The 107,702-nt window shown below is 34.6% G+C and overlaps 8 protein-coding genes and 2 long non-coding RNA genes across 17 annotated transcripts; 6 read left to right on the top strand and 4 right to left on the bottom strand.

Moving 5' to 3' along the window:
* Positions 1–9,383: 9,383 nt before the first annotated feature.
* On the bottom strand, positions 9,384–33,172 carry LOC101889119 (L-dopachrome tautomerase yellow-f2). 2 transcript variants are annotated; one of them, XM_059126650.1, is made up of 6 exons: positions 32,916–33,172; positions 12,144–12,403; positions 11,979–12,072; positions 11,720–11,921; positions 9,693–10,134; positions 9,384–9,630 (listed from the first exon to the last, which is right to left on the bottom strand). In XM_059126650.1, exons 1-6 carry the CDS (start codon positions 33,082–33,084, stop codon positions 9,490–9,492), a joined length of 1,308 nt encoding a protein of 435 aa, XP_058982633.1. In that variant the 5' UTR covers positions 33,085–33,172; the 3' UTR covers positions 9,384–9,489. The 2 variants fall into 2 exon arrangements, with proteins under 2 accessions (XP_058982633.1, XP_005181110.1); XM_005181053.4 differs by lacking the exon at positions 32,916–33,172 and adding an exon at positions 19,675–19,973.
* An 8,869-nt stretch (positions 33,173–42,041) lies between these two features.
* LOC101889861 (uncharacterized) lies at positions 42,042–54,596 on the top strand. Of its 2 annotated transcripts, XM_020035898.2 has the most exons (18): positions 42,042–42,130; positions 42,420–43,408; positions 44,899–45,077; positions 45,140–45,301; positions 45,370–45,509; positions 45,616–45,797; positions 45,874–46,277; positions 46,347–46,693; positions 46,822–47,281; positions 47,352–47,384; positions 47,449–47,529; positions 47,589–47,746; positions 47,819–47,886; positions 47,951–52,292; positions 52,407–52,988; positions 53,054–53,370; positions 53,525–53,711; positions 53,772–54,596. In XM_020035898.2, the coding sequence occupies exons 2-18, from the start codon at positions 42,518–42,520 to the stop codon at positions 54,170–54,172; spliced, it is 8,934 nt and encodes a 2,977-aa protein (XP_019891457.2). In that variant the 5' UTR covers positions 42,042–42,130; positions 42,420–42,517; the 3' UTR covers positions 54,173–54,596. The 2 variants fall into 2 exon arrangements, with proteins under 2 accessions (XP_019891457.2, XP_005181116.2); XM_005181059.4 differs by having other exon boundaries at positions 42,052–43,408; positions 47,607–47,746.
* A 3,399-nt stretch (positions 54,597–57,995) lies between these two features.
* LOC131804275 (protein MEMO1-like) lies at positions 57,996–59,711 on the bottom strand. The gene is made up of 6 exons (XM_059126879.1): positions 59,226–59,711; positions 59,094–59,162; positions 58,920–59,032; positions 58,741–58,852; positions 58,459–58,678; positions 57,996–58,402 (listed from the first exon to the last, which is right to left on the bottom strand). The coding sequence occupies exons 1-6, from the start codon at positions 59,327–59,329 to the stop codon at positions 58,163–58,165; spliced, it is 858 nt and encodes a 285-aa protein (XP_058982862.1). The 5' UTR covers positions 59,330–59,711; the 3' UTR covers positions 57,996–58,162.
* Positions 59,569–60,469, top strand: LOC131804276 (uncharacterized). The gene is made up of 2 exons (XM_059126880.1): positions 59,569–59,708; positions 59,774–60,469. The coding sequence occupies exons 1-2, from the start codon at positions 59,629–59,631 to the stop codon at positions 60,399–60,401; spliced, it is 708 nt and encodes a 235-aa protein (XP_058982863.1). The 5' UTR covers positions 59,569–59,628; the 3' UTR covers positions 60,402–60,469.
* LOC131804274 (uncharacterized) lies at positions 60,430–62,159 on the top strand. The gene is made up of 4 exons (XM_059126878.1): positions 60,430–60,551; positions 60,617–60,933; positions 61,088–61,274; positions 61,335–62,159. The coding sequence occupies exons 1-4, from the start codon at positions 60,449–60,451 to the stop codon at positions 61,733–61,735; spliced, it is 1,008 nt and encodes a 335-aa protein (XP_058982861.1). The 5' UTR covers positions 60,430–60,448; the 3' UTR covers positions 61,736–62,159.
* A 3,400-nt stretch (positions 62,160–65,559) lies between these two features.
* LOC101889576 (protein MEMO1) lies at positions 65,560–68,432 on the bottom strand. Its single transcript, XM_005181057.4, has 8 exons — positions 68,303–68,432; positions 68,172–68,235; positions 66,790–66,871; positions 66,658–66,726; positions 66,484–66,596; positions 66,305–66,416; positions 66,023–66,242; positions 65,560–65,966 (listed from the first exon to the last, which is right to left on the bottom strand). Exons 2-8 carry the CDS (start codon positions 68,218–68,220, stop codon positions 65,727–65,729), a joined length of 885 nt encoding a protein of 294 aa, XP_005181114.1. The 5' UTR covers positions 68,221–68,235; positions 68,303–68,432; the 3' UTR covers positions 65,560–65,726.
* On the top strand, positions 67,133–68,033 carry LOC101889406 (uncharacterized). The gene is made up of 2 exons (XM_005181055.4): positions 67,133–67,272; positions 67,338–68,033. The coding sequence occupies exons 1-2, from the start codon at positions 67,193–67,195 to the stop codon at positions 67,963–67,965; spliced, it is 708 nt and encodes a 235-aa protein (XP_005181112.2). The 5' UTR covers positions 67,133–67,192; the 3' UTR covers positions 67,966–68,033.
* Positions 68,433–74,155: 5,723 nt separating the features above from the next.
* Positions 74,156–74,521, top strand: LOC131804216 (uncharacterized). The gene is made up of 2 exons (XR_009342965.1): positions 74,156–74,294; positions 74,348–74,521. It is a non-coding gene; the product is annotated as an uncharacterized LOC131804216 (long non-coding RNA).
* A 328-nt stretch (positions 74,522–74,849) lies between these two features.
* LOC131804217 (uncharacterized) lies at positions 74,850–75,319 on the bottom strand. The gene is made up of 2 exons (XR_009342966.1): positions 75,171–75,319; positions 74,850–75,115 (listed from the first exon to the last, which is right to left on the bottom strand). It is a non-coding gene; the product is annotated as an uncharacterized LOC131804217 (long non-coding RNA).
* A 4,159-nt stretch (positions 75,320–79,478) lies between these two features.
* On the top strand, positions 79,479–107,336 carry LOC101890245 (C-terminal-binding protein). 6 transcript variants are annotated; one of them, XM_011293208.3, is made up of 8 exons: positions 79,479–79,598; positions 97,306–98,253; positions 98,314–98,619; positions 99,452–99,712; positions 99,788–99,928; positions 100,070–100,289; positions 105,863–106,062; positions 106,990–107,336. In XM_011293208.3, exons 2-8 carry the CDS (start codon positions 98,059–98,061, stop codon positions 107,059–107,061), a joined length of 1,395 nt encoding a protein of 464 aa, XP_011291510.1. In that variant the 5' UTR covers positions 79,479–79,598; positions 97,306–98,058; the 3' UTR covers positions 107,062–107,336. The 6 variants fall into 6 exon arrangements, with proteins under 6 accessions (XP_011291510.1, XP_058982775.1, XP_058982772.1 ...); XM_059126792.1 differs by having other exon boundaries at positions 79,531–80,378; positions 105,887–106,062; XM_059126789.1 differs by having other exon boundaries at positions 79,532–80,378.
* The last annotated feature ends 366 nt before the right edge of the window (positions 107,337–107,702 follow it).

Genomic DNA, 107,702 nt, shown 5'->3' with positions numbered 1-107,702 from the left:
TTTAATGATATGGAAAAAATTGCAAAAATGTCATATTCTTGCATGTTCTGGAACAGGACAAATGTTGTTAACACCATTCTATGGAGGATGTATTAACTTTGTCATTCCTCCTCGAAGTATTCATAATAGGCCTACAAACTAAATATATATATTCATAATAGACCTACAAACTATATATATATATATATATATATATATATATATATATATATATATATATATATATATATATATTTTTTTTTTTTTTTTTTTTTTTTGTAGGTCTATTATGAATACTTCGAGGAGGAATGACAAATGATATCCTCCATAGAATGGTGTTAACAACATTTGTCCTGTTCCAGAACATGCAAGAATATGACAAATGTCTACTTGTCCTATTGCGTTTACTTCGCCTCTGTATTATTAATTTTACAAAAAAAAATTAACGCATTTTTAAATAAAAAAATGGATGGAATGGATTTTTAGTATATAATAACATATGTCAGAGGTAGTTAGGTGCGTTCTCGTTTGTCTGTGAGGTGAATTCCGCAGAACAGTTGGTGTATACATACATTCAAAAATGTTTTTTTTTTAATCAAAATTTGAGCGTCCTAATAAGGTTGTTAAAGTGTACTTGTTGAAAGGATTTGAGTTTTTTTTAATTCATTTGAAGAGATAGTACTACAGCAACTTTCTGCCCAAGGCCGAAAATAAGAACTCGTGAAAGAGTACTATGAGGCAATGCTCACCAGTGATTACGTCCTCACTGCGACCATTGCCCGTTTCCCCTCCATATACTACATCTTCTTCCTGAATTTTACTCCAAACATATATCGACTTACATTGTGGGTAGTACCATGGCAGTTTTAATCATATAACATGCTAATAAAAGCAAAGATCAGGACATGACAGGACATTTCATGTCCAATACTTTCATCGTTACCTTAAACGAACAAGATTATTGCAGCTGACCCTAGTAAATATGGAACGGAAATCCTAATTTTCTACAATTTGACCTAAATATTGAACATTTATCACTAGTTTTAAAATTTAAAACTGTGTTTGCAAATTTATGGGTTTTTGGATAGAAAATTCGACTACCGTTATTTGTCTATTGTAACCCTATTGTGCCTTGATGGTTATTGCACATATTATATATATTTCTTTTGGAAACATTTACATCTAAATTGTTACGTGCCACCTACTGTGTACCAGCAAGCACAGGAGTGCATTTTCCTTCAGGGCGAAATTTTCCAAAAGAAACGCAAACACCACATGTTTATGAATAATTTCATTGCACGGATTGGGGTTTAGTAAAGAAAGTACAAAAGATTTAAAAAACAAATAACAATAAACAAGTAAACAAGCTGTAAGTTCGGCCGGGTCGAACTTTGAATACCTTCCACCATTTTGGCAATTCTCAAAAACAATAAAATCCGTTAAAAATTCTGTTAGATTCTTAAAAATACCGAATGTAGCTATTATATTAGGGTGTTTATAAAACGTGGATCTGCATAGACAATTTTCTGTCATAGGCTGTAATATCCATTACGAACTTCAAATGCGAAATTTGAAACAACTCCGGTAAATAATGTCGCTAAAATCATCAGAATACCGAATATCGGGGGGTACCTTTACAGGGGGGCTATACGAAGACACGGACCTACATGGCCCATTTTCAATACCAAAAGTTCTGCAGACATAATACACATTTGCGTAAATTTTATCAACCTATTTCATTTCGTTCGGAAGCTAGAGTGATTTCCACAGACGGATAGCGTAAAATTCTAAGACGATTTAGCCATGTCCGTCTGTCTGTCTGTGTGTCTATCTGTCTGTCTGTCTGTCTGTCTGTCTGTGTGTCTGTCTGTCTGTCTGTCCGTCTGTCTGTCTGTTGTAATCACGCTATCTTTCGAACAAATTGAGATAGAAGGCTAAAATTTTGCACACATGTATATTTTGCCAGTAGGCAGGTTAAGTTCGTAAATGGGCCATGTAGGTCCAAGTTATCATATAGCCCCCATAAAACGGTACCTCCCGATATTCGGTATTTTGATGATTTTAGCGACATTATTTAGCGGAATTGTTTCAAATTTGGCATTTGAAGTTCTTAAGGGATACTACAGCGTAAGACAGAAAATTATCTGTGCAGGTCTACGTCTTCGTGTAGCCCCCATATAACGGTACCCCCCGATATTCGGTATTTTGATGATTTTAGCGACATTATTTAGCGGAATTGTTCCAAATTTGGTATTTGAAGTTCGTAATAGATACTGCAGCATAAAACAGAAAATGGGCCATGTAGGTCCACGTCTTCGTATAGCCCCCATATACCGTACCCCGCAATATTCGGCATTTTGATGATTTTAGCGACACTATCTACCGGGATTGTTTCAAATTTCGCATGTGAAGTTCGTAATGGACATTTCAGACCATTCTAGAAAATTGTCTGTGCAGGTCCACGTCTACGTATAGCCCCCATATAACGGTACCCCCCCATATTCGGAATTTTGATGATTTTAGCTACATTATAAACAGATTTTTCTTCAAGTTTCGCATGTAAATATTGTAATAAATTATGAAAAAAGTTGCCTATGCAGGTCCACGTGTCGTATAAGCATTCGGCATTTTTAAGGTTTTAACAGAATTCTTAACGGATTTTATTATTTTTTTTTTTTTGGAAATTGCCAAATTTGTACCAAATGGTGGAGGGTATTAAAAGTTCCCCGGCCGAACTTACAGCTTTTTTACTTGTTTTAACCTAATATTGCACTATGGCTTCCCTTGAAGTGTCTCGAGCTCATACATGTTATTGTCTATTGGTTTTACGATCCTACATTTGATGAATTTTTTAAAGAATTTTGCGTTGATGTTGTTTTTGAAATCGGACAGAGCATGGTTTCTTCTATATCCTGTCCTGGTCGAAATTTGACAACACGGGCCCTTTCATTATATCTTTTGGCACTCGTTTGATATGCTCGGTGCATATTTTCCTTCACTTTTTCCCTCATAATTTCGAGTTTATCCGATCTGTTTAGTGGATCGATTTGGTGATCGGTAAGGGATAACAATTTTTTTGAATGAATACTTCGAGGAGGAATGACAAATGATATCCTCCATAGAATGGTGTTAACAACATTTGTCCTGTTCCAGAACATGCAAGAATATGACAAATGTCTACTTGTCCTATTGCGTTTACTTCGCCTCTGTATTATTAATTTTACAAAAAAAAATTAACGCATTTTTAAATAAAAAAATGGATGGAATGGATTTTTAGTATATAATAACATATGTCAGAGGTAGTTAGGTGCGTTCTCGTTTGTCTGTGAGGTGAATTCCGCAGAACAGTTGGTGTATACATACATTCAAAAATGTTTTTTTTTTAATCAAAATTTGAGCGTCCTAATAAGGTTGTTAAAGTGTACTTGTTGAAAGGATTTGAGTTTTTTTTAATTCATTTGAAGAGATAGTACTACAGCAACTTTCTGCCCAAGGCCGAAAATAAGAACTCGTGAAAGAGTACTATGAGGCAATGCTCACCAGTGATTACGTCCTCACTGCGACCATTGCCCGTTTCCCCTCCATATACTACATCTTCTTCCTGAATTTTACTCCAAGCATATATCGACTTACATTGTGGGTAGTACCATGGCAGTTTTAATCATATAACATGCTAATAAAAGCAAAGATCAGGACATGACAGGACATTTCATGTCCAATACTTTCATCGTTACCTTAAACGAACAAGATTATTGCAGCTGACCCTAGTAAATATGGAACGGAAATCCTAATTTTCTACAATTTGACCTAAATATTGAACATTTATCACTAGTTTTAAAATTTAAAACTGTGTTTGCAAATTTATGGGTTTTTGGATAGAAAATTCGACTACCGTTATTTGTCTATTGTAACCCTATTGTGCCTTGATGGTTATTGCACATATTATATATATTTCTTTTGGAAACATTTACATCTAAATTGTTACGTGCCACCTACTGTGTACCAGCAAGCACAGGAGTGCATTTTCCTTCAGGGCGAAATTTTCCAAAAGAAACGCAAACACCACATGTTTATGAATAATTTCATTGCACGGATTGGGGTTTAGTAAAGAAAGTACAAAAGATTTAAAAAACAAATAACAATAAACAAGTAAACAAGCTGTAAGTTCGGCCGGGTTGAACTTTGAATACCTTCCACCATTTTGGCAATTCTCAAAAACAATAAAATCCGTTAAAAATTCTGTTAGATTCTTAAAAATACCGAATGTAGCTATTATATTAGGGTGTTTATAAAACGTGGATCTGCATAGACAATTTTCTGTCATAGGCTGTAATATCCATTACGAACTTCAAATGCGAAATTTGAAACAACTCCGGTAAATAATGTCGCTAAAATCATCAGAATACCGAATATCGGGGGGTACCTTTATAGGGGGGCTATACGAAGACACGGACCTACATGGCCCATTTTCAATACCAAAAGTTCTGCAGACATAATACACATTTGCGTAAATTTTATCAACCTATTTCATTTCGTTCGGAAGCTAGAGTGATTTCCACAGACGGATAGCGTAAAATTCTAAGACGATTTAGCCATGTCCGTCTGTCTGTCTGTGTGTCTATCTGTCTGTCTGTCTGTCTGTCTGTCTGTGTGTCTGTCTGTCTGTCTGTCCGTCTGTCTGTCTGTTGTAATCATGCTATCTTTCGAACAAATTGAGATAGAAGGCTAAAATTTTGCACACATGTATATTTTGCCAGTAGGCAGGTTAAGTTCGTAAATGGGCCATGTAGGTCCAAGTTATCATATAGCCCCCATAAAACGGTACCTCCCGATATTCGGTATTTTGATGATTTTAGCGACATTATTTAGCGGAATTGTTTCAAATTTGGCATTTGAAGTTCTTAAGGGATACTACAGCGTAAGACAGAAAATTATCTGTGCAGGTCTACGTCTTCGTGTAGCCCCCATATAACGGTACCCCCCGATATTCGGTATTTTGATGATTTTAGCGACATTATTTAGCGGAATTGTTCCAAATTTGGTATTTGAAGTTCGTAATAGATACTGCAGCATAAAACAGAAAATGGGCCATGTAGGTCCACGTCTTCGTATAGCCCCCATATACCGTACCCCGCAATATTCGGCATTTTGATGATTTTAGCGACACTATCTACCGGGATTGTTTCAAATTTCGCATGTGAAGTTCGTAATGGACATTTCAGACCATTCTAGAAAATTGTCTGTGCAGGTCCACGTCTACGTATAGCCCCCATATAACGGTACCCCCCCATATTCGGAATTTTGATGATTTTAGCTACATTATAAACAGATTTTTCTTCAAGTTTCGCATGTAAATATTGTAATAAATTATGAAAAAAGTTGCCTATGCAGGTCCACGTGTCGTATAAGCATTCGGCATTTTTAAGGTTTTAACAGAATTCTTAACGGATTTTATTATTTTTTTTTTTTTTTGGAAATTGCCAAATTTGTACCAAATGGTGGAGGGTATTAAAAGTTCCCCGGCCGAACTTACAGCTTTTTTACTTGTTTTAACCTAATATTGCACTATGGCTTCCCTTGAAGTGTCTCGAGCTCATACATGTTATTGTCTATTGGTTTTACGATCCTACATTTGATGAATTTTTTAAAGAATTTTGCGTTGATGTTGTTTTTGAAATCGGACAGAGCATGGTTTCTTCTATATCCTGTCCTGGTCGAAATTTGACAACACGGGCCCTTTCATTATATCTTTTGGCACTCGTTTGATATGCTCGGTGCATATTTTCCTTCACTTTTTCCCTCATAATTTCGAGTTTATCCGATCTGTTTAGTGGATCGATTTGGTGATCGGTAAGGGATAACAATTTTTTTGCCAGTTGGTAGTCAGATCCACTGGTGAACATATTAAAGCCAAATAACGCGAAAAATGGGTTGACCCCTGTTGCTGAGTGTACTGAAGTTCTAAGGGATTGTTCTATCTCTGCCAAATATAGATCCCAATCGCGATCATATTTTTCTACATATACCGTATGAAAGGGTTTAATTTTATAGTTTTTTTTTACCATTTCTTCGAAGCTTTTCGAAACAAATTGTTTACTATTGTCGCTGTGCGCGATCTCCGGCACACCAAACGTGTGGAATACTTCATTTTCCAGAAAATTTGCAACGCTCTGTGCTGTAGCATCTTTCATAGCATGCCAGAATGTAAATTTCGAGTAATGATCGACCACTATAAAAATGTAGGCTTTTTCTTTTTTGGACCTAGGATACTTTCCTAGGAGATCTATATAAAATTTTTGGAACGGTCTTTGTGTTATTTACTCATTTCCAATAGTGGGGCTCATCCATTGATTTGCTGGTTTTATTTCTTTACACACTTGACAATTCTGGATGTATTGTTTCACCTGTGAAACCATCTTGGGCCAATAAAAGTAAGTCTTCAACCGGTTTAAAGTTTTTGTTATATCATCGTGTACGGAGTTTCCGTAACGGTGTGCCTTCTCGTATAATACACATGTTATATCCTGGGGAATCCAGAGTTTCCACTCAAATTCCATAATTTCTTGTTCAAAGGTTCTAGTCCGGGTATATATTTTATCGTTTTCGACTTTAATGTATGGTTATGGTTATCGAAATCGTTTGGTTTTATCAAGAGGTCGTCCAAATATGACCTTATCTATTACTCTTCACAGCCCTTGCGCAGCGTTGCAAAGGCCAAACGGATACAGAATTGATACAGAGATCGACCTGATACCTCTAGCTCAATTTGCCAGAAGGCGTACTTCAGGTCGACACTGCTGATGAAGTGGGTCTGGTCAATTCGGCTCAGTATCCCGTCAATATTTAGCAAGGGATATGCATCCTTGATAGTTAGGGCATTTCATTTTATCGCATCTAGACAAAATCGGATTTTATTTGGTTTTCTGGGTCCTTATAATATTGTTTACCACTAGGATTTAAGCAAAACCAAACTCCCTTATTCTTGGTGTACTGAGTATTAGTGATCGTTTTTTTTTTTTTTTTTTGTAGTAATTATTAGTATTAATTGTTCGTCCCCTAGGGCTACGTGTGTAAGGGTTGGAACCGCACTGGAGGAAAATGCACCCCTGAGCTTGCTGGTACAACACACTAGGTGGCACGTAACAATGATTTTAGCGATATTATTTACCGGAATTATTTCGAATTTCATATTTGAAATTCGTAGTGGGTCCTACAGCATTTGACAACAATTTTTATATGCATTTGACAACAATATATATGTCTTTGTATAGCCCCCATATGGCGGTACCTCCCGACTCCGTATTTTCATGATTCTTGCGACATTATTCACCGTAATTCTAACAAATTTCGTATTTGATGTTCGTAATGGGCACTACAGCCTATGACAAAAAAAAATTTCGTATGCAGGTCCACGTCTTCGTATAGTCCCCTATAACGGCTTTCTTTCAAGTGGTAGTTTTCGAATTTTTTTAAAATTTTCAAGTTTCTTCGAAATGGTGGAGGGTATAAAAAGTTCGGCCCGGCCTAACTTACCTGCTGTTTTACTTGTTTACATTCGCGATCGAAAGCACCTGATTTTTGTTGGTAAGTGCAAGTAATAGCGAATACTTCCAAGAATTCCACCCATGTGAATGAAGACCCCTCATACTGTCCATTTTTTTCATTCGTTTAATGCACAATGGATTTTATTTTTTAAATTCGATTGATATCAGTACGTTTATCGGATGACCCATGGTAGAAAAATACACGTAATAGCAAGTGTTGTTGTACAACAATCGGAACAACAACCACATACAAATTTGTTTTTGTAAGTAATTCTGTTGGTCCTAATCTCTCAACACTTCAAGCAATCGCATAGGGGTAAGGGTATTATGTCTTTGTGCATTTGTTTGTAACATGGAGAAGGAAGCGAGATAGACCCATAGTTACTTTTGAGGATCTCCATAGAATCACTTTCTGAGTTGATTTATGCATGTCAGTCCGTCTGTCCATCTATTCTTGTGAACAAAATGCAGGTCGCATTTATTATCCGATTGAGATGACATTTTCCAAACAACATTTGTTGGGCCAAGGACGAACCCTATTTAAATTGGAGATTATCGGTAAAAAATTAGATATAGATATTAGAATTAGATATATCTTCGATCGATTTGCCTTTTATTGTGCACCAAACGTGTAATATCAGCCCGAATAGTATGGAATTTTGCACATACAACCAAATTAGGCCTGAAAATAAGTATGCCTAATTTGATCGAAATCGGTTCAGATATAGCTATAGCTCCAATATATATTTGTTATTTTTGTCCGCCGCAGCCGTAATATGCACTCTGTAACAACAATATTTGGGAAAATGTATCAAATGCAGCTCAAAAATACCTTTGCTAAATTTTATCGAGATCGGTTCAGATTTGAATATAGCTGCCACATATAACTTCGTACGATTTACCTTTTATTGTACACCAAACGTCTAATATTTGCCCAAATGGGATGGAATTTGACCGAATTGAGTCTAGAAGCTAGTATGACAAATGTATGTCCCATATATATATTGTTCATCCGATTTGTTGTATTTGTTACCCACAGCCGTAATATGCACATAATATCGAGATTGCCAAATTTTATCGAGATCGGTTCAGATTTGGATATAGCTTCCATATATATCTTTATCTGATTTCAAATTAATTTTACACCAAATGGGCAATACAAGTCCGAATTTAAAAAATACAAATACTTCGGCATATTTATTCCTTTGTACTTTAAATTACAATTATAATCATAGCGTGTATGATTAAATTCTCCCATCAAATCTTTTAATTGTTATGTGGCAATACAAGTCCGAATTTAAAAAATACAAATACTTCGGCATATTTATTCCTTTGTACTTTAACAATTATAATTACAATTATAATCATAGCGTGTATGATTAAATTCTCCCATCAAATCTTTTAATTGTTATGTGGAGCTCTACTAAATTAGCAAAGTGGTGTAGGGTATCATAAAGTCAGCCCCGCCCGACTTTAGGACTTTCTTTACAGTTTTTTCTTTTGGTAGTCTTGTAACGTCATAACATGTGTACAGTTTTGGATGTGTACATATTGCTTTGAATAATAAACAAAATAATTAAGAAAAAATTTCAAATTCTATTGAAATTTAAATTAATATTTACAGCTTTGGGGAGACTCCAAAATTTAAATATTATGAGACGAGTGTCAAATAAAAAAAAACTTGTTGTATTTGTTATTGGTAAATTTGAAGTTACAAGACTCTGAATTCAGGGTTGTGTTTTTCAAATTTAATCATCCTGCCCTACCTTGCAATTAATGTAGCATGGTACTTGTACAGTACACACGACCTATATTCTTTACTCTTCAAAGTCAAACAAAATAAAAAATTACTTAAAAGAATAATTTTTAAAATTAATAAGAGTTGTATATTTATCAATATGTGCTTTTTACTCTTTCTAGAATGGCTGAAAGCCCTGCACTTATTCCTTAAAAAATCTAGAAAGCCCTAGGCACAGACAGTATTACGAATTGCAACCTCGGTACTTTGCTTCCAAACTCGGAAATTGTAAACGTTTGGATCCAATGTAGAATAAATAAAAATTGGCATTGAATTGGTCATGACCCACATTGTTCCATCCTCGTCAATCTGAAATAATTTAACATTTTTAATAATTTAGTTCCATGTTATTTGGAATAACAACTACAAACCGTCAAATCGCTAGGATAAATCATGCGCTGTTCATCTTGAGCCACTGTTCCATGGTTTGAAGGATTAAAAGGCTTTTGAGTATTCCAACAACCAACTCCATTGCGTTGAATTTCAGCATAAAATACAACTCCGGTTCGTGGATCATATTCATGCATGGTTGATTGTCGCCCAGCACCTCTGCTGCCTAATAGACGAAATTCTCTATTACTCTCCGGGCGGGGAGAATTCTGTAAAACTTCATTGGAAACGACGAATTCATTGTAACTGGCCATTGCATGGAATAACACATTGCGAGAACCATCATCATTTTTAGGTGCCAGAGCAACGGAAAATATACCATCATCCCAACTGAAAACTTGACCACCGATGTTTAAGTCGCCAGCTATCGGGTCGAAGTTGAAATAGTTGTGTTGGAAACTCCACATTTCATTTTTCTCGTAACTGAAAAAATACAAAAAAACATTGAATTAGAAACAATGTATTTACGCGTCTAAAATTGCTTTAAAAATATTTTATAAGATTGCTATCGTGGTATAATGAGTACCCTACAACAAATCGATTTTAATTTTGCCTGGCTGTATGTAAAAATATTTTGTGCAAGTGTGTGTTCTATTATATAAAAATTTATTAGAAAAGTTCTCAATTTTTGTAGTGAAATAAATCTTTAGATAAAAAAGATCATGATTTTGAAAATAAATTTCAAACCATCACTCAATTTTCGTGTTTGTTTGCTAAAAATCAATGAAACAAGTTGTTTTGTTTATGTGATAATAAACAGCTTGTTGCATTTGTTTTGATAATTATTCTGACTTTCCAATCCATACAGGTAGGCCACTTTACATGCAAATTTTCCAACTTAGCCTTCTTTGTCTTCAATGTACCATGATTGCTATGCAAATAATTACAAATAACACATATTATAAAGCATTTACTTATAAATCTTTGTATGGGTTAACCTTAACAGTACAGGGTGAGGTAAAAAACTGCAACAAAGTCAAACGTCATAATTTTTACCTTTTTTTTAATTTTATTGAATAAAATTTTAGAATAAGTTTAGATTTGTTCGTACTTGTCACCTTTGACACGAATTATTGCCTTCAAACGACCAATGAAACCGTCACACGTTGTCCGAATATTTTGGCCCATTAACGGCGAAAACCTTGCTTGAGGTGATCGACACTTTGGTATTTTTTGGTGACAAATTTGCCTTCTAAAATACTCCAGACACAATAGTCCAACGGATTGGTATCCGGAGATTTTGATGGCCATTGTGCGCTGGAAATGAAGCGAGAAACTTGTAACTATTCTTGGGTGGCGCGTGCTGAGTGCGATGGTGCCGAGTCCTGTTGGAGTGTCCAAGGTCTGCGGCCAAAAGTTTTACGTGCCCAAGGCTTTAATACTACCTCCAAAATATTTTCGCAATGATATTCGGCATTTATTCTGATGCCACGGCATTTATTCTGATGCCACACCATCATCATGGCCGGCGCTTGAGTTCTGGTGGCCCACCGAAGGTGCACATTTTCAGCTGACCTCTTTGGCAAGTAAACACGATTATTTTGTTTGTTTACAAACTGCTGGACAACGAATGTTTTCTCATCGGAGAAACCCAAATTCGGCAGTTCACCACTTTTGGCCAAGCGAAACAACTCTTTAGATCTTTTGAGTCCATTTTCTTTCTGTTGCGGTGTAAGTTCTTGCACTTTTTGGAATTTCAATGGCTTTACCCCTAGCTCATTTTTCAATATTTGCCGAATGGAATATTGCAATATGTTCAGATCACTTTTCGGCCACTGCGACTCGAATTTCGATCAAGTCGCTTCTTCACTTTCTGCTGATGTTACGCTACCAGCTGTCGGACGAGTGGCTTAGAAATGACAGCAGTCTGAAGTTGGTTGCAGTTTTTTATCTCACCCTGTATATAATTGTGTAAAAAACACAAACATGTGTTAGTATGATGTTACCGTTTAAATCTTACCTGCCATAAAGCTGCAGATGTAAAAAACAATGTAACTAAAATCCTTACCTATAGACATATAGCTGACTGTTTACCAAATCTGGTACATAGGCAAAGGTCTTATCGCAACCTTTGTCAGTATCAACGGTTATACTGGCAAGACCACGACCTTCTGTTACTATAGATTCTGGAATTTCGAATCGACGAATAACACGATCAGTCTTCAAGTCCATTATCCAAATCGATGGTTTCTGTATTTGCATGCGATTATCTGAAAAGTGAACCCATTAGGATTACTTAGGAAAAAATTGTTCTCTAATTCACTCACTTGGGTATTCCAACATGCCAGTGTCAATGAACCAAAAACGGCCACAGGAATCAACTGTGGTACGATACACCGAAACTAAATTACCAGAATTACCCTGCCAAAAAAAAAAAAACATAATATGTGTTAGAGCAAAGAATTAAAATATTTTTAACAACGAAATCATACCACAAATTGATTTGTTTCAAAATCTGGATATGCCTTTAATTTTGGACTTTTCATGCTTTCATCTGCATTCATGTCAATGTAATTTAAAGTAGAAGGTATTCCCACTCTTCTACGTGGCATTGTGACAAAAAGACGCCCTTTGTAGTGTGTCACGCCCATGGGAACATTATTATAGGGTATGTATGAATGTTCCTCCCTTTCGGTACCAGATTGACGGCGGCTTCTGACACCGTGATATTGACCGGGAAAGTAAATTATACCTAAAAAAAAATAATGGGAAATTGCTTGTATTTTATTTTTGAAGGCATTCCTTGGATGTAACTTTTTACCTTCTGAAATAATATTGAAAAATTGAAGAGTTATCAAGAATGGTTTTGGTTAAAATCTTATAAAAAGTATATATTCCTCTTGTGTGAATTCCTTTATTCATATTTCGAGATACCGACAAATGTCGGTAAAATAAACAAGTAAAAAAACGGCCGGGCCGAACTTTTAGTACCCTCCACCTTAGGGTATTGAAAACATTAGAACCAATTATGATCCACAAATACAATTTTTTACCGCTATATAGGGATATACAAAAACGTGGACCTAAAAATGTTTCTTCAACGGAGCTAGAACATATAATGACCAAAAAAATGTGACTAAAACCATCAAAATACCGAATATCGGGAGATACCGTTATATGGGGCTATACTAAAGCGTGGACCTATACATAAAATGTTTCGCCACACGAACTAGGACCCATTATGACTTACAAATAACAATTCTTAGACAAATCCGTGAAAAAAATATGGTAAAAATCATCAAAATACCGAATATCGGGAGGTACCGTTATACGGGGGCAATACCAAAACGTGAACCTAAACATGCAATGTTTCGCCCCCGGAGATGGAACCTATTATGACCAACAAATACAAAATTTTAGACAAATCCATGAAATATGGGGCAAAAATCATCAAAATGCCGATTATCGGTAGATACCGTTATGTGGGGGCTATACCAAAACATCGGCCTATACATACAATGTTTCTCCACACGAACAAGGACCCATTATGACCTAGAAATACCAATTTTCAGACAAATCCGTGAAAAAGTGTAGCAAAAATCGTCAAAATACCGAATATCGGGAGGTACCGTTATATGGGGACTATACCAAAACCGATATATCTCATTTTCAATACCAACCATCCTAGATACAATACAAATTATTCTGCTAAATTTTGACACTCTAAGTCAAATAATGTGGACTGTATCGTGATTTCAACAGACAGGCGGACATCGTTAAATCGACTTAGAATTTTATGCTGATTATGAATATATATACATTATGGGGTCTACGACGAATATTTGGGATGTTACAAACGGAATGACAAAGTGAATATACCATCCATACTATGGTTACCAAAGTTGTAAGCATTTATTTTATTTGAACGATTCTTGTCGGTTATACACAAAAAACACATTCCATGATAGAATTAAGAAGGTAAAGTCATCCCACTTTCAAAAAAAAAAAAAAAAAAAAAAATATATATATATATATATATATATATATATATATATATATATATATATATATATATATATATATATATATATATATATATATATATATATATATATATTTATATTTATATATATAATGTAAAACAAACGTAACAACAACCATATTCAATTTAAGAATAACAGAAGAATGGTTCTTAAAATATTTAATGTTAATGCTTTCACATCATTCCCCAGAATGTATAGTTCTTAGCTGTAGGTCCAAATCTCTCATCGCTTCAAGCAATCGCTAGGGGATCGTGGGAAAATTAGTTTTATTGTCCTGCAGTAAAATATCATATCAAACCCATTTAAAGGCAGTAAGTTCGGCCGGGACGAACTTTGAATGCCATCCACTTGAACCATTTGGAAGAAATTTAGAAATTTTCCAAAAATAAAATCCGTTAAACATTTTGTTAAAATCATAAATACATATTGTGGTCTATTCTACGTGAGCCTACATTGGCATTGTTTGTCATAAGCCATTACCATATTTAAATTCGAAACTTAAAATAAACGGTGAATAATGTAGATAAAATCATCAACGGAGGTACCGTTATATCGGAGCTATACGAAGACCTAGACCTGCATAGCAAATGTTCTGTTACAGGCTGTAGCATCCATTACGAACTTCAAATACGTCATCTCAAACCAGTTCGGTGAGCATTGTACCTAAAATCATCAAAATACCGAATATAGGGAGGTACTAATATATGGGGCCTATACGAAGACCCGGACCTGCATAGACAATTTTCTGTCACAGACTGTAGTTCCCATTACGAACTCTAAATACCGATATTGAAACAATTCCAGTGAATAATGTCGCTAAAATCATCAAAGTACCGAATATCGGGGGTACCGTTATATGAGGGCTATACGAAGACGTGGACCTGGACAGAAAATTTTCTATCTTAGGCGGTAGTATCCATTTCGAACTTCAATTTTATCAACCTACTTCATTTCGTTCGGAAGCTAGAGTGATTTCGACCGACGAACAGACGGACGGAGGTTTTCGAGGTGTTGCAAACGGAATGACTTAATAAACTTAATATACCCTCCATACTATGGTGGAGGGTATACAAAAGGCATACCTATTGTATATCAAGAAATGGAATTAAATCACAAATCAGCTGGGGTTTCCTGATACCTGTAATAATTATATTGCCTTTCAATAATCGCATACGGCTATAATCTAAATGGCTATAATCTAATATTAAATTACATGGATTACGAAGATATACAATTTATTTGAGGTATAATCAATGGGATTATCAAATTAAACAATGCGTTTTATTAAAACATGTTCATTAGAATGACCTTACAGTATTGAAGGTTATCTCTCTAGGTTTAATAGATGCAGTGAATTACATGCACACGGCATGTTTAACAAAGTAACCCTATCCCCAAATCGGTAATGGCAACTCTTCACATTGGAAGTAATCTATCATTTTCAAATAATTTTAAAATGTAAATAATTACGCCAGACAAGTGACATATCGCTTTGTAAAATTAATTAAATGGAACAATTATTATATTATTTACACACGCATGTGTATACTGACATTTGTACACAATTAGGTTACTATATCGGTAAAGGTACAATTTTAATTTGTGCTATTTTACTAAAAATCGATAGTAGATGGTAGAATCCATGGTACAATGAAGAGAAGGTAGACCAACTTTGAAAAAATTGCAAGCATAGAGGTCTACCTGTTTGGCTTGTAATGCCAGAATTAGTATCAAAATAATAAAAAAATCAAACAACTTGTTGCATTTATTTCAAATAAATAATTGGAAACCGCGATAACTGAATGAAAGGTCAACACTTCTTTTCAAAATCGTGTACTATATATCTCTAAAGGATTATTTCGCTACAAAAACTCTAGATTTTGTCGATGAATACGTTGAAATAAACATTTTGAAAACACCCGAATTTGAATATTTTCTAAACAATTTTTTTTGTTATTGAAAAGAAAACACATACATAAACAAATAAAAATGACATATTAAGCCAAGAAAATAAAAAAAAATTTAAATCATATGTTATCATAGCCCTACCTTGATATCATTGTACCGTGGTAGAATCCATGCCGCAATTAGAGAAGGCAGATCAAAGCTACCCCATAAATATTTTTTTTCTTTTGGTGCACCTATTCTGTCAAAACATATACAAGGTTCGTATATGTGTGTAAATGGTTTTGAATAACAAAGGAAATAATTTGAAATGATTTCAAATTTTGAGACAAGAGAAATGGCTATTTCCCACGTTAAGGGACAACAAAATGTATAATTTTGGGATAAAGCAATCTTGCCCTTCTATCTTGGACTCAACTTTGTTGAGAAACCAAATATTCCATTCAAGATTTGTGAATTCTCCGCAATATAATATTTTTGTGAAAAATGTTAATAAACAAAACCAATTAAAAAGTCTATTTGACATAATTAGACTCCAGTACAGAGTTTAATTTTCCTAGTTTCCTTGAAGTTGAGTCTTTCTGAGCCATGGTAATATCCATGGTACAATAAAGCCAAGGTAAAATAAGTTGAATAATTTGCAAGAAAAGAGGCCTGTGTGTATGTATTATAAGACAGAATTACTATCAAAACTAATTCAAGAAGTTTTTTATTACCAAATAAACAAGGACTATTGTTGTATTGATTTTGAATAAATAAACAAAAAAAAAAGTGCAGAAAATAAATGAAAGGATAACATTTGTTCTATATTTCTCTAAAGATTTATTTCACTACAAAAAGTGTAAACTTTGTCCATACCATGGCTCAATAAGAAAGGTTTTTCAACTTCAATGAAACTAGAAAAATGCAACTCTGTGCTGGAGTCTTATGGTGTCATATAGACTTTTAAATATGCAGCAGTTGGTTTTGTTTATTTTTAATTTTTTTAATTCTTATATTGGGAAAAACTCGCGAAACAAGAATGGAATTACGGGGTTGCTACACAAGATGGAATCTGAAATTGTAGGACAATACAGTTTTATCACAAAAATTGTACAATTTGTCACCAATTTACGCCGAAACTTTTGAAACCAAATTTGAAATAATTTGTATTTTTTATTCAAAACAATACACGCACATACACAAAATGTGTATATGATTTGATAGAATAAGGGCAACAAAAGAAAAAAAAATGTATTTGGGGATAGCTTTGTTGTACCTTCTGTTATTGTGCCATGATTACCACTGAATTTTAATAATTTCTTGTTCCAGAACCTACAAGAACAAACTAGTTATTCAAAATTTTCCATATTATAGAAGGAAAATCGGTTATCGTAGTAAAAACTTTTACATTCTTGCAGTTCTCATGGTAAAAGAATATAGGTAGACGCATCGACACAACTGCTGGGACAATGAACTGTTGGAATTGAAAATTTTAGATGAAAAATTATTTAATTTTGTAAAAAAATTTGAAAAACGAGATCTATAATAACTTCCGAATGACGTCGTATAAGAAAAGATATTAAAATCTATTTATATTTAAAAAAAAAACTCATTTTATATCTTTCAACATATCAATGTTCCCAAATGTTGATGCATCTGCATGTATTCTTCTACCATAGCAGTTCTGGAACAGACCAATACATGCACATATTAATTCGACATGTTAAACCAGGCAAATGAAAAAATTTAAATCGATTGGTAGCAGTGACCTATCTTGATTTCATTGTACCACGGTAGAATCTATTTCTAAGCCACTCGTCCGACAGCTGTTAAAAATATTTAAGTGACAAGCGTACGAAAGAACTTTGGTGAGAATTTCCCAGAAAGAAAGTTATTCGTGATGGAATTCAGGCGTGATTTCTTAATATTTGGCTGGAAAACCACAAGTGGTTTAAAAGTTCCTACTTCAGCATTTAAATGTGAATAAATCTTTTGTATCTCGTACCATTTCTCGTTACCGTGATACTGGTAGCGTAGCCCGACGTCAAGGAAGTGGACGGAAGGAAACAGCAACATCAGCAGAAATGAAATAGCGGAATATTGCGGTATGTTCAGCAAATATTGAAAAATGAGCTCGGGTTTCAACAGGACTCAGCACCATCACACTCAGCACGCGCCACCCAAGAATGGTTACAAAATGAGGTTCCTCGCTTCATTTACCGCGCACATTGACCACCAAAATCTACGGATACCAATCCGTTGGTCTATTGTGTCTGGAGTATTTTGGAAAGCAAGGTTGACACTAACAAATACCAAACTGTCGATCACCTCAAGCAAGCGCCTCGTCGGGAATGAGCCAAAATACCGCAGAGCAACATTCGGGCAGTGTGTGACGGTTTCATTGGCCGATTGAAGGCCATAATTCGTGCCAAAGATGACCAATTCGAACAAATCTGAACTTATTCTAAAATTTGATACTATTTCCGACATTTTTTGCTTTCATTCAATAAAATTTAAAAAAAAGTGTACAAATTATGGCGTTTGACTTTGTTGCAGTTTTTATACCCTCCACCATACATAGTATGGAGGGTATATTAAGTTCGTCATTCCGTTTGTAACTCTTCGAAATAATCATTTTAGACCCAACAAAGTATATATATTCTTGATCAGCGTAAAATTCTAAGACGATTTAGTCCGTCCGTCTGTACGTCTGTTGTAATCACGCTACAGTCTAAACAAATTAAGATAGGAAGCTAAAATTTTGCACAGATCTCTCTTTTGTCTGCAGGCAGGTCAAGTTCGTAGATGGGCTATATCGGTCCACTATATCGTATAGCCCCCATATAACGGTAACCTCCTCCTCAATGGAATTGTCTGAAAATTCCCACAAGTAGTTCCTTGTGAATACTTTATCCCCTGAGAGAGAATTGTCTATATAGGTCCACGATATCGTATATCCCCCATATAACGGTACCCCCGATATTCGGTATTTTGATAACTTTACCCACATTTTTCAACGGAATTGTCTGAAAATTCACACAAGGAGTTCCTTGTGGGTACTTTATACCTCGGCAGAGAATTATCTATATAGGTCCACGATATCGTATATCCCCCATATAACGGTACACCCGATATTCGGTATTTTGATAACTTTACCCACATTTTTCAACACAAGGAATTCCAAGTGGGTACTTTATACCTCAGTACAGAATTATCTATCTAGGTCCACGATATCGTATATCCCCCATATAACTGTACCCCCCTATATTCGGTATTTTGATAACTTTACCCATATTTTTCAACGGAATTGTCTGAAAATCCACACAAGGAATTCCAAGTGGGTACTTTATACCTCAGCACAGAATTATCTATAAAGGTCCACGATATCGTATAGCCCCCATACTTTTTTACTTGTTTATATCTCACCCTGAGATGCAACTAGATTTACCATACAAAAATCAACTAGATTTACCATACAAAAATGGATATTCTCACGACCGGATTTATTTTAAAGTCGAAAATGTTTCCTCAACAATACCAATACCGAAGGTCACCACTGTGAATAAACAATTATTTTTCAACGTCAATTGTGTCAATATTACCTTAATTATTGACAATAATATTCAAAATTAATTTCGAAAAATTTCCAATTCTGTCGAAATTAAAACTTACAGCCTTTGGGAAAAATAAATTATTGCGTTTTGGAATAAAAACTCAGCCGTACTTTGTTGTTGCATTTGTTATTAGAAGTTACAAGACTCAAACTTCAGAGCTGCTTTTTCCGCATTTGATAAATATAACCTACTTAGTAATTATTGTATCATACTATGCCTGAGACAAATAGTTTGAAAAGGGACATTTTCTAAGTGTACGCATTTTAAATTTGTCGCCCAAGTTAGAATTCTCTGTAAATTAGTAAAACAATAACATAACTCAAATAACTTAAATAAAACTGCTTAAAATATTATAATATATATTAGAGAAAAACAACAATGACTGCAATAATTATGGCATAAGAGACATCTAACTCCAATATTGAAAATTAATCACAAATCAATTTTTAACCAAATCTATTTGCATTAAAGCTAGTTACCTGGATTTCGGTAATTTGATGGCGGTTTCGTTGTTGCAGACAATAGCTGAGGATTACTTCCCCGATTGTAAAAGTCAATTTGCTTCCACTTGAACACCTCCATTAACCCATCAGCCTTAACGTGTGACCACAAACAATAGATAATTACAAACCACAGTACCACCGAATAGCACTTCATATTGAAAATGAAATTGAGATCGTTGGCCGACCGTCAGATTTTGTTATTAAAAACGACAACAAATTCTCAGTATTGTCTGGGCAAGCGATGAATATTAACTAAATATTCAAAACAAAATCTATATTCAGTGATGGGAATCAAATTGACAAGTGAGATGAGCATTATTGAAAAGATACACATGGATTAATAAATAATCGAACACAAACACACACACACACTCCATAACGACAAACACACATATATATGTATGTGGCTACCTTTTTAAATAGAGCTGTCGATTTCGATGTTTACAAAACTAGATTTGTAGTCGAGTGAAAAATGTCTGGAATTTCAAAAATTTTAAAATAATATAAATAAAAATGTTACAGCGCGTTTAAATACAATATTAATACAACGCTTTAAACAATGTTTACATATAAAATCTCTACCCGGGTTAAACCTGATAATCAATCATAAATAATTGTTGAATACATAAAACATGATATGTCAAATATTATAATATTTTTTTTTTTAATCGATTTTTATAAGTTTTCTTATACGACACTAATCGAAGGTTGTTATGGTATGCTTTTTTTAAAAATTTTTAACAAATGTCAATAATTTTCCATTTAAAATTTTCAATTCCAAAATTGATATGACAGTTCATTGACATTCTCATAACATAAAATATACATAAAATTTTTTTGATTGGTCAATTATCTGTGTTTATCAGGTTAGAGATCTCGTATGTTAACATGTAGTAGACCCCATAAAGTATATATATTCATGATCAAAATAAAATGCCATGTCGATGGCTAACAATTGGTATTACGGTAACCAACGATATTGTGTATTTTGACAATCCTACTCGAAAACTTTACCGCATTCGCCAACCGATCTTACTGGTATTTGTAGTTTAAAGTGGAATATGTTTTGAATCCACATACTTTTATATTAAAAACAAGTAAAAAAGATGTAAAAGTAAAGTTGAATACCCTCCACCATTTGGTACAAATTTGTCAATTTTCAAAAAATAAAATGCATTTAAAATTCTGTTAAAATCTTAAAAATACGGATTGTAGCCGTATATTAGGGTCTATACGACGACGTGGACCTGCATAGGCAATTTTTGTCATAAGCTATTATAATATTCAAATGCTAAACTTGAAAAAAATCTGTTTATAATGTAGCTAAAATAAATAAAATACCGAATATAGGGAGGTACCATACGTGGACCCATGGTACAATGAAGAGAAGGTAGGCCAACTTTGAAAAAATTGCAAGTATAGAGGTCTACCTGTTTGGCTTGTAATGTCAGAATTAGTATCAAAACAATAAAAAATCAAACAACTTGTTGCATTTATTTTGAATAAATAATTGAAAACCGCGATAACTGAATGAAAGGTCAACACTTCTTTTCAAAATCATGTACTATATATCTCTAAAGGATTATTTCGCTACAAAAACTCTAGATTTTGTCGATGTATACGATGAAATAAACATTTTGAAAACACCCGATTTTGAATGTTTTCTGAACATTTTTTTGTTATTGAAAAGAAAACACATACATAAACAAATAAAAATGACATATTAAGCCAAGAAAATAAAAAAATTTAAATCATATGGTATCATAGCCCTACCTTGATATCATTGTACCGTGCGTGGACATGCGCAGACAATCTCCTGTCATATGCTGTAGTATCCATTTTGAACTTCAAATACAAAATTTGAAACAATTTCGGTAAATAATGTCGCTAAAATCATCAAAATACCGAATATCGGAAGGTACCGTTATGTGGGTGCTATACGAAGACGTGGACCTACATGGCTAATTTTCTGTCTTAGGCTGTAGTATCCATTACGAACTTCAAATACCTAATTTGAAACAATTTCGGTAAATAGTGTCGCTAAAATCATCAAAATACCGAATATCGGAAGATACAGTTATATGGGGGCTATACGAAGACGTGGACCTACATAGCTCATTTTCAATACCAAAAGTCCTGCAGACATAATACACATTTGAGTAAGTTTTTATCAACTTACTTCATTTCGTTCGGAAGATAGAGTGATTTCCACAGACGGATAGACGGACGGACATTGAAGAATCGACATAGAATATTATGCTGATCAAGAATATATATACTTTGTGGGGTCTAAAATGTATATTTCGAGGTGTTGCAAACGGAATGACAAACTTAATGTACCCTCCATACTATGGTGGAGGGTATAAAAATGTTCTTGTCGCAAAGTAATTATGTTTAATACCATCATTGTCGTTTTTGGATAAACAAACGTTGTTCAAAGTAATAATTTTAATTTAATAATTTTAATTATTATTTGGAAAAAAGATGCAAGAATAATTATTATTTTGAACAAGGTTCAAGGTTATTTTGAACAAGGTTCAAGAATAATAATTAAAATGAAATAAATTATCTTTTTAAATTATATATGTTAGTTCAAACAATCAAAGCAATTCCTTATAACTATGATAGAAATAAGAAGGTATCGTCGTAAAATGATATGTTTGCATTTTTCTTTTTTTTTTTTCAAAATTATACAAGTGACAACATCTCATTGTCAAAAGGGTTATTTAAAATTCCATTGCATGTTCCCAATTCAAAGATACAACGTGTTTTCTATTTAGTTGAATACACAAATCAGAGATGGGAGCTATGCAGTAAAATTTGACAAAATAAATTACAGAAAATTTATAGATGGGAATGCTTATTTGAAATGAATTTACCTTCTTAATCTTTCCTGAAATAGGCCTGGGATGTGCCCTATCTTGTTTTCAATGGTACAATGGTTTATCCGTTATCAAGTACTTTTATAAAAGCTCTAATATAATGAAGAACATGTTTAAAACATACCATATTTATATCATAAAACATTTTATTAAATGTTTAACTCATATGCATATGGAGGGCTAGACAGCATTATACATAGGTACCCACTATTATATTTCAAGTTATAAGTTATATTATTTCAAGTACAAAATTTCTTCTAGGTTATTGTTGAATCAAAACGAGATTTTTAAATACGTGAGATCTTGATATTCTTCTCAATCGACATCTCTAGATGGCACACACATACTTTATTCTATTTGTACCCCTAAATGAACTTTACGATTAGATGAACAAATACTGAGGCTGATTGTTGATAAGCGTGTTCTAACATCTTTAAAAGAAACAAATAAAACTAAATCTCAAAATCAATATTGACTTATAATTATTTCCAAGCTGTGAGAAAATATGAATTTATTTAAAATCTACGTATATGTTTGCAACATTTTCCCCATCGTAGGGGTTTTTTGCATTTCCTATATTTATGGACTCAAGTGCATGTTTTCCAAAAAAAAAAAACTCGTATGCATGAACAATTATTTACAAGCTGTGAGAAAATATAAATTTATTTAAAATCTACGTATATGTTTGCAACATTTTCCCCATCGTTGGGGATTTTTTGCCTTTCCTATATTTATGGACTCAAGTGCATGTTTTCCAAAAAAAAACTCGTATGCATGAACAAAAGCGATTAGGCACACCCTGACCTACGTCAGAAAATTATGCAGCCACCATGGTACAATAATTTATCAGCGGTTCGATTCTTAAATGAAATAGGTAACGACAGAAATAATAATAAATATCACTAATAGTATTTTTTTTTTTTAATATTTTAATATTTTTTTAATATTTAAAAAAAGAAGACACGTTAATCGGCGTTTTCAAAGTTTGCATCGAAAAGTCACTTAATTAGAGGGCTAAGTTTCCTCCTCGTCGTCAGATAAAAATAGAGGAATATTTTGGTCGAAAATTGTATCCCTCAAGCGAGTCAACAACGGGGTTTGTTGGTCCTTTTTTTAATTATTCCTTTAAAATGGATCTTATCAAGTCAAAATATTCCACAAAATTATTAGCCAAGAAAACATTTGTAGAATAAGAAACACATTTTAGGGTTAAAACCGCACTTTGCGTGAATTTGTGCAATCATTTAAGCCATAGCGTCATTTTAAAAATATGAGTGCAAAAGCACAATATTTTTCATCAAATTTTATTATAAGTCACCAAAAAAATCTGTAATATAGTCGTATTTTTAAGGAGGTAAAGCAGTTTCCATGGCCAAATTACAAAGGTAATTTCGTGCAATCATACTATTTTATACCCTCCACAATACATGGTATGGAGGGTATATTAAGTTCGTCATTCCGTTTGTAACTCATCGAAATAATAATTTTAGACCCAACAATGTGTAATATTCTTGATCAGCGTAAAATTCTGATTCCAAAGCATTCGATAAAGTTAATCATAAATTATTACGATTAAAACTTAAAAATATTGGATTTACAAACAGAAGTTCCAACTGGCTTTTCTCATACCTACGAAATAGAACAGAAAAAGTATGTTTTAAAAATGCCATTTCGAAGAGTATGGTTTCTTCTGGAGTCTCACAAGGAAGTCATCTAGGACCACTCCTATTTTCTTTATTTATAAATGATCTACCTTCATCTATAAAATTTTCAAATATTTTAATGTATGCCGACGATGTGAAAATATTTCTTAGCATTTCGGAGACATGTAGGAACCATTTGCTTCAAAATGATTTGAATTCGTTTGTTAAGTGGTGCAGTATTAATTATGGACATTAATTATTCAAAATGCAAACTTATGAGATTCATAAGAAAAAAATTATTGGATACTTGTTACACACTCGGTGACTATTCTCTGGAAAAAGTTGATACATTCTTTGATCTTGGAGTCGTATTGGAATGTAAACCTAACTTTAATTCTCATATTTCTGTTTCTTTAAACAAAGCAAAATCAGTTCTCGGCTTCGTGAAACGTTGGAGTAAGGAGTTTAAGTTACAAAAAATTTATACATGTCAATTGTTCGGCCAATTTTGGAATACTCTTCGGTCATATGGGATCCTATTTATAAAACACACAGCGACCGAATCGAATCTGTTCAAAAACAATTTCTACTTTTCTGTCTACAAAGTTTGAACTATTCATATGATAATCTTCCACCATACAGTGATAGACTCTCACTGATCAAGCTGCCAACTCTGGAAAGCCGTAGAGGAATGCTAAATGTCTCATCTTTTATAACGTGGTTATGGGTGATATTTCTGCTGGTTTTCTTGTTAACAACATTAATTTTAATGTTCCTCAACGTACTACCCGCCACTCCACTAGCAATTCAATTATCCAGAATGAGCTTTGCAAATGCTGATCCTTTTACAAGAATGTCAAAAGATTTAAAATGCGTTAAACTTTTATTGATTTTACAATGGGTCTTAATACTATAAAAAGAAAAATAATAATGTTTTTAAATTTTTAATTTTAATTATACAATTATTATTTATGTACATATATAGTCTGTAAGGAATTATTCATAGACTAATAGATTAAATAAATATATCCAAATAAATATAATTTTAGCCCTGTCCGTCCACACAAGGAGTTCTTTGTGAGTACTTTATCCCCTGGAAGAGTAATATATATATAGGCCCACGATATCGTATAGCCCCCACATAACGGTACCCCTCCCCCCGATATTCGATATTTTTAAGATTTTAACAACATTTTTAATAGATTTTATTTTATTTATTATTTTTTTTTTTTTGAAAATTTCCTAATTCTTCCCAAATGGTGGAGGGCATTCAAAGTTCGGTCCGGCCGAACTTACTGCTTTTTTACTTGTTTCATTTGATATACCTTCATTGTCAAATTTATATTATATATCACAATAAATGTGAAATTGTGTGAAGATATATATGGGAGCTATATCCAAATCTATAGTGTATACCAAATGTCGTTGTTGTGGAGAGTGTTTTACAGGTGTGGGGGTCTAAAATACAAAATCGGATGGAACATATATATGGGACCTATAGCTGTATCTTAACCGACGTTCACCAAATTTCATACACTTTCTTACAGGCTAAATTCGGTATTATGTGCCAAAATTCATTCAATTCGGGTTCATAATAATCATTTGGTGCGCTATAAACTTTAAATCGAGTAAAGATATATATGGGAGCTATATCCAAATCTGAACTGATCTCGATAAAATTTGGCAAACATATTTCTGAGAAATTTAAAAACCCGGATGAAGAATATATATGGAACCTATAACTAGATCTGAACCGATTTCCACCAAATTAGACACATTTATTTCTATGCTCAATTTGGTAATATGCAACAAATTCCATCCAACTTGGCCTAATATTACACGAAGATATATATTGGATTGGGGTTCGTTCTTGGGCCAAACAAAATATTTGTGCGATCGGGTATATGTAGAACTGGCACATATCGTGTGACACATGGACGATATTTAAGTTGTGAAATACATCAGTTAATTACACACCATGATAGAAGAATACAGGTAGATGCATCAACACTCGCAAATATTGATATGCCAAAAATTTTTTAAAACTATAGGTACTAAATCGATTTAAAAATATTTTCTTATACTCAAATAACACATATACAAACTGTGTAAATGTTTTGACAGATCAGAGGCACCAAAAATGCATATTGTTGTTGCAAAATAGTCAGGCTTTAGAAAATTTTCAAAAAGAATTTTAGTTATATTTAATTCATAGGTTCCTCTTCCATTGAGCTTGCGATCTCGTCACTTAGGTAAAAAAAGTTTTTCGTTATAGGAGTTTTTTTAATAACTCCTGGGGAGAATATCACAGACAAAAAACATGGGAACTGGTGAGGATTGGTGACATATTTGGAAACCTAGCTATAGTAAACATATGATTGCATAACTTTACCTTCTTAGTTCTACCATAAGTCCAAGATGGAAGGACAATATTGTCTATCCCAAAATTGTACAGTTTGCTGCCCATTCACATCGAAAGTAAGAATGTATGTTGCAGTTGAATTTGAAATAGTTCCAAATTATTTTCTTTGCTATTTAAAATATAACACACATAACCAAACTGTGTATGTATGTTGACAGAATAGAGACTCCAAAAAAAGAAGATTTAGTAGGCAGATCTATTCTACATTCTATTATTGTTCCATGAGTGCAATCACAATTACTCTGTTCCCTGTTGTATATCAAGAAATGGTATTAAATCGCAAAATGTCATATCGAATTTGACACTCAGAAATGGTTCAAAATGTAAAGAAGCTACTTGATCGAAACCCGCGTCGTAGTGGCCGAAAAATGGCTCGTGAGCTGAACATACAGTGGTGGCCATATCATATGCAACTGAAATCTAACCTTTACCAAAAACCGTGAAAAATTTTTCTGAAAACAAAATTATGCAATTATTTTTTTAAATATTATTTTTTATTGCTTGTAGTTTAAGAAAAAAACATATACTCCATAGATATTCAATTCATTTATAAAAAAAAATTAGAAAAAGATATTCAGTCTTATTATGAAGTGGCCAAAACATATGCAACTAATTAAATCGAGCTCAGTAAAGTGCAAATAAAGTTAATATTTTGTTGCAAATCCGTTGTTGTCGATTACAGCCTGACATCTTCGAGGCATTGACGCTATAAGATTGTCAATGACGCTTTTTGGGATTGATTTCCAGGCATCTTCCAGCCGGCAAAATAAAACATCTAAACTTGTACAATTTTCTCGATCAATTTTTTTGTTTACGATTTCCCACAGGTTCTCTATTGGGTTTAAATCTTGGGATTGGGGTGGCCATTCCATTACCGTAACTCTATTATCGGCAAACCACGATTTGACCACCTTCGAAGCGTGTTTGGGGTCGTTGTCCTGTTGAAAGACCCACCGCAATGGCATATTATATTCTGCGAATGGGAGCATTACCCTTTGCAATATGTCTTTATACATAAATCTATCCATAATACCAACAATTCTATGTAGGGGGCCAACTCCAGCACCAGAAAAACAACCCCACACCATTATATTGCCCCCTCCATGCTTGACCGTTTTTTTACAGTAACGTGCTTCGAGTCGTTTTCCTTCTGGTCGCCTTACATAGCACATGCCATCGCTACCAATGATGTTAAATTTGGACTCATCACTAAATAATATAGTTCTCCATTTACTCTCTGTCCAATTTATATGAGCTTTAGCAAATTCCAAACGCTTTTTCTGGTTTCGCTTCGATATCAGTGGTTTTTTTGCAGGACGTCTTGCGCAGAGGGAGGCTTGTAAAAGTCTTCTACGGATGGTGCGAGCAGAAACTGGCAACTGAAATCTTTCCACTATCTTAGAGGAAGATATAAATGGGTCTTTTTTCACGTGTCTGATTATTAATTTGTCCGTCCGATCGCTTGTTTTTCGACTTCGACCACCACGGTGTATAACAGAGACTTGTGAATTTTTTTTGTAATTATTAATGATGCGCGATATGGAGCTTTTATGAACGGTATATTTCTCGGCAATACATTTCTGTGATAATCCAGAAGAATACGCAGTCACAATTCGTTGTCTGAGCTCAAATCCAAATTTATCGCGTGCCATTTTTGACCAAACTCTATTGTAGCCTTGTGAAAAAACAACGCAATAAAAATGTGAAGGTAGCTTTAAATCTCTTTACGCAGTGTCTCTAGCTAATAATAAGAAGAACAATAGAACAAAGGAAATTGTAAAAATGCCGTTATTTAAACCAAATATATAAAGTTGCATATGTTTTGACCACACCAAATTTCATATTTGTCAACAAAACACCTGTGAACATAGAGATATAAACAAAAGCTGCACATTTTGATAATAATTTGAAATCGTAAGAACGTATTGACTATAATTAACCCATCTTTATATACTTCGTTGTGAAATTTACAAATTTATATAGCCTTTTAACGTAGATGAATCTTAGTTGCATATGATATGGCCACCACTGTATCTCAATATTCCATTCGGCAAATATTGAAAAATGAAATTCCAAAAAACTGTAAGAACTTCCACTATAACAGTAAGAAACAAGTAAAAAAGCTGTAAGGTCGGCCGGGCTTTTAATACCCTCCACCATTTGGTACAAATTTGGCAATTTCCAAAAAATAAAATCCGTTAAAAATTCTGTTAATATCTTAAGAATGCCGAATGCTTATACGACGACGTGGGCCTACATAGGCAACTTTTGTCATAAGTTATTACAATATTTAAATGCGAAACTTGAAGAAAAATCAGTTTATAATGTAGCTAAAATCATTAAAATACCGTATATGGGGGGTACCGTTATATGGGGGCTATACGAAGACGTGGACCTGCACAGACAATTTTCTGGCATGGGTTGAAGCATCCATTACGAACTTCACATGCCGTATTTGAAACAATCCCGGTAAACAATATCGCTAAAATCATCAACATACCGAATATCGGGGGGTACGGTATATGGGGGCTATATGAAGACTTGAACCTGCACAGATAATTTTCTGTCTTGGGCTGTAGTATTCATTACGAACTTCAAATGCCAAATTTGAAACAATTCCGGCGAATAATGTCGCTAAAATCATCAAAATACTGAATATCGGGAGGTACGGTTATACGGGGGCTATATGATAACTTGGACCTACATGGCCCATTTACGATAGCGTGATTACAACTGACAGACAGACAGACATGACTAAATCGTCTTAGAATTTTACGCTGATCAAGAATATATATACTTTGTTGGGTCTGACATGAGTATTTCGAGGAGTTACAAACGGAATGACAAAATTAATATACCCTCCATAGTATGGTGGAGGGTATAAAAATAGACTCAAAAGTGCTAAAGAGTTGCTTCGCTTGGCCGAAAGGAGAAAACATTCGTTGTCCAGCAGTTTATAAACAAACAAAATGATCGTGTTTACTTGCCAAAGAGGTTAGCTGAAAATGTGCACCTTCGGTTGGTCACCAGAACTCAAGCGCCGGCCATGGTGATGGTGTGGGCCGATAGTCGCTCTCCGCTCGTATTAACCGGCCGTGGTATCAGAATAAATGCCGAATATTATCGCGAATATATTCTCGAGGGTGTTTTAAAGCCTTGGGCACGCAAACATTTTGGCCGCAGACCTTGGACATTCCAACAGGACTCAGCACCATCGCACTCATCACGCGCCCCCCAAGAATGGTTACAAAATGAGGTCCCTCGCTTCATTTCCAACGCACAATGGCCACCAAAATCTCCGGACACCAATCCGTTGGTCTATTGTGTCTGGAGTATTTTGGAAAGCAAGGTTGGTACTAAAGGGCTGCAAATGTGACAATTTTCTCTATTTATGTCATGGAGAGAAAACGCTCGTCATGTTGTGCCCTGTTTGATCAAACGCATAACAGTACGTGACATCCAACCAAATGCTCGATGTTTCGTCATGTCGGTCACACTCAAACCCAGCGTCATAACATGTAATGACCAATAAAAGGGAATGTTGAATAGTGTGTCATACAAAAATGTTCTATCAAAAAAACAACAACAATTATGAAACAACTGCCAACGAAAAAGACACACGCGTGATGAAGGCAAAGCGCAATCGCTACCTGCTTTTCCGATATGTGAAAGAATATTTTTTTTGTAATAATTTCTTGGCGAATACTAAAATATTAAAGGCACTTCTAATTGGTCCACACAAAATTTTCACATTTCGTGGTTATTGACGAAACAATCTAAAATGTTAATCCTTATAAAAAACAATAATCTCCTGAAAAAATTTCTTATTTTGATTATAATTTCGTAAATGTTTGCCTCTGGTAGTGATGTGTAAATGAGAATGAGTGCTACTGTAATTCACGTAACAACACTATATACCTCCATTGTTCAATTCTGTGCATATTCTGTTATTGAATGATAGTCAAATCTCTGCCCACAAACTTTAATTTTAAAAGAACACTTTATGTAGATAGAAAATAGGCAAACAATATTTACCTCTTTTTTATGACCAACATTTTATGATAATCAACAATAAATTGGGATTGTTCAGTAAATATTTCATTTTTTCTATTCATTTGTTGATGTCTATGCACATTTTGTTATTGAACTCAATTTTATATTTACGCGGTGTTTGTTACTTCAAAATTACAGCGCACACAAAAACACATCCTCACCGTCGAAAGTAACACACACACTCTCTCAATGACGATGACACGGTTCGATGTCATCGTTGACACCCTGCATTTATGGAGAACACCATGCAAATATTCGAGTCAGCCATGCCACGATCGAACCTTAGACAATGGCACACATGAATCAAAATTGGGGATGTTGTTGGTTGTCATTGCCTATCAAATACATAGCGCATGATTGAGTAGACAAAGTCAGTGTGTCGAAAAAAGCATAATTCATACAATTCGTCTTGTGCAGGCCTTTAGTTGGTACTAAAAAATACCACGATTGCCTCAAGCAAGTGCTTCGACGGGCATGGGCCAAAATACCGCAGAGCAACATTCGGGCAGCGTGTGACGGTTTCATTGGCCGTTTGAAGGCCACAATTCGATTATTCCAAACTTATTCTAAAATGTGATGCTATTTCCAACATTTTTTACTTTCATTCAATAAAATTAAAAAAAGGAAAATTATGGCGTTTGACATTAGGTGTGTCTGGTTACTTTTCCTGCAGGAATTGTCCAGTAACTTCTTTCTGAGAGGAAAATGCAAGGAAAATGCGAAAAGTAAACAGACGGTATTCCTGCAGAAGCTTGCAACTAATCAGCTGATCAAATCAAAACAAATCAATTTGTCCCCCATAAGGAGAATTAAAACAAAGGAAGCAATACTAATTTTACAAGTTTTTGAATAAAAATGTTGGAAATAGTCTTTTATTTTCTTATTACATATTAACATTTACGTTTTTCACATTTTGTAAAGTTTTTCTCCAAAAACTATTAGTCTTGCTAATTCCAAAAAAAAATTTTCAAATTGAAAGCACAAAAATAAATAAACAAACAATAGAAAACATCTGATTGAATGTCGATGAATGAGAAGAAGAAGAGTTGCAAGTGATTGCAAGAAGAAATTTTTCCAGCAAGAATTTGCAAATTCTCACTGAAAGAACTGTCAAAATTTCTCTCTCCAACTGCTCTCTTTTGCAGAACTTTTGGGTTAACAGACGACTTCCAGTAACAATTTGTAACAATTGTTACAAATTTTAGGGTAACCAGACACACCTATTATTGCAGTTTTTTCCCATCATGTAAAGTGGAACGCGTTTGAATTCAACGTCTCCATTGTACAATGCATGCATTCAAGTGTTTCATATCAACAATTTTGAGTCATATGTAAATGGTAATTTTGATACACACACAGAAATACACATAATAATAATAGTGACAGCACATATGTAAAATCCATTCCGTCTGATAATTACTTTAGGTGATACAGTATGATAATCTATTCTCGTCAAAACTCAGCTTTTTAATTCAAAATATACAAAAAAATATTTATATTTTGACAAAATATAACATCAAAATGTAACATTTCTGAAATATAATTCAGCATTCTCTTCTTTTTTCATGGAATCCTTGTGGAAAACCTTTGACAGCAAGAGAATATTAAAGGTGAGAATACATAAAACGCTTTTTTTGCTGGCTTAAGTCATCGGCTGGCTTCTTTAGAAAATAACAAAGGAGTCTAGGTCCGAAATCTAACTAAGTTAACCAAAAATTTTTTGTTCCTCTTCAAAGAAGCTAGTCGTTGACTCAATCCATTGGAAAAAGCAATTTATGTATTTTCACCTTAACACTTCTATCCTTGTCATTCTAAGGTTGTCATTCCGTTTGAAACACCTCGAAACCACAAAGTACATATATTTTTGATCAGCATACAATTCTATGTCGATTTAGCAATGTCCGATAGTCTTTCCGTCTATACCTCTGTCCATCTGTGGAAACCACTCTAGCTTCCGAACGAAGTTCGAAATGGATACTACAGCCTATGACAGAAAATTGTCTGTGCAGGTCCACGTCTTCGTATAGTCCCTATATTCGGTATTTTTAAGATTTGAACAGAATTTTTAACGGGTTTTATTTTTTCTGAGAATTGCCAAATTCGATCCAAATGGTGGAGAGTATTTAAAGTTCCCCGGCCCGGCCGAACTTACAGCTTTTTTTCTTGTTTTTTATTAAATTAATTTATCCTTAGATAATATTAAACATGGATATTTACCCCGGTTGGTAAAGTTCTCTTGTTGCTGAATTTGGGTGGAAATCGCCGGATTAGTTCCACGATTATAATAGTCTATTTGTTTCCATTGAAACATTTCAGTTAATCCATCGGTATATGCTTGACCCAGCAAACACGAGACACACATCCAATACCACAAAGCTATTTGCATTTTGATACTGCAATTTTTGTCTTTACACGCACTTTGCTACCAACAAACAATCCGAAGTTCTCTACCCGAAGTATTATCAACAACTAAAACTATTATGCAGGCTAAAACAGCGGACAAGATATAAAGTTGTCCAGTAAAGTTTTCTTGTAGTTTTTTTTTTGTTTTTGTTGTATGAGGAGATACATGCATGCATTTGAATGCATACGTATTCAGAAGTTGTTCCTAAATGATGGGAGAACACAGTGTTGGTATAGAGAAACAGCAACAGGGACCAGTCCTTAATCTATGGTATTTGCCTGTGGATCTTAATTGTAACATTGTGGTTATGGATGGTCATTTGCAAGTTTTATGCCTACAAATGCATGTATGTATGTTGTAACGATGAGAACAAGTAATTTAAAGCCGCAACAATTTATTCACTCTCGTTTTAGAATTTCACTTTGAATTTATTCCACCTCGAGTTTCTTGAAACGTACGAACTTGTATTCTTTAAGTCAAAATGTAGCCAAGGGCGAGTGTACGTGAAATGATCGTAGTTGGGTCGATTAGGCTAGGCAAGCAGAATTAGGATGGCATTATTACAAATCATAAGCCACTTCTAAACCTTTTCCCGTGTTATTTGAATTGGGCTTTTTATACCCTGCACCATAGTATGGAGGGTTTGTCATTCCGTTTGTAACACCTCGAAATATACATTTTAGACCCCACAAAGTATATATATTCTTAATCAGCATAAAATTCTATGTCTATGACTGCAGGACTTTTGGTATAGAAAATGGGCCATGTAGGTCCATGTTTTGGTATAGCCCTCGTATAACGGTACCTTCCGATATTCGATACTTTGATGATTTTAGCGGCATTTCACTGGAATTTTTTCAAATTTGGTATTTGATGTTCGTAATAGATACCACAGCCTATGACAGAAGATTGTCTGTGTAGGTCCACCTCCTTGCATAGCCCCCATATAGCGGTACCTCCCGATATTCGGTATTTTGATGATGCAGATTTAAGTCATCGTATAGACCTAATATAACGGCTATATTCGGTATTTTTTAATATTTTAACAAAATTTTTAACGGATTTAATTTTTTTTTTTTTTAATTTGCCAAACTCGTTCCAAATGGGGTAGGATATTCAAAGTTCGACTCCGCCGCCGCCTGTTTACTTGTTTGAAAATACTCAAAATGCGGCAAATTCCCGAACACCGGGAAGTACCGTTATCTGTGGGCCGAAAAAAGTGGTGACTATTAAGAAATCAAAATGAGAAATTAAAAAAATCAAAATATAGAGGTCCATATGGCGTGGGCCAAAAAAGGTGGTACCTATTGTGCACTTCAAATACATACTTTAAAACAATTCCGTACAAAATATGGCAAAAATCATATATAATGATGGAAACGTGATTATTCTCAGATTTAAAGGTGCAAATCTTAAAAATCTTTGTACATTATATTTTAATTTTTTATACATTATATTTAATGAATTTGAAAACTAAATATAAATAACGGAAAAATATGCTTACCTCGAGAATGACATAATTTCTGGAGCATTAACTAAACATTTCAACACTTCTCAAACAACTGGCTACATAATTCACTTCTGCCAATTTTGTTTAAAATGAACGGCAATTGTCATTTCACTGACAGTTTGCACCAAAAGCATTGTTAAATTTAAATCATTTCTTCTTAATAAACAAATTGACCCATAGAAAATGGCTAAAAAAAATGGAGCGCGGACTAAAATGTCTCAAAATCATAAAGTTTAAAATAAAATATATTTATGAAATTAAAATTAACTTTATCCACAATTCCTGAATAACTTGACGCACTCAATTTATAATATACAGGGTGAGATAAAAAAACTGCAACAAAGTCAAACGCCATAATTTAAATTTTTTTTTAATTTTATTGAATGAAAGCACAACATGTCGGAAATAGCATCAAATTTAAAATAAGTTTAGATTTTTTCGAAATGGCACGAATTATGGCCTTCAAATGGTCAATGAAACCGTCCTACGCTGCCCGAATGTTGCTTTGCGTATTTTGACACATTCCCGGCGAAGAGGTTGCTTGAGGTGATCGACACTTTGGCATTTTTTAGTGCCAACCTTGCTGTCCAAAATACTCCAGACACAATAGTCCAACGGATTGGTATCCGGAGGTTTTGGTGGCCATTGTGCGCTGGAAATGAAGCGAGGAACCTCATTTTGTAATCATTCTAGGGTAACGCGTGCTGAGTCCTGTTGGAATGTTCAAGGTCTGAGGCCAAAATGTTTGCGTGCCCAAGGCACCCTCCAGAATATTTTCGCGATAAAATTCGGCATTTATTCTGATGTCACGGTCGATCAATACGAGCGGAGACCGACCATCGGCTGTTATGGCGGTCCACACCATCACCGTGCCAACACCAGGTGCACATTTTCAGCTGACCTCTTTGGCAAGTAAACACGATCATTTTGTTTGTTTACAAACTGCTGGACAACGAATGTTTTCTCATCGGAGAAAACCAAATTCGGCAGTTCACCACTTTCGGCCAAGCGAAGCAACTATTTAGCTCTTTTGAGTCCATTTTGTTTGCGGTGTAAGTTCTGCACTTTTTGGAATTTCAGTGGCTTTAGCCCTAGCTCATTTTAAAATATTTGCGAATTGAAATATTGCGTGTTGTTCAGCTCACGAGCCATTTTTCGGCCACTGCGACGCGTGTTTCGATCAAGTCGCTTCTTTACTTTCAGAACCATTTCTGCTGATGTTGCTGTTTTTTGCGTCCAATTCTTTAAGGTCGGGCTACGCTACCAGTATCACGGTAACGAGCGATGGTACGAGACACAAAAGATTTATTCAGATTTTAATGCTTGAGTGCTCTAACGATAGCCACTTGTGGTTTTCCAGCCAAATATAAAGAAATCACGCTAGAATTCCATCACGAATAACTTTTTTTCTAGAAAATTCTCACCAAAATGCTTTTGTACGCTTGTAAACAATATAATGAGCTGTCACTGGAATAATTTTAACAACTATCGGGCAAGTGGCTAAGAAATGACAGCAGTCTGAAGTTGGTTGCAGTTTTTTCATCTCTCCCTGCATATTATCAAATTATAACTTAAATCCCTTTTGAACATAAAATTGTCGGACCACGCCATTGTAATGACGATTTGGTGCAGATCAACCAAATGGTACGACCAAAATTTTCAATAAAAATATGTAAAAAATTTATTTTGATTATCGAGCCTCGTTAGAGAAAGTGCTGTTTTATTTATTCTGTTTCTCAGAATTTACATTTTTCAAACTAAATACGTCGGGCCACAGAAACAAGTCATTTTACAAAATTGACCCGTATTTCACATTGCAAGGCCGTTTTACTACCATAAAAAAAGACATTTACGTTCATATTTACAGCTTTTGCCGATGAAACTTTGAAATTACAAAACTAGGTTTTGGGTTGTGTTTTTCAAATTTATTGATTCTTCCCTACCTTTGAAATTAATGTACCAGTTAACCTACTATATCTATAAAGCCCAATACGTAAATCTTGAATAGTTCAACCGCGTAACTTTTAACATTTTCTAACATTGGAAGCAGATACCCATGGTACCATGGTACAATGAAATCGAGGTAGGGCACAGAAACCAATCGATTTTAACTTTCTTATTTTCCTGACGTAACATGCTAAACTAATGTGTGCATGTGTGAGTTATTACATTTATTTTCAAATTTATGTTCTACATTTCTCTAAAGATTTATTTCGCTACAAAAAAATGTTGTCCATACATATGTTATAATACGCATTTTGATAACAACTGAATTTGAATATTTTTCAACAATTTTCATATTATTTGCTCTGTTCTAGAAACCGCAAAATCGGTTATCGCAGTGAAAACTTTTACATTCTTGCAGTTCTGGAACAGTCCAATTGAAACAAATTAATTTGTCATATAACGCCAAGGAAGTAAAACAAATTAAAATCGATTTGTCTCAGTGTCCAATCTTGATTTCATTGTACCATCAATCAATATATCCGTGGTAAATCTAAGAAGGTAAAGTCATTTCAAATAAGCTTATCCATCTCTGCATTTTCTGTAATATTCCTTGTCAAATTTCCCTGAATAAAAACTGGTTCCCATCTCTGATGTCTGTGTATACAATAGATTTATCATGGTACAATGAAAAGGTAAGGTAGAGCTCCCAGCTGATTACAATATTTTCTAAGTGTGTCGGGTACTGTCAATTTTGTGTATGTATTTGTTGTTTTGAAAAATAAAAACAAAATATTTTCAAAGTCAATGATTGGAAGAAACTTATACTGCAGAGGCGCGCATTCATAATATTAACAAGATTTGCCATGGATCTGAAATATTGCAAACTAGGATCATATTTATAAGAGAACATTCAGGCATTTCGTTCATCTTTCGCGTTATTTGACTCATTTTGAAAATTAAAAACTAATATCAAATAAATGAAAACAACGTGTTGCCTAAAATCTTCAATAATTCTGACAGGAAGCGGGCATAGCCTCAGGGCTGTATTTCTGTAGTTTTACGAAGCTGTTCTACCTCCTTATTGTACCATGAGATTTATAAATATAAATTTTGACAATTAGATGTTCTCAAATGAATAATTTTGAAAAAAATTGTGAACATATGATTGCACTACTTTACCTTCTGAGTTCTACCATGAATATACCTTTAATATTGGAAAATTTTAATTCTTGTAAAATAATCCATTGCGGCGATACAAATAACATATCCTCGTATCTAGGTATTTGGAAAGTTTGGGAGACTGCCTTTGGTCATTTTGTGGTTGTGTTGTGTGAAAATTTGTCGCTATTCTTATTGTCCACCCTATTTCTCACTTTCTTGTAATTTTAATAAGCTCCAGAACTGCAAAAATGTAAATGATTATATTACGATAACCGATTTCCCCTTTATGATATAGAAAAAAAATTGCAAAACTAGTATTCAAATCGGCTATTAAAGTGCATAACTGATGTTTTACTAACGTTGAAGCGAAGGTAAATTTCATTACAGCGAGATGAGAACTCCGAAAACTTGGCATTAGAAAAGTACTGGCGGCCTCAAACTCTCGATGAAATACAAGCAAAAAGAAATCATCCGCGTATTGAAATAAATAGAGTTCTCCGACTGAATATTATGTAACGGGATTGTGTATGCATTGAAAAGGAGTGGGCTCAAGGCGTTTCCTTGAGCCAGGATACCATTGACGGTTACGACGCGAGTACCCAGGACGAAGTTCCCCCTGTGGAGGAAGTCTGCGATCCATGAGATAATCCCGTCGTTCACTCCCAAGTTTTCTAATTGAGATCTCAAAATGTCGACACAAACGACACCTACACAGAATCCTAGTACGTTATATCCTTTTGATTTCAGGGCACACATGTTAATTAAGTCATTATACACATGGACGTCGAATGGCCCGGTCTGAATGCATAGGAACGTGTTGGGAACAAATAATTAGATTCTATAAAATTTTGTAACAAATCTTTAATCATTGATTCTAGGCATATCGGCCTATAGTTTTCTTTTTAGCGCGGTCCTTTCCTTGTTTTGGAATTGGTGAAATTTTAATATTCCTCTATTCATATGGAATTTTACCGTTTTTCCAAATGTCACATAAAGTATTAATGAAGGCTAGGAGAAGATAAGTTTTTCAGTTAATCATATAACATCAGGTTTTGCCCTGGAGCCGAAGCATGACTTCTTGATGGAATAAAATTTTGGAATGTCTCAAAAGATATTTTTGGTATATCAGTATTTAAGGGACCTTCTTCAAATCCAGCAGTCAACTCTTCGGAAATGTCTAACACGGAGTTGTCGGCAGATCCTTCCACAGTATCTGACCCCATCAATGAGTCCTCTCTTAAGATATCGATATATTCCTCTGACAAATCCTCTCCATAGTCGTCAGTAGATATTGAACTCGGGTTGCCCCTAACAGGACTTTGTTGATGGATGATGTTTCTTCTGGAAGCAGTAGCTAATAAGTCGAAATATTTCCCCTTTTGATCTTCGTCCCAAGAGTGGTTAATACTTTTGGGTTGCTTACATTTTTTTTTATATTTCTTATGATTCTCCAGAAATGTCTGGATGAGGTGCTCTAAAAGATCTCATGGGCTATATGGTCAAAGTTTTGGATCTTACATTGTTGTACCTTTAGTCTGAGCGCATCTTCAGCCTCCGTGTAGGCCCTAAGGTCTTGAAGGGTTCTGCTCTTAAAATATTTCGCTCCAGTCGCCTGCCTTATTGTAAACAATTTCTGCACCTCATCATTCCACCACATTTTCGGAACATTTATTCCTGGGGTCCAGTGTTTCTATTGATGAATTCCTAAAAGGAGGTACCTACGTCCACATTAGCCATCTCTTCCAAGACTTCTTTTCTATTAATTCTTTTCGTTGCCGTAGGTGGATTTGGACTTGCACCGAAATCCAAAATAATGGACAGATGCAACAAATGTTGTTGTACAACAAACTTAACAACAACCACACGCATTTATGTTTTTGGAAATTTTATGAAAAATGAAATATACCACTAAAAAAGTTTTCGCACCATCACCATTGGCGTTTTGTTAAGTATAACAGCGAATTTGTCTACTATTAGGCAAAAAATATATTCACATGGTGCAATTTTGAAATTTTATATCAAAAATGTGTATACCTATTTTATATCAAGAAATGGAATTAAATTACAAAATGTCACTGCACTTTATTCAAAAATTTTGTTTGTTGAATTTTTATACGAAAATACATGAAATTCTCACTAATATAAGTAGAAGAAATTATGTTTTTCTCCCAAAGATTTGTTATGTCATTCATTTTACAATTTTCATTCATGTTTTCAACTTTTTGTGTAAATGTTGGCACTTTGAAAATATTTTTGTATTTTTAAATTCTGCTGGAGAGATACTTGTCAAACATATTTTCTGCCGATACAAACATTTTGAAAATATTGCCTCTTTTGAGTCTTCCCAATTTTTTTTTAAATTTCATTAAATTTTTCTTTTCTGGAATTTTTAAATTTTATAATTTACTTTTTTGTATAAATGCTCTCATTTGTTAGGGATGGCACACATTTTAGTTCTGAGAGTGATTTAAAAAGAACAAAGAACAAAAATCTTTTTTCGCTCAAGAAGATATTTCATAATTAATGGTCAAACAAAACATATAGAGCGAATCACGTGCCATGTGAACTAAGCATTAGCAGATGTTGTTGTAGCATTACCAAATATTGTTGTACAACAAACGTAACAACAACCACATGCACTTATGTTTTTGGAAATTTTAGGAAAAATTAAATATACCACTCTATTACCAAATGTGGCGTCGTTGTTAACCGTCTTAACCGCGAAAAAAGTTTTCGCTCCATCGCCTTTGGCGTTTTGTTAAGTATAACAGCGAATTTGTCTACTATTAGGCAAAAAATATGTTCACATTGCTCTGCAGTGAAATTTTATATTAAAAAAGTGTATACCTATTGAATATCAAGAAATGGCATTGAATCATAAAATGTCACTGCACTTAATTCTCTCTGTATTCGTTGTGTGACTATGGAAAACCAATTAATTCTGAATTGTTCATTTTCAATTCAAATCACTCCCAGAACAACGATTAAATATGCCCCATCAGAACAACGATTAAACATGTCCGATCAGAGCAACGAATAAATCTTTTCCATCCCTAACAGATTAGAGCATTTATCGAAAAAATTAGTTATTACATTTGAAAATGCAAAAAAAAAAAATTAATAGGATTTGAAAGTGCAAAATAAAAATATTAATAGGATTTGAAAAATTTTAGAAAAAAATGAAATATGAATGAAACTTATAATGTTTAACGGCATATATACATCCCACCGGAAGAAAATTCTGGTCTCAATCTAATCCAAAGTATGAATCATGTCTATTTTGTCGAATCAGCGTACAATACAATAAAAACAATAAATGCATAAAATTCGAAAATGTCTTCATCAATACAATTATTATGCAATTGAAAAACCCTCCACCACTTTGAAGGAACTTGAAAATTTCCAAAAAAAAAATCCATAGAAAAATACTTCTCAAATAGAAACCCTTATATGGGTGCTATATGAAGACGTGTTCTTTCATAAGTTTTTTTTTTTTGTCATTTTTGGGAGGTACCGAATATATGAAAACGTGGGCCGACATTGCCCATTTACAAACTTAACCAACCAAATTCACATGTGTGCAAAATTTTAGCCCTTTGACAGGCGGACATCGCTAAGCCGACTTATAGTACGTTTATATATATGAGGGTTAACCCACTGGATTTGGATTTAAATTGTCATACCCATTACTTTTACTTCAAATAAATCCTCTCAAAGTAGGTTAACCCTACAAAAAGTTCTAACGTAAACATGGCATTAGAATTTTATGCTGATCAAGAATATATATACATTGTTAGGTCTGACATGAGTATCTCGAGGAGTTACAAAGGGAATGACAAAGTTGAAGAATGGTAGAGGGTATAACAATATTAAAATATATTAAAAATGTCACTATTTTCTGAAAGAGTTGGAATCATAAATAAGAGTTATATAATTTTTAAAGATATATACATTTGGAAGAAAACAAACAAATATAAAACATATCTTAAATTAATTGTGATCGGTAACTTATCACCCGGATTAACCCAGACAATTGACAACTCACAGTAAATATAAGGTATATCTTATACAGTCTCGTGCAGAAATTTTTTATGTAAACATACACTAAGTCGAATTAATTAATTAAGCCATTTCGAATTTCTCGATTATCTACAAACTTTATGTATCGAAATCGATTTTTTTTTGCAAATGTTAAGCGGTAAGTTTTTGCCAGTTAGGTTTCTATAGATCAAAAACGGATTTGGAATGAAAGAGATGTATTATATTTCCTTCTTCTTTCCACTCGAAAATTTAGGTTTCTGGAGATCAAAAAAGACACCAGCTGTTTTTCTGCTTTTAGGAAATTTTTTGTGAGACAAATACGAAAAAAAATAAATTTTAAGTGTTATTTTAATGCAAAATAAGCAAAAAGTGAGTGAAAAGTGGCTAATAAAGTAAATCAGAATGATAAATTGCTGCAGAAAATTGAAAACTGCACCGCGCAAGTTAAAAACAAAATAATTTGCAGCGAATTTGGAAGTCAAAGCTAATACGTGAAAATGCGAATGTAGATACGAAAAAAGGGGCAAACGCGAAGAAAAAATAAAAATTGCAAGCCCACCAAACAATCAAGGGGGCGCAAACAGCAAAATTATTTTCTTTGAAAAAAAAAATGAACGAAGATTAACAAACATTCTGTCTGTTTTTCAATGAATTCCAGATAAAGTTTTCAGTAAGAAAAGAAGTGACTATTTTTTAAGAATTCAAAGAGTGGTACATACCACCAATTGGTCGTGGTCGTCGTAATACGTAGTTACAATGGAAAAGAAAAATAAAATGTGCAAAGTGAGGCTGAGACGCCTTCGGCCGGAATTAATGGATAAATTGAAGACAAAGCGCTTGTTGGCCAGAACAGACGTTCACTTTAGTTCCTCATCATCTGAATCGGACGAAGATGACAACGCCGTCGTGGAAAAAATAAGTGTTCAATTGAAGAGTCCTCTTGCATTGAGCAACAACAAAGACTTCGATCCATTTGCATTATTAACCGAAGCACAGCAGGCTTTAATTATGAGGAATGCAAGGGAGGCTTGTGAAAAAGGGGAAGAAGGAGATACAAAGGAAATTGGAGATGTAACAAGCAAAGCTCCATCTACTAAGCCAGAAGCAACAACAAAGAAAACAAAACACCGTAAACCACGGTCGCACTATTACCAGGTTATTCCGGATGGTCAGAGTAGTAGCAAACCACCACTGCCCATACATGAATCTGAATCTATATATTACCATAGTGATGGCGAAGGTCCTTGTGGTTACAATTGTAATCATATGCGAACGGCTGATGGTGATGATGGTGCTAAAGCTCTCTCGCCAGCAGCAAGACGCCGTAGTAGTACCGGAAGCAGTTCATCTTTACTATCAGATAAGTGTTCGATGCGCTTTTCCAAACTATTTGGTAGCAATTGCATATCAGTTATGGATGATGAAAATCCTCCTACAGCATTGTCCAAGATTTTATCTATCAAAGAGTTTGATCCCTTGGCTCCGCAGCAGCTGGTAGCATTAGTGATCAAATCCATAGTTTCGCTATCCGAACTAAGCCAACGAGAAGATAACATAATAAATGTGGACATAGACAAACGAAAAATCCTCGAGTTTTCGTCGATGAGCCAGGAAGGCAAGATGTATAGTCGATTAAATCCCTTTATGGTAAGTTAAAAAAGTTGTAACATTACAAACCGACATGATACCGGCATAATTAATTTCAACAATTTCAACGAAATCAACTATATATATGTTTGCAATACATTTTTTAATTGCCAAAAATTTAAGTAAATGTGTTTAATGTTTGTAAAGGTGCAATAATCAAGAATTACTAAGGTACCCATCAATTTGTTATTTTATGCATTTAGTTAAAATATTTCGGCATAGTGCAAAAATCTGTCATTCCTATTTATTAACTGAAAGTAATTCAATGTTTTCTATTGGTCTCGATTAGAACGTTGTGTGCAATAATTGGAACGACTGAAGGCAACATTGGATCCTCAACCGATACTGCAACAGTAGGGTTCTATTGTAGTCCAGTTTAAGCTTTCAATGGTTTGAAAAACATAATAATATTAGGGTTGAGCTTGAATTTTTCTATCTAAATTAATTTAATATATTTTTTCAGAGTAAGGCAATATCACTAAAATGTATAAACACAAAAACTAAAAAAAGGTTCTTAAAAAGTTCAGCAGAAACTGTAGTTTGCCTGGTGGTGCATAAAAGATTGGTTGAAAATATATCCAGCAGAAAGTTGAACCTATCAATTTAAATAAAAAAATTGAGAATGCTGGCCCACTTATTGAGTTTGGCCAAATTATATTTACAACCATCATTAATTCAGCTGATACAGTGCATTCTCTCTTAGCTAAGACAGGTCATTAATATAGCGAGGCAACTACAACTTTTCTGTAACAATCTCGTATTCTCAAATTTCAAAAGTTATATTGACTGGAGTGTGCACTAAAATTGGTACAAGGTAACACAGCTTCTCTTGCTGTCAAAAACCATTGTCTTCAATCAAGGCAAGAAAAGAAGACTAATGTCTGATTTTTTTAATTTTTTCTTTTGGTCGAAATAATGTAGCATTAATCCTTATATAATAACTAAACATAGTGTGTATGAACAATTTGTGGAATGAGAAATAAGCTCTGGAATTAATTGTTGTCTTGTGGAAACGTTGGCCAACGAAAGGTTCGAGACGCACCATTGGTAAAATTGGGTCAATGGATGAAAGAAAATCTGTGCTTATTAACAAAAATCAATAAAGAATAAATTTATCTTTAGAATACATCAATTACGATCCATGCTTTTAAACACGTATTCCGATAAGTATTACAATAGATGACCTTTTAACATAAATTGTTATAATATGAACATTAAAACCAAGGCATGGCAAGATTAGGAGTAAAAATAAAAGTTAATTATTATTTCCAAAAATTTATGGGAAAAATAAAATTAGGCGTCAATACGTCTAATATATATCGATTGCGGAGTCAACCACACTCGTAAGAATCATTTTAAGAAATTAATTTTAAACACCAATTGTACGTTTTTGCAGTTATTTTTATGAGAACATTGCTGATAAATTATAACAAAAATGACTGTAAAACACCTAGACACTAATGATGTTCTGATTATCTATACTATTTTAGGATGTTTCCAATATTATCGTTACCCATCCGGATGATGAATTCTTTACATTCTGTTTATGCAAGAATTGTGAGGAATATCGTGAACTTGTTATACATATAATGGTGGAACAATTCAAAGCTGCTCATATGGTGGTAATGTTGCTAGACGTCCTTATTAAAGCCTATGGGCCAATGCTAAAGTAATTCAGACACATAATAAAGCTGGAATAATTATCTAAATACAACTACTTTTACATTTCAGAAACATCACAGCATACAATAAATTTGAAAAACTGCTCGATAGCAATAAAGAAATCTATTGGATTACTTGTGGAGTGATCTATCATAAAAAGGGCGAACATTTAGATTTCATCTACGATGAGTATTTATCGGACAATATGATTTTCGTTTTGTTTAGCTCAATGTAAGTGCTTATAGAAATTTTCAAATATTTTTTTGTACATTAACCATTCATATGTATTGTTTTTGTAGTTTGATGCTGAATAACCCATTGCTTCTATTACAAATATTGGCTTTCCATATCGAATGTATTGTAAAAGCATATGCTGAAGGGTTTTTGGAAATCGTTGAACCAGACCAAAATAAAATACCGGCTGAGGAAATGATTAACTGTAAGTAAATGCAAAACCTTACCAAAATTGCCACTGGTTATCTAAAAGATTGATTGAAGGTCCCTCTAATTGGTAAATACTTAACTGTGTTATTTTTTCCCTCTAGATATTGTAAATGGATACGATGATTTAATACGCATTTCAGAACAGGTTGCATCATATTTGTTTGCCTTTGAAAATGATTTTCTGCGAAAGTTTTCATTGACATGGAAACTTTTATGCCAACGTTTGTATCAAAAGCACGTTCATGCCCATTTAGCCGATACAATGTTAGCATGTATTATAACGGTATGAAATATTGAAAGAATTTGCAAAATGTCTTGCACAAACCTAATATATTTTCGTACCTTTTTTATGTCCACAGTTAAAAGAGGAAGAATTGACATCGCACCATACGGATCTTATCAAACGATATATACAATTCGAAAATATTATGAATCGCGTTGATATTTGGTGGACGGATGTTTGGGTAAAATTAAACGAATTTAATCTATCAGAAGTGGAACGCAAACGACGTAAATCATTGTTGGATGTGTACCGCATTTTCGATACGGTGGTGCAGGATGCCATTGCATTTTCGCTGCAGGACAGCGTTGACGATAATGATTTTTATGATTTTCGGTCACTGAAAAATCGGCGTTTAGCCTGGAGGAATATCATGTCCTATACCAAAATGAAATGGCCAGATGGGTTCTACCAACCACCCAATACATTAGTCGTAGATGATAAATGTAAAAAATGTAATGTTTCACTAGAATATCATGCAGAGTAGGTTCATTATATTGCTTTAATATACAAGCCATCTTAATTTATAAGAGTATTTTTTGTTCGCTACAGACTTTGCAAGTGTATAACGTGTTCCATTGCTGGTGGACCACTACCACCCACACGAAATGCAGACAAATGTTCCAAATGTCTTGCCCAGGACATAGTCGTAAAGGATGAGAATTTCTATGACTCGAAAATTGTAAATGTTTGCGCAAATGATGATTTTCAGAATCCATCTAAAAATAGTACTGCAGCCATAAAACCTAAGAATATTGCTCTTCAGGATGCCGATGAAGAGTTCTATGTAGGCCTGGAAGATATGCTAGATGAAAATGGTGTGCCAGCAAGTCAGCAAATGTCCGAAATAATAGCAAATGGTTATCACATTGCATGGGCTGTTTTTACCCATCTTAACAGTAAGTATTTGTGTGGAGTTCTTAAAATCAATTTGCCTATTGAACACTGATTGAACACATTAAACACACGAAACCAGGTTTATATACTTTCTATGTTGTTACTAAAACGTACAAATTTTCTTTTGCAGATCGCAAACGCTTTCCGTTCACTACCATTGAGAGACAACATTTCTGTCAGAATTGTAAACTGGCATCCTGTCAATTGGCACGTAAAATCTTAAACAACGAAATATCTCCATCACTATCACAGGATCTGATACATTACTACCAGCCAATGTCAATGACACGTGAAGAGCTACGCTCAATTCTGCCGAACATTATGTTGTATAACCGCAAACTGGTGGCTTCGAACAATGGCCTCGATCTAATAGATGTGCACGATCTTGTAGTGAAAATTTATTGGATATTTATTATATCAGTATATGCTATTTATTTTATTGACTTTGATGAAAATAATGGCGATCAAGACGCCAACTTGAATCTGGACTCGCTTGAATTAAAAAACAGCGATATAAATATAAATGTGGACAAAATCGTTGGCAACAAGGATGATACTAAGTTTTTAGAGTTTCTCGATAAAATTAAGAGGTATGCAACAAAATAGAATCAAACAAGTATTGTAAGTAAAAAAAACTGCACGTATTTTTTCTATTTTTAGTTTATCACCGTACAATAACGATGTAGAATCCAAGTAGGTATCAATCCACCTATAAACATTAACTTAAATAATTTAATTTCTATCTGTTTTTTTATAGCTTTGATGCTGTCGTCAACATTGATAGCGTGGAAATACAAAAGAAATTGAATGATATTCTAAAAATTACGGATAACCCGGAGTAAGTACAACATTTATATCCAATGAATTAAAAGCGTGTAATTCAAACCTAACCAACAGTACATTCGTTGATTTTAGATCTTCTTTACAATGCGAAAATATGCCAACACATTTAAGTGAGCCCGCAGATGAAGAACAACAAGTATCTGCAGAATTAAATACTCCATCGACAGTTGAATCTCAGCCGAAAAAGACATGTAAGGAAAAACCCAGAAAATGTAAGACTTGCAGCAGCAACATTTCTTACTAAAAATTAAAATAAAAACTTTTCTATAAATTATATTTCACAGGTGATCATTCCGAAATTGGTAGCGATAATTGCAAAGAAAACCATTCAAATAAAAAAAGATTAAAAAAGGTATGCCAAAATTACATTTCAATCTATTCCAAAAATTAAAATAATTGTCTCCAATATGCTATAGGACTGCAATCACGCCAGAATGAATGAGACTAGAGAACGACTTCGTAAAAAATTATCCCAAATTGTTAATGCACGAAAAACTTCTGTGTCCTCACAGCCAGTGGCTGCACCAACTACTGCAACTAACATTGCAGAAACACCTAACCAAGTGGACAATGTTCTAAACGCAGAGGAATTAAAACTTTTCCAGCAGTTTCAGCAACAAATGCCACATTCTGCATCATGGGATGAACCGCATTATATTGCAGCAACATTTGAGCAACTTCATCAAGCCAAGTTACATGATTTATGTGAATGTTTGCAACATTTGCAAACCAATCAGAAGAGTGATTCCAATGGCAAAACATTGCCGAAGAAGTCTCAGCACAAGCAAAACCAGCCGAAAACTTCCCCACAACAACCACATCAGCTAACGTCCTTGGAGCCACCCAGCAAAAAATCAAATCTTAGCAACAATTCAACACGAGACGCGTCAACATCTAGCCAAAGTACAAAGAGTAAGGACAGTAATAAAGAACCAATACCCAAATCATCAGGTCAATCCGATAAATCGTCAGCATCACCACAGTTCCCACCAACACCATCGATAGCAGCAGTTGCGGCAACAACATCGGCAACTTCGGTGACATCAAAATCGTCGAGCAATCTCGATTTTGTTAGCGAAATATGTGAAATAATTGACAACTATTCCAAAGAGCAAGCCAAGAAGAAATGGATAAAAGAGACATTGAGTTTTATTGAGGGTCCGACAGCTGCTGGGAAAAAGAAATCACAGCCTCAGACTTCAAATCCCAAGAAAGCGGCCAAAAAAGCTAAACAAAAACAGAGAAAGGACGAAGAAAAGCGTATAGCAGAATTGCAGGATCTAAGAAGTCAATTCCACAATATTTACTTTAAAGAGTTTACCGATAAGCTCAATTTAAAATCTCTAAAGGCAAATAAGAAGAGAGACAAAAAGAAAATTGGTGAATTGGAAAGCAATATTAAGAATTTGCAAAGGGCTAAGGCCAAAGTTGAAACTGCCATTTTGGAACTAATTGCAACGGTCAAACAAACAAACGCCGAGTTCAAATTTTCCTACCTTCCTACGAAAGAACAACAAATGGAAAAGGTTAAGGAACTCGAAGCACAGAATTCGGATGGTAATGAAAAAAATGATCTGATAGCGGGCACAGCAGAAAAGGCCGGACGAGCGACAGATTTACAACAAATAAATAATGAAATGATTGTGCCTTCGCCGTCGACTCAGTTTAACATGGCTTCAACAAATAATCTGAGTATGGTACCCGAGGCCTACAGTATGCCTTATGCTCATGCCAACCATTTTCCTTATAATTTGGGCTTTCCACCCACTGCTGCCGCCGCAGCTCCATTTGGTTTGATGCGAGCTTCCCCCATGTGTTATGCCCCACCATCTTCCGGACCTGGCACCCAACAACAGCAACAGCTTGGACCAGATGTTGTCGCCTCTATGTCTGCCAATAGTTCTGGATCCAGTGATCCCTCCAAACGAATTGTAACCATTCGCAGGGTCAATTTGCCAAATGTACCAGAGCCCCAGGTAACAGTTACTGCCAAGGGCAGCAGTCCAGACAAGGATAAGCTGCTCTATACCTTTATCAATGGGCAACTTGTACAAACATCGGGTGCAGCCCCTCCTATTGCCATACCCCAAATGTCAGTAATTAATCCTATGCAACCTCCATCGGCACCACCTCCGGTATCTGGGCATTTGAATCAGTTACCACTCCCACCGGAGCATTTATTAACTATACCACCACCTCCCCCACCAAAACTATCAAAAAGTCAAATGAAAAAAGAACGAAGGCGATTGGCAAAATTGCAAGCAGAGGCTGATGCAGCAGAAGAGGCTGAAAGAAAACGCTTGGAAGAGGAGCAACACAGATTACGTGCTTTAGAAGAACAGAGAAAAATTGAGTTGGAGCAACAGCAACAACAAAAACAATCCAAGAAAAAGAAGAAAAAATCAAATTCTAAACAACAACCGCTCGTATCCCAGTCCACCACCATATCCTCCCCATCCACCAAAAAAGGTATCAAAAGCAAGCAAAATAAATTATCGAATTCTAACTCGACTACATCCGTGTCCACCAATGAAAATAATGAAAAACCTTTGCAAGTACCACAAATAATGATGAAGAAGCCTTTAAAACAGAAACGTTCGGTATCCACAACAACCTCTTGCTCAGCTGCCACATCGTCATCATCGTCTTCGAACAATTCTACCAGTAGTCAAATGAATACCAGAGACAACTCTGCGAGCAGTCTTAAACCGGGCAACGCCAAGAGTTCCTCCACGAAAGAACAGGAGCGTATTTCCAGCACTAATATGAAAAACAACAAGAGTAACTCGAATTCTAAAAAGAAGAAATCAACGACACCCACTTCATCGGTCGTTACATCAGAGGATGAGAATGAAGTGGTAAAAAGTATTGCAGGAAAACAGACACCGCAAAAGCAGCTGAAGAGTAAACAATCAATTCAAGTGCAGGCTAACTCAAAACAAAAATCGGTAAAAGAGAAACAGCAGGCGAGCAAAGCAACAATTAAACCCACAACCCCACCAAGTTCGGATTCAGAAGATGAACAGAACAGTGATGTGCCGACGTTGCCGCCCCAACAACCTGTTTCTCAAAAAGTGACACAATCTAAAAAACGACGGACAAAATTAATTGACAATGGACAATTTGATAACAATCCTTTTAAATCTTTGCACATGCAAGACTCAGAATCGGAATATACCTCGTCCGACGACGACGATTGTGATGTTGCCGAAGAGGACGAGGTCAACGCAATCGAATCAAAAATTAGAACTTTGACACTATCTACCCAAAAATCAACCACCGAGACCATAAAAAATGTTAGGCAATCCGAGAATAATAAAATTGGCCAGACTTCGAAAAAACCGTCACATGATGGCAATGAAACAAAGGTACTTGTTTCCTCAACAGTAATATCGAACTCCTCATCCAAAGGTGCAGCAACCAAGCACCAAAATAAAAATACTGCCAACAAAGCGTCAAAAACTTCTGTTAATGAGATCAAGTATCCGTCGCCAGCTGCAGCAATGAGCAAACCAACTGTCACACAGCAAGCGAATATCCGCCAATCCAAAAATTCCTCTGCCCAAAAAACAGCTGCCACCAATCGTAAGACCAAGACAGACAATCGTTCGGTTGGAGGAAATACAACTTCCCACCTCTCATCAACCATTGCTAAATCGAATTCTAATGCTAATGTCAATTCCTCGAAAACTCAAACGCGTAACAACGTTCGAAACTCGAATCGTAGCCATCCGAACACATTAACGAATAACCAACAACAATATTTCGATGATAGCCAATATAATCAGAAAATATCTTCCACGGCCAATAGTAGTGGTAGTACTGTCGATGGTAGTGGTAAAAACAAGCGCTCGCAGCGCAACAAAAAGTTTCAGCAAAAGAATCAGAAAACCAACCAGTCTCAACATCAACATTGCTGTCACGGCATTCCCAACAACATGGGATACTTTAATCCAAACGAAGTCAATATTACACCCGCAGCCAATGTGACCAGCCATCAGAATCTTAACGCCCAAAGCTGCTCCTATCAAGGCTTGACTGAACAGATGCAGACAATGCGTTTTAGTGGCAATGGTGGCCCACAACAGCGCATGCATAGTAGCAACAACAACAACGTTAGCATTATGGATCAGTTAAATCGTGGCGTGCAAGTTGAAAATCTTTCCTTACCACCGGGCATAACTTTAACAAAAGTTGATCCCATTAAGAGTGAACAGCTACGTCAAAAATCCGAATCGATAAAAAAATTAGCAAAACCTCTTCAACCACCAGCGCCCATTTCTCAAACAACGCAAGCATTCCATCATGCCAGTATGGGCACAACTATTATTGCTCCACCCGTGACTCCATTGTCAAACTTCTATGGTTCCCATTATCCTGCTAATGCTGCCGGCATTATTCCCACAGCGGCTTTGGACCCGCAAAGTGGAATCATTATGGTAGAAGCCAATCCTCCCAAATGCAACACTGCAACACAAGCGTCAAACGTGGTGGTATCATGCGCCGCTTCAGGCAAGCAGTCGAAAAATAAGAAGCGACGTAACAAATCGAAGGCCAGCAACAATAATGGCTCAACGTGCCCTTTGTCAAATTCCACTGCGAATGCTAAAAACACAGAGAATTTTGCATGTGGTAGTGGTGGTGGCGTTGGCAACAATTCCGCACAACCAAAAATGATAACTTTGCGAAATCCCATGTTCCACGGTAGTTCAACAGGCGCTCCAGCAACTATTCTGCCACAGGCGGGTTTGATGCAAGGTATAGTGACAATTTTTTAATCTATTTGTTAGGTTATTTTTTCTTAAGCATGCTCCTGAGTGAAGGGGTAATTTAATTATTTTTTATTTTTATTTCATTTTTGTTGTTTTTAAGGTCGCCCATTAGATGCATATCCTATCGCTGCTCCCTTGCCCGTTGATCAGCCCGCTGCAATAATAAAAAATGAAAATGGTATGTACACTATTCGCAATCCGGCCCTACATCAGGCTGTAACAAATGGTCTGGTACTGGGCGGTTATAGACAATTTGGCAATGTCAATTTCTATACACCACAAGAGGCTGCAGCAGAAGCGGCCAGGGCAACGTTACAGCAACAGCAGCAGCAACATCAAAGCAATGAAAACTCGAAAGCTGCACCAACAACAGGAAATATTAACACTTCCTCGTTTTCCTATTTCTCCAATGATAATGGTTCCACAAATACAACCCACAACAATATAAGTATTAGTTGTACTAGTGTTGGTACCGGCAGAAATATCAGTCCACAACGTTCTTCAGGCGGTGGAGGTTTGACTGGTGATGCTGCTGTGATTCAACGGCCGACACCAGCTCAAAAATGTATTTCAGCCATAGGCAGCGAAATTAAAAATGCTCAACAGCAAAAACAAAAATCAAAAGAACAACATTGGTCACATTTTGGCACGGATTCATTGCCGATGAATAAGCCCGATAATGGTGTGTGTGCATTTTACTGTTCTTGATCATTCGTTTTCTCATTAATACTATATTTTTTCTCACAGCGTGTAGTTCATCGTTTTTGGGAGCTGCTGCTGATGGCACAACCACTGCAGGAGTAGACATGACCCTTCAAGAAAAGTATCAACAGTCCAAATATTATAATGGGTTTGATGTCTTTACTGGTAGCAGTGGCGGAAGTAGCTCTTCTGCAACAACTGTTGCTGCACACGTACATCATAGTTGTGGCGATGATTCACCACCTCCATCCATTACGGGATATAATTCCTATCTCGAAGGTATTCCGAATACTGGAGTTATACGTTATGACGATGCTTCTTTTTTGAAGAATTTGATTCCCGGACAAAATCTTAACACTGAGGTGAGTAAAACAAACCGTGTATATCAATTTGAAGTAGTTGTTACATAAGGTGAAAAGAAGAAGGATTCTTGTTGAAGATCAAACCTAATGAACAACAAACAAAAAAAAAATACATTCTACGATGCAATCATTAATTTTTTGTTTTAATTTTTAGGTATCCATTCACAACGTAAACGACTCGAATTTCGCTCGCAATGCTAACTCTCCACAGGCTCATCGTGTCGAGATTACACCTGTTTATGGCGGCAACAGACCAGCATCATCCAACAGTCTGTTCGATGCGAGTACTGTCCAGAATAATCAAGCTAATTATCGAGGCAACTATCGTGATCACTACAATGGTAAGCTCGGACACATTTTATATGCTCAAAAATTGGTGTTAATGCTCTTTCTTACCGTAGATTCCAATATATTTTCCAATAACAACATTCATATGAATCTTGGCGAGTTGGACACTGCAATGAAATACGATTTTGAATCGACTCAACCCTCCCAGGCAGCAACGTCTGCCACTGCAAATGTGACATCAAGTGATAACCATAACTCAATATTAGACTTTAACAACTTATTAAGTAATAAAAATGGACCCACTGGCCTAGCCAGCCATCGTACATCTCCCTATATGGACGAAAATACTCTAGAAGGATTTGTACAAAATCTAAATTCGCTACACATCTCTTCTAACGCAACAACAGCCACAGCAGCAGCAAAAGCAGGCGAGCAAAGCTCTCAAATTAATGGCAATAGCAGCGGTATTGGACACACAGTCACAACCAGTGCCAATACAAATGGTTGGTGGTAAACATAAACTCATGAACAAAACACAAACCACATTCATCAAATTGAATGTAGATAGTCTCACACAAAATAAAGTAATACTAATTAAAATAAAACTATTCAAAGAATAGATTCTTCCCCATTTATCTTTATATGGAACATGTTTATTATTTGCAATATATATTGATGATATTTCTTCTGTGAATCAATCAATAAATCGAAATGATTGAAAATAGAAAACAGAGAAATCATTAGATTTCACATTCGCCCGTGTGAGTTGAACTCTGCAGTGATTTAACTTACATTTAAGAGAATTAGAGAAGCCTGTTCGTTCTTTTTATATTATTTTTAAAATCCTACAGATATACAAGTAAAACGTACATACATATATTAAACGTATCCAGCAGTATTTTGCAATTTATAAAAATAAAAACCAATAAAATCGTCTATTTAATCCTTTTTCATTAAACATAAAACGTGCGGTTAAATGCAAAATAATAAAAAAATGATGATAACAAAACATATTGTTTGGAATATAACTTTCTATAGGGTCAAAGCAAGAAAAATAGATGGTATTTTTTTGTAAAATTTGAAACGAAAGAATTTGACTTTAGAGCAGAAATTCATTCCTAGTACATTTTTGAAGTAAACAACATTTTACATTAACCCAGTTCCCATAAAGTATATGCTGATTAAGCGATGTCCATCCGTCACTATGGAAATCGTACTATAAATTATAGAGATTTGACATTTTGTACAGGCATTCATATTAAACCCTTATTCTATTTGTCGACGTCGATTGCGTTTGTTTCGAATAGGTATTCTTGTCTATATTACAATTTGTGAGACGTAGACTTGTATTGGCCTTGATTTGGCGATAGAGTTGTTGATGTCAACTTATATTTGTTGTAATTTGAATGTAAAACTACCTTTTACACTACTACTTTTAATTGTTATATTATATCTTGTATGCATTGAATTTGTATTCAAACGATTTGTAAATTAGAATACATATTTTTTCAGTTTTCAATAAAACTTTAAACACAATAGGTTATGGGCCTCTAGACACATTAAAAAAGTTTTGAAAAAATAGTGAAAACTATGGCAAGCAGCCAATTATTGTACCCAATGGAGAAATTGCGGGCCGCGAGAATTTTGATGTCTGGAAAAGACAAGCAAAATCGTTATTGGTGATAAAAGGTTGCTGGAAAGCTGTAAATGAAGAAATGCCGGATACCGAACTGAATGAAAAAGCCCTGGCAGAAATTACATTACATGATTATGGTCACATTGCGGCTGCTACAACAGCGAAATATGCATGGACTGCCTTGATTAATGCATATGAGGATACAGGACTTACACGGAAAGTGGAATTATTGAAACAATTAGTCAACATCAAGATGCAGAATTATAAAACAATTCAGGAGTATGTGAACGACTTGGTCATCATCGCATTAAAGGTAAAGAATGCAGGATTAAACATTGATGATGAGTTGACTGCCTCATTGATGCTAGCTGGACTGACCGATGATTTCAAACCATTAGTTATGGCCGTTGAAAATTCCAAACAGAAGCTAACCGTGGATATGGTGAAAAATCTGTTGCTACAAGATGCGAAATTCGATAACGTTAATGGCAGAGACTCAGCTTTTCAAGCTAAATTTTCAAAGAACAGGAAGCAAATTACGTGCTACAATTGTAAGAAGACTGGTCATATATCCAAGAATTGCCCAAACAGAAACAATGTAAGTAAGATTGAACACGGCAAGCATGTGAAGAAATCTGAAGTTTTATTTGCCACAATTGATGGAATTTCTTACGCAAAAGCCACGTCCGATATGAGTTCTAATTTAAGCTCTTGGTACATCGATAGTGGTGCAAGTAATCATATGACAAATTATGATAGCAAGATGTATAACAAACGACATGTAGAAAACAAAAAAGTCATCGTTGCAAATAAGGAAGAACTTCAAGTTGAATGCATTGGCGACATCGATCTGAAAGTTTCTGGTAAAGATGGGGCAAAGAATGTAATTGTCAAGGACGTTGAATTTGTCCCAAATCTTTGTACGAACTTGTTGTCCGTGCGGCAAATTACAAAAGGTGACAAGTCTGTGATATTTGAGGGCGATTCCTGCAAAATCCGAAACAAGCAAGGAAAAGTTATAGCCTTTGCAAAGATGCACAATGAATTATACAGATTAGAATGTGAATCTGAAAACTCGAAAGATAAAGTATTTGCTGTTTCAGGTAATTTGAATTTGTGGCATCGCAGAATGGGTCATATTTGCCATTCGAAACTCGAAGATGTTAAAGAAGCCAACTTTGGATTAAATTTTTCGGAGAAAGAAGATGGTACATGCACAATCTGTCTACAAGGAAAGCAATGCCGAAAACCTAATAATGCAAATTATACACACTGATGTTGTTGGTCCGTTGAACCAGTGCTCGTTTTCTGGAACACGTTTCCTTGTAACCTTCATTGATGATTTCTCTAGGAAAGTTGTGGCGTATCCCATAAAAAGTAAGTCTGAAGTGTTTTCAAAATTTGTGGAATTTATGAATATGGCTGAAAACCAGACTGAAAAAAAATAAAGATTTTCCGATCAGACAATGGTGGAGAATACGTTAATCGCCAATTTGAGAAGTTATGCAAAGAAAAAGGCATTATACATCAGAAGACGTGTCCATACACCCCGGAGCAAAATGGTGTGACGGAGCGTATGAACCGCACAATCATTGAAAGGGTCCGTTGTATGTTCATCGATAGTGGCTTAGATAATCGTTTCTGGGCTGAAGCAGCAGTTACTGCAGCATATCTCATAAATCGAGTGCCATGTCGACAACAAAAGAAATGTCCAGAAGAAATATGGAGCGGTCGAAAATCAAATTTAACGTACCTTCGAGTGTTTGGCTGTCCTGCTTTTGCACACATACCGAAAGATAAAAGATCGAAGTTAGATCCGAAGTCAACCGAATGCATAATGGTGGGATATAGTGCTGAAAGCAAGGCATACCGCTTGTTTAGTCCCAAGGATAGCAAGATAATAATCTGTCGTGATATAACATTTATGGAGAACGGGAAAGTCAACAGAACTGAGCCAAGAAATGAAGACTTTTATTATCCAGAATTATTGCAAAACGAAAGCGCTGATTCAGGGGAGAGAGAATCCCATTATCAAGACAATCTTAATGAATCAACACCTTCCGTAATAGCTAATGATCCAAGTATGCAAAATTCATCTGAAGAAACTCTAACTCCGAATGAAACCCCTGCTGAGGAATCCGATACAGACAGCGTGTATTTAGAAACAGATTGGCCATCAAATAGCGATGAAGTCAGCGCACAAAATCGTGCATGGACTCCTAGCAGAAGCTACAGGCAAGAAAGTGTGGAGGAACCACAAATTCGGAGATCAGATCGTATTGCAAATCAAAACCAAAATTCGTCAGTATTCTGTGCCATTGATTTCGTTTCAAATGGTCCAAGAAGTTATAAAGAAGCAATGTCGTCGGATAATGCTAATAAATGGAAAGGTTTTATTCAACGAGAGGAATGACAGATCTAATATACCCTACATAGTCCACAGTCCACGTTTAGTTATAGTCCCCATTTAACGCTGTCTTCTGATTTTTAGTATTTTGGAAGCGTTGGTCCCAATTTTTGATCAACTATCATTCATTTACCATTCCATATTCTCAGTGGATAGTTCAACTCCTTGCTTTAAATTTCGGTCCCAATCGGTTTTGAACAAATCTACTGTTTAAAAAATTGTCGATCTTATCATTTCAAGCATCCCTCTTGAAAACCTACATGTTTCACCATTTTTTAAAAAATAATACAGTCATTGATTTAAAGCTGTTTTTATTTAGAGCCAAACGCTTATAATATGTACAATTTGCTTATTTCGAAGACAATATATAATTGTTTACGGTTTGAACAATAAAAGCGTAATGGCCGGTTTATTTTAATGTCTTGTTGGATTAAATATATTACTTTTATATAGCATTATCTTTAGCACTCAAAAACTAAAGAACCGGAAGCGTAACTAACACTCGAATCATCCATTACTTTACAATGGCTACTTTGATCGTATTTTAAAAATTTAAAGCTCATATTGTATCCTTGTTCTTGGAGAACTTTTACTGAACTTAGCATTACGCCAATGGGATGGCGTCCACAAATGGTGTTGTTGTATTCCCGCAAATAGGCAGTGAATGTTTCCGGTTTTAGGGTTTCAATGATGTCCATTCCCTGTGAATGAAAATGCCAATAAATTCACAAAACGTTCATATATAAATATATCATACCTGTTTATCCAGCTTTTCAATGGATTTGTAAATTGGACCACATGATTTGTCATAGTAGGTGTAATTGAAACGATGACCCCAATGACAGAAGTCTGAAGATATGACAAATAAATTTTGAGGATCTGTGAAATAGTTTGCCAGTAAGCGTCCGTACAATGCCTCCTGGTCTGGATTTAGCGAGCCCACCAAAATTGGAACAATCGTAAATTGATCTTTAAAACTAAACAGGTGAATGAGTGGAATTTAGAGATTTTTTTATGCTAGCAATTTTTTATATCTTACTCTTCCATAACTTTGGCAATATAAGGTAGATGCATTTCGATGCTGTGCTCATTCTCGTCCGTCTTCATATCCATCCAGGAGAAGTGACCAGTCTTTTCCAATTCGGCATTAACTAATTATCAAAAATGTTTGCAATATTTTTTTTAATTTTTATGTTTGTAATTCAGGAAATATCTTACTGTCTGTATCAATTTTGAGATCATAAAGCGGGGTTGCATACTTTTTAGCAATTGATAAGGCACAGCCTCGAAGACGTACGTGATGTGATGGTCCCAAAATAAAGACGCGCTTACTACAAAGTAGACATTTATTATTATCATTATGAGGATATGGGTCACAATGTAAGTGCTTACACTACAGCCGGACTGACTTGTCGATATGCAAAAGCACCGCATGCACCGCAATACGTATATCCAGCATGGCTGCAAAGAAAAAAGCACAATTGAAAACATGAAATGTATTATAATTTAAATTTATGTACTTACGGGGCTATTATAGCCCTAGCCGGCCCATGTGAAAGTGTCGCGGCTCCCAGCCAATTATCAAGTTGACGTGATAGTTCAGAAGCTACAAATAAACAAAAACACATTAATACCCATCAAGACTGACCGAATAGCCAGTACCCAATGCTTCACAGAAATCTTATTGGCTACATATTTCTGGAGAAAAAAGTAAATAATAATCGACAGACAGTCTGATAAAAAAACACCACCATATCGCCGTGCAGCGTACTACCTACATATGAACGAACTAATATATGAAGTAGGCAAGGTGATAACTATGCCAACAATGTTTGTTTAGGTAAACAATTTTTATATTCCAAAACATATCGTTTGAATCTTCTGCTACGACTAGAAACAACATTTTTAATTAAAAATCCGATTTGCAATGGAACATCGTAATGATGAAGGAACCAACTTTTTATTGGAATCGATAAGACATGAATTGGTGGCAATTATAGATGATGAGTAAGACAATCCAAAAAATCTTTAGGTGCCTATATAATTTTTGGGCGACTTCTTGTCTCTTTCAGGTCCTCAGATACTGAAAAGTATTCCCAGAAATGTCAAATAGATGTCGTGGAAGAAGAACTCAAAAATCCTACATTACCAAAACAAGAAAACGTTCCTCCTCCTTTGTTCAATTTACAAAAAACCCATGGCTATTATTCCATAGACGATGAAATGCAAAAAATTAATCTTGATCTCAATCACAGTTATCAATTATTTCAAACCATTGCAGATCGTTTTGAAAGTATAAATTTTGGCTGTTTAAAGTCTCGTATCAAAGATGTACATTTGGAGGGCAAAAACAATGATATCAAAGTTATTGTAAATGATTTGAAAAACACATTTGACCAAAAGTATGTCGACAATCGTCTGAGCGAATTGACTCAAGAAATGGCTGGAAAATTTCGTAGACACCCAGGCGAATTTGGCGACATTCCCGAGCTGAGTGAATTCTTTAAAGTCTGTACGCAATTCCAACATGGACTGGAGAAATTGAAGAGACAGCGAAATGATGTACAAGACATTACCAAACGCATGACTCATATAATCGAAATCTCTTGCGACCGAGTAACTGAACTTCAGAAAAAGTTAGAACTAGACTCAGGAGATGCGAAATTAAGTGTAGACAACAACAAAGAAATGCAGAATTAAACAAATTTCTTTTTTTATCATCTTTTTGTATTATAAAAATATACTTTATGGAAATGGGATTATGTAGACTGGATGAAAAACAAAAATCAAAAGAACAACATTGGTCACATTTTGGCACGGATTCATTGCCGATGAATAAGCCCGATAATGGTGTGTGTGCATTTTACTGTTCTTGATCATTCGTTTTCTCATTAATACTATATTTTTTCTCACAGCGTGTAGTTCATCGTTTTTGGGAGCTGCTGCTGATGGCACAACCACTGCAGGAGTAGACATGACCCTTCAAGAAAAGTATCAACAGTCCAAATATTATAATGGGTTTGATGTCTTTACTGGTAGCAGTGGCGGAAGTAGCTCTTCTGCAACAACTGTTGCTGCACACGTACATCATAGTTGTGGCGATGATTCACCACCTCCATCCATTACGGGATATAATTCCTATCTCGAAGGTATTCCGAATACTGGAGTTATACGTTATGACGATGCTTCTTTTTTGAAGAATTTGATTCCCGGACAAAATCTTAACACTGAGGTGAGTAAAACAAACCGTGTATATCAATTTGAAGTAGTTGTTACATAAGGTGAAAAGAAGAAGGATTCTTGTTGAAGATCAAACCTAATGAACAACAAACAAAAAAAAAATACATTCTACGATGCAATCATTAATTTTTTGTTTTAATTTTTAGGTATCCATTCACAACGTAAACGACTCGAATTTCGCTCGCAATGCTAACTCTCCACAGGCTCATCGTGTCGAGATTACACCTGTTTATGGCGGCAACAGACCAGCATCATCCAACAGTCTGTTCGATGCGAGTACTGTCCAGAATAATCAAGCTAATTATCGAGGCAACTATCGTGATCACTACAATGGTAAGCTCGGACACATTTTATATGCTCAAAAATTGGTGTTAATGCTCTTTCTTACCGTAGATTCCAATATATTTTCCAATAACAACATTCATATGAATCTTGGCGAGTTGGACACTGCAATGAAATACGATTTTGAATCGACTCAACCCTCCCAGGCAGCAACGTCTGCCACTGCAAATGTGACATCAAGTGATAACCATAACTCAATATTAGACATTAACAACTTATTAAGTAATAAAAATGGACCCACTGGCCTAGCCAGCCATCGTACATCTCCCTATATGGACGAAAATACTCTAGAAGGATTTGTACAAAATCTAAATTCGCTACACATCTCTTCTAACGCAACAACAGCCACAGCAGCAGCAAAAGCAGGCGAGCAAAGCTCTCAAATTAATGGCAATAGCAGCGGTATTGGACACACAGTCACAACCAGTGCCAATACAAATGGTTGGTGGTAAACATAAACTCATGAACAAAACACAAACCACATTCATCAAATTGAATGTAGATAGTCTCACACAAAATAAAGTAATACTAATTAAAATAAAACTATTCAAAGAATAGATTCTTCCCCATTTATCTTTATATGGAACATGTTTATTATTTGCAATATATATTGATGATATTTCTTCTGTGAATCAATCAATAAATCGAAATGATTGAAAATAGAAAACAGAGAAATCATTAGATTTCACATTCGCCCGTGTGAGTTGAACTCTGCAGTGATTTAACTTACATTTAAGAGAATTAGAGAAGCCTGTTCGTTCTTTTTATATTATTTTTAAAATCCTACAGATATACAAGTAAAACGTACATACATATATTAAACGTATCCAGCAGTATTTTGCAATTTATAAAAATAAAAACCAATAAAATCGTCTATTTAATCCTTTTTCATTAAACATAAAACGTGCGGTTAAATGCAAAATAATAAAAAAATGATGATAACAAAACATATTGTTTGGAATATAACTTTCTATAGGGTCAAAGCAAGAAAAATAGATGGTATTTTTTTGTAAAATTTGAAACGAAAGAATTTGACTTTAGAGCAGAAATTCATTCCTAGTACATTTTTGAAGTAAACAACATTTTACATTAACCCAGTTCCCATAAAGTATATGCTGATTAAGCGATGTCCATCCGTCACTATGGAAATCGTACTATAAATTATAGAGATTTGACATTTTGTACAGGCATTCATATTAAACCCTTATTCTATTTGTCGACGTCGATTGCGTTTGTTTCGAATAGGTATTCTTGTCTATATTACAATTTGTGAGACGTAGACTTGTATTGGCCTTGATTTGGCGATAGAGTTGTTGATGTCAACTTATATTTGTTGTAATTTGAATGTAAAACTACCTTTTACACTACTACTTTTAATTGTTATATTATATCTTGTATGCATTGAATTTGTATTCAAACGATTTGTAAATTAGAATACATATTTTTTCAGTTTTCAATAAAACTTTAAACACAATAGGTTATGGGCCTCTAGACACATTAAAAAAGTTTTGAAAAAATAGTGAAAACTATGGCAAGCAGCCAATTATTGTACCCAATGGAGAAATTGCGGGGCCGCGAGAATTTTGATGTCTGGAAAAGACAAGCAAAATCGTTATTGGTGATAAAAGGTTGCTGGAAAGCTGTAAATGAAGAAATGCCGGATACCGAACTGAATGAAAAAGCCCTGGCAGAAATTACATTACATGATTATGGTCACATTGCGGCTGCTACAACAGCGAAAGATGCATGGACTGCCTTGATTAATGCATATGAGGATACAGGACTTACACGGAAAGTGGAATTATTGAAACAATTAGTCAACATCAAGATGCAGAATTATAAAACAATTCAGGAGTATGTGAACGACTTGGTCATCATCGCATTAAAGGTAAAGAATGCAGGATTAAACATTGATGATGAGTTGACTGCCTCATTGATGCTAGCTGGACTGACCGATGATTTCAAACCATTAGTTATGGCCGTTGAAAATTCCAAACAGAAGCTAACCGTGGATATGGTGAAAAATCTGTTGCTACAAGATGCGAAATTCGATAACGTTAATGGCAGAGACTCAGCTTTTCAAGCTAAATTTTCAAAGAACAGGAAGCAAATTACGTGCTACAATTGTAAGAAGACTGGTCATATATCCAAGAATTGCCCAAACAGAAACAATGTAAGTAAGATTGAACACGGCAAGCATGTGAAGAAATCTGAAGTTTTATTTGCCACAATTGATGGAATTTCTTACGCAAAAGCCACGTCCGATATGAGTTCTAATTTAAGCTCTTGGTACATCGATAGTGGTGCAAGTAATCATATGACAAATTATGATAGCAAGATGTATAACAAACGACATGTAGAAAACAAAAAAGTCATCGTTGCAAATAAGGAAGAACTTCAAGTTGAATGCATTGGCGACATCGATCTGAAAGTTTCTGGTAAAGATGGGGCAAAGAATGTAATTGTCAAGGACGTTGAATTTGTCCCAAATCTTTGTACGAACTTGTTGTCCGTGCGGCAAATTACAAAAAGTGACAAGTCTGTGATATTTGAGGGCGATTCCTGCAAAATCCGAAACAAGCAAGGAAAAGTTATAGCCTTTGCAAAGATGCACAATGAATTATACAGATTAGAATGTGAATCTGAAAACTCGAAAGATAAAGTATTTGCTGTTTCAGGTAATTTGAATTTGTGGCATCGCAGAATGGGTCATATTTGCCATTCGAAACTCGAAGATGTTAAAGAAGCCAACTTTGGATTAAATTTTTCGGAGAAAGAAGATGGTACATGCACAATCTGTCTACAAGGAAAGCAATGCCGAAAACCTAATAATGCAAATTATACACACTGATGTTGTTGGTCCGTTGAACCAGTGCTCGTTTTCTGGAACACGTTTCCTTGTAACCTTCATTGATGATTTCTCTAGGAAAGTTGTGGCGTATCCCATAAAAAGTAAGTCTGAAGTGTTTTCAAAATTTGTGGAATTTATGAATATGGCTGAAAACCAGACTGAAAAAAAATAAAGATTTTCCGATCAGACAATGGTGGAGAATACGTTAATCGCCAATTTGAGAAGTTATGCAAAGAAAAAGGCATTATACATCAGAAGACGTGTCCATACACCCCGGAGCAAAATGGTGTGACGGAGCGTATGAACCGCACAATCATTGAAAGGGTCCGTTGTATGTTCATCGATAGTGGCTTAGATAATCGTTTCTGGGCTGAAGCAGCAGTTACTGCAGCATATCTCATAAATCGAGTGCCATGTCGACAACAAAAGAAATGTCCAGAAGAAATATGGAGCGGTCGAAAATCAAATTTAACGTACCTTCGAGTGTTTGGCTGTCCTGCTTTTGCACACATACCGAAAGATAAAAGATCGAAGTTAGATCCGAAGTCAACCGAATGCATAATGGTGGGATATAGTGCTGAAAGCAAGGCATACCGCTTGTTTAGTCCCAAGGATAGCAAGATAATAATCTGTCGTGATATAACATTTATGGAGAACGGGAAAGTCAACAGAACTGAGCCAAGAAATGAAGACTTTTATTATCCAGAATTATTGCAAAACGAAAGCGCTGATTCAGGGGAGAGAGAATCCCATTATCAAGACAATCTTAATGAATCAACACCTTCCGTAATAGCTAATGATCCAAGTATGCAAAATTCATCTGAAGAAACTCTAACTCCGAATGAAACCCCTGCTGAGGAATCCGATACAGACAGCGTGTATTTAGAAACAGATTGGCCATCAAATAGCGATGAAGTCAGCGCACAAAATCGTGCATGGACTCCTAGCAGAAGCTACAGGCAAGAAAGTGTGGAGGAACCACAAATTCGGAGATCAGATCGTATTGCAAATCAAAACCAAAATTCGTCAGTATTCTGTGCCATTGATTTCGTTTCAAATGGTCCAAGAAGTTATAAAGAAGCAATGTCGTCGGATAATGCTAATAAATGGAAAGGTTTTATTCAACGAGAGGAATGACAGATCTAATATACCCTACATAGTCCACAGTCCACGTTTAGTTATAGTCCCCATTTAACGCTGTCTTCTGATTTTTAGTATTTTGGAAGCGTTGGTCCCAATTTTTGATCAACTATCATTCATTTACCATTCCATATTCTCAGTGGATAGTTCAACTCCTTGCTTTAAATTTCGGTCCCAATCGGTTTTGAACAAATCTACTGTTTAAAAAATTGTCGATCTTATCATTTCAAGCATCCCTCTTGAAAACCTACATGTTTCACCATTTTTTAAAAAATAATACAGTCATTGATTTAAAGCTGTTTTTATTTAGAGCCAAACGCTTATAATATGTACAATTTGCTTATTTCGAAGACAATATATAATTGTTTACGGTTTGAACAATAAAAGCGTAATGGCCGGTTTATTTTAATGTCTTGTTGGATTAAATATATTACTTTTATATAGCATTATCTTTAGCACTCAAAAACTAAAGAACCGGAAGCGTAACTAACACTCGAATCATCCATTACTTTACAATGGCTACTTTGATCGTATTTTAAAAATTTAAAGCTCATATTGTATCCTTGTTCTTGGAGAACTTTTACTGAACTTAGCATTACGCCAATGGGATGGCGTCCACAAATGGTGTTGTTGTATTCCCGCAAATAGGCAGTGAATGTTTCCGGTTTTAGGGTTTCAATGATGTCCATTCCCTGTGAATGAAAATGCCAATAAATTCACAAAACGTTCATATATAAATATATCATACCTGTTTATCCAGCTTTTCAATGGATTTGTAAATTGGACCACATGATTTGTCATAGTAGGTGTAATTGAAACGATGACCCCAATGACAGAAGTCTGAAGATATGACAAATAAATTTTGAGGATCTGTGAAATAGTTTGCCAGTAAGCGTCCGTACAATGCCTCCTGGTCTGGATTTAGCGAGCCCACCAAAATTGGAACAATCGTAAATTGATCTTTAAAACTAAACAGGTGAATGAGTGGAATTTAGAGATTTTTTTATGCTAGCAATTTTTTATATCTTACTCTTCCATAACTTTGGCAATATAAGGTAGATGCATTTCGATGCTGTGCTCATTCTCGTCCGTCTTCATATCCATCCAGGAGAAGTGACCAGTCTTTTCCAATTCGGCATTAACTAATTATCAAAAATGTTTGCAATATTTTTTTTAATTTTTATGTTTGTAATTCAGGAAATATCTTACTGTCTGTATCAATTTTGAGATCATAAAGCGGGGTTGCATACTTTTTAGCAATTGATAAGGCACAGCCTCGAAGACGTACGTGATGTGATGGTCCCAAAATAAAGACGCGCTTACTACAAAGTAGACATTTATTATTATCATTATGAGGATATGGGTCACAATGTAAGTGCTTACACTACAGCCGGACTGACTTGTCGATATGCAAAAGCACCGCATGCACCGCAATACGTATATCCAGCATGGCTGCAAAGAAAAAAGCACAATTGAAAACATGAAATGTATTATAATTTAAATTTATGTACTTACGGGGCTATTATAGCCCTAGCCGGCCCATGTGAAAGTGTCGCGGCTCCCAGCCAATTATCAAGTTGACGTGATAGTTCAGAAGCTACAAATAAACAAAAACACATTAATACCCATCAAGACTGACCGAATAGCCAGTACCCAATGCTTCACAGAAATCTTATTGGCTACATATTTCTGGAGAAAAAAGTAAATAATAATCGACAGACAGTCTGATAAAAAAACACCACCATATCGCCGTGCAGCGTACTACCTACATATGAACGAACTAATATATGAAGTAGGCAAGGTGATAACTATGCCAACAATGTTTGTTTAGGTAAACAATTTTTATATTCCAAAACATATCGTTTGAATCTTCTGCTACGACTAGAAACAACATTTTTAATTAAAAATCCGATTTGCAATGGAACATCGTAATGATGAAGGAACCAACTTTTTATTGGAATCGATAAGACATGAATTGGTGGCAATTATAGATGATGAGTAAGACAATCCAAAAAATCTTTAGGTGCCTATATAATTTTTGGGCGACTTCTTGTCTCTTTCAGGTCCTCAGATACTGAAAAGTATTCCCAGAAATGTCAAATAGATGTCGTGGAAGAAGAACTCAAAAATCCTACATTACCAAAACAAGAAAACGTTCCTCCTCCTTTGTTCAATTTACAAAAAACCCATGGCTATTATTCCATAGACGATGAAATGCAAAAAATTAATCTTGATCTCAATCACAGTTATCAATTATTTCAAACCATTGCAGATCGTTTTGAAAGTATAAATTTTGGCTGTTTAAAGTCTCGTATCAAAGATGTACATTTGGAGGGCAAAAACAATGATATCAAAGTTATTGTAAATGATTTGAAAAACACATTTGACCAAAAGTATGTCGACAATCGTCTGAGCGAATTGACTCAAGAAATGGCTGGAAAATTTCGTAGACACCCAGGCGAATTTGGCGACATTCCCGAGCTGAGTGAATTCTTTAAAGTCTGTACGCAATTCCAACATGGACTGGAGAAATTGAAGAGACAGCGAAATGATGTACAAGACATTACCAAACGCATGACTCATATAATCGAAATCTCTTGCGACCGAGTAACTGAACTTCAGAAAAAGTTGGAACTAGACTCAGGAGATGCGAAATTAAGTGTAGACAACAACAAAGAAATGCAGAATTAAACAAATTTCTTTTTTTATCATCTTTTTGTATTATAAAAATATACTTTATGGAAATGGGATTATGTAGACTGGATGCGTCTTTTACTACAGAGTATATTTTTCGCTAGGATTTTGAGACACAAAATCTCAACTCTTCCAACCTGGTTGTGGAAATTATCTTTCAGAACAGAATTGCATTTCCTTCTATTTTTTTATAGTTTACTGACCTGAATCGGTATACCAACTGCCTGCATGAGATGCTTTTCTGCTCGACATTTTATCCAATATTTTCTGAAACGGCAACAAAAGGTTAAAAGTAATGTTTAATGTTCACAACGATATGTGAAGAAATATCAACCTCTTTTGTTAATTTTTTATATGAAATATATGATTTATTCTTGTCCTTAGTTGGTTCCTACATCTATCTAATTTTGTAGTGAACTAAGAAAATGAGTTCAAAAGGGAACTAGTAAGAGAGTGACATATTGAGAACGACGGTACAATAAGATATGCAACTATGCCACGTTCATACTGACATTTGAAAATTGTTAATTATGCACTATGGAAAAGATGCATCAACGTTTGGGAACATTGTTAAAAAGTTTAAAATATTTGTTTTTAATATAAGTTGATTTTCATATGTTTTTTATATGAAGTCTATTAGAGGTTATTATAATAAGCGTTTTGAATGATTTGTCATTCAAAAATTTCAACTCCAAAATTGGTTTGGCTGTGTCGATGCGTTTACCAGTATTCTTCTACCAATATATATATATATATATATATATATATATATATATATATATATATATATATATATATATATATATATATATATATATATATATATATATATATATATATATATATATATATATATATATATATATAGCACAAACAACTAGAAAATTTTGTGGACAAAACGAGGGGAACGCAGACAAATATGGCGTTTTCCTTTATGACTACTTCCTAGGTAAATTTACTAGTATGCAAAGTAGTAGAAACCTGATTGTCTGATATGTTGCTTTTCAAGATTTCAAAAGGGAACTAATAAGAGAACGACATATTGAAAACGACGGTACAAGGTTCGTTCGTTTACTTTTCCAGTAACACTTACTCAGTAAGAAGTTAGTAAAACGTAAACGATCAGCAACTTGCAAAACATTTGTAAGATAACAGCTGATCCATCAAAACAACTTAGGCACAAATCTTAACAGCAGAAATATTTTTTCATCTGTTTTTACATTTTCACTACATAAAATAATAAGTAATAAAAGAAAACTTGACGTAGATAGAACAAAGCTACCCCCAACATATAATTTTTCTTTTGGTGCCCTTAAGGTGAGACTACATAAAACGCTTTCCTGACTGGCTTAAGTCATCGGCTTGCTTCTTCGGAAATGAACAAAGAAGCCTTGAGCCAAAATCGAAGTACGTCAACCTAAAACCCCATTGTTCCACTATAAAGAAGCTAGCCAATGACTTAAGCCAGTCAGATAAGCGTTTTATGTATTCTCACCTTTATTCAGTCATTTTGTGTATGTGTGTACTGTTTTGAATAAAAAATACAATGGTTTGAAATTATTTTAAATTTGGTTGCAAAATAAATGCAAATTTGAGACGTAATAGTACGTTTATATATATGAGGGTTAACCCACTAGATTTGGATTTAAATTGTCATATCCATTACTTTTACTTCAAATAAATCCTCTCAAAGAAGGTTAACACTACCAAAAGTTCTAACGTAAACATGGCATAAGTGGGTAAAAAATTGTACAATTTTATGATAAAACTGTATTGTCCTGTCAATTTAGATTCAATCTTGTGGAATAACTCCAAAAATCCATTCTTGTCCATAGATGCACAAAATGAACATTGCGCTTGTGTGTGTGAGAGAAACAAAAATTCACATAAAGCAGCCAAGGTAGATCTAACAGGTAACCGCATCGGCGAATTGCTACAACAAAGCAACTTTTGTGGTCCCCTCAAATGTCAAAATTGGCATCTAAGGCAAAAAACATAGATTCGCCATGACATTTAAAGGTTGCGGCAAATTTGTTTCAACCAATCAGAAACGAGGTGTTTGTTTACATTTTATTTTGTGTGCCTCTCGTCGTAAACGAACGTCGCAATAAAAGTTTTTATTGTAAAACAAATAAGAGTAAAATAAGTATTAATTGTAGTATTGCGATATTTTTTAAACCAAGAAACTTAAAATGACTATATTTTACTGGTTTAAACCGAAAGTTTTCCGGAACTGCAAATGACAAGAGTCAAATTCTTGCACTATGGGAATCTTAGATGTTGAGGCTAACTTAATTCTTAAAGCTGCACTCCATTCTAACCTCCTTCCTTCATTTTCTTTTAATTTTTTTACTGGTTTCACTCTTAACTTGCTCTAAAATTATTTGAAATATTATAAAAAGGTACTTTTAGGGAAGACAACATAAACAAATTTGTTGTTGCATTCATTTAGGGCGAATTCTTCATTACAACAATTTGTTTTGACATTTAATGATGCCGTCAGCTGGGCTGATGCGATTACCTAGTACATCTACCTTGTTCATCATATTTGCATTAGTAGTGGTGAGAGACTCTCTTGCCCTGCTAAATCAACGGCAAATGTAAATATAGGGAGAATATGTGTGTTTTAAACTGCCATTTGTTTTCTTTAAATGTTAACGGCAAAACAATGCGGTCAACGGAGGAACCATAACCTGAGGCAACAGAAAACCGTGGGTGTGTTTTTCTGAGTCTATAGAAGATGTCAATGAAGCATCCAGGTTTCGTAAAGTTCTTTCAAATGATCCTAAATCCATTGGATGCATAAAGGGAAAGATGGAAGTTGGAATGACTCAGGTAAGAGACTCTCAATCTGCTAGCCAGCACTCACTTTCTGAACTGCACAGATCGACTGGCAGAGCAACATAGTCAGCACTGTGGGGTAGAGGAGGTGAGTCTGATTGATAGGATTGTAGGCACCCCAAAATCTTACAGCATGCATCGACGGTAATTATGCAATTTCTGGAAGTGATATTTAAGGCTTGTCTGCGTCTCTCTCTCCATCAGTGTGGAGGGAAGTACAGTCAATTATATTCCCAAGACGGGGAAACCAAGTCATGTACTTCCAAATCCAGTCAGTAATTTCTATTAAAAACTCTAGAGAGACTAATAGGTATTGAGATCAGATCGCTGGTACCTTTGACTTCGATAAGCACGGATCAGCATGTCTACATGAAAGGAAAAACTGGCGAAAGAGCGCAGAATGATGTCATGGGTTTTGTGGAGAAGAACCTGAATGACTCGTGCTTCACTTTGGAAGGCTTTCTCGATATAGAAGGAGCCTTCGACAATGCCCCATGGGACAACTAATGGTTCCCTTACAAAACTTAGTTTACCACCACTTCTAATTGAATGGATTGATGTTATGCTCTTTAGCAGGATCATCAACTCAAGCATCGGGCAGTGCTTCGTCAGAAAATCGGTTACTAGGGGTACCCCACAATTCGGTAAGTACTTCCGTACTGTCCTTGACCAAAAATTAAATTGGAAAAGGAATATCGGGGAGCGATCGATGAGTGACTTAATCGCACTCTATTCTTGTAGAAACTTAAGCCACATATTATCAAATGGTTAAATGAATCAGTTGTTCGGTCAATACTAACTTATGGAGGGCTAGTATGGCAATCTTTAGGCAAAACTACCTTCATTAAAAGAATTGATAAAGTCCAAAGAGTAGCATCGCTACTAATTACAGGTTCTTTTAAGAGTGAATATCCGGAGATCCTTTAAACTGAACAACGACTGCAGCGTTTTTCAGGCAGAAGTTTTTGATTTCAGGAAAGTCATGGAGCTGTGGAAAAAGAGAACGAATTGAATAGACCGTTGACTATATACATATGTCTATGGTCAAGCGGTTCTTTATTCTGTTACAATCAAATCTATGGCTGTTCTGGAATGCAGAAATGCTCTGAAAAAGTTTAAAAGATCTGCCAAACTTTGTTGGCTCCCTAGTTATTGTAACATATCCGGCAATGAAACAGCAGATGAATAGGCCAGTAGATCTAGAAATCGATAGCTCAGTGAAGCCATCATTGTGTCACTTCTTCCAAGTATTACAAAAGCACTACCTTGCGAGATCCCATCAGAACTGGCTGATTGGAAGGAAAAAATATGGGTGGTTATCTCTGAACGGTGTTGATCGCTCATCTCGTTGACGAAACCTGACCTAAAGTTTATGGTGGACCTAATTACAGGTCACGACACCGAATACTGCGTCAGGACGAGGAGGAAACCGAGACGGTGAAGCACTTACTCTGCCACTGTCCAACGCTTTATGGAGCCAGACAAAGGCTACTAAGTAAGCAAATTCTGCCAAACTTGTCATGTTTTTCTGAAATCGAGCCAGCATTTATGATTGTACAAGCCAGAAGATTAAAATTGCTAAATACAACACGCTGATCACAACGTGGATACAACCTCACAACGACTAGACAAAATGCATGTTGAGCAAATGGTTTGTGGCTATACTATCTTCAACAACAGCTAATGAAACAGGCATTTTAATATAAAAACCACAATTTTAGAAAAGAATGATAAATAAAAGTTTGGAAAACACAAACATTTTGTTTCAAAATTTTATTTCATTAACATTTTCAATTAATTGACTTAATGTGTTTGTACATAAGCAGCTTGAAGTCTTCGCATGGCATATTTTGTGACATATCATTAGGGGATGCCAGAGCCGCTCTCGAATCCTGTCGTCATTTTCCCTTACAAATTGACACTAATATGCCTCACCATGATGCCAAGCTGCTTATGTACCCTCACCTTTAGCGGTTTAAATCACTTAACATTGGTTACTATCATGGCTCAATAAGAAAGGTTGCTCAACTTCAATGAAACTAGAAAAATGCAACTCTGTGCTGGAGTCTTATACTGTCAAGTAGAATTTTAAATATGCAACAGTTGGTTTCATTTATTTTTCATTTTTAATAAAATTCTTACATTGGAGAAACCCCCCCTATCTTCTGTAATTATGCTATGGTTACAATCATGGTAGAATAATATATGTATATGCATCAACGCTTGAGAACATTGATATGTCAAAATTTTTTAAATGTTTTATCAAAAATAAGTATATTTTTAAATATTTTCTTATACGGCGCAAATCGGTGGTTTTTATAATATGAATTTTTCAACAATTTTTACAAATGTCAATAACTTTTCAGTCAACATTTTCCATTCCAAAATCGGTTTGACAGTTCATTGCTCCAGGATCTGTGTCGAAGCGACTACCTGTATTCTTCTACCATGTTTACTATATTGTTTTGATATCATAAGAACAGAGGTATTTTTACAGCGTTGCCATATTTTTACCATGTCTTGTAATATCTTTATACTTTTATGTCTTTGTAGGTGCTTTGAAAAATTAATTTTTTGGATTTGTTCCAGGCATGGTTCAATTACCAAGGTAATTTCATACGATTACAATTTTTTTTGTCCCTACATTTTCAAATGTATATTTTATAGTTCTTCATTGATTATGGGCGTACCCCTGGTAAGAAATTCGAACAAATATTTTTTTAATTTTCACGTCTTTTAAAGGGTATAAAAGTCAGAGAAAAATATACAGCCAGTTCCACGATATCGAAAGAACACGTTCGCACAACTTTTACACGACAAACAGCTGATTTCCGTTCCACTAAAATCTATCAGAACGAAAATTTGCACGAAAATCAAAGCGAACGAAAACGTAAGCATTTCAGTGTAATTTTGCGTTCCACTATCTTTTTTCTTTCGTACGCATGCGAACACAAATGTCAAAATCAGTCACTTGTGTGTTTGCTGTCGTATGATAACAATTAAGGAAAATAGTTTTGCTTGATTGAAAATGGAAACAAAAATGTAAGTAACAGCCTGTTCCACGATCTCGAAAGAAAATTTGTGCGAACGAAGGCTACTCACTCACTTTCGCATAAGAATGCGTTCCACTAACTTTCGTTCTTTCTTTCGCATAGCCTTACGTGATTCAGTGTTGCAAAATATTTTTTGGCAAAATTAATCGCGAAATAAGGCAAAAAAAAAAAGCGCCAAATGTCTAATATAAACGCGAAAAAGCAGCAGTGGCTCTGTCTCAACTGACAGTTCAGTTGTAAACAAACAAATTGTAAATAAACAAACAAAATAAAATTTCTAGTGATTGTGTTCAGATTATTTGTGTTCTTAAAAAAGAAAAAAATGAATATTTCTGTAGCCCTATTTTTTATGGATGATGAGGAGGAGGTTCAAATTGTGCCACGGAGGCATTTAAGAGATGCTTCGAATTTATTTGAAGTACCTAACAACCAGTAGGTATGATTGTATTTTTACATTTTTAAAATAAAAAAATGATTTTTTCTAGGTTTGTGTCTTCCAGTGGTCTTCATGGGATTGCCTGCTGCTTCCAAAAATTGGCACTCCTCTGGCGAACTTAGGATTCTCCCCCATATACTCAACTATTGCCCGCAGCTGTGTAGTTTTTTCGTGCTGGAATTGAGAAAATAAAAAAATATATATTTGTTGTTCACAGATTAAATTGCATTTATTATTTTTACTTACATTTTTCTTTCCATTTTCAATCAAGAAATGTTTATGTTAAAACAATTTTCCTTAATTTTTATCATTCGACAGCAAACACACAAGTGACTGATTTTGACATTTGTGTTCGCATGCGTACGAAAGAAAAAAGATAGTGGAACGCAAAATTACACTGAAACGCTTACGTTTTCGTTCGCTTTGATTTTCGTGCAAATTTTCGTTCTGATGGATTTTAGTGGAACGGAAATCAGCTGTTTGTCGTGTAAAAGTTGTGCGAACGTGTTCTTTCGACATCGTGGAACAGGCTGTAAAAATAATAAATGCAATTTAATATGTGAACAACAAATATATATTTTTTTTATTTTCTCAATTCCAGCACGAAAAAATCATCAACTACACAGCTGCGGGCACTAGTTGAGTAAATGGAGGAGAATCCTGTGTTCGCCAGAGGAATGCCAATTTTTGGAAGCAGCAGAAGAAGTTTTAAATCGGGGCGGATTTGGGTAGTTCTGCAACCGGGCACCCACTTCTCTTCCATCATATCCAAAAGAGCCCGAAAACTTCCCTCGACACATGAAAGTTGGCCACAAACCTAGAAAAAATCATTTTTTATTATTTCAAAAATGTAAAAATACAATCATACTTACTGGTTGTTAGGTACTTCAAATAAATTCGAAGCATCTCTTAAATGCCTCCGTGGCACATTTCGAACCTCCCCCTCATTATCCATAAAAAATAGGGCTACGGAAATATTCATTTTTTTTTTATTTTTTAAGAACACAAATAGTTTGAACACAATCACTAGAAATTTTATTTTGTTTGTTTATTTACAATTTGTTTGTTTACAAGTGAACTGTCAGTTGAGACAGAGCAACCGCTGCTTTTTCGCGTTTAAATTAGACATTTGACGCTTTTTTTTGCTTTATTTCGCGATTAATTTTTCCAAAAAAATATTTAGCAACACTGAATCACGTAAGGCTATGCGAAAGAAAGAACGAAAGTTAGTGGAACGCATTCTTATACGAAAGTGAGTGAGTAGCCTTCGTTCGCACAAATTTTCTTTCGAGATCGTGGAACAGGCTGATAATTTAAAACTGGAAACTAAAATATTATGCAATGTTTACGTTAGAACTTTTTGTAGGGTTAACCTACTTTAAAAGGATTTATTTGAAGTATAAGTAATGGATATGACAATTTTAATCCAAATCCAGTGGGTTAACCCTTTTATATGTAAACGTACTGTTAGTCTGATGAGCCATATTAAACTTAATTATGGAATGGTTGAATTTGGGTTCGCTTAGGACAAGTATGAAGACAATATCAAGAATTTTGTTACATTTAGCTACAAGAAATTGTCAGCGTAAGTTTCCGTTTGAGTGCTGTTAAGATTTTGGCAACATTTTCCAGCTGGTAAATCTGGGGGTTTGATCCTTAAATAAAACGTCGTTCGAGGCCTACACAAGAACTAACATCACCGAAAACGTTTCATAAGATAAAGGGGTTGAAATCTTTATATTTATATGTTTAAGTCCAAGGACAGATAAATAAACTTAGTATTCCTAAGATATGATACGTGTATATTTAAAAAGGAATGCCAAAAAATATTTTATTTATTTCTGCCTTAGATATGAAAATAGATTTTATTTAAGAAAATGACAGGGTCGAGTTATTCGGAAAAGGGTTGCCATTTAAAATTAGCAAATGAGTTTACCTTTATTGTTTTGCCATGGTTTCCAGGTTAATACCATGTAAACCGCTTTGTTAAAACTAGATAAACATATACACAAGAAAATATACATTCACATAGCTGGACATGGTAACAGAATACAGGCAATCGCATCGCCACAGCTGCTGGGGCATTAAACTGTCAAACCAAATTTTAAATTGAAAATTTCGAATGAAAAATTATTTAATTTTTTTAAAAAATTGTTGAAAATTCATATTATTTATCACAACCTTTGATTGGCGTCGTATAAGAAAACTTATAAAAAATTACTTATTTTCAAAATAATCCTAAAAATTTTGACATATCAATGTTCACAAGCGTTAATGCATCTACCTGTATTCTTCTACCATGGCTGGACATGCCTTGTGTATTGGATTCTCCACGCTGATGGATTCTGGCAATGTCACGGCGGCTGGAAACAAATCTCGACCTCGACGTCGACTTTAAATTCAGATGTGACTGTCTTGTTGGCTGGCGAATCTACGGCAAAGATCATGGGGATTTTCATAATTTCCTATGAAGACATGAAAACTACTGCTCTATTTCAGAACTTACAAGATAAAGTTTACTACGATAAACGATTTTTCCTTTATGATATCCTTGCAAATCTTGTAGATTCCTGCAAGAATCTTTTTTATGTCCAAAAAGGGAATTATATCAAAAACGTCATTATCGAATTTGACACTGGTATTACTGTAGAGTCAAGTCAGCTGGGGTTTCCTGCTGCCTGTAATAATTTGTCCTGTTCCCGTACCTGCAAGAACTTTTGAAATTTTGTTCGATATCATAAACGGGAAAATAGGTTGCTGTAGTAAAAACTTCTACATTTTTGAATTTCTAGAACATACCAAGAGAATCCCATATTTAGTAGTTCTTCTATCGTCATCTACCTGAATTCTTCTACCATGGTTTGTAGTTAGCATTACCAAATTCTTCCATCGTTGTTGGCATCACCCATGGTAGAAGAATATAGGTAGACGCGTCGACACAGCTGCTTGGACAATGAACTGTCAAACCAATTTTGGAATTGAAAATGTTGAATGAAAAACTATTTAAATTTGTAAAAATTGTTGAAAAACGCGAATTATAATAGCCCCCGATTGACGTAGTATAAGAAAGTATATAAAAATCTACTTATATTTGAAAAAAAAAAAACATTTAAATTTTTTGACATATCAATGCTCCCGTTGATGCATCTACCTGTATTTTTCTGCCATGGCATCACCTCAAAATACATGGCAACATTAAAAAAGTCGTCATGTAGAGTCATCTGTAGCAGATTAATTGTGTATTAAGGCTTTAGAGCGGTTTTAATTTGAAATCGGTTGATACTAACCTATGAAAACTATATATTCCATATCGATTTCGGCATAAGTTGAGTTTAGGGGCTATGCTTGGATTGACCTGAAATTTTTACCGCAGGTAGGTATTTGTAACCTGATTACGGCAATATAATTTTTTTGTGGGGGAAATACCCGGTTACCCGGTTATTCGACCCAAAAGTTCGGATACAACATCCGGTTTATATCCGGTTCTACGTAACCGATATCAATAATATGGGTATCATTTGAAAGCTTATGAAAATATCTATCCAACAAGTGGTCATATGACGGGGTAATTGGAACCTGTTTCGGAGAAATTTAGGAAAATGTGCATTTTTGTATGAGTAATTTTTGAAAAACCCATAAAAACTCGAAAATGGACCCATTATAGGGTCTTAAAATCTATACACAATATTATAGCTAACACTATTGCCTTTCCAAAATGGTGTCATATGTGTTGATATCTTTTGTAGTTCCGAAGATATTGACTTTTAAAGTCGTTACTTATGAAAGCAGTTTGAGTGAACCCAAGTTTTGTGTCGGGTTTAACGTTCTTGTTAATCTGCTTTGTTTTTAATTTGGTGTTGTTAGAATATTATGGATCGCGTAGTCGGTGTTGGACATATCCCAGAGGAGAAAATCTTAAGCCCCGGCCGAAGGCCGGCTACTTACAAAAATTACAATTTTTAGAAAAACTATGGATCGCGTAGCCGGTGTTGGACATACCCCAGAGGAGAAAATCTTAAGCCCCGGCCGAAGGCCGGCTACTTTCGAAAACTACAGTTTTTAGGAAACTATTGATCGCGTAGCCGGTGTTGGACATACCCCAGAGGAGAAAATCTTAAGCCCCGGCCGAAGGCCGGCTACTTACAAAAATTACAATTTTTAGAAAAACTATGGATCGCGTAGCTGGTGTTGGACATACCCTAGAGGAGAAAATCTTAAGCCCCGGCCGAAGGCCGGCTACTTACAAAAATTACAATTTTTAGAAAAACTATGGATCGCGTAGCCGGTGTTGGACATACCCTAGAGGAGAAAATCTTAAGCCCCGGCCGAAGGCCGGCTACTTACAAAATGTACAATTTTTAGAAAAACTATGGATCGCGTAGCCGGTGTTGGACATACCCCAGAGGAGAAAATCTTAAGCCCCGGCCGAAGGCCGGTTGCTTAAAAAAGCTATAAAGGTCAAAGTCAAATGCATCTAGACTGGAGAAAAATATAATTTAATGAATTCTACCTCTTATATCCACGGAACCACAAAAGATATCAACACATATGACACCATTTTGGAAAGGCAATAGTGTTAGCTATAATATAGTGTATAGATTTTAAGACCCTATAATGGGTCCATTTTCGAGTTTTTATGGGTTTTTCAAAAAGTACTCATACAAAAATGCAAATTTTCCTAAATTTCTCCGAAACCGGTTCCAGCAACCCCGTCATATGACCACTTGTTGGATAGGTATTTTCATAAGCTTTCAAATGATACCCATTTTATTGATATCGGTTACGTAGAACCGGATACAAACCGGATGTTATATTCGAACTTTTGGGTCGAATAACCGGGTAACCGGGTATTTCCCCCACAAAAAAATTACATTGCCGTAATCAGGTTACAAATACCTACCTGCGGTAAAAATTTCAAAATGATCCGAGCATAGCCCCTAAACTCAACTTGCTCCTCGATTTCCATTAAACTTTTACTAAAATAAATTTATATAAAGGGAAACGGCAGCAGAATTTGAGTGCGGCTCTGGCATTGCTTATGATATGTCAAGCTGTTTATGTGCTCTCACCTTTATGCGCCAATGAGTCGCACATCGATCATAAATAGTCGATTAATCGGTTTTCACCACAGTCCATAGTCGACAGTACAGTGAGTACTAAAAATCGATTAATCGAAAGTCGAGTTACCTATCCCTACTCTAGTACATGCAGACATTTTTATTTCGTATATTGACACCGCACTACATTTTACGGGTATCTACAGAAAATACAACTTAAAAAACACGAAAAATAAGTTTATGGTAATTTGTTATAACCTAGCTTCGATTTTTCATCAACAAAGTGTAATTATTTTACATATACATATTTAAAATGTGCAAATATAATCAGTTGAAATGAAAGGAATTTCATCAGCAGCAAAGATGTGTTTTGGTTGATAGAAAGAATCTAAAGCAAGCGGACGAGTAAGATGTAGAGAGTGGCGAATTGGTTGCAATCGGCGTCATTAATTGTACTAAACCAGAAAAGTTGCCGTGTTGTTCGTTGATTTCTATAACATTTTCCGCCATTTTGAAATATACGAGTGTAAAGTTGGAATTTTTATGGACGCGTTGCTTAAAGATAATAAAAATCGGAAATTTTTGTGTATTTTCTGAAAAAAATTTGCTATAAAATATGTCAGAGTTGTGTAAATAATCAAAGGCTGATGGAGCACAAGTGATTTCAATGAAATACTCGCAATAAAATTGTGAAAAGCAAAAACAGCATTTTCTTTTACGTTCTGCTGCCTGATGAGTAGCCGCCGCGCGACAAAGAAAAAACTCGAACGAAAAAGTAACACAAACACGCATACATACAACAGCGAAAGACCCCTGCCGAAGAAGCATAGAAAAGTGGAAAGCAACCAGAAATTTAATGTTTAAAAATTGTTTTTATTAAATCGTCGTTGTCGTTTTTTTAACAAGTGTGCTATTGTTGTTGTTGATTTGTTTTCCATCTGAAAAAATACGAAAAGAAAAAGTAAATTGTGAAAGTTTTTGTTTCCCCAACCATTCGATTCGTTCGCTCGTTTCTTGAGTGCGGTGAGTTTCTGGAAAAAATGTGATTGAAAAAGTACAGTAATTAAACAAATAGAATCGGGTTTGATGGAGTTTCAATATTAACTGCCTTGCTGGCTGGGTGCGGGCAGTGAATGGCTGCCAACGAATCTATCTAATAATTGTAAGCGCATTGCTACTTTAATTGAGGAAAATGTGTGTGTTTCTTTAAGTTGAGAAGTGACCAATATTAAAGTATGGTGCGCTTTATACATATTTTTATGCATTCACATACATTTCCCTTTAATAAAAATATGTATGTGTATACAAAGTTGTGTGTGTTTTTTGCGTTTTGTCAGCGCCGATTCGCCGAGTTGTTAGTTGGTTTTATCTCCACTAGTTCGTTGTCAAGAAATTTGCACGGACACACACGCACACAATACATTCTGTCTCGCTCTCCGTTACTCTCTTCGAATCATGAATACACACATTCACTTAACCCGTAACAGTAACGAGTGCTTAAGCGTACAAACATATTTTTGGGTAAATTCGCCTACTTTGTTTTCTTTGACATTCGGTGTGTATGGCTATCGGTGGCAGCTAGTTGGTTTGTTGGCTGGTTGCTGCTGCTGATGGTGTAGTGTTGACACATGCAGTGCGCGCGGTATTTTTTATCTCTTATTTTGTTGCCTATTTGAGTGTGTGTGTATGTGAGTGAGTGATTGCGTGTATTTTTAATTGAGATCCATTTCGTAATTGTAAGTTGTGTTTATGATGCAGGCTAACAGAATTAAAGGAAAGAAAGCACATGTTTTTTCATTCGGTAATTTTTTTGTTGTGATTTGGTTTGTGCAAAAAAAATTTAGGTGCTGCGTCAGCGACAATGGATGATCGATCAGCAGTTGTAGCTACCTTGACTCGTTTTGTGTGGGTCTGTGTCTTTAGTGTCGAACATTTATAATTATTTAGCGCCATTCCGTTGTACGGCTTTATTTATAGATTGTCGCTGTTTTTTTGCAATTTGAAATATTTGTGAATAGACAAATATGAATTGTGTTGGGAAAATGTTTTTTCTCTTTATTTTTATTGAGTGTACTCAAAACATAATTGGTTTCAAAAGTTATGTGTATTTAATATTTCAATTTAATAATACGTGAATTAAGATCTGGGCTTAACTCTAGTTTAGTAAAAACTCTTCAATTTTTTCGAAAATTTTTTCAGTGGTAGGTATTTTAACCATGATCCCGGGAAACTATTTTTTCTTGGGGGACGGACCTGGGACCCCAGATTTTTGACCCGAAAGTGGGTATCGTTGGAAAGCTTATGAAAATACCTATCCAACAAGTGGTCACATGATGGGGTAAGATCTTACGGTTCGGAAGTTATAGTCAAATTATCGATTTTTTGGACCCGGATTTTTTATAAAACCCCCAAAAAGTCAAAAAAGGGTCCATTATGGGGGACAACAAAATTGATGCCAAATTATAGCTGACACTTCTACCTTTCCAAAAAGGTTCAATTTGTGCTAATACCTTTACTGAGTCCAGAGATATGGGTCTTTCCATCCGCATAACCCGATTCTAACCAGTTCATTAAAACTATGTTTTCAATAAAAAAGGTATATTTTGCGTAAGAATGAAATTCAGAAATCTTTGGTTCGCGTTAGCCGGTGTAGGACATACCCAGAGGAGAAAATCTCAAGCCCCGGCCGAAGGCCGGCTACTTACAAAAGGTATCCAATTTAGAAAACTTTGGTTCGCGTTAGTCGGTGTGGGACATACCCAGAGAAGAAAATCTCAAGCCCCGGCCGAAGGCCGGCTATTTACAAAAAGTGTCAAATTTAGAAAACTTTGGTTCGCGTTAGCCGGTGTGGGACATACCCAGAGGAGAAAATCTCAAGCTCCGGCCGAAGGCCGGCTATATACAAAAAGTGTCAAATTTAGAAAACTTTGGTTCGCGTTAGCCGGTTTAGGACATACCCAGAGGAGAAAATCTCAAGCCCCGGCCGAAGGCCGGCTACTTACAAAAGGTATCCAATTTAGAAAACTTTGGTTCGCGTTAGCCGGTGTAGGACATACCCAGAGGAGAAAATCTCAAGCCCCGGCCGAAGGCCCGCTATTTACAAAGAGTGCCGAAATTATGAACCTTTTGTTCGCGTTAGCCGGGGTCGGACATACCCATAGGTGAAAATCTCAAGCCCCGGCCGAAGGCCGGCTATTTACAAAAAGTGCCAAATTTAGAAAACTTTTGTTATTCCGACGACTGCTACGCGAAATAAACACTTTTTTTATTAAAAACATAATTTTAATGAACTGGTTAGAATCGGGTTATGCGGATGGAAAGACCCATATCTCTGGAACCGAAAAAGGTATTAGCACAAATTGTAGCATTTTGGAAAGGTAAGAGTGTCAGCTATAATTTGGAAACAATTTTGTTGACCCCCATAATGGGCCCTTTTTTGACTTTTTGGGGGTTTCATAAAAAATCCGGGTCCAAAAAATCGATAATTTGACTATAACTTCCGAACCATGAAAACTTACCCCTTCATGTGACCACTTGTTGGATAGGTATTTCCTTTCAATCGATACCCATATTGTCTATATCGGGTAAGTGGATCCGGGTCCAGGCGGGATCTTGATCCCGGACTTTTGGGTCAAAAATCTGGGGTCCCGGGTCCGTCCCCCAAGAAAAAAATAGTTTCCCGGGATCAGGGTAAAAATACCTACCTCTGGAAAAAATTTCGAAAAAATCTAAGAGTTTTTACTAAACTAGAGTTGTTCCAAGATCTGTTTTAAAGCCTTGTGGTAGTAATTTATGCAATAAATCACCTATTGTCATGGATGTCGTTATTCTTAATGCGACTAAACAATAAATAATGATATTATATAAGGAGTGGGTAAAATAAGAGAACAAACTGAGTTTAGGATAACAAGACCTACCTTCGGAAAAAATTTCAGAATTTTCCACCAGCTGGAGCCAAACTTCATTTAAGCCAAAAAAATGGCTTAGAGGTTTTGGAACATCTCTAGTTTAGTAAAAACTCTTTTTTTCGAAATTTTTTCCAGAGCTAGTTATTTTTACCCTGATTCTGGAGAACTATTTTTTCTTGGGGACGGACCCAGGAATCCAGATTTTTGACCCGAATCTCTGACCAGATATTGATTTTTAGGACCCGTGTTTTTTATAAAAACCCCAAAAAGTCGAAAAGGACCCATTATGGGGGACAACTAAATTGACGCCAAATTATTGCTGACACTCTTACCTTTCCAAAATGCTGCAATATGTGATAATACCTTTTTCGGGTCCAGAGGTATTCTCTTCCTGGTACGTTCAAACCAGCTACGCGAACTAATGTTTTTATTTTAATTTAATTTAAAAGTTGTAAGTAGCTGGTCTTCTAAAAGGACTTTACCTTTTTTCCTCTGGACACAGGCTAACGGGAACCAAAGTTTTCTAAATTTTCTAAATCGATAAAATCGAAGAGTTTTTCTTAAACTAAGTTTAAGCCGAAGATTTTGCCGGTTTGATTTCCTTCAGTATAATTTAAGTCCTAAATCCGGTAAACCGTTTGAATCGCGTTGTTTGCTCTCAGAAATTTTATTTCTAACACGTTTCTTGCATAAAAAATCCGCTTCTAGCACATATAACTTGTTTGATAAAGGAACATTTTCAAAAAAATGAAAAAGACGAATGAAAAGTATAAAAATAACATTTGATATTTGAAGGGGAAATATTCGTTACATAATGCATTTCAATGCATATTACAAAAATGGAACTTTTTTTGCTATGAAGTACGAATGGTGACGCATGAACAAGGAGAACATTTAAGCCACATAGTTTTTTGAAATCGAACAGCCATGTCAAGGCGAATCGAACAAAAATCTATGGATCAAATGGATGTGCATTACATCCTACGCAATAAGCGTGACCATCTCCCGTTTCTTTAACTTAAACTTTAGTTGATTCAGCGGTGTTTAGAAAAGATTTTTAAAAATTACGATCCTTAATAATTTCTATTCATAATGTGTTAATATTGTATGTGTATTTTAAGTATCATTGAATCCATTCGTAAACCATTATGGCCAGGATATACATTATTGTCAGGGTCATATGGAAGGTGACTGTAACATTTTTAAAGCATACTTTTAGACGCACCAAGCATTTTTAAATCTTTATTGCATAAATTAATGCAGTTTACTACTAGTATAGAATAAATAAAAAGACGTATTTTTAGAAATACTCATGTAGAAGAATACATGTAGTCATATCGACACAGCTGCTGGCACAATGAACTGTGAAACAAATTTTGGAATTGAAAATTTGGAACAACTTTAATCCTGGGTTCGCCCCAAGAAAATAATAGTTTCCCGGGATCAGGGTTAAAATACCTAATACTGGAAAAATTGAAGAGTTTTTACTAAACTAAGGTTAAGCCGAAAATGAGTGGAAAATGATGAAAATTTGTAAAAATAGTTGAAAAATGCATATCAAAACAAACTCCGATATTTGTCGTATAAGAAAACATATAAAAAAGAACTTATTTTTGACAAAACATTTTAAAATTTTTGACATATTGATGTTCCTAAGCGTTGATGCATCTACCTGCGATACTTTAAAGTTTAAAAAATTCTTCGAAACTCCATAAAGTATGCAATAAAATGTAAAATTAAAAAGTAAAAAAATAATTTTAATTGTGTCTACCGTGATGCGTGAATCGAAACTACCGTAGAGTTTATAACAACATAAATTGTTACTACAAAAAAGATGTTTTCTTTGTTTGTTTGGCCGCTAACATAAATTATATCCTGAATCATGCTTTTTAATAAAAAAAAGTTTTATATAATTCAAAAATCAGCCAACAATGCAACTTTGTTTTCGACCTTTCCCTTCGCATTTTTTATTTCCTAAATGTGTGCTAAAAATAAAACTTATCTTGTTTATTTTCATCTTCGCTTTAAAAAAAATTGCAGAAAAAGGTTGCGGCACACAATCTTTACAAACACACGCAACTGTAGATGGATGTAAGGTTTTTCTTGTTCTTCAACTTGTGTGTACAGACAGACTGTTGTTTGTTACTTTGAGAAAGTAAAGCAGAGACAGAGTCCCCCAAACAACGTGCATGAGGTGAATTAGGGTTACCATACTTGAATTTTACGATTTGAATTTTTGTTTTGGAGTTACCTCCCAGAAAATGTTGAATGGATAATAACAAGTAACAAAGTCGTGTTTAGCCTTAATAACAAGGTGCATCTGCGGGCTCCGTTTTTACATAATATTTAGAGAACTTTGATTAGAAAATTTAGTCTCAATTACTCCACATTAGTAAAAAAACTTCAAATTAACATGGACTTTCCCGATTAATAACGTGAGTCTTCTATCAACCTACATGGAATCTTAATCTGTTCAAAATCTTAAGTGAAAATGTGGTAATTATATTAGCATAAGGAGACGTTTTGCAAAGATGAGCCAAAGATTTCTTTCAGATTACGATATTGCTTTTTCCCTTTTTCTGTCTAAATGGCCGATGCCAAATATGCTTTTTGAACATCAGTGAATCAATGGCTTGATTCCCAAAATATACAATTTATTTTCGGATCCTTTTGATGGTAGTTATTCCTTTGGCATAGCAATAGGAATGCTATATTAAGACGTATTTCATGATATTCAAATCTCTTATTCCCAATCCCTTCTTCCAGACCACACAGAGTGGTATTCGAGTAATTGGTTCAAATATTGAAGAAGAGTTCGGATCAGGCGAAACTGCTACGACCACTAAATTTTGTTGGGTCATATGTAGACAACAGTTACAAACCAACACATGCTAGTGTAATGCTTAAAATTTACAGACAGATGTATAATCTATTAAAAAACTTTTGTGGTGCAAGATATTTTATAGTCTGTGTGTCTGATTGTTGCATTTTACTTACAGGGTGAGATAAAAAACTGCAACAAAGTTCAACGCCATAATTTTTAAATTTTATTAAATGAAAGCAAAAAATGTTGGAAATAGCATCCATTTTAGAATAAGTTTGGATTTGTTCGAATTTGTCATCTTTGGTACGAATTATGGCCTTTAAATGGCCAATGAAACCGTCACATGCTGCCCGAATGTTGCTCTGCTGTATTTTGGCCAATTCCCGGCGAAGCGCGTGCGCGTGGCTACGCAACCAGTATGACGGTAACGAGCGATGGTACGAGACACAAAAGATTTATTCACATTTAAATGCTGGATTACTCTAACGATAGACACTTGTGGGTTTCCAGCCAAATATAAAGAAATCACATTATGACGCTTGAATTCCATCACAAATAACTTTTTTTCTGGAAAATTCTCACCAAAATGCTTTTTGTGGCTTAGAAATGACAGTATTCTGAAGTTGGTTGCAGTTTCTGGTTTTCACGCTGTACTGGTCGTTTCTATTTTAAAATTATTGTTAGAGCTTCAGCGATATTTTTGCAAACCATTGATACATCTTTTTTTACATGTGGAAAATGTAAAATTATCGAATATAATTAGCCATTACAACATTTTATGCCTCCATCATAAAATATATTGAAGAGTAGTTGCTTGCACCGTGTGAACAGAAAATATTACATGAAAATTATATCGAAAATCTGTCGGTTAAATGCTATAAGTTAAATAATATAAGTTATGGGCACTGGGGGTTTATTTATATTTCTTTGTAAGGTAAATAAATGAAATGAAATTGAGGTGGAAACATTGTTCATTACTAATATATTTTTTCCGTTCCGTTTAATGTTGCCTGGACCAAATATAAGTGCATTTAATTCTCTATTCAATACTCAAAATATCAAATGAAAACTGTCAAATCTCGTTGGCTAGTTTTTTTGAATTCACAATTTAAAATCGTTGCATGGAGTATACTACAACATGACTTGTAAACACACACAAAAGTAATAAAGGTAAATAATATATATATATATATATATATATATATATATATATATATATATATATATATATATATATATATATATATATATATATATATATTATAATTATTTTGATGATATATATATATATATATATATATATATATATATATATATATATATTATAATTATTTTGATGATGACCTCCATTACTGAGTAGATGTAGTTTTCGTCTCACTCCTGAAGGAACATTAAACGTAATACATGTAAAAGGTTTAGAAACCCCAATCGGAAGCAATATCATAAAATATTAAAACATCCAAGAAGAGATATGAAAATTATTTCAAATTTATTGTGTGCTTTAAAATTTGTGGCAGCTCTTTAAGAATTATGCAAAGCCGCCATGCTCTCTTACTCAATTCAATGTGGGCAAAACAATTTAACAACAACGAAAGTTACGAAATAAAACTTTTTCAAACAAACAAGTTTTTTCTATAAAAAGCCCGTCACCTACTCCCCGAATCAATTCGTTCCTTCTTTTGCTCTGTTCCTCCTCGGTTTTCTTGTCGTAGCATCTAACATTCTATTCAATTATTTCCACTTATATGAAGACAACAACTAAATGTATATATAAATGTATGTATGTGTATGTACGATGCTTGTGTATTGCCTATACCCAGCTGTTCTACAACAGTATAGCAGACACAAACAAACTTTTTTTCGTTTAGAAGAAGAGGGTGGATTTTGAAAATACTTTCTTTTTTCATGTTTGGCACAAACTTTAAACAGCAAAACATAAATTTTCTTGTTGTTTATTTCTTTTTGTTTCTTGTTATGACTTTAGTTGTTGCAGTTGACTTTAAGGAAGATGAGGGTTGGGGGAAGGGTGAGTGAGGGGAGGAGATTGCTGAAAAAAAAAAACTTCAAAAGAATTACATCTGTAAAACATAAACAGACAGTAGGCTGTCTTATAAAAGTATTTTCGTATAATTTTTTATGCATTTCCAATTTTGTAAAGACAACTTTAAACGACATCTATTTGTCTTATTAATTTTGGTCGAAATGAGCCTGACAGACACCCGATCGCTTTATTATAAATGAATTTTGTTGTGAAGTGTCACTATTGCTACCGGTACGACTACCAACCATATGTATCTTCGAAAAATTCATGCTTAAAGTACTGATAAATCAATCGTGATCGAAAATCGAAACAATAAGTTACCAGTTTCAGTTGTATTGAAAGATTCGAAATTTATGTGCGTGATACACTAAATAAAATAAAATCGAAAGCAAATGTCTGGTTTGCAGGCTAAAGTGTATGAATATTTCTGCACCCTCAATATAGATATGGCAGTTTGTCAGAGAAGGGCTATATAAAATCAGTTTGCTGTAGGGGAACAATCACTATTCTCGGTACCCCCTACATTTTTCTTTGTTTGTTAAACATCAGCACAGGTTTGAAGCCTTTTAGAGAATTGAAATCGCGTAATCCCGTCTGTGGAAATCACTCTAGCTTCCGAACGAAATGAAGTAGATTGATACAGGTTTACTCAAATGTATATTATGTCTGCAGGATTTTTCTTTGGAAATTGGCCACGTAGGTCCACGTTTTGGTATAGCCCCCATATAACGGTACCTCGGTGCCGGTATTCGGTATTTTGATGATTTTAGCGACATTCACCGGAATTGTTTCAATGTTGGTATTTGAAGTTCATAATGGATACTACAGCCTAAGACAGCAAATTGTCTGTGCAGGTCCACGTCTTCGTATAGCCCCCATATTACGGTACCTCTCGATATTCGGTACTTTGATTTTAGCGACATTATTCACCGGAATTGTTTTAAATTTTGTATTTGATGTTGGTAACGGATACTACAGTATATGACAGGAGATTGTATGTGCAGGTCCTCGTCTTCGTATAGGCCCCATATAACGGTACCTCCCAATATTCGGTACTTCGATGATTTTAGCGACATTATTCAACGGAATTGTTTCAAATTTTGTATTTGAAGTTCGTAATTGATAGTACAGTCTATGACAGAAAAGTAACTGTGCATGTCCACATTTTGGTATAGCCCCCATATAATAGCACCCTCTATATTGATGATTTAGCTACATTCTTCATTATTATTGTAATGGCTTATGACAAAAGTTGTCTATGCAGCTCCACGTCGTCGTTTAGACCTCAATATAACCACTACATTTGTTTTTTTTTTTTTAGATTTTAACAGAATTTTTAACGGATTTTATTTTTTGAAAATTGCCAAATTCGTTCCAATTGGTGGAGGGTATTCAAAGCTTTTTTACTTGTTTTAACTTTGAGATGGATTTCTCACCGCAATAATTCCTAATATTTTAATGCATTTATTTAACACAGGCCAATTTATGAAAAATCCGTAATTTTTTGTTTTGTTTTATAAATATTTTACAATTATTTTATTTTTCTTTAATAGTTCATGCAGGTTGAGGTAAAAATTTCTTAATTTCAACTTAGTTACGAGTCCTTTAGTTACGCAATTTTACACAAAAATTGCTAACATCTTCAAAGCTAATATAAGTTTATTTTCGCATTTAGTTTTAGAAATTTATTTGAGTTTAAGTATTAAAATGTCGAGTAGTGAGACTTGTCGATCATAGAAGCACTTATCCTATCACAACAAAACATAATGTTCGAAATAAAACATCATGAGTCTTAAAAACTCAAACGATTCGAATAAAAAACTACCAAATGAGATACCGAACTAGAGGCGTTATTTTCGGTCAGGACTGCGACATTAGCTATTTTTTTTTGTGCGACAAAGGAGAGTTTCTACAACAACAACTAGAAAAAACCAAACTTTTAAACTAGTAGTTACTACAAAAATTGTATTTCTTGAGCATATTTTGTAAGTAGCACTCTTATGTATAAATTATGTATGCTTTCATTAATTGTTGTACGCATATGTATGTATGTATATATTCCATTTTATGTTATTGTTGCATTGCTGTGGCCAAACCAGACACAATAAAACCATTCCACCACTATTCTATTCGATTTGGTGGATTCAGATTCATCTACCGAAGAAAAAATAACGTGGATCGGAAAGTTAAGGAAAAGACTGGTTTTGGCCTTATATTTCTTTTCAGCATGTTTGTTTATTTGGATTGTTTCATGTGCTACTGAGCGGCGGACGGGGCCCAATGCTACGATTGCGATTAACTTGGCGGTGTGAGTTTTGTGTGCGCACCACCGGCGTTTTGTATTACCGTTGGTGTTTTAATAGGTTTTTATTGTTATTTGTTTTATTACATATCGCCGCTCTCAGTTGGTTGTTAAAAGTTTATTTTTTTATTCATTGCTCTTTCCACTACTTTGCTCGAGCGTTCGTTTGACTGTCAGACTTTTGTCATTGCTACTTTAACAAAAACAAAAAATTCGTTGTATTTTTCCTGTTTACCATTGTTGCTGTTGTAATGTGTACAGGTATACAGCGAACAAATTAAATTGGTAAATTAAAGCTGTATGGTATTCCAGGTTTCTGGTTTCGATTGTTTCTTTTCTTTTGTTACCAACATTATGACCAAAATTTGTTTTTTTCTTCTTCTGTTACGCTGTATACACACACATCTTTATATATTTCGTAGAAATATACACGGTTTAAGATCCGTTTTCGACAAGACTGAAATAAAAATGAATTTTAAGTTCTTGTGTGTGTGCCTATGTGTCTTGTGTTTTTGATAAGAAGGCGCCAGCTTAGGAAAATTATTTTTTTTCATGGTGTCCTTTTTCCACTATATTTCATTGTCATAAAAATGATTAAAATGGCTGTGTTTTAAATTGTCTTACAGCGGTTAAAAATGACAAACAAAATTTATTAATGTCAGCAGATTAGGTCAGGAATGGAATAGTCTCCGTTTTCCACTTTGATCTTTGTATGTTATGAGACGTAAAGTTAAAGATGCATTTGATTTCTTATTGCGGATTATAGCAAAGCTCGGATAATTGAAAAGTTTTACTGACCTTTTTCCATTGAAGTTTACGTGGTGTATTTAGAAATGCCTATCGAAACCATGTCGGAGACCTAAAAGACAAAAATGAGATTTTTCAAACAACATTATTAAAATTTTGAAATATTGTCAGGGTGAGAAAAAAAAACTGCTGCATTCTTGGGTGGCGCGTGCTGAGTCCTGTGGGAATGTCCAAGGTCTGCGGCCAAAATGTTTGCGTGCCCAAGGCTTTAATACACCCTCTAGAATATTTTCGCGAAAATATTCGGCATTTATTCTGATGCCACAGTCGATTTATACGAGCGACGACACACACCATCGCTTGAGTTCTGGTGGCCAACAGAATGTGCATATTTTCAGCTGACCTCTTTGGCAAATAAACACGATCATTTTATTTGTTTACAAACTGCTGGACAACGAATGTTTTCTCATCAGAGAAAACCAAATTCGGCAGTTCACCACTTTCGGCCAAGCAAGTCTATTATCTATCTGTTGCGGTGCTCATTTTTTTCAATATATGTTCAGCTCACGAGGCATTTTTCGGCCACTGTGACGCGTGTTTCGATCAAGTCGCTTCTTTACTTTTCGAACCATTTCTGCTGATGTTGCTGTTTTTTCCGTGCACGATCACGCTTAAATTCCATTACGAATAACTTTTTCTGAAAAATTCTCACCAAAATGCTTTTGTACGCTTGTAAACAATATAATTAGCTGTCACTGGAATAGTCGGACGAGTGGCTTAGAAATGACAGCAGCCTGAAGTTAGTTGCAGTTTTTTCATCTCACCCTGTACATAGGATGGCTTTATTAATATACATGTTGACATTGCCAAAGTCATAATTTTTTTAACAAATTGTAAACATATAAATGCACAAAGCTACTTTTTTAATTCTACTCCGAAAAACTTAACATAAAGAGAACTATAAAATGAAAACAAAAAGTGGGACATATGTATATTGTTTTACTTTTGAGCTGTACCCAATATAAATTTTAGTGTCTGCTTCCATTATAATAAATAGCATCTCTGAATAAAAAGGCGGGAAAACTACAGCTAGTAACGTTACTGCGTCGTGTCTGTCCATAGAACGATCAGACAACACTACTACGGACCAATTGAATATTGTGCTGTAAAATGAACAGCTCGTTTTCATTCGACACTCTTCTCTTCAAACCATTGTGCTTTGCTGCGTTGCGGCTACCTTCTCTGGCTGCAAGTGATACCAACAACCAACCATGGGAGGGAAGCATTGTCTATGCCAAGAACAGAAACAACGACATCATTACCCGATTTTATATGTGTAAATTATCTCTCGATAAATGGGTATTACAATTGTTGCGTTCGTTTGTTTAATGTGGTCAGGGAGCGGTAGGAGGAGGGACTGTTTGGACAAAACTAGTTAGTGGCGGCCAGGCCAGACTGGCAAGTACACAGAAACAGTGGTCTGCTGTTTAGCATTTTGTTCGGTCAGAGACAGACGAATGAATGCGCCACGTCACTTGACGCATGCCTAATGCCGCCAACCATCATTAACAACTAGACAAGAAAAACAACAAAAAACAGCAGCAACAACAACGTGAGTGTATGTACCACATACATCTATCGATATGTGTAAGCAACAATAATGAATACAATATTGTTTTGCTTGTCTGTCAATTGTCGTTTATTTAGTTTTGTAATAATAATTTGTGGGTTTGAGTACGAAACGGAGACGGGGACGTTCACAGAGAAGAAGAAATGTATGAATATTTGTTTCGTAAATAGAGATACATATTTTATTATATAGCAGCAGTCGGCATCGTTGTCGCAAGTACGTGCTTGTACAGGTAATTTTTAATATTTCGTTTATCAGCAAGACGACAGATATTTAATAAAACTTTAGTTAACATGTAACACATTAAAAATACCATAGGAAATGTATAAGCATGTGTTATTAATGAAATGGTAGTTGTGTGAGAACTAATCAGACAGTGTATTTAAAATTGAAATACCTCACACAAAATTACAGGCTACACGGTAGAAAAATGAGCTTAGAATCGATATACTCTAAATACAAAATTACAACCAAAACTAGCCAATACGAGCAAAACCAATGAATATTATTGACTTGTTAAAAAGTCAAAAGGTCGCTGTAACCTGAAGCTCATGTCATCCAATTTGGAGAAATAATGACTATTGCGCGATCTGCAAAAATATTGACGAAAATTAAACAATCGAAATCTCCATATAGTACTGTGCCAAAAGATTGTAATAGGCTTCTGTAGTGGAATTCTCTAACTAATTTGTTAAGTTACCAACAAAAGAGGGTAAAATTAAAATTCTTATAATTTCGGTAATTAACGAAATTTGTCGGTAAGTTAGCGATGAAATCAAAGTACTAGATACCAATGTTGTCAACTTTAACTTATTTTTAATATCAACATTTTGGATTTCAAAGTTACCGATTTTGTGTCGGTAAGTCAAAAAATGAGTTAGATAATTTCACTACTGATGTCTTGTAGAAAATAGACGCACTTTCGGAATTCGGTGTCGTATCAAACTCACATACCCTCCCCTATAAAATGGATTTGTTTAAATTCGTCATTCCATTTGCTATAACTCAAAATAGCCAACACACTATGTATTCAGGCCTCATGTAAGGATACCTCCTATTTTTCAATATTTTGAATGCTTCAAAAACAATTTCTGACCGCAACTTGACAAAAGTGTTTAATATTGGTTCACCATTTGATATAGCCCCCATACAAAGTTATTTTCAGATTCGAAGCATTTTTAACGTTAAACGCCCTTTCATGCAAATTAGTTATTAGTATTCTGTTTTAAGGGTAGAGTATAATTTTTCCTCTAGGATATGTTCTGTGTAGGTCCATTATTTGTTAAGTATTCTACATATAGTGCATTATGAGATGTGAAGTTGAATTGTTTTTGAGAGATAAATCGTTATGCTAACTGCATTGGATATTTTGGTTTTTATACCCTCCACCATAGTATAGAGGGTATATTAAGTTTGTCATTCCGTTTGTAACACCTCGAAACATACATTTTGGACCTCACAGAGTATATATATTCTTGATCAGCATAAAATTCTATGTCGATTTAGCGATGTCCGTCCGTCTGTCCGTCTCTGGAAATCACTCTAGCTTCCGAACGAAATGAAGTAGGCTAATAAAATCTAACTCACAATGGGCCATGTAGGTCCACGTCTTCGTATAGCCCCATATAATGGTACCTCCCTATTTTCGGTATTTTGGTAATTTAAGCGACATTATTCACCGGAAATGTTTCAAATTATGTATTTGATGTTCGTAATAGATACTACAGCCTGTGAAAAAAAATGTTTATGCAGGTCCACGTCTTCATATAGCCCCCATATAACGGTACCTTCCGATATTCGGTTCTTTCATGATTTTAGCGATATTATTTACCGGAATTGTTTCAAATTTGGTATTTGAAGTTCAAAATGGGTACTACACCCTATGACAGACAATTGTATATGCAGGTCCACGTCTTCGTATAGCCCCCATATAACGGTATCTCCCGATATTCGGTATTTTGATGATTTTAACTACATTATTCACCGGAATTGTTTCGAATTTGGTGTTTGAAGTTCGTAATGGATACTACAGCCTGTGACAACAAATTGTCTGTGCAGGTCCACGTCTTCGTATAGCCCCAATATAACGGTACCTCCTTATATTCGGGGAATATTGATTATTTTAGCTACATTATTCACCGAATTTTTTTATTCAAGTTTCGCATTTGAATATTGTAATGGTTTATGATAAAAGTTGCCTAGGGATAGGATGAACAATACGAGAACAAACGAACCAAATATGGTTTTCAAATTTTAAGAGTACATTCGTTGGTCATATATCGACGATGGTTGGAAAAATGGTCACAGTTCATTTTGTTTATTTCATTATTGTTTTCACAAGTCTACAGAGAGAGAGAGAGGGAGAGAGTATAGGGAATTTTATTTATATAAATAACCTAGCTCCTCACTGCAAACTCCCTCAACAATATAATTCCAACCTCGTGTATATTTTCAACATTTTTTTATTTGATTCAAGTGCTGATATAGCAAATGCTGATTAAACAAATTAAATATCAAATACAATTCGTGCATCTATCTGTATGGATGGATGTGCAGTGTATTTTCAAACACATGTGTATACATATGTCATATGTCTATATATATGAATGTACTTTTGGCTTTTAATAGCGGAGAACGAAAAACGGCAAAATTCATTACTAATCAACCGACAACAACGAGGATGACGAGGTTGACAGTCTGCCTGCCTGCCTGCCACATTTTCTTATCGCATTACACATTTTTTTTTGTTTCTATTAAAAGAAATATCATTTAAAATACATGCATTTGTATATTTACTTAAGCATATACCGATGTGTGTATATTTTATAGCTTAGAATGCATGTTTTACAATTATTTAAACTTATTTTTTCTGCAGAAATTGCAAATATTGTGTTTGCTCGTTCGTTCGGTTGATGAACTTATTGTGTTTGTTTGTTATACATTCTTTGAACTTGTAGTATTAGGTTTCGACATGGGAAAAATGAATTGACTTGATTTATGATTTGGGGAGGGTTTTGATTAAAATATGTAATTGGTATCAGTCAGATGTGATATTTTCCTGCAATCGAATGTTTTGAATTTGAAGTTATTTTCCCCATGAATGTTACAGAGAATTATTTATACGTTTTACATCTTAGAGGAAAGAAGATGTTTGAACCTTCTTTTTCATATGCAAGAAACTTGCACACAGTTTGAGATGCTTTGGTTTTGGGGTGCTTTGATTTAAGGATGCGCCAGCTACGCGGGAGTCGGTAACTGCTCCACTCGGAGACCTTTGGTATATTGTGTTTACCAAGGAAAAGAATATACTTGTTGGTGATAAGAGATATATAAAAAAGAGAAGGAAGGGTTTATAGAAAGAGATAGTATAATTAGCACTTTGGTATTTTTTAGTGCCAACCTTGCATCCCAAAACACTCCAGACACAATAGTCCAACGAATTGCTATCCAGAGATTTGGTGGCCAGGACGCGCCAACCAAAAATTGGTCCTGAGTCCTGTTGTAATGTCCAAGGTCTGCGGCCAAAAAGTTTCCGTGCCCAAGGCTTTAATACACCCTCCAGAATATTTTCGCGATAATATTCGGCATCGGTTGTTATGGCGGCCCGCACCATCACCATTTGCCGGCGCTTGAGTTCTGGTGGCCAACCGTCATTTTTCGGCCACTGCGACGACGGTTTCGATCAAGTCGCTTCTTTACTTTTCGAACCATTTCTGCTGATGTTGCTGTTTTCTTCCGTCCACTTTCTTGACGTCGGGCTCACTACCAGTATCACGGTAACGATGCTACGAGACACAAAAGATTTGTTCACATTTAAATGCTGGAGTGCTCTAATGCTAGCCACTTGTGGTTTTCCAACCAAATATAAAGAAATCACACTATCACGCTTGAATTCCATCACAAATAACTTTTTTTTGGAAAATTCTTAACAAAAAAATGCTGTACGCTTGTAAACAATATAATGAGCTGTCACTGGAATAATTTTAACAGCTGTCGGGCGAGTGGCTTAGAAATGACAGCAGCCTGAAGTTGGTTGCAGTTTTTTTTATATCACCCTGTATATGAACATTTTACAAATAAAGTAAAACACATTAACCAATATCGTGCCTTTTTCTTCATTTATTATGTCCACCTTTCAATGGTTGCAAAGAATAAAATTTATAATGACAACTATAAATTTAGCAGTCATCAGCAGTTCGTTATTGGTTTTGATTTTTAGTTCGCTGGCTAGGAATACTGTTTTATTCGTTGTTATATTGTTATGTCCTGGAACAACATCGTTATGTTGTTATTCCTTTTCTAACTGAAACTTTCATTTTGAAGTTTAACACTTGATCTTGTAAATGCACGGTAAACGGTGTACAAAATTTATCTGTCAGTGAAACGAATGTACTTTTATTAATTTTTTTATATGTGAAATGTTTTTCTTTTAACTTGTGAAGCTCTAATTACAACAAAAAATTTATTGCAATATAATAAGTTTATTTTTTGATTTTAGTTTTTTTTTGCAGATAATCATCATAGTAAGGCCGTGATGATGATCTGATATTAATTCTAATTATGGAGCACACAACGTGATGGAGTTGTCGAAGCGCCAAATAAATATCAACAAAATTTCACACAAACGCCGAAATTAGAAGTCATCAAAAACAAAAACGTGAACACAGCTTTAGCAAATTGCAACCAACCGAGCAACTTGAAGAAATTATAACAACCTACAACAAAGAAGAAGAGGACACAAGAATCGACAAAAAAAAATCATTTGCAGCAACGCAAGAAATCACATTGAACTTGAATTCAAACATACTGGAGAACAGCAACCATAACCACATAACAACAAAAAACAAGACTAGGAAGAAAATTGCAAAATCATCACATTTGTTTAGACTCGTCGTGTAGTGTATATTATTTTTCACTTTTTATTTCAACTTTTAAATGATTTTAATTTGAAAGTGTTCGAAGGCACACTAAACATCCCACAACAAACAAATATTCAGACAGCAACGAAAAGAAATAAAACTGGGCGTGCTTTCCTATCAGCAATAATAGCAAAGTGATAAGAGAAAAAAGTGTTCGGTTTAAAAAGGAAAGTAGCAATATCGGGACATTGAAGGGTAACACAAACTGTCGTCATCGTCACAATTGCAAGACGGCGAGAGGAAGAAAACAATATTCTATATAAAATCATAATATTGTGTAAAGACATAGGCAACTTTTAAGTCAACCCTCAACACCGCCCCTCATCACCATCATGGATAAGAACATGATGTTGCCTAAACGTTCACGTTTGGATGTCAAAGGCCCCTTTGCCAATGGTCCCATGCAGGCTCGGCCATTGGTTGCATTATTAGACGGTCGTGATTGTTCCATCGAAATGCCAATATTGAAAGATGTTGCCACTGTGGCGTTTTGTGATGCTCAAAGCACATCAGAAATACATGAAAAGGTAAAACTAAATTCACCACGCGCTTTATGATACATTTGTAATCGCTCGTATTCTTTTCAGGTTTTAAATGAAGCTGTGGGCGCTCTTATGTGGCATACTATAATTTTAACAAAAGAAGATCTGGAAAAGTTTAAAGCATTACGTATTATTGTACGAATCGGCAGTGGTACTGATAACATAGATGTTAAGGCAGCTGGTGAACTTGGCATTGCAGTCTGCAATGTACCCGGTTATGGTGTAGAAGAAGTGGCTGATACGACAATGTGTTTGATATTAAATTTATACCGAAGAACCTATTGGTTAGCGAATATGGTGCGAGAAGGCAAAAAATTTACCGGCCCTGAACAAGTTCGAGAAGCTGCACATGTAAGTGACAATTGGTTATATTTTATCCATAAGAGCCAATTTCGAAGTCGATCCCAAAATTGTTTTGCGCAAAATGCGCTATATCCACTGTTTCCAAGTAGTTTTTAAACGGTCTTACAAAACCATTGAGGGTCTTTATGGGAGAAAAGATCTTTGCGTCTTATGGATATTTTTCGATGAATCAATTTTATTTCGGTATATGTCCTTGATTATGTGTTTCTGTTTCTGATTTTATTAAATTGAGAAAGTTATCCCATCTCCTAGATCCTTGCTTAGTTGGTTCAAGGCAATAAGAAGGAAAAAATTTCGTTTTTGTACTGACAACTAAGTGTTGGTTTGGTGCTAAATTTCGCATACCTACCTTGAGTGCCTATACCTACTGCATCTTGGATTTGAAAAATATCCTTTATTGAATTTTATTAGTAGTATTCATAAGGTATGGGTTTTTCTACAACGAAATGTGAACATCTTTAAGTCAATTTTGTAAATGAATCAAAACTGCTATCTATCGGATAAATAAATTAACAAACGGGTGTGTTGTAGAATGTTGTAGAACATTATAGTTGGTGTACAATACCACTTGACAACGATTCGTGAAATCCGCTATCATTTCTCTATATTTTTAACTGAAATAAATGTACGAATATTGGAGATTTATTTATCTTGAACAATTGTGTTGCAATGGAAGATACTTTTTGCTATTTCGATAAAGTGAAAAAGCAATCTACGTTTACAGATTTGTTGAATATTATTAAAAATACATCGTTGTGAATTTTTAATTGTTCAAACTGATTTAAAATAATAATAAATATTTTCTTGTATTTCTTTTTAGGGTTGTGCAAGAATTCGAGGGGATACATTAGGTTTAGTTGGCTTGGGACGCATTGGTAGTGCAGTTGCATTGAGAGCAAAAGCATTTGGCTTCAACGTAATATTCTACGATCCATACCTACCAGATGGTATTGATAAATCGTTGGGCCTAACTCGTGTTTACACTCTGCAAGATTTACTGTTCCAATCAGATTGTGTATCACTGCATTGTACACTTAATGAACATAATCATCATTTAATTAATGAATTCACAATTAAACAGGTAAAGCGGAATGATAATTACCATTAAATTTCAAGATTACTAATATTGATTTCACCAATATTTTTATATGTTCAGATGCGACCTGGTGCATTCTTAGTAAACACTGCACGGGGTGGTCTGGTGGATGACGAGACTTTAGCACTTGCCCTAAAGCAAGGTAGAATAAGAGCCGCTGCACTGGATGTACACGAAAATGAACCCTTCAATGTATTCCAAGTAAGAAGATAAAACGGAATGAAAGATATCTACAAATATAACAATGTCAATATTCTGCAATAAATTTTGAAGCAAATTGCTGCTCTCAATTGAGTTGATCAATAATAACATAAATTCTTTTCTTACCTCTCATCAATACAGGGCGCCCTTAAAGACGCTCCCAACCTAATATGTACACCACATGCCGCCTTCTTTAGTGATGCATCCGCAACAGAGTTGCGGGAAATGGCTGCAACGGAAATACGACGAGCCATTGTCGGCAATATACCAGATGTTTTAAGGAATTGTGTTAATAAGGAATATTTCATGAGGACACCAGCATCAGCAGTTGCTGCCGCCGCTGCGTCAGTTTATTCAGAAGGTAAAATACCACCCATATTATCAAATCAAGAAAAGTGAAAACCAAACTATACATCTTACAAATTTACAATTATTACGTTTACAATTACCATAACACACATACATACAACAAACCACTACTACTACTTAGTAATACTGCGCAGAAAGAAAATGATTAACATAAATTTAAAAATAAACAAAACAAATTAAAAAATTAAAGTTTTTTTTACATAAAGAAAAATAAATATTTTTCACATACACACGACTTTCCCCCCTCCACCATCACCACCACCAATAAACCACCCTCCCTATAATTTGAAATTTCAAATATGAGATAACAAAAATGTTTTGTTGTTAGAAAGGATCGTGTCATCTGTGGGCACAAAACGAGTATTGTATCAATAATTTTTTCTGCAGTCATATAAAACAAGCATAGTGATTTTTAGTCCACAAAAAAATTGAGGAAAACAGATTAATATTCTCAAAAATGTGAGTTTTTGGAAGCGAAATGTCAATGCACGGTCTTTTTTTGTCCGTAGCTGCATTTTTCAAGGATGACTGATTAATTGTTTCGAAAAATTGATACTCAAATATATAAAACAAATTTTAAAAGCTTTCTATGACATTCTTCTATAGTTTCAATCATGGTACAATGAAGAGAAGGTAGGCTGAGTTGAAAAATTTTGCAAGTAGAGAGACCTACCTGTATGAATTGTAATGTCAGAATTACTATGAAAATAAATTCAACATGTTGTGTTGTATCAAATAAACCAAACAACATGTTGCATTAATTTTGAATCATTATCAATAATTTTATTTGCCTGGCTTAGCATGCCCAATGTGTGTGTTCTTTTCAATCATATGATAAATGTTGAGAAAATACTCAAATTCAGTTGTAATCAAAACGCGTATTTCAACGTATGTATGGAAAAAATTAAAATATTTGTAGCGAAATAAATCCTTAGAGAAATATATAACATTATTTTGAAAAGAAATGTAAACCTTTCATTCAATTTTCACATTTTTTACCCTACACCTTGGATATTAACTTTGTCAATTTCTGCCTGTTGAAATCACGATACATCCCATATAATTTGACGTAGAGCGTCAAAATTTAACAGAACAATTTGTATTGTGTCTAGGATGGTTGGTATTGAACAAGAGATATATCGGTCCACGTTTTGGTATAGCCCCCATGTAAACGTACTGCCCGATATTCGGTATTTTGATGATTTTTGCAACATTTTTCACAGATTTGTCTACAAATTGGTATTTGTAGTTCTTCGTAATGGGTTCTAGCTTCGGTGGCGAAACATTGTATGTATATGTCCACGGTTTTGTATAGCCCATATAGCGGTATCTCCCGTTATTCGGTATGTTCATGATTTTTGCCACATTTTCCCAAGAATATGTCTAAAAATTGGTATTTGTGGGTCATAATAGGTTATAATGTTTCCTTTACTCTAAGGTGGGGGGTATTAAAAGTTCGGCCAAACTTAATGTTTTTTTACTTGTTTGTTTATAAATTCAAAATAATGTCACAGGTTGTTTTGTTTATTTGATAATAAACAACTTGTTGCTTTTGTTTTGAAGTTGATATTGCCATTACAATCCATACAGATAGGCACTTTACTTGCAATGTTTTCCAACTTAGCCTATCTTCTCCTCATTGTACCATGGTTTCAATCAAATATCACAATGAGAATTTCAATGTGTCGTACGGTTTGTCTAAATTTTTTACAATGTGTTCTATTAGGGAATATGTTTTACCCTTTTGTTATGCATGTAGCTTTATAAAGACTTATTTGCGATTCGAATGTGTTAGCTTTTAACCTTCCAAATGTCCGTAAATTTTCTTGTTTCCCCTAGACGGCGGTTTACTCAACTTTACAAACCATCACATTCATCTTCTTAGAATTAAATTAGCTTGTTTGCATATTTCTCAATATCATTGAGAGTTTCCCGTTGTCTATTATTGTATACATTCTCGTAGAGAGAGAGGACATATTCAATTTAGTATTAAATGGACTTTGACGTTGAGCCAATATGAGTCCAGTACTCACCAATTATTAAAATTGTTTGCATTGCTAAATTTTTAGTGATGAGAAGGAAATCCGAATGCAATGATAGTTTTAGATTACCTAGTTTCCTTTTAATGTCATACAATCATAATTTGCTTACTTGTGTGGCTCTGAATTTTATCACATTTTGTGGTTTGTTTCTTCTTCTTTTTGTGTGTTTTAAATTTTAACTACCACAATTCAGTGTAGTGAAATTGATTTACGTATTATTCTGAATAAGCTAAAGTGTTTCTTTGTCAATTGTTTACAATGTATAACTATTATTTTATTGCAAATATATTCCTCTTGCATAGTACTTCGTTCTAAGTTTACACGTTTTTTACTTTTTAAGAAATTTCTAGCCTAAGCTTGTATAACACGTTTACATTTTTTTGTTTTGTAATTTTATTTCACATTAATTTCGCTGCAACAACAACCAACCAATAACAACAAGCTATTAGCTAACATATTTTGAATGAAATAAATCTCCAAGTTATTACTTCTCATCTGCATAGAAGAAAAGCTAAAACTACTTACCATGCCAATATGAATGAAAGAAAATAGCATATATACGTTACGTATGGAAATAAATCAATCAAAGTTCTCATATCTGCCAAGTAAGGTGAAATTAAGCACATTTGATGGCATTTTGTTGTGATTTTCTTTTTTGATTTGAAGACACGATGATTATAAACAATTTTGTATGTCTTTTTTTTTTTCTGAAGGAGCATGTTTAACGATAAGTACACTGCTGTAAAAATATTATACAATATATACCATTCCTCATCAGTATTTGCTATGTTTGTGTTTGTCATGAGATATTCTAAAGTGTATGTCTATCTGTGTGATGATCAGGTTTTAAAATTATAAAAACAAAATGATTCGCCAATATTCTTCTAATTGCCACAATTCAAATCAAAAAATAATAACAGAACAACAAACAAAAAGCTTTTTTCAACACAAAATGCAATTGTGGAAATTTATTTTAGGAATCTACCTATAAATTACATTCATCAACCCTAGAGATTACTGGCTTTCTTCTTTAATTTTAAATTTTGACCTGATAAAGCAACAACTAAGACCAATTACAGAAAACTATGTAACAAAAACAATATCATTAAAATAACAAACAGAAAATGAACAACTATGGCCTGATAATATAACAAAGCAACAACAGAAACTTAAACTGAAACTTTTGCTCTGTCTTGAAATGATCTCATCATCCGTGATTATTTTCGCCTTCAAAAATCGTCATTTATTCTATGCAAAATTAAAAAATAAAAGAGTTAAAAACGATGCTTCACAAAACAAGAACAACCAACAACATACACAAATAATAGAATTAGGCGACAAAAGTTAGTCTATAAATGTAAATTCAAAAAAAAAAAGAAGTATATAAAAATAGGTTTATGATGTCTAATAAAAAGAAAAATATATATATTCACATATATATAAAATAATAATAAAAGGAAAAAATAAAAAAGTGCAAGCCGAGATTACAATGTTAAAATAAAAGTTTAGTTTTAGAAAAAGTAACATAAACAAATATTTTTTTAATTTCTTTCGTGGTTTTGTAAGGAGCAGCTAAAATGTCATTATATTGCACAATTTTTATACAACACTTGTGGTCTTACAATCACATACATGAGCGTGTGATGTATAAGGACCAAATTTTCCTCCTTCCATTTATATTAGTTGAACAAAAGCAGACAATTCAGCTCAGAATCTTTTTTCTTCTACACACAGCACACACTTCCTCCAAGTATACTAAAAAGAAGAAAATATTAAATGCAACGTAGCTTACAATGCACTACAACACCACAACATAAATATACCCATGTTTTTTTAAGTTTGATACAAATATATATAAAAAAAGATTAACAAAATATACCGTAAATTCTATATATATATACATTATATATACAAAAAATGAGAAAAAGAAATTGTCTTTATCTTTATAACAAACAACCCATCCCCACATAAATTAGAGACGAAAATTGAAAATTAAAATAATAATTAAAAACAAAAATAAAAACAAGACAAAAACTGTTATTTTGTAATGTATAAAAAATATTTTTAATAACTGTGAAAGCTATAAAATAACAAAACAAAAGGAAATAAAAAACAATGAAAACAAGAAATAAATAAGAAAGTTATAAAAACCACAAAACAAACGCGTAAATTATTTTTTACATAAATTGTTTAAACTTTTGGTAAGGATCTCCTCCAAAACATATATGTTCATCACACCAACACTTTCCATACAAAATAAAACCTTTACCCTTCTCTTACAAATTATTGAAATTAATTGGGATGATGGAATCACTTGAAAAGAGCAATAAATAATTTAGATACTAATATAAAGAAACAAGTTTCAAAACTGTAATTATCTATAAGAATGAAAGTCAGTAATTTTGTTTAGAAAAAGAAGAAATTGAAAACAGCAATGCTTCCCAATATAAATTAGAGATCTCTGCAATAAACTCACATATGCTCTATCATGATTTTATACACATTTTTTTTTAATTTTAATAATATTTTATGTAGCCTACATATATCTATTTAATCGTTTCCATCATTCCATTTATTTCAATGTTTTCAGTGTATATAATAACAAACACTGTGTGTTTTTCAAGAAAAAGTCTCGAAAGACATCAACTCATTAGTGTATTACAATGTATTTTGCACCCCATTTACTTGTGATTAAGAAATCATTTGCCGAAGGTATGATTGTGTCAATTGATTGCGAAAACTACCTCTTGGTACCAGATTTTTTTTATTCCAACACACTTCATAGGACTGATTTCTGCATAATTCTTTAGACTCTTCATATATAGTTGTATGTTGAAATAAATTGTTAGTAGGTTCTGTACTTTTAAGGATAAAGGCACAAAACACAGTATTGGGATATGGAAAAGCTTTGTATTTCTCATTAAATACCAGGTTTTTTTTGGATTGTCGTAACACGACAGATCTTACCTACTGGTAAATTTGTCTAGAAATGTATTCTAAATCGCTTACGATTTGAAACCAAGGATTGTTGCCTCAATTCTTTAGCAACTGTATAAACTTCCATACGGCCGAGAATGACAATCACAATGGGGACGAATAGAGATTTTTGTTTATTCGTTTCTAGTGGCGGTGATGGGGGAGATAAGGAATGTTATGTGTTACAAAGTGTTATGATATCGTGTTGAATTGCAAGTGCAGTACTAATACATACATGTAATTTTAAAAAGGTTTTTTTATTTTATTCAAAAAATAACTGAACTTAATATTAAGTCACACACAAACAAACAAAAGAAAATCCACAAAAGAGTTGAGTGTATTTTTTTTAAATCACATTGACATATTACTGCACAAAATTTACCTTTCAATGAGACAAAAGTGATCTTTTTCCAATGAGGAAACTACCTTGGGTAACAATATAAAATCATCTGAAACAAACAAAAATTACGTAGATATCTTAAATAAACAAACACATCTTCACACGTATTTGCTTTACATTCAAACCTTGAATATCAATACAAAACAGGATTAAATGGCGGATATTATACAGGCGCACTTCAACAGGCTCACAGTACTACACCTCACGATGTCCCACATAGTGTAGGAGCCGCTCTGGCACCGCCAACCACCCCCTCAAATGTCAATCCATCGCCAGTACCAACGGTACCGCCGATCCATGTATTGCCACAGGTTGGATTGCAGCTAGGACTTGTGAGTAGTAAATCGGTAGGTACTGTTCTTCTTGCTCTTTTTAAACAAATCTCAGAACCAAATCAATAAAATCAATCACATTTTTTCTATCTCTCATCATCCTACTGTGCATACACATCCACACCAACACCTCAGTTCGTTGTTTGTTCGTTCGTTTGTTTTATCGAGATGTTGTTGTATTACTTGTTATACTATATTGTAGGCAGTTTAATTTGTTTTTTTTTTTTAATTTTTCAATCGTTTACATGTGTGTCATTTTTATTTAGTTCCTTTATTTAGTTTAGTTTGTATTTTATATTTTCAAATTGTTTTGTGATTTATTTAACTATTTACCACCAATCTCTTGTCCACAACCTGCCAACCATCATACACAATATGTATGTACGTATATTTCATCCATGTTGTTATTGGTTCCATATGTCCTGATATAAAATACACGTACATACTCTATATATTTTGCTATTCTACTACTGTCCTCTATGTGTATTTGTGTGAAAGTTTTTATTACTTAGATACATTTTTATGCAAAGAAACACTTTATTGTAATATTGTTGTTGTTGTTGTTGTCATTGTTGGTTACTTACAATCGGTTGAATTTGGAGAGCCCAAAAAAGTAAAGAGGCAGCATTTCACACACAGCCACACAATTTACATTCATCTACCAACCATTGTGTAATTTTTGTCCCCAGAAATTTGTCATTGTATTTGTCCTTTAGTTGGAATTTCGGCGAATTGGAACAAGTCCAAGATATTGTTTTCCATCATGTAGACGACAAAATACATATATTACTCTGTTTTTTTTTTTTTATAAATCTATTGTTTTTCACATATATGTTGGTACAAAAGATATATACAATAATTCATATATCGAAATTTGTTCTCATTTCACTTTAAAATAAATAAACTATAAATTATTTATTTTTTCTTTTTTATTTATTACAGCCCCAGACGGCGCCCGACCCTAATAATCATCATCCATCCACATCTAAGCCAGAGTCATCGGAGGTTCAATAGTTCAAACACGCCACCACCAGTTTCAACAATAAAACTGCAACCAATAACAATGCTTCTTCATTTCATTTAAGGACATTCGATGGAAACACACTTTAGAAGTGCCATTGATAAAAAAGTAAACAAAGTAAAATCAGCAGGAATTTATGTAAACACCGATTCATTCATCTCTTATCCATAACCACTTCCTTATTTCTTCAACAAGGTCGACGCTACTTTGTGTATATCCCCCTGTATGTAAACAATAAAAGATAATGCTGTGTTTCGACATAACCTAACCTTTTAATATAATTATTTCAATTGATGCCAGAAAAGGACTACACACAGAAATAGTAAATCAATACGATCTTCAGCCAGAAATAAAACTGTACTAAAATGTATTGGGTATATATAATTTTTTTTTTTGCATGTGTAACAGACGAGCGAGACATCTCAAGAGTTTGCTTTAACACAAAAACATTTGTGTTTGGTCATATTAAAAAAACTAATGTTCTGATTTTTGAAGTACTTTAAATCGCTTAAATATTCGATAGATCGTCGAAAAAATAGTCAATTTAATTAGAAATGTGCACTTGTGACAAAACAAAAGATGGAGCAATTATTCGATTCTAATTATATTGCATATAAATATCGAGACTTTTACT

Source organism: Musca domestica, unplaced genomic scaffold (assembly GCF_030504385.1).
Source record: "Musca domestica strain aabys unplaced genomic scaffold, Musca_domestica.polishedcontigs.V.1.1 4, whole genome shotgun sequence".
Classification (NCBI taxonomy): Eukaryota; Metazoa; Arthropoda; class Insecta; order Diptera; family Muscidae; genus Musca; species Musca domestica.
Note: the sequence above shows the minus strand (reverse complement) of the source record. Positions and strands in the feature narration are given on the sequence as shown.

Excerpts from the sequence above, each read along its gene's own strand:
- LOC101889406 (XM_005181055.4), top strand. The coding sequence starts at position 67,193 with ATGGAACATCGTAATGATGAAGGAACCAACTTTTTATTGGAATCGATA. Across the intron at positions 67,273-67,337 it reads GTGGCAATTATAGATGATGA|GTCCTCAGATACTGAAAAGT; the intron begins GTAAGACAATCC and ends TGTCTCTTTCAG.
- LOC101889861 (XM_020035898.2), top strand. The coding sequence starts at position 42,518 with ATGGAAAAGAAAAATAAAATGTGCAAAGTGAGGCTGAGACGCCTTCGG. Across the intron at positions 45,078-45,139 it reads GCCTATGGGCCAATGCTAAA|AAACATCACAGCATACAATA; the intron begins GTAATTCAGACA and ends TTTACATTTCAG. Across the intron at positions 46,278-46,346 it reads TCACTAGAATATCATGCAGA|ACTTTGCAAGTGTATAACGT; the intron begins GTAGGTTCATTA and ends TGTTCGCTACAG.
- LOC101890245 (XM_011293208.3), top strand. The coding sequence starts at position 98,059 with ATGGATAAGAACATGATGTTGCCTAAACGTTCACGTTTGGATGTCAAA. Across the intron at positions 98,620-99,451 it reads AAGTTCGAGAAGCTGCACAT|GGTTGTGCAAGAATTCGAGG; the intron begins GTAAGTGACAAT and ends ATTTCTTTTTAG. Across the intron at positions 100,290-105,862 it reads TGCGTCAGTTTATTCAGAAG|GATTAAATGGCGGATATTAT; the intron begins GTAAAATACCAC and ends AATACAAAACAG.
- LOC101889576 (XM_005181057.4), bottom strand. The coding sequence starts at position 68,220 with ATGTCGAGCAGAAAAGCATCTCATGCAGGCAGTTGGTATACCGATTCA. Across the intron at positions 66,597-66,657 it reads CAAGTCAGTCCGGCTGTAGT|TAAGCGCGTCTTTATTTTGG; the intron begins GTAAGCACTTAC and ends TCTACTTTGTAG. Across the intron at positions 65,967-66,022 it reads TTGAAAAGCTGGATAAACAG|GGAATGGACATCATTGAAAC; the intron begins GTATGATATATT and ends TTTCATTCACAG.
- LOC131804274 (XM_059126878.1), top strand. The coding sequence starts at position 60,449 with ATGGAAATGGGATTATGTAGACTGGATGAAAAACAAAAATCAAAAGAA. Across the intron at positions 60,552-60,616 it reads GATGAATAAGCCCGATAATG|CGTGTAGTTCATCGTTTTTG; the intron begins GTGTGTGTGCAT and ends TTTTTCTCACAG. Across the intron at positions 60,934-61,087 it reads GACAAAATCTTAACACTGAG|GTATCCATTCACAACGTAAA; the intron begins GTGAGTAAAACA and ends TTTAATTTTTAG.
- LOC101889119 (XM_005181053.4), bottom strand. The coding sequence starts at position 19,852 with ATGAAGTGCTATTCGGTGGTACTGTGGTTTGTAATTATCTATTGTTTG. Across the intron at positions 11,922-11,978 it reads TGGCATGTTGGAATACCCAA|ATAATCGCATGCAAATACAG; the intron begins GTGAGTGAATTA and ends TTCACTTTTCAG. Across the intron at positions 9,631-9,692 it reads TTTATCCTAGCGATTTGACG|ATTGACGAGGATGGAACAAT; the intron begins GTTTGTAGTTGT and ends AAATTATTTCAG.
- LOC131804276 (XM_059126880.1), top strand. The coding sequence starts at position 59,629 with ATGGAACATCGTAATGATGAAGGAACCAACTTTTTATTGGAATCGATA. Across the intron at positions 59,709-59,773 it reads GTGGCAATTATAGATGATGA|GTCCTCAGATACTGAAAAGT; the intron begins GTAAGACAATCC and ends TGTCTCTTTCAG.
- LOC131804275 (XM_059126879.1), bottom strand. The coding sequence starts at position 59,329 with ATGTGTTTTTGTTTATTTGTAGCTTCTGAACTATCACGTCAACTTGAT. Across the intron at positions 59,033-59,093 it reads CAAGTCAGTCCGGCTGTAGT|TAAGCGCGTCTTTATTTTGG; the intron begins GTAAGCACTTAC and ends TCTACTTTGTAG. Across the intron at positions 58,853-58,919 it reads TCTCAAAATTGATACAGACA|TTAATGCCGAATTGGAAAAG; the intron begins GTAAGATATTTC and ends TTTGATAATTAG.